At 38.9% G+C, this 144,179-nt stretch overlaps 4 protein-coding genes across 6 annotated transcripts in view; 2 read left to right on the top strand and 2 right to left on the bottom strand.

The window, feature by feature from the left end:
• Positions 1–63,705, top strand: part of dok6 (docking protein 6) — a 65,456-nt gene extending 1,751 nt beyond the window's left edge. Inside the window, exons 2-8 of the mRNA XM_084747163.1 lie at positions 32,523–32,630; positions 38,239–38,353; positions 45,010–45,129; positions 49,370–49,559; positions 49,958–50,096; positions 51,615–51,720; positions 63,179–63,705. Coding sequence (XP_084603289.1) covers positions 32,523–32,630; positions 38,239–38,353; positions 45,010–45,129; positions 49,370–49,559; positions 49,958–50,096; positions 51,615–51,720; positions 63,179–63,333 — 933 coding nt within the window. The 3' untranslated portion in view covers positions 63,334–63,705. The remainder of the gene's footprint in view (positions 1–32,522; positions 32,631–38,238; positions 38,354–45,009; positions 45,130–49,369; positions 49,560–49,957; positions 50,097–51,614; positions 51,721–63,178) is intronic.
• Positions 63,706–68,541: 4,836 nt separating this feature from the next.
• On the bottom strand, positions 68,542–74,261 carry cd226 (CD226 molecule). Of its 3 annotated transcripts, none has more exons than XM_084747196.1 (6): positions 74,127–74,261; positions 73,060–73,383; positions 72,519–72,899; positions 71,317–71,422; positions 70,295–70,349; positions 68,542–69,778 (listed from the first exon to the last, which is right to left on the bottom strand). In XM_084747196.1, exons 1-6 carry the CDS (start codon positions 74,188–74,190, stop codon positions 69,650–69,652), a joined length of 1,059 nt encoding a protein of 352 aa, XP_084603322.1. In that variant the 5' UTR covers positions 74,191–74,261; the 3' UTR covers positions 68,542–69,649. The 3 variants fall into 3 exon arrangements, with proteins under 3 accessions (XP_084603322.1, XP_084603323.1, XP_084603324.1); XM_084747197.1 differs by having other exon boundaries at positions 68,542–68,827; XM_084747198.1 differs by having other exon boundaries at positions 68,542–68,824.
• A 2,647-nt stretch (positions 74,262–76,908) lies between these two features.
• Positions 76,909–124,059, bottom strand: rttn (rotatin). Its single transcript, XM_084746905.1, has 49 exons — positions 123,907–124,059; positions 123,367–123,554; positions 121,698–121,887; positions 121,396–121,494; positions 121,215–121,305; positions 120,919–121,033; positions 117,787–117,937; positions 116,279–116,444; positions 115,435–115,625; positions 115,139–115,254; positions 114,066–114,233; positions 112,878–113,090; positions 112,552–112,664; positions 111,601–111,727; positions 111,171–111,296; positions 110,186–110,302; positions 109,486–109,625; positions 108,754–108,925; positions 108,566–108,665; positions 107,292–107,377; positions 106,557–106,674; positions 104,700–104,796; positions 104,535–104,600; positions 104,228–104,419; positions 103,003–103,245; positions 102,024–102,180; positions 100,553–100,719; positions 99,008–99,227; positions 96,588–96,716; positions 96,377–96,487; positions 95,305–95,463; positions 94,953–95,030; positions 93,065–93,263; positions 92,860–92,957; positions 92,577–92,664; positions 92,029–92,230; positions 91,322–91,412; positions 90,804–90,954; positions 89,366–89,503; positions 88,352–88,554; positions 88,095–88,200; positions 86,976–87,073; positions 86,656–86,733; positions 85,317–85,443; positions 80,540–80,733; positions 79,580–79,853; positions 77,579–77,682; positions 77,198–77,267; positions 76,909–77,073 (listed from the first exon to the last, which is right to left on the bottom strand). Exons 1-49 carry the CDS (start codon positions 123,935–123,937, stop codon positions 76,994–76,996), a joined length of 6,738 nt encoding a protein of 2,245 aa, XP_084603031.1. The 5' UTR covers positions 123,938–124,059; the 3' UTR covers positions 76,909–76,993.
• Positions 124,060–133,504: 9,445 nt separating this feature from the next.
• socs6a (suppressor of cytokine signaling 6a) lies at positions 133,505–143,011 on the top strand. The gene is made up of 3 exons (XM_084747158.1): positions 133,505–133,901; positions 134,360–134,429; positions 136,945–143,011. The coding sequence occupies exon 3, from the start codon at positions 137,071–137,073 to the stop codon at positions 138,679–138,681; it is 1,611 nt and encodes a 536-aa protein (XP_084603284.1). The 5' UTR covers positions 133,505–133,901; positions 134,360–134,429; positions 136,945–137,070; the 3' UTR covers positions 138,682–143,011.
• The last annotated feature ends 1,168 nt before the right edge of the window (positions 143,012–144,179 follow it).

Below are 144,179 nucleotides of genomic sequence, written 5' to 3'. Positions count from 1 at the left end.
TAAGCAGAATTTTACGTCTATTTTATCCTTTTTCTTAATTCAAACACAATTATATAACGTCCTATATCAAAATATCTTTTAAAAACATGCAATAGGAGAGATATAATCATCATTAATTTTAAACTGGTATAATTTTCAGCAGTTTTGAAAAGATGACAGCAAAGTCACATTTATTTATAGGCATTCATTGAAAACGTTCAAGTCTAACAAGTAATGGAGAAATAATTGTGCTGTTCATAAGTGTCTAGCAATGATGATAAATCTCATTCATGTTATTTGTTTGCTTTTTTTTCTTAATTTTCAAATGTCACACCATAGGACACATTTATTGTGCAGTCAAATGAAAATGTTCAAAAGAAACTGAAAGAATAGACAAAGTTTGTGACCCTTATATTTTCTCAAATATAAGTTTATTTTTTTTCAGAAATTTTGCTTTACAAAACCCTCCGACATTTTTTACAGCATATTTGTCAACTGCTTATATCACTTGTATATCAGCTTATATCAGCTTCGTTTAACTCCCGAATATAAGTATTAGCACCAGCACCAAAAATTCAGTATCAGTAAGTCTAATGAGGTCACTCATAATTGAGCACCACAGGCTGTAAGTGTCTTTATCACAGCATGGAGCAAATTAAAACCATGTTTTATGGATTCGAGGAACAAGAAATACAGGAACAGGAATAGGAAGACTGTGAACACCATTTTTCATTGTACAAATTGTATTCGGCCTATTAAGGCCGTAACTAAAGATTATTTTCAATGTTGATTAAGTCGATTATTTTCTAGATGAATCGACTGGTTGTTTGGTCTATAAAGGTTAGAAAATGGTGAAAAATGTTGATCACTGTTTCCCAAAGGCTAAAATTACGTCCTCAAATGTTTTGTTTTGCCCGTGACACAATGATATTCAGTTTACTGTCACAGAGGACTGAAGAAAATATTCACATTTGAAAACTGAAATAAGAGAATTTTCTCAAAAAATGACCCTTATCAATTAATCGAGTATTGATATCGTTGGTGAATATTTAATAGTTAAAAACTCGGGTCACAATTTTGTGCATTTTTTTTTTAAACGATAGTTGAAAAAGCAATCGATTAATCATAGAATCAGAATAGAGATACAAAACGCACATGTATTCCTCATTTTTATTTTTCCTTTTTTTCAAATTTCTTTTCATTTTAAGTTGAACTTTAAGTGTCCTTATTCATCAGATGGCTCAGCCAGACAAAACAACACTAAATGAGGCATAATTACTGCCTTTTCTAGACTATCAATTAATTATTGATTAATACATTTTAAACTGTCAAGTGCTTAACAGCGATTAATCAAATTGACAATGTTTATGTTTGCGATGATTATATTTTGCTGTGATTTTTACTTTTATTTATTCTTGATTTTCTCAGAAATGATCACTTTCTACAATTGGTTGGCATATGTATACGCTGAATTATTTAACATGTTAAATAAAACATATATTATTCTTTAATATGTTTAGCTTTGCATTATAATATCACTGCAAAATCAGTGCACAGTCCACATAGAAAAGGTCTGAATTTACTCCGGTTAAAAAACTCACTATATCTGCTACTATATCGGTAATCAGAGAATTTTCCCCCTCTAAAATTGGCAGCTGTATCGCTCTCAAAAATCCCATATCGGTCGGGCTCTAATATAATTCTAATCAGGTCACTCATAATTGAGCCCCACAGGCTATGGTGCAAATTAACAACATGTTTTATGGATTCTAGGATGGATAATATAATAGGAAAACCGGGAATGCCGTTTATCACTGCACAAACCGTCGTCAGCCTGTTATCATTACTGTACATGATGAATTATTCCCACTGTTGAAAAGTCTCACTGAAATCCAGCTGATTTGGTGCAATGACAGCTCTTCTATGCTTTAATAATGGATTCCCAATGCAAAAAACTGGCATGACTGCTTAAATGGAAATGAATGATATATATTCAATTATGAGCGCCTTATTGTCTGACTCATAAAGCCATCTGCTTTTGTTCATACTTCCAGCTCATTACGCTAACAGAGCGGGCACACTCCCTCTCCTCTGATGAAGTGTGATGATGGAGGCTAATGATGTCTGCCTCCCCACATCATCACCTGGCTCCATCAACACTGTTTCTGCTGTTGTTTGCTGCGATCGAGGCTATCTTTGATCACTCTTAAAGAGTAATTGTTGAGTTAGAGAAAGCTTTACTCTCCCTAAAGGGCTTGCACAACACGAGGCTGCTATAACAAATGAAAGCGCAGGACATTTATTGTTGTTAACATGCAAATAAGCTCGCTCGCGTACAGTTGGCTGAGTTTATTTACTTCTTGCATATGCTGTTAGCTAGATGCATTCAGAAAAAGATGGATCGTGCATGTTTGTGTGTGTGGGGAGAGTCCATGACTTTGCAAACCAAGTGAGGACGCATGCTGCGTTGGCTGTGCTCGAGGTATGGATGCCATATCTCTGCTAGCTCCACATCTCATCCTGCTGTTTGTGGAGAAAAAACAGTTTGTGTCCTGATCGCCCACTCCCTCAGCCCTCCACCGCTTGCTGCTGTTTCATCACAGAAAAGCCATGCTGCGATGGCCTCAGAGGACCCCGGTGTGGGTAGATAGAAAGTATTTATCCATCCACGCCGGGGTTAGTTATTCCAGGCCGATTCTCATTCTGAATCAGTTAGAGAGAAAAACAACAACAACAACAACAAAATGGAGCAGGACTAGCCTGAATCAACAGGCAGTGATACAGTAGATCTCTGTGATCTTTCGCTGTGAGGGAAAAGACCTCATCAGTGCTAAATGGTGTAATTTCAAGTGTTTTGTGTTGTGTTTTGAGAGAGATGAAAATCCAAATGTGTGGCAGATACACACAGGCGTAGGCTGACTGGAAAGATACACATCTGGGTGGAGGTGGATGATATTTAGAGTTGGCTGAAATCCAAAAAAGTGTTAGTTTGCACTTTGCAGCCTGATCTCAGACGTCATATTTTATTCCTGTCTAATTTATTACAGATATTGATGACTCAACAGAGAATCGTGAGACTTGAGGCATCATTTTGTTGAAATGCTTTACAGAGAGAAGGATACATGCAGTCAAATCTAGTGGCATGGACAGAAAGATGCACTGGCCTCTTTGTGTCTTTGGATTTCTCATCACTAAGAATGGGAACCGAGCACCAACTTGTCTGATCTATCGGAATTGTATGCCTCCAAACGTATCAATTCCTTTTGTTTGAATGTTTTTCTGACCATTGTGCGCTGCAAAAACAATGATGTCAAACTCTACACTCTTGGAAACTTGAAACATGTAAGAGTGATGGTTGAGAGTCTGTTTCATATCAATTATCATCTCAATCCCTCTATAAACATACAACATACTGTAGGCCTCCATACAACGGTCCTCGAGGTGTAGGAATCGTTTCAAACGTTTCATGACGTTTATTAAATGTACCAGAGCACCGCTTTTTTGACACTTCTTTGAGATTTATTTCTTCAAATAGTTGTTTTTTTTTCTTAGACAAAACAAACCAAATAGGGCTGCAAGTAAAGATAATTTTCATCTTTATGATTTTCAACTTTCATCTATTAATCTAGCAATTACTTTTTTAATGTCCAAGTGCAATATCCAAATCACAGAAGCTGCAATTATTTTGATAAAGTTCAAATGGATGACAGAACAGCATGTTTTAATGAGTTACTGGAACAGACAAAATGTAAAAGCATCATGATTTTATTTTTTTTTGTGAAAATGAAAATCGTGAATCACATCACAATTGCAATATCTGTCTAACTAATCACAATATGATTTTTTTTTACGTTGTGCAGCCCTACCAGACATCTTCAAATTGTTTGTTTTACCCAAAGCCCTAGAGCCAAAAATAATACAAATTACAACAAAAATATGAAACATTATACAAGGCAAATTTTCACATTTGATAAGCTTATACCAGTGCATTTTAGGAAGTGGTGCAGATGAATTTTCCATCAATCTACTCATCAACTTACTGACTAATCTGTTCATCTTTAAAACCAAAGCTCTCGAATGTTAAATGTATAAACACAAGCAGCCTAAATCAAAAAAGCTGTCTACAAGTGGCAAATTTATTTTGATTCAAATAAGAAACTTTCTCTTCAAAGGATGAGTAAACAAGATCATAAATCTGTCCAAACACTTGATGCCAGCAGAGCTGCAACTAACCATTACTCTCATTGCTGATGAATCTGCTGATTCTTTTCATGATTAATTGATTCATTGTTTGTCTTATCAAATGTCTGAAAATAGTGAGAAAATCACTGTTATTTTTACTGTCACAGTTTCTTAAAGCCCACTGCGACATCTTCAAATCACTTGTTTTGTCTATCAACACAACAAAACCCAGAGATATTCAGTTTACCTTCACAGGAGACAAAGAAAGGCACCAAGTCCCCTCAATGGAGAAGCTGCATCCAGACAGTGTTTTGCCTTAAAAACAACATGAATGATTAACTGACTATAAAAATAATCGCATATTTGTGTTAATCAACTAATTGTTTAAGCTTTAGATGCTGTATTTAATTTTTTTTTTTTATCACTTTTTGATAGGGCTGTACCGACGGTGATTTCTTTTTATAGTCAAAGGTTATATTAAGGTTTTTTGACTGAAGCTTCATCTTATTGTATAATTTCATCACCCTCATTTTTTTTAAACCTTAGGACAAAATCCTTAATTTAAATAAAGTGATTCAAAGCGTGCAGGACCTGTTTCCAAAGCAGGTTGCAGTGACGTCATGTAAACGGTGGCCAACCCGTGACAATGTTGATGAAAACTTGACATTTCCCGTTTTGCGGCTTCATTATAAAAGCATTTAAATAACAAAACAACAGGGTACTTATATTGTGTTAAAAAAGTGTTAATCTGAGCCCGTCTTGAATTAAAAGACACACCTTCAAGCGGGTGGACCTGTTGTAATGGCAATGCAAATCCTGGCTGTGATGCAAGCAAACACGAGTATGGAAAAGGGGAATCATTCTACGAGTATTATAATAATGATAATAAAGCGAAAGCCCAAGCTTTATCTGCAGCTGTGCAGAAATACCAGGTTTAAACATAATGAATAGGCATGCGCTGTATTCAAATGTTGATTTAGAATATGTCAAAGTTATGAATAAACCTTTGAAGCTTCTAATTATTCAGTACAGCCCTAGTTTTTGATATTCGCTGCAAGTGACACATTTTAAGTGGTACCAGAAAAGTACTAAAATTTTAGCCTGTCAGAGCAAAGTCTGGATGAACCTTCTCAGCTGGATTTTTAGGCCAGAAAATGTCCCGGGTGTTTTCCTCCTCATGTGATGGCTTTTTAATGTTTTTTCTTAGTGCTTTAAAGGTCTCTCAAATATCACATATCAAGACTTTGCATCACAGTTGACCTTCTAACGCTCCCACCTCGGTCTCCATTGTAATGCTGTGCCTTTTTAAAATGTATTATACATTATTTTTCATTAGAAAGTAGTACAGTCGAATGGCTCTCTTTATGCGATACATATTAAAGTGGCCACGCCAACCAACACCAGTGGCTTCGGCTGAACTCATCAGCATCCGTCAGTGTGATTGGCTCATTTCCAAACCCCATCATGTGTGAAGGTTGAGGCCATGAGGTCAGGTCTGTGTTCTGCCGAGTGATCAAAATTACCAACCGGGGCACTTTCTCTTCTGTTTTTTCTTTCTCTTTTTCCCGGGACATTTGTTTTCTTCTCCCACTGACATGAATGGCAACGATTTCCTACATTAGCCAACTTCTTTGTCTCTTTGTTTGCTGTGGAGACAACGGTGCAGTGTTCTTGAATGCACAAGTAGTCTCTCTTTCCTCTCCTTTCTCACATTCCCCTCCTCTTCCTCACCTCTCCACCCATTCTCTCACCTCACGTCCCCCCGCCTCCCCTCCTGCGTCTCACCTGTACTCCCCTCACTTCACAGTGTTTCTCTCATCTCTTCTCCCCCTATTTTATCTCTTTTCCTCCCCTTTATCTGGCTATCTCCCTCACCTCATGCCCCTTTCTCTCTCACCTTTCTCTCCTTCACTGGTTTGCAGACAGCTGAGAGACTGAGCACAAAAGCATCCTATTCATCACCCCGCACTGCACCCTCCATAACCCCAACAGGCTATTCCCCCTGACACAGTGCAAAGGCACACACACACATTCACACACAAATTCACTTGGTTCAACATTGAAGAATTGGCACACACATGCGCCCGACAAACAAGTAAACAATCTGCTGCCAGAGAACAGTGTGTGGATTCTCAATTAATTTTAATCCCGTGGCTTTGTAAGTGTCGTACAGAGAAAAACATAAAATCTTGGATAACACTTTATTTGAAGTAGTGTGCGTAAGACTGTCATTACACCTGTCATAACCACATCATGGCACTGGTCATGAACATGAAGGACTTTTTCTTAATGTTTATGACTTATGGCATTAAATGCCATTCAGTTATGACAGACACTGTTTGAGATGTCTTTGTTATGACAATGTGACAGTAATAAAGCCAATAATGTCTTTGTCACAATGACTTGACACTGACCAAGACAACATAAACTGTCAATGTCTCTGTTATGACAACTTGACATTAGTTAAGCCAGTAATGTCTTTGTTATGACAACTTGACATTAATCAAGACAGCATAATCTGTCTTTGTCTTTGTTATGCAAAACTGGCATTAACCAAGGTGACATAACCTGTCAATGTCTTTGTTATGATAACTGGACATTAACCAAGACATGATGACTCTTAAAAACATAAAGCTAAACAGTTTGATAATGTCAAGCTGTCATAACAAAGACATTTTTTGCCTCGGTTAATGTCAAGTTGTCATACCAAAGACATTTCAAACAGTGTCAACTTTACATTAAAAATGAAATAATTGACCAAATGGTACTTGATGTCAACAGTCATAAACATCCATAAATACTTCTTTGTGTTCATGACAGGTGTCATGACATGGTTATGAAGGTGTAATGAATTTTATGCACACCCCTTCAAATAGAGTGTTACCAAATCCTGCAGTGTCTAAGAAACAGCAGCACTGATAATGCCATCATCCATGTAGTTGTTTCTTTCTCCCTCTCGGTGAAAAACGGCTGATGCTATCAGTGTGGTGGACGTCTCCTCCTGACGAGCTGAATAACATGACCTTTGAGTAATTTGGTGTCAGTCTCAGTCCAGGTACATGTTTCCCAGGTTAAGGATCGCTGTGGTAAATAGAAAAGGTCAGCTGTTGAATATCCCCCCCCCCCCCCCCCCCCCCACCCACGTCTGTCCAACTTTTCTTCACTTTTCTTCAAGCCTTAACAAAAATGGTCAATTTAAGTTTGCTGAGGGTGAGTCAGGCTGCCATTCAGTCTCTCCATTCACAAACATGTTTTGACACTTCAAAGGAGCTGTAGATCGGATGTTGCCCCAGAGGTAGATATGTAATATTTTAAGAGAACGCAGAGCACTTCACACATAGACTTCACACTCAGAAAAAAAAATGTATTTCCCACCAGTTACACCAAAATGTTTTCACCGAAATAAATAGCTCCTGCAGTAAACTCAACTTTAACTTGTTTTACATGCAAACAAATATGCAGTAAGAATAGCATTAGATGGTTATGATTTTACCTCATGCCAGATATTCAAAGTGGGCATAATTAACATTGTATATTAACAATAGATCAAATGAATACCCATATGTGAAAGGGATCACACAGTTATAAACCCACAGAGAATTATTACCTGACTCTTGAAGCAGCTTTTAATTTTGACTTTTATGGCCCAACACTTCAATATTTTGGTTCTGTATTACCACTCTCATAATGTTGTTATCAGACTGTATTCAGCATAAACATCTCTAAAACCCATTGTGTGCTACCTGCTCAGCACCAAACAGCAGACAGGCAAAGTTAGAAATTAGTTGATGGTGAAAGTTGAAGATTTAGCAACTTAAGATCCAGATATTTCCCTCAAGTGTTGGAGGAGACCAAAATCAGACCTAAAAGAAGATTGAATATTGGACTTACATTCATCAAGTGGACACAAAAATCAATCCAAATGAATACTAATGTTGCTGATATGGTGAACATGTTAGCATAAACAGTTGCCTTTTTATACATCCAGCAAATACGGAGTCATATTTCTGTTCACCTAGTGCAAGTACATTATTCACTCCTCTTCCCTGTAAAATCTGTTTTGGATTTTCAATAACTTACCAGTGAAATATTTTTATGTTTTGTAGCTAAATGCTCCACTATGCTCACCAGCTAGTCCCTAACTTTGTCTGGTGCTGGGCAGTGAGCATACTTTGGTTTTATTAAGCTTATTCGCTGAAATTAGCTTCCTGCTGCAGGCAGGTTGTAGCAAAGTAAATTGTGACATGGAAATTAGCTGAAAGATGCTATTAAGTTCTTGTAGAGCTAAGGGCAACTGCAGCGTTGGTTGATTATTCTCTGAGGTTACCATGTGACCCCTTTCACACTGCATACAGTCATTTAGTTAATTGTTATTATAATGATATTACTCATAAACCCTTTAAAAATATGATGATAGCCATTTTCTATGGTTTGCCCAACTTACCTTGTACTCCTCTTGATTTTGTTTTGGTACCCAATGGTTGACCAAATCCCCAAATTTCCCTTCCGACTCACAGTTTATATTTTGATCCTTGACTGTGAGCTGTGTTGACTTTTTTAAAACATCATCAGTGAGCTGGAATACATCTTTGAGATTCAGAGGTGCTGTTAGTCATCTTAAAATCAGGTAGGGTAGGCTACTTACTTTGGCCTCTCAAGCCCACAGAAAAAAAACACACAACAAAAACAACTAACTTAGATCTTAAAAGTATACATATAATATATATAATAAAATGTTAATGTACTTCACAGTAGCAAAAATAAAATTGAGGGGGACTATGTTCCCCTACTAAGCACAGTAACTGTATGAAAGCGCCTTGGTCAAACCCGAAAATGTCAAAGCAGAAAACACATTAAAAATGCATTATGTCTGGTCCAGAATGAGGAGGAGTGAAAATACAATCAGCCGAAAGTATGGATGTAAACAAATAATCAGTAAACCAATAATCGTGGCTGCAGACTGAGAGTTTAAGTTATTCATCATCCAAACACAAGGATATCATTTGCAAAAAGATGGGTTACTCTCCTGTTTATAGATTTACAGAAGTGATTCGGGGTTTTAAAATTACTTTTTTACGAGTGAACCATTTCACTGCATACAGTTTGTTTTGGGGCAGATATCTCTCTGTAATTTAAGGACTGAAAAAACAAGTGACAAATACTGTAGCTCAGTACTTATTGGATTCTTTCCATCTTTAGTCTTGTAGGAAGGTTCGAGGGAAGTTTAATGTGGGACTGAAGGTTCAGTCTAGACTCTACAGTGATTTTGTTACAGTGGAGCGTGACACAATACAGCAGAATCTGACTATAAGGAATACTGATAATTTATTATGACTGAACACATCTAATTACTTGTTGTAATACTTCTATCAGCTACACTGGCTAGGCGCTAATTATGACTAATAATCTTGTTTATTCCCACTCCTGAGATGAATGAGAAATTCTTGTATCTTCCCATCTGTGTTCTATTTGGACGAAATCAAGTATGTAAATACTACAGATGAAGTCTATTTTAATCGATTTGTCAATTGACAGAAAATCTGCAACTACTTTGATAAATAAAGTTCCCCTCCAGATATGTTTTTAAATATTCAGTTCTGATGTATTGTTAATATTTTGTTTCACACGTTTTTTTCCATATAAAAAAATGAAAAGGGGCTGGAAGCACATCTGCTCTTTCTCCTTCATTGAGAAATTCTGGATCTGGCCTTGCACACTGCCCACCACTGCTGTTTGCACTGGTTTGACTGGTCAAAGAGCAGTGCCCATCAAAATTATAGATATATTATAAGGAACTGGATTGTGTATGCAAAGATGGCACCCGTTCAGTCCAGTGAGGGTTGCTTGTCTATTGAATGAGCCAAAAAGTTTTTTGTAGTTTCCAGGTTTACTTCCTGTGGGGAGTAGTGTTTCCCCCTTCACCCTCCAAAATAAAATAATCTGCAGATTAATAATAAATAATAATGAAAATGATAATTAGTTCCAGCCCTAATTTCATTACAGTTTTCTTTACTTTTGTTTTTTGTTTTAGATTGTTGATGTATGTGCCTCTCCACAAAATATCCATGAAACTTTTTTTAAGGCTTGGCCACTTCAAATCAGTTTCGAGCAACATTAGTAAATAACTTTCAAGACTTCAGCTTCCATTCAAAGGTAATCTACCACTGAACAAATGCCAATATTTCACAAATTCACTTTTCAGTCAAGGTGCCTCGACTCTCAAACAGTCTCCAACTGTTTAGAAACTTTTCATCTAATAAGTCTGATGCTAAGCTTGCAGTTTACAGCGGACGCCGATAAAGACATTAATGGTGCAAATAAAGCTCTTTCTAGTCATTAAATATGGACAAAATCAAGAGTTATTACTCTTAAAGTACTTTCCTGGACGCAGTGGTGCTCTCCGCCCATCTCTGTCTGCAGATAAAACAGTTATTAATTGTTTTATCCCTCTTTTGTCTCACTCAGCTGTTTTTGACCTACAAGTGGTTATTTGTGCTCAGTGACCAGTGGCCTTTACGTGGACGGCGTGTATTGTAATAGTGTGTGGGTATGTCCCCCTCCCCTTTGCTGGCGCACAGGCACCCACCAAAGCAGAGGCAAAGAAGTGGAGAACAATGTGTCTATTGTCCAAGATGGCACAGCCATTTAAGATAGGATCTTGCCACTTCCATGCACTCACTATTAACAATGACAGGCCGTCCAGAATGGTGGATGTCAGGAGATTTTTCACCCCAGGAACTGTACTTGTCAGTGGAGCGTGGAAAAGACACAGTCAGCTAGACTTGCAGCAAGTGAGACTTCCAAACAACATGGATAAGTGTGACTGGGCTTCTTGTACAAAGAAATCAGATTATATCAATTAGCAAATCATTAGATTTGTACATCCAGTAGCCACAATTAGCCGTGTTCTCCGCTCCATCTTTATGATTGCCAAATTGAAACCGTAACAGACAGAGGGATTCTAATATGCCTAGTTTTGTTTATGATCTTATTTGTGCCTTGTGGGTGCGTGTAGCCTACTTTCAGCTCTTCTTCTTGATAGATGTTTTTGGACTCGGTGCATTAATTCACAGATATGCAGGGCTATACATTGTGTGGTCATTTCCTTTGGTTTTCATCAGCTTCCTCCATCAGACAAAGACCTGAAGACAAATTACCAGCTCTTATTGGCCCTGATGAATTGCATCTCTAGCGGGATATGGAAACAACAGCCTAACAGTCGTTATTCACGGTGAAAAATGCTCCTCTATTATATAGTCGCTTTCATAAATAAATCTCTGCCTGGACCCCACTTGAACATTTGACATCATCGATTCCTGTTGTTCCTAATTATCAAAAAAGCTTTTTGTTGTGAACAGGGACAAATGTTGTTATTAGTAGTTAGTAATGTCTAAAACTCAATTGATTAAGTAATGCATGATGAAAAGACTGGTGGCTAATAATGTCCCGTTGTATCAACACTCTCTTTTCTTGCCCTCACTCAATGTCATGCTCTCAAAATACCAGACAGGAGTCTTCTTTCATTCCCAGACAGTTTCTCTCTCTTTCCCTCTCTTCTGTCTCGCTGCCTAAAATCCGTCCACAAACACATGTTACAGCAAGCTGGCACTGTCCATAACAGCTTTGTGTTCCCAATGTTTTCTGATGAGCTGCTTTGTAAAGTGCAAAGTTCTCTAATCCCATTGGGGGAGAAGTCACAGCTCAGTAGAAGAGGACTCTCTTCATGGCTATTTAATCTTTTCAATCCCCTGAAGACCCTGCACCCTGACAACAGACTAGACACTTGATTCAACACCATGAATTTAAGCAAAAAATTGTGAGAACGACCACATTATCCACATTATCCAATCCAGTTTGTTCTGTTTTTCTGTCTTCCAGTCATTGTATTTTGTATAAAGTGTAGGGAACATTGTAGAACGTATAATTTAAGCACCTATATCAGTATATTTTAGAATAATAATGAATCACATGACATTTGTACGTGAAAGTTGGCACCCATAAACACAAAGAATTAACACCTGACTGTTCCTCTCAACCTTACAGAGTTTTATAGCGACTTTCGGTTCATTGTTTTGGTCTTACAGCTCGCAACTTCACATTTTTCTTACATTGTTCTCATCAGCGAAGAAGCTAAAAAAATGGACTAAACTCCACGAGCCCAGTCGTATTCGACAGACAGAAAAAGTTGTCATATATTTCCTTCAGGTGTTGGTGGAGACCAAAAACAGAGCTAAAAGGAGAGTTAATATTTGGCGTAGGGTGGCCAGACACAGGACAGAATGTGTAAATAAGCAACTGTATGTCGGGCTGTGTATCATTAAAAAAATGTTCAATATTCAATTACAGTTCCTGAATGCTACTTTTTAATATTAATTTTATGAAATCTATTTTAACAACAGAGTAGCTTACATTATAAATCTTTAGTTTTATTTTTTAGCTCCTTGACATTTTTACAGAGTCAATCGTATGCTAACAAGTTTGCCATTTCGGATAGTGCTGCTGCCCCCAAGGGGCCCAAAACATTACAAAACGCGACAAAACCAAAGCTAATATATTAACACTAGTTATATCAAAGATTCAGCTTCCTGTTTTTTTGTTTTATAGGTTAATCTCTGTTTAATCAATCAGTTAGTTAAATGAAGTTGAAGCTGGTTCAAGATCAAACACATTTTTCTTCACAGATAAATTAATTTAAAATTAGTGCATTTTGTTTTAGTGTTACGACTTTCTTTCATGTCAGTGAGTTTTTATGTAACAAAGACTGTTTCTGTATTTCAGCACTATCTGTAATGTGATGTCACTGAGAGATTTTCCTCCACCTGCTTCCCTGACAATGAACCGAGGACAAACTGTTGACTCAGAGTATTTATTCAAGCTGTTATATATTAAATTTCAGTGATGTGACAGTCATGAACAAATTGGGTGTTCCTGTACAATCGCTCTGAGTGCTGTCACTGTTGTCACAAAGTTGGTTAGCTCAGGATATGTCCCTCAGAAGTGTTTTACAAGAAAGTCTTTGCTCCTTTTTCAAGTTCTGTGAAATCAATTATTTTGAAGTTGATTCTCTTATCTTGTGGGGAAAAACAAACTAAAATATTCTAATAATGTTCCCTTGCAGTTAAGTTCATCCCTTTAATAATGCTTGCTGTGTAATTTTGAAAGGTGAATGCATTTTGCTCCATATTCAAGTCCATCTGATCCTCATATTTCACCTCCCACGCAGAGCTCTGGGCTTTACAGTTCTCTGTGGTACTGTATTGCTACATTGTGCAGATACACTGGAGACTCACCTATAAAACACCAGGCCTAGAGGAATCTATCATAGCTCCATTAACACTTCTGCTTCATCCTCCTCTCCTCGCCTTCCTCCCCTCATTAATCAACAGACCGGCCCTCAGGGCTCTACTCTGCAGCTAAGCTCCCTCTCAATATGTGTGTGTTTGTTGACATTGGTGTTCATGTGTATGCATGGGTGTTTTCATGCATCTGTGTGCAAATATGTGAAAATGTCCAGTCGGGCTGGATACTGATTTCGGTCACCTAACTGACTGAATTACACTGGTATTACTAAGTACAGATACCTATACCTGTGCACACCTGGATGAGAGGGTAACTTAGAGTAATAGAGAGAGAAACAGTGAGAGAGAGAGCAGTGTTACCCCTGCAGCTTGTTCAGGTCACAGTGAGTAATACCAAGCTGAAAGCGGTCACAAGTGTGGTTAAACTTTTTAAAACTTAATGCAGGCAATACTAGTCCACAGAAACTGTAGCAGCAACTAACATTGGCATGCCTGGCTTAGCATTTTTACTAGCGTGAGCTAACAGTCCGACATTCCTTTACCAACACGCTATTTAGTCCACTAACAGTATGTGAGATTTATGTGTATGTCTGAGACCTTAGTATGAAAGGGTGAACGGGGAAATATTACAGTATGCAAACACTATGATAGTAATGACAACAACACAACAGGAAGGATATCACATGTGCTTCCTCCAAGACACACAACAGGGCTAAATGCCCAAAGGACAGACTGACAAGCACGATTCTGGGAAGGGAGCAGGAGGTATGGGGTGATTTTATTTTGTGGTGTTAAAGATATTCTAAATAAGTAACAATGAAATCGAGAAGTTTGGACCTATTTTGTACAACTGAATTCCAGGTACGAGTACCATATCAGCTCACATGAGATTTCTCCTTTCTTTTCTGCCATTAAATTTAGGACATGATATCTAAGGACAAAAACGAAAATCTATCAGAGAGATTCCCTCAGATGTCATTATCAGTATAGTCTTATAATAAAAGTCAGTCGTCCCTCTCAGACTGTTTCCAAATTCAATTGAGTCCTTATGTGATCATTCATATTTCAGAAGAGAACCAGATGAAGTTATTCTTAGAAAAAAAAGTCCCACCTACCTTTTATATTTGAATCACGATCTATAATGAGTTCCTCTCCTGCTGTTACCTTTCATCAGCCTGCTTGCCAAGCACATTCAGTACAGTGTGCAGCCAAAGATAGCCTCAGCTGTGTGTCTATGTGTGTTAAGGGGCTTGTCTTTGTGTCTGTGCTCCTAATTTACTCAATGTGGTGCATAGATAAACATTATTACGGTCTTGGTAAAAAAAAATAAAAATAAAATATTACACCTGATCTGCTTAGAATGCAAGCAAATAGCCTTGTTGAATAATGTAAATACGTCTAAGCTGACGGCTAAACAAGGGTGTTTAACGTGGCGCTAATTGTTTGGGCCTGTATTATTAATGTGGTGTTAAAAAAAAACCTTGACCTTGCAGTCTTGTGCAAGTAGAAAAAAAAGCAGGCAGTTCATGTCAGCCGTCTGTGTGTTTGTTTCTGTTTGTTTGGAGATGAGTTTGTACACTCCACTCTCCTTCCCTCCCTCTTTCTTTCTCCTGGGAGTTCTTTTAATAGTAAGGAGGTGACAGTTTACCTCTCGCTGAGCCACCAGGGTGACAGTTTCAGTACCTGCCCGGCTCAGCATGAGATGCCCCAGCCGACTCGCTCACATTGCATGCTAACAAAGCCGCCTGCTTTTTAAATTCACACTCTGTTCTAATGAGCTGAAATGACCTCAAGTGTAGGCCAAGGCAATCTGATCCCCTTTCTATTAAACAGCTTTTAATATTTCCCCGAGAATTATTGTTCAGGGAATGAATTTTGGATAAGGTCTGCCAAGGGAAATGGAGCACACAATAGTAGCCTTGGCAGTGGCACTTTGAGCGGATCATTTAAAGGTCATAATGGGGAAAATAATGGCCCTTAAGAGTCATAAAACAATTGAAAACATGAGGTTATTGGACACAGTGGTGGAGTGAAATTTATAATAGAAGAAAGAGCAGTTTTGACCCATCATGAATCGTAAGTATGCCAGCAGATTAGGATATAACTAATTTAACAGAGGGAAGTTTGAAGTTGAGAGCACACATTAGGGTCAACATTTGTAACTGGTGTTACGCTACTCAATCCCTCTAACGCCCCTCTTATGCAATAGTGAGCCAAAAGAGGTCACAAGTGTGATTACACTTTATTAAAAGCTGATGCAGTGAACTCTCGCTGCAGTGTTTATAATGTGAAATGCAAAGCTTGTGAGGCAACAACCACAAAATATATCTAAAAGCTGCACTGTGTTTGACAGCCTGAAAGCCACAACCCCAGCAGCAGCATCTAACATTGGCTTACCTGCAGCGAGCGCCTATGAAGTTTAACTTAACCCTCCGTGGACAACAGAACTACAAATGAGGCATCGACAACTTCATCGACATCTTCAGGCAATTAATAGGCTGGGTGGATTTGACTTGTTGGAGATATCTTGGTTGACGGTAGCTTAGCGTTAGCCAACACTGGGCCACTGGCTGCATCCAAAATTCTTTATGAACATGCTATTAAGTTTGTTAAAAATATGCAATATTTTTATGTATGTCTGAAACCTTAGTATAAAGCCATAATTCGTGAATTACATGCTATTAACAAGGAAATATTACAGTATGCAAGTACTATGATAGTAATTACAGTAACATAAGAGAAAGGATATCTGCCAAGGGAAATGGAGCGCACAGTAGTAGCCTTGGCAGTGGCACTTTGAGTGGATCATTTAAAGGTCATAATGGAGAAAACAATGGCCCTTAAAAGTCATAAAACAATTGAAAACATGAGGTTATTGGACACAGTGAAATAATAGAAGTAAATAGAAGAAAGAGACAAACTTTTGACCCATCGTGAATCGTAAGTATGCCAGCAGATCACGATTTAACTGATTTAACAAAAGGAAGTTTGAAGTTGAGAGCACACATTAGGGTCAAAATTATAACTGGTGTTGCCCCGCTCCCTCGCTCTCACTCCCCTCTTATGTTCCCAGTTATTCAGAAAAATGTCTGTTGGGCGAAGTGATAATTGCATTCCTCAATGATTTCACGCTGGGACACACAGTGACACCGAATCACAGCCCACTTATTCCAAGGGAGAGTGTTCTTTGGGGGGAAATGAGACAAAAACAATATGACCAACTCCATTGGACCTTCTTCTTTGACATAAAAGTGCACTTCCACTTTTCCTTTCCTTTGCACACACATTCACACACGCACACACACACACGTGTTTATTCCCCAGCGTCCTCTTTGATTTGCAGACCGAATGTGGCTGAGTCAAGTTAGTTCCAGCGAGCACAAATCTCTGCTTTCTGGCTGTGAGGGAATAGTTGTTGCAGACACAGAGCGCGCTGCTTTCCCAGCTAACCGTATCAGAGAAGCAGCCCGAACATCAGTGAGCGAGTACCTCTTTAGAATTAATCCTCAGGCTGTTGGGGGGGGGGGTTACTGCACCAATGCATGGGGATTACTGCTTTTAGGGCTTCTGATGAAATTCAAATAACAAACGCTCGCACAAAGTGTCCTGGAAAACACTCTGCGTTTCATAATATCCTGCTAAACATGCAAACATTTGCTGGGAACACCACACAGTGGTCTGTGCCTCATTCGATTTCACAGTCTTTATTGATATGATAATCAAGTGGTCAGCTAATGGTAATTAAGCTAGTCAATTGATGGACTTGCATCATGGTTGTGGGCCAGAGCTCCTTTCATCCTCTCTTACTTGATATTCTCTTCCCACGGAGGCTAGTCGGTCACTTCTGAGACCACTGTATTTGGTTTCCATGAACAGCCCCTCACCTGTTGGCCTAGATGCTAATTTTGCTGGAGGCCGGCGGCGGTGCGAGCACCGACATACTAAAGTGAAAAATAAGGTTTTGCCTACATTACAGCTGCACTCTTAGAAATAAGGATTCCACAAAGGCTCTTTTTAAAGGGCTGTAGTTCTACCTAGAACCATCAAGGATTCTTTGTAAGACTGTGGGCTTGATTAAGAACCCTTTTTGGATCAAAGAGTTCTTTAAGGATTGTTGAAAGCATGAGTGTTAAAAGATTTTCTCAATGTGAACAAAATGATAAATGACCACAATATACAATCTATGGAATTCATTATGATTCTTCAAAGAACCCTCTGAAGACAAAAGGTTTATACACTAAAAAAAAAAAGTTACTTAAACTGTTAGGTTTTGAAATAAATTAAACAATGTTGTGCTGACCTAGAATTTTTTTTGTTGAGATAATTGAATTTTCTTATTTAGATAAACTTGAATGTTTGAGTATTAGAAATCACAAAAAAGGGTTCACAGCCTTGGGCCCGATTTCTCATTATTTGCTTCAAATTAAATGGTTGCAGTTGAAAACTATTAATCATTATTCACTTTCACGTCAATGAGTTTACTTGACAGTTTTTGAAGTATTCATTTTTGGAGGATTTCTAAAACTCAAAGATTCAGGTTGATCTAAATAAGTAAATTGTTTTGTTTTGACAGTGTGGGTTTAAACTCTTATAAAATATACCCCAGGTGGGTTCTAGCTGAAACCACTAGGATATGATAAAGGTGCCTGGTAGAACCCCCCTGGCTGGGTTTTTGTTAGCATCCTTAGATGGTGGAAAAAATCTACATAGAACCCCCAGTAGAACATAGAACCCTCTATGTAGAACCTCTCACAGGGGGTTCTGAGTGAAACCTTTCACAGATGGTTCTAGGTATAACCCTTTATTGTGGGTTCTAAGCAGAAGCTTAGAAGGGTTCCAAGTTGAACCTTTATACCAAGAACCAAAAAGGTTTCTCCTGTGAGGACGAACTGGAGAACCCTTTATGTTTCTAGTCAGCACCTTTATTTCTAAGAGTGTAGATCTAAATTTTTTTTTTACGCTCTTGTGCATTCAGGCCATCTTCCTCTTCATTTATGGATTTAGTTCAGTTTAACATTGAGCCTAGCTAGAGGATACACAGTGTTGGACAACTCATTCCAGTCTTGTAAAGAAAATAACACAGCTCTGTATTGTTGCTGTCTGTCTATGGTGGTCTCAGTATGCTTGTCGGCGAGGGTATTCTGCCATAGTCAAATCTGTCTTTGTCTGCATGTTATTGTCTGTGAACGCTTCAGCCTTGTACATGGATTAAATGGAAATTGCTGTGTGTGTGTGTGTGTGTGTGTGTAGAGGATTGCTGACTAAAGCTGTAGTACATAAAGAGGTTTGGATGAGGGATGGTTTAAAGAGCAGGCAATTGTCATAATGATGACTTAAAGCAAAATTGCCCCATCGTAAAAATGTTTTACACATGCATGCGAGGCCACCGCTGCCTTGTGTACTGTAGCCAGCACTGCTCGCCAACCATCGTGGCACTAGAATCAATAGTGGCTGCTAAAATATACGATGGAATAACTTCACCACACTGGAGTAAGCAACATTATAAAACTGTATCAGTAGATTATGGGATTATGATTGCAGTGTAATCCTTTGCCCTCTTCTTTCTTGTAAAAACGTTTCCTCTCCTAGCCTTTGTCAGTTTGACTCTGTCCATGCCTCAAAGGTTAATACTGGTGAAGCTGACACGAGCAATATGCTGCCCTGTTTACAACATGAAAAATCCCCCCTGTGCTCCTCGTCGCTCCCTCACACCTGAGAGAGAAACTTCAATATTGACCTACATCCCCTTCACAATAATTTGGCTGCCGTGCTTTTAAAAAATTGCTTGTCTACAGTAGCCGTGATGGCTGGATCTGCACGGTGTGTTGTGACATTTTAACTAATGTTTTGCTGCTCAAGGCTGCGTTGCCCAGCATGGGTCAGAAATCTCCCTTGTCTCCACCTCAGTAATAAGAAACAACAGTAGAGACACTTTACTGGGGGTGGCACAAAAAGACTTGTAGCATTCCAAGCAGATTTGACAACTTTAGACTTGCATTGGCAAAATCAAAAAAGACTCACAACTCGACTTGGACTTTAACACCACTGACTCACGCAGACTTGAGCCTTCTGACTTGACAATACTTGGTACCATGACCCAAGCCCAAAGATTTAAAAATTGTGCCACGAATCAATTAATTTCACCTGATTTTGTGAAGCAGCTATCATTAACACTATTTATTCTCAGCAAATTGACACTAAATTCCACATATCCATGTTTGAACCAATCCACCAGCATCCAATCATAGCGCAGGAGTGAACCATGAAGACCTAACATTACATAACTGCGCTCCAGTCTGAAAAAATGATACCAAAAATATATCATATCATACTATAGTGATGAGATGAATGGTTTTTAAGTAACCCGCTATATAAACTATATAATAATATATATAATTATAATATATATAATATAATTGCTGACAAGGGTGATGGCATTCTTCCTCATCCTTCCTCAAATCGCCTACTGAGTGGTCATCAGAAAATCAATTGTAGCATGCAAAATGTGCAGGTTGTTACACAAACTCAGCAGCTTTCAACTTTAACATTTGCACAAAGAATGGTAAGTCATGTCTCTGTTGTTGAAATGGCTTGTTATGACTTGTTTAGGACTTGAAAGACTGGGATTAAGTAAGGACTTGTCCATCTAGACTTGACTCTGGACTTCACTGCAGACTTGAGACATACCTGTGATTTGCAAAACAATGACTTGGCCCTACTTCTGGCTCCAGAGTTTAAAAACAGCGGTGTGTTGTTACGCCTGAAATCTGCGGTAAAGGGACAATGTATTCTTATAAACAATACAGCAAAAAGAAGTCATCATGATCTACCCTCCTGGTCTGACCACAAGTAAAACCCAGCTCGAGCCTATTCCGAAACTCCACTTTTTCAGCAGCTGCTCTCACCACCTCCTGATCAGTTTCACTTCTCCAACCTTTCTCTGAAGCCAGCTTTCTTTCTCTTGAGCAAACGTTCTTTCTTTTGGCCTCTTATTTCATTTTTTTTCTTTCATGCTCTCTTTTATTTTTCATTCTTCCTGGCTTTCTCTCAATCTCCTGATTGCTGTCCTTTATTTCCGTTCATTCATGGTCATTTTAATACCACCTGCCCTTGCAGTCTTTGTCATATTGGGTAGACGGACCCTTTGCTTTTCGGGAATTGGCTGGAACCTGTTGTCCTTCATATTTCATGCCACATTGTGACCAGGATCCAGTTTTTGGCTATGAATACTCTGTGTGTAATGCCACCCAGTCACAGCCAAGGCCTTAACAAGTGAAAATAAGGGTTACTAATACTATGATATTACATTTCGGGACCAGTTTGGCTCATGAATGTTTGATGAGAATGTCCAATCATGCATAGACACAAGAAAGAGATGAGGAATGGGAGAGGAGAAATTTAGAAGAGAGAGGGTGACGACAGAAGGGCAGGAGGAGAGACAGAGACGAATCAGGCTCGGAGAGAAAGTGAGGAGGGGGAGTGTGTGTGTGTGTGTGTGTGTGTGTGTGTGTGTGTGTGTGTGTGTGTGTGTGTGTGTGTGTGTGTGTGTGTGTGTGTTTGGGATGAAGTGGGGGGCAGTGATTACTTGCTGCTGAGGTAGCACTGCATTACACATGAGGATTTGGAATGGCCCAGATAAAGTAATCTATGATTAACTGGGGCGCGGCTGGCTCGCCACCCTGCCAACAGCTGTAGTCAGGGGCGAATTATAAAATTATGGGATGTCCAAACATTTTAGATGCGGCGGGAAATATATTTCGAAGCGGGGAGGGGAGGGGGGAAGCTGGCTGGGATGAGAGTTATGTATCAAGTCAAAGGTGACAGCCGGCAGCCACACTCTTAGAAATAAGGGTTCCAAAAGGGTTCTTTCTGAAGGACTGAAGTTCTATCCAGAATCATTTGCTTCTGAAGAACCTTTTTTTGTGCCAAAGAGTTCTCTTTTGAAAATAGTTTTTCATCAAGGGTTCTTTGTCCCCAAATATAAATGATTTCTTGGCAGAACCTTGGTAGAACATCCAGGATGGGTTCTTGTTAGCACCCTGAGAAGCTGGAAGGATGCTGGTTAGAACCTTCAGGGAAGGGTCTGGGTAGAACCATTGGCACACCATAGAAGGGTTCTACTTTAGAACCTCTCATAGGGAGTTCTGAGTGAAAGTGATGGTTCTAGGTATAACTCTTAATGCTTAGTTCTAGGCAGAACTCTGAAAAGGTTGTAATTGGGAACCAAAAAGTGTTGTCCTATGGGGGAAAGCTACAGAGACCTTTATGGTTCTAGTTAAGGCCTTAGTTTCTAAGAGTGCAGGGAAGAAAGCTACAGAGGGAGCGATGGTGCAATTAAGACAAACTTTGTAGTCGTCATTTGGCAGAGAATAGTTGAGATGCTGGAATAGTCCTAGGAGGATTTGGGGAGGGGAGGTCGGGGTCGTGGCTGGCGGAGTGATCGCTGCAATGATTGCTGTAACAACTGTCCGACCTGATAACAAATCAAATTATAAAGATGGACACCGTGGCACGGACCCCGCCGCCGTCTGAAATTGATTGCCAGCACCAGGAGCTGATATTGCCGGGCCTGGTCTGTCATAGTCCATCAGGTGTCATTATCACCAGGGGAACACTAAACCTTATGCAGAGCTGAATGAGGAGGAAGACTTCATCCGCGCTATTGAGACGAGTTTTATAGAAAAAACAAACACAGATAGAGCTGTGCTGTATCAGATGGTTGCTTTTTTTGTTTTCTTTGTAATTACAAGGTTAAAAATTCATTTCTTTTGTTCAGAATCCTATTAAAACACAGCTCACTATTCTACATGCTAAGTACCAGCTAAATCCAGCCTGTTATCATCATGTCTGAGTGTTGCAGGGCTACCTTGATTGAAGTGCTCTCATGTCTTGTATTGCCAGTAAGTGCAGCAGTAATCATCTTTAAATCATAGTTTGTAGGACACATGAATCATCAAGAGGGTACAAACACATCCCACATTTGTCCCCTTTTTTATGAAATATCTGAGGACTAATAAATGCATTCACGTCTCTGAGGTATTACGATTGTGTTTCAATATTCACTAGTGCTCCTGAGAATTTAACAGGTAGCTATTTTTATTCTGCCATGTGATTAGTCATTTACCTGAAGCAGGCTGTCATTGGAAATCATTTTCATGTCTTTAGACGGTTCCTCGGTTCATCCAAATGACAAGTGATTTTGCCTGTGGGGGAAATAGGGCTCATATTTTATTGAGAGGCGAGACAGTTCTTTAATAATGCCAGAAGTTTGATAATGCATCGTGAAGTGAATGGACTTGTTTGAGGCCACTTACAGAAAATGACTAAGGCTTCAAAGATGGCTCATTACTGAGGTCCACAAAGTGTCTGACTTCCTAAATTCCCTACCAGACCTCTCAGTCTTTTGTCTGACAATACCATGACTAAGGCAGTGGCTCAGTCTGTAAGAACTTAGTTTGGGAACCACAGGGGGCCTGTTTCAAGTTCAGTTTGTGCCACAGAGTGTGGACTGGTAGCACACAAAGGTGCCAGTTCATTTCCTGGTGCCTTTGAGCAAGCCATCAAACCTAGAGAGGCATTAATAAAGTATGTGTTCTTCTGTTATGATAGTTTGGATTATTTTTTTTATTTTAACAGCTTTCCCAGCTACCTATAAGCCAAATATCACTTAATCTCGCTCAACCAGACTCCTTGAATCAAAATGAACCTGTCAAAACACCAAAGTCACACAATAATACAATGAACTGTGGTCAACTGATTTTGCTTATGGAGTTTGGCGGTTTGGAGAGATATATTTGGCTCATATTACAGCAGTTTTCTGTCAGAACAGGCTATCTGACAGCAAAGTAAAGCAGTGAAAATATTGTAAATGTAGTGTACTCTTAAACTGATATTGATTTTTTGGACTGGTCTTTTTTTTAAAGGAGAAATATGTAACAGCCTGGCATTCAAAATGAGTTCAGCAGTCCAAATAGCGAGTTATAGACGGTACATTAAATAGTGTAAATCCCTATTCAATATATCTATGGTTGAAGTGAGTTGTTTCCCCTGCCCCCGTCCTCCCAGACTCTAAGCTCAGGCATGTTAAATGCAGCTTGCAGGGACACAACCTACATGACTGTGTGGCATTATGACATGACATTATGACCAACGATGAGTCCTACAATGTAAGCTGATCAGCTATTTATAATGTCATTTGTCTGTCAATGTAAAGCCACACCCGTTTTCCTGAAAACAAAAGCCAACTGCTCTGAAAATAGACATCCTGCCCTACTGCCTGCCAGACTAAAGATTATTAATGATTTCTTATAACTCTTAAACAGACACTAAAACATTCTGTACAAGTTTAACTCTAATAAATGTGAAACAGGCAAACAAAAACAGAGTGAAGTCTCAGTTTCAAATGAGAACATGTTGGCTGTAGCGTTGTTGTCGCAGAAGCCACTATTTAAATTTGGGATGTTTGCTTAATCTCTGATGACATATCATGGTCATTTTATGATTAATTACAGTACATATATTACATATTTTGTGCTGTATAGCTGTAATACATTGACAGTTGATAAGTGCCTCATACCGCCCTACTCCATATAATCCAAACTACCCCTTTAAGACATTTATTGTTGCATTAAATGTCACTACACCATAAAACAAGGTTATTTTATTAGTATACAGATGTGTTGTCAGTTTCTTTTTGAGCTTTTTATAAGAACCCATCAGACAGTCTGCTTTCATCTGTCTGTCTGGGATCATACTTTGGCTCTCGTCCCTCTTCCGGTCCCCTCAAACAACAGTCTCAGTGTGGTTGTCGTAGTAGAGCTGGTGTTGATGAACTCGCTGTACCTTGCCAAGTGCCTCCTGAAGTGTTTTCCTTGCCACGGACAGACCTCCTGAAAAGTGACGGGATCGCCCTTGAAATGTTCTCTCCAGCTCGTTGCTTTCGCCACTGCCTGTTTTAAACACTGCCTGGCTATGTGTGGTGATGTACTCATTGTTTTTTTTTTTGTTTTTTTTATAGTGTTAAATAATACAGAGATGTATTTCAGAGCTGAAGAAAGAGTATCTTTTTCATATCTAGCACAATGTTTTCACAATGTATTCCACCCTGTTGACTTTCTTCAGTCTTTTTTAGTGTTGCAGGTTGAATACAAAATGGATTTCTTATATTTTCAGTAACAGTCTACTGAAAATACAACATGATGACAAAATGAAAACATGCTCTTGGAACTTTTGGTGTTTTCCTTTACAAATTTACACATTTTCTCAAGGTCAGTCAAAGTGAATGGGTAGTGCCAGTGGAAACCAATTTTAAAGCAATTCCTTTACACATATTTTCAGTGAAATTCAGATTTTTGCTTCGGCTGGGCCACTTCACAGCCATTTCAGTGTTGATTTCACTTGTTGATGGGGAGTCATCGCAATCAAACATCTTGAAGCAGGTTGTCATCAACAGTTTGCATTCGACTCCACTCATTTCCTTCCTGTATCCTTACAAAACCTCTAGTTTCCACAACTGATGCCACAACCACTGTTCTTCATGGAAGAGAGCTTACATGGATTATGAGCTTAGCTTCAGTTTTTCTAGATGCAGAGTTTTGCATGAGAACTGAAGTGCTCGGCCTTTGTTTCATCTGACCTCGGAATATTTTGCTTTTACATCTGCCTTTTTTGCAAACTCTTGGCATGTCCCGTTTTCAGAAGTGGCTTCCTTAATTCCATAATTGCCCAGCTGCTCAGTTTAGGACAGTTTGTCACACCAGGCCAAAAAGAGAGGACTCAGATGCTGGACTCAATCAAGGGGTTTTAATAAAGAAACAAGAGCAGGCAAAACAGGAACACAAAAGGCAGGAACAGGTCCAAAAGTAGGATATTCTCTAGAAAAACTGTTGAGCTAGAGCACACTATCAAACAAAGAGACAAACTGACACAGACAAAGGGTGGTGCAAGGATTAAATACACAAGGGAGGAGGGGTAATGAGGGACAGGTGAAACCAATCAGGGTGGGGCAGGCAATCACACAGGAGGGAAACACACAGGGGCAGGAAGTGAAGGGCCTGAAACGAGAGACAAGGGTTAGTACCAAAATAAAACAGGAAAAACTGACAAAAACAGAAAACAAGGAAAACATAAGGATGTGACACAGTTGTTCTAGGACAGAGCCAAAATAGCCTAATATTGCTGTTGTACATAACTTCAGCTTACACCAAACACATAAAAGAAAATGTCCAAAGGCATTTATTCTTTTTGATAACTTATGTAATAACTATTTTTTCCACATCCATTCACTGAGCCTCCTATGAAACTGTTTTGAGCCCCCCTGGGGAGGCATGCCTCCCACTGTGAAAACCTCTTTTATAGGGTGATTAATAATTTAGGGGATTTTTTTCCCCCTTTATTAGGCAAAAGGACAGAACACAAGGGCCATGGCCAAACTCACATCAGGGACATTGCGATTACATGGTCAGCATCATAAATCCCAAGGGCACCTGGAGATCATTTGTTTGAAGTTATTTAAGGTCTTGTGCACTTACTGCTGTCACAATACCAGATTTTTAAACCTTGATACGATCCTACTATTAAAAACGATTTTTTTTATTTTATTTTTATTTAATCAATTTGTTAAAACTTTCTATGAAAGTTAATAAGATGGTTCATATGTGCTAATAAACTTTGCATTGTTTTGCTGCATTACTTAAAATACAAATATACATTCGCACAAACATAGAGGCCATTTTAAACCACGAAGAAAAAGCAAAAGAGTTTTATTTGTTTTCCTCACATTCATTTCTGTTTTTGGTCTGTTTACTTATTAATGAAGAGGACAGAGACACACACGCACACACACACACACACACACACACACACCACCCACAATCATGGTTGGCAACTTGTGTTGAAAAAATAATTTTCTTTAATAAATCATTCTAAGATTGTGTTAATGAAGTGTTAAATTTTAATGACCCAATCTCGTTTGGATCCCAGTGGCCCTGTGAGCTCATCCCACCTCCCAGAATTTAAATGAGTACACAATTATATTACTTCTTTAAATCTCAGCGTAAGTTTTCTCATTTTCTTGTGATCCTTGTGACCTGCTAAATTTTGCTGTCCACTGAAAGCACCGTGGATCAAATGAATAATTTTGTTTCCAAGAGACTTACATACTGAGGCTATATTTGACCTGCCATTGTGGAGTGCTAAGATGGTGATAATTATGTGTGTGTGCATTTCTAAGTAGGTACGTGTTGAGTAAGGGGTGTGTATGTGCAGATGATACAGACTTCTCTGACTAACTTTTAATGACAAGCCTTTCACTCATTAATCACACTTTGAGACCGAGACATGCCAATCAGAGTTAGTATTTTTTTTTTTTAGAGCACCCCGGCTGAGAAGCTGCTTAACTTAGGTAGAAAAGACGCATAGTGTCTTGGATCTATTACAAGAAAAGATTTTTGTTGGTGTCGCTCAATATCTGTGGGGGGCGTATTTTAATGATCTGGCCTCTCTGGTCAAACTTTTGCTGCGAGGTCCATTTTGTTAGCCTCATTCTTGTGGTGTGCCTTAAGTCTGTGTAGAGTAGAGGTGTTGCCTCCAGATGCTGCCACCTTTATCACACAAAATGATATATATAAATACGGACAGCCTTAATAATGAGGTTCTGGTTTAAATCTGAAATATTGCCAAATAGGTGCTTTTTAGTTTCACTTTGATACCAAATCCTCTGCCATTTCCTTGTTGATCAACTTCCCCAACTCTTGTCAAGTGATAATTGAAATCTGACTCCTGTTACTCTGTGCTTTCTCACTTGTTTTGCCTGCTGAGTGGAGATGACACTTTCAGTCTCATCTGTTGTTGCCTAAATATTGATCTAACCCACTTTATATTTTACAAATTAGAGTTTTTATTTGATAACTGTTTCATATGTGAAAATGAACTAAATATATGTAATTTCTTTTCTTAAGAAAGCAAATGACTATGGGGGCAGTGGACATAATGTAACTGGTCTGTAATAAGCATGTGCACAAGTCACGCATGTAACACTGACTACTGCAGCCAGCCTAAACCCTAAAATATGTGGGTCATACCATCTTTTTCTTAGTGACGTAAAGAAAGAAATCTGTGCTTTTAGTTCTAGCAGACTGAGCTATTGTAATGCTCTCCTATCTGGTCTACCTAACAAATTAAACACAAATAAAGCTGTTAGAGTAAGTTCAAGCAGGAAGACAACTATAATTATGATTTTGTCATCACTCTGCATCTAAACCTCTCAGTTATTGTCCAGTAATTTAATTCTTAATCTTAGCTGAAGAATATTTAAACCACTGTATCTCTTCTGTTTCTCTGCCGTCATTGCAGCCTTTTGTTTTGCTGCTTTGCTGCTTCATCTTTTCACTGTCCTGTCACCACCACCGCAGTCGATGCCTGGTCTACAGTTCCTCAGGGGGTTCTGTGAATGGATACTATTTACAGAGTTCTACTTCTGAAAGTCAATGTAATTGACAGGGTCAACGCCAAAGTCACTTTACTTATCTACATGCTTGTGAGTAATTGTTGAAGTACACGTGACTTCTGAAAACAAGCAACAAACAAACAAGAAATAATATAACTTAATGGAAGGAAATCAAGGACCTAACATAAAAAAAATGCATCCAATCACATGACACTGTCAATCAGTTGCAGGGGCAATCAGAATTACAGAGGCTGTTGAAACAAGGATGGCTGGCCAGCTTCCACAAACAGCAGCAATCAAAGCCAAAGGCAGCATTGGTCCTTTTTTGGTCACAAGCCTGCCTTTTTTTTTGCCTATGTAAACAAGCCAAATTCAATTTTATTTGTAGATTGCTTTATGCATGAGACGTTTCTTTTCCAAACTGTGTGGTAAAAGCTTTTCTATGCGTACTTTGCGTGATGAACCAAAGGTATAACACAGATTTGGCAGAGAAAGAACTGCTTTCACTAAAAAGTAATCGGAGGATAAGTCACAGCAAAAATGATTTCATTTTCACCAGAATGGTCCTCTTCATCGTCACTTTGTTTTTTTCTGGAACTGGTGAGTTGGCATCCAGTGCCAAGCAGTGTATTCTGCACTGTTCTGGCATTAAATGAGTTGCACCAAACCAGCAGAGAGTCTCATTCACGTCTGTGTAATTACAATCAGTGTAAGAGTGTCTCTCTGAATAAGAACCACCAGCAGCTTGAGAATAGGACTGCCTTGACAAAGCATTGACAACTGTGGAACAGGCAAAATTAAGCCCTCTCCATTCATACCCCCTAGTTCTTATTATGCACAAGCTATCTCACTGAGCTTGCTTTTGTGCTGGTATAATTACTTAATCTGAGCACTCCTAGGGTGAATTACTTTGTGTGCGGCAAGCAGGCAGCATTGCTTTGATTCAAGCTCCCAAAGGGGAATTGAGGCTAGCTTTAATTTTACTGCTTAAAAGTCGCAAATGTGATAATGGCCATTGTCAAAAGGGATTCACATCTACGCTTGTGTTTCTGTCAAAGCTGCACTTTTGTTTTAGTTTTTTAGGCATTATTATGGAAATAAATACAGTATGTTCATTTTTGAGAAAGATTTCATCGCCCATTCGTTTCTTTACTTCTTTAAAACATTTTATGGTTGACGTGGAGAATGATCCACAGTGCATTAGAGAGTGTGTAGAGCGCTATTTTGTGTTGTTTGCGGTTTATAATGGGCCTGGGCAACACTTAACTAGAATGGAGGCCCATCAAGGCAGACCGATAAGGACCTAGGGATCCACTCTAGTCAATTACTGCAAAGTGCCAAGTTCAACTCAGTGGGCCTTTTATGAAGTACACCAGCTGAGTAAACAAATTAATCGTACATCCATGGTTCCCCAACACAACCATGCGGCCCAGGGCAATCATACATCAGGCAGAGTGATAGCGGCTGTCTCCACCAGGAAATAGAAGGGTCCCACTATTAAAGATAGGCAACCACACGGGACTCATAAGCTATTGGCCATCACACTTATTCTGCCTCTCAGCTGCACTGTTCTGTCTGTACTGGCTTTCTACAGCATGAAACTGGTTTTGTAAAGAGGAAGGTTATGATTTGAAATTCTGGCTTTTTCAAAGGCTTTTCAAGGATTGTTGTGGGGTGATGCAGTAATTGAGATAGAACAATAATAATAGCTCTTGTTCTTGATCCTTACAGACGTTTATGTCCAAGGGAAATCATGTATCCCCAAATTTGGGTGTGCAGGTGTTTGGAAGTCTTTCTTTATGGGTTAAAAATAAAATTACTGCATATTTTAAGGTAAGTAAACTGTTTAAAAACCTGTTTAGGGCTTTTTCTTTTTTTAATTCAAGTTCATTCATGTGTGAACTTAATATATCAATAATGCTTCAATAGAATTTCTTCAAACTTGGTATAAGCATCCACTTAGACTCAAAGATGAGCTCATTAAATTTTGGTGATAAAAGTCACTGTGACCATGATTGTCCCATTCTTCTGAATGGAATATCTCAAGAATGCCTCAGTGGATTTTTTTCCAATGTGGCATAAATGTCCACTTGGGCTCAAGGTTGAACTGATTAGAATGTGGAGGTCAAAGGTCAAGGAGACTGTTACCTGACAAAATATGTTTTTCCTTAACACAAGAATTCATACTCATTTCTCTCAACTATCTAATGGGATAAAATGATGAGGTGGTGACATTTTATATCCAAAATATCAAAGGCCAACTTCACTGTGATATAAGAATGTTCTGCAAAAATACTTAAAGCTTCCCATCAGTCCTCTGTAGCATGAAGCTGTGATATTTTTTGAGATGGTTATTGCGCTGTGCAACCCTGAATTAGCAAATTGCATTGTATCAAAGCAACAAAAAGAACAGTTCTTCTTGGCTTATGATTACCACATGATTTGCACAGGACTGCCATTATATATGGTGTTACAATGCCAGATACACATTTTCAAACATGTGCATCCATGTATGTTTGCAGTCTTTCTATGATACAAACTAAGAAATAACGTTATTTGTGGTTTTGTAAACTCATGTAAATGTAAGTGTGTATTTGTATGCTTCTCTTTTCATGATTTGACCTTGAAGTAGTCCGATTTGTGTTCCTCAGCTGGTGGGAGGCCTGGAATGTGGTCCAGTAATCAATACAGTGTACAGTAATCTGCTGCACCAGAGAGAAAGAGAGACAGAGTTTGTGTGTGTGTGTGTGTGTGTGTGTGTCTGTGTGTGTCGGTGTGCGTGTGTGCGAGATTACATTGTGTGGCAAGAAACAGAAATGCTTTGCAGCCTTTCATAAATGGAGGCGCATTACTCCAGGTTGAAACTAAGTTATAAAGTTGTTAAGCTACAGCAGAGTGCAGTTTGTTCAAAGCTGTTGGGAGCACAAGTTATTTGGTGAATTTGAAATGATCAATACTCAGACCTGGAACAATATTTGTTTATATGCACATATTCTCGAATGCAGTTTAATGCATGCTCTTGCAGCCCATATCTGCCATATCAGTAATAAATAAACCAGTAAATACACTGCGAAAAAATAATGAATAAATTAGGCACAGAATCAATAAAATATCTAGAATTTAGCATATTAATTATTAACAAAAAAATCTGTGAATAAATCAAATTAATTTTTTACTAACCTACATTCCTTGCTAGCAAAATATTTTAAGATATTAAATATCTATTTTCCTCATACACTTTGTATTTTTTATATTCCTTCTGCAAGGCTGTTTTGGTGGGTGTGGTTTTAAGTTTAAAGATTTTGCCACTGACAGACACTTTAAGAAAACCAAACCAAATTCTCGGCCAGTAATGACTGCATACAAGATAATTTTATCAAATAACTGGTGAGAGAATACATCTGCTTTGTTTGGACTCGGTGTGAGGCATGCTGGCTGGCTTGATGCTGCTTTACTTTGCATGTGGGACATTCATTTGTCCCTCTGTCAAACACAGCAGATTGAATCTCCCTTATAGTTCCAGTCCACGATCACTCTCAGTAATGGCACGTGGACCATTAAGGCTTATACTCAATTCTGATGTGTCCATTAATTCCTGATAATGGACACCTACGATGGAGGTCCAGTGAAAGTGTGTGTTCACCGTTCTAAATGAATGTGCAGCCCGTATCTAAAATGAGTAACCATAGCAACAGAGACGCAGCCAAACTATCCCTTACTTAATCTCTACTTTAGGCAGTGGGGAGGCAGAGATGAGAATTAAAGCTAGTCCTGTATGCATAAATCGCAGCTTAACCTGGCTTAAGTTTTGTTCCAATGCAATAATCAATCAATTGTCTTTTTTCAGAATCACAGCACCATTAATGTATTGCATTAAATGCTTGAATGTCCGAATGGCCTGTAAACGTATAATACTTGAGCATTACCAACCCCGTGCATATATTCTAGGGAAGAGTAATTGAAGTTGTCATTGACCAAAATGAAAACATTTACTGAGTCCTAAAACTCTGATAATGCACAATCAGCTGTCATAGAGAGGCAGTGTATTATCTCAATGCAATAATAGTGAGATTACAACAACTGCAAATTGTTTTTCAGAGGTGTTTGATTCATGAGGCATAACAGAAGTCTTCTGTTTGGTGCCTTTACTCTCATCTTGACATCAACTTGCTTAATCAGGGTAAGAATCAGTTTTCTGTACTTTATGTCAGTGCTTTCCAGTGGTAAATGATACAAATGAACTCTAAGGGCAATCAATACTTTGATCAATGGAAAAACATTCACAGTTTTAAAGTGTTCAGTTGCTTTGATGATCAGATTTTGTCAAGGTGGATGTTAGTGGTTAATAGTTTGCTTGAACTCTGGGGCGTTAGCTGTCATTGATTTCTCTGCTCTCTGCTTTTGGATGGCAGGAGCTGATTTTTCTGTCCTGTTAATATGATGTCAGGTTGAGTTGTCCCGGTCTATTGTTTTCTCGTTAGTGGGAATCGTTGTCTCCGGACAGTCAGTTTGTGTTTTGTTGTGGTCTATATCTCCTGTTACACCTTAATGTATTTCTTTTGCTCGGGGTGAGTTGTGTTTTGGTAACAGGGGCTGCCATCATTCTCTGTTGTCAGATCTTCCGGAGGTGTTGGCTGGTGTTCAAGAAGGCCTCCAGTAAAGGACCCCGGCGGTTAGAGAAGTACCCAGACGAGAAGGCAGCGTACTTCAGGAGCTTTCACAAGGTAAACACACACATAATTGAAACACATTATAAATTACATTCTGATCAATCAGATTTTCAGTTAATTTGTCTTAATCCATTAATTTACTTTTTTTTTTTTAACATTGTACAGCATTAGAGTCACAAGAATATTAGAACTGAAAGGATTTGTTAAATATTCAATTAAGCCACGTTTCCACCTAAGGTACCCAGAACCTTTAGTCCAAGAAACTACCTTCAGCCTGTTGTTGTCAGCATTTTCACTGCAGTCTACCAGCTCATGTAGATCAGGAAAATTAGTCCACTGATGTATGACAAAGCTGTTTTTATGCATCATTTTTGCGTGCGACTATACAACGACAATGATGCTATTTAAAGTCATTATTATTTGTGCAACACAATAAGTCCCGGTCTTTGTTGTGAGTCCATCTTCTGTAACTACTGGTGTGTGGCTGCAATTTTTTTTAAAATGGTGGCTGGAATACAATTCTGCAAGTATTGGACCAATCAGAAATGTTCAGTGGTAAGCTTTTGGAAAGCACTGTTTCAGGGCAAAATAATGTCCCTGGAACTTAGTTAAGACCATGGTTCCTCCAAAGGTTCCTAGTCCCTAGTGAAAGTCCCTGCAGTGGAAACGCAGCATTAGTTGATCAAAAGAAAATTAAATATCCATGAATATCCTGGTTATTTTTTCTATTACCTGATTTATCTCTCTTTAAAATAATAATAGAATAATTAGAATAATGAAAAATAACAAAATGACAGTTTCCCAGGGTGTAAGATAACTTAAATTAAAAGAAAAGTTTGGAGAAAATCTTACAAACAACTTTAAAATATTTTTTTGAAGAAATCTCCTGCAGCTGTTTTCTGATGTTTTGGAACAAGCATTGCTTTTTTTGGAAAAAAAGTTTTAGGAATCATTAAAGTTGTTGCCATCGTAAATAAATTATATGATGAAGCACTTTTCAAACATCAAAGTTACACAGTGCTAATAAAAGCCAACAGAAATAGAGCCAGACTGACATATCGGTTGGCTGATATTATCAGACCAATACTGTCCAAGCACAGCTAAACTGGTATTGGCGCATTTGTCGTCTGATATTCTTTTGCTGAATATAATGCAGATTGTTTTTGTTTTTTGTTTTGTTTTTTTTATGTTTTATGTATTTGATCCTTTGTCTGAATTGAAGTTGTTCTGTTTGTGTATTGTTATTCATACTGATTTATAATCTTCAAAAAATACCAGTGAAACTTAACTGTTTCATTGCACTGATGCCATTTTGGGTTTATATGAAGAATATCAGCCAATAAATTAATACTGGATTGTTTTTACTCGCTAATATTGGTATCCAAAATACCCAAAAATCCAGTATTGGTCAATCCCTAAATAAAAACACAAAGTAGGTGGAGGCTGTAGTGTGTGTAGCTTTATGCATCTTTATGCACAAACTATGTATATTAAGAAAAGTATTTAAATTAGATCATTAGGTAGATCAAGATAAAACCACATGTAGTGAGCAGATTTCCATTAAATTAGGAATCAATATTCATAATCTCTGGAGTATAATCCTAATGATCTGGTAACACCCTGACCTTTTGTCTCTTGCCACCTTCAGACAACCCTTCCCGTTTGACAAAGCTAAAGTCTGATCTCCTGTGTAGATACCCATGGTCCCCAGACGATCACGAGTGTTAAAATGTGTCTTTGTCATTTTGAATTCCAAAAGGAGATTAAACCTGGAGTGTCACTCCCTGGGGAACGGTCTCTGGCCGAGTCTAAATGCTACTGCTGCATCGGCATGCAGAGCACATTCACCAGACAACAGCCAAGGGTTTCATTTTGCAATTTGGCCAACTGGTGGAATTAATTAGCTTTAGCTGATAAAATCTGACGCCAATGATCGCCCACCAAAATGAGGAACTGGGATTGTATTTAGGCATGAGATGTATTCTCTTAAATCAACACACAGTTTTTAAAATGCACTTAAAAGATACAGTTACTCGAGGTGGGTGTTTTTACATTGTATTAATAAAAGGAAGCACATTAAACCTATGGAACAAATGCCATCATTGAGCATTAAGATGTATTACACACTCCAGGAACCTTGTTCAGTCTCCATGTAAGAAAGTTCTGTCCATCGGCCACAGATGATGGAGTTAAGGATCCATTAAGACACATTTTGCGACTTTATCTCATCCCTCGGGGCCTCTATCCTCCATTTTTAAAGTAATAATCCAAAGTATAATATCTCTCTCCCCACCTCTTAAGCCCTTTGAAATACTCCAATTATGGCTCATTATCATGGTGCGGGGAGATGATGTTAAAGGAGTAGCACCGTGAACAGTGTTTCATTGTAATGAGAGGAGATAAGAGCAGTTGATAGGGGACTTTGACACCAGATTTCCTACGTGGCTGCAGTTTGAGAGCTGATTTAGTAGTCTGTAACAGTTTGTCTGCTACCCTGTAATTACGAATTAAATTGTGGATTTCTCAAACACGGTGGAAATTTCACATCTTTGGAGTTTCATTAAAGGAGCAATCGCGACAATTGTGTGTCCAAAAATGAGCATTGCAGTCCAAATAGTGAGTTGGATCCTTAGACTGTATATTAAATACGTTCCTCCTCAGACTCGAGGAAGCTCCGGCAGGCTGCAGGAACACTGCAGGAGTGCAAGACAAGTACAACATTGTAATCTGACAATAACAAGCAACGACAGGTTCTACGCTCTAAGCTGATCAGCTGTTTAAAACAGTCTGTCGATGTAAAACTAAGCCTGTTATTCTGAAAATAAAAGTCTATTGTTATGAAAATACACACTTGAAGTTGAAGTTCAGTGACTGCCTGCCCTATTATCTGCCAGTCTCCAATAACATGTTGCTTAATTTAACTGTCACAAATCTAGTCCTTATTAAACATTATTAATGATTTCTTACAACTCCTCAATTTGAACTCTAACAGACATGAAACAGGCAACTAAAACAGTTATTTTGGCCCAGAATAGACATTTTGACGGTCGACACTACAGCTGTAGCATTGTTGACAGAGGGGTGAGTATTTTAATTTAGTTTCCTTAATCTCTGATGACATATCATGGTCATTTTATCATAAATAACAGGTAACATATGACAGATTTCTCCTTTAATTTCCCACAAAGCATGCAAACGCAAGCTAGATGGATGTTTTGATCCACTGTGTTAGCGTCCCTTGCTGCTACAGTATCAGCCATGTATTGTGAATGAAGCGTCTCCCTGCACACTGCATCATGCTGTCACACAGGGCGTCCTGTGTGGCTGTTACCCCCCCCTCCCAGAGGCATCTCATACACCCCAGCGCTGGAGTGAGCGATGAGTGCACACATGCACCAGTGCACCTGGTAATGCATCGCCACAAAGATCAAGAAAGGTCCCGTCTGAGGGCTTCATTCAACGCTGCAGTGCTTTGGGAGGAAATAGGCTGCACTGGTGGCTGATTTACAGAATCAACACAAAGGGGATTGGCTTTCTTTCCCACTTCTTTCTTTCTCTCTTTTTCTCCATATCCCCCCTACTCCCACTCTTCCTCTTTCTCTGTGCCTTTTTCTCTGTCGGAGAAGCGCTGGTCCACACAGTAGAACAATCCCTGAATATTTTTAGCAATATTTTTAGCCCTGTGAAAAGTTGTTTTTCTCTGTGCTACATTCCTCGAGCTCTCCTTAGCTCCTGACAGAGGCAGCTAAAAGAAAGATGGAGCTGTATTTAAATGCCTAAACACAATACATGTGCATATGAAAGTCGAAATAACCAGTAAAGCGTAGAGGTGTTATGATTCTTAGCCACACTTGCAATTGAATCTTAATAACTTTGGTGGTCCCCTGCAACATTTTTGACACTTAGTGATATGTCTCCAGACAGACAAGTCCAAGTCAAGTCCTAAACAAATCATATCACATTCTTCACCAAAGATACTGCCATTAATGCTAACAGGTCCGCAACATACCGTTCTTTGTGCAACTTCAATGTTGAACCACATTCGGAGTTGTTGCATCTCTGTCTTGTTTTGGGTGCTGTTGGATAGTGCAACCATCAGGTCAAAATGTCACTTTTTCTAATACTAAAATAATGACATTTCCAGCCTCAGTAATATGTGTTTCATGCTAATCAGCAAATGTTGCCGTTCCAAACCACTAAACTAAGAGAGAGAACTTGCATTATCAGCATGTCAGCATGGTCATTTTGAGCACGTTAGCAAACTGACATTAGTGTCTTACTCTTAACCACAGGCTCGCAGAGCCTCAAGCGTGGCTGTAGACTGTTAGTCTTCTTTACATGTGATTTAACTTCCACCTTTGAATAAACGAGAAGAAGGAGGAAGAGAGGGGAGATGAGGAATAGGTCTCATCACAAATGATTCACTTTGCTCGGACTCTAGCGCCTTAGGCTGGGAATGCACCCAAATCTCTCCCTTAGAAACCCGGCTTCACACACATACACGCACGAAGGGACACTAAAACATGCACAGTTACACACTAAACACAAACAGAGAAGGAGATGAGAGGCTGGTGGAATTCACGGCTCAGAAACTCCCGCTGTTGATGCTTCCTTTGTGGCAGTTATATGTATGAATAGCCCGCCCGAGGACAAATACATACTGTATCTTCACAGGGAAGAAAAAAAAAATCACCTCATCTCATATAAAATATTTAGATACTATCTTTGAGGGGGATAAGACATAACAAATGAAAAATATGTTATCTTTTAATATCCATAGCATCCTTTCTCTTTTTTAAATTTCCTTGCTTCGTTGTTGAAAGCATTTCTTTTTTAAATCTCTCTGCGAAACTTGCCGAGCACAGCACGTTTGACATTAGAAGGGGGAATTTATTATAAGTAAAGTAATCGAGCAAAGAAATCTCTAGTCCACATATGTTGTGTGTGCTATTAGGTCTGGTCTTTTAACCTTAAATAGTCAAGCTTTACTATACGGGCAGTGAGCCCAGCTAATTCATTCCCAACAGTCTGGCAGAAGGCCCACAGTTAGCACACAATGGACTACAATAATGTAATGGGCCTTATCTCCCAGGCAGAGTGAACACACAGAAGACTGTTGAACAAAATGGCCTGTAAATGCGGGTGATATTCAATTAAATGTAATCTTCTCTTTTTTTTCCGTTCGCGATCAATCTCCTGGTAAAGTGATTTAGATGCTTTTGATCGCCCTCCCCCCTATTGACTGAAAAAGCAGTTTCAAGGAGAGGCACTTGAACGGAGGATGCACAGTGTGTACAGAACGAACATCAGGTCGCATTTATTCATAAAGTGCTTTTAAAATAAATAGCAATACATCACATAATACACAGTACAATGCAGCGACTACCACAGAGAGCAGAGAGCTGACATTGTGGATGATTTCTTACTATTTGAAAAGAGCCTTTCGTAATCAGCGGGAAAACAGCTATTATTTATTTATCCCTTTAAGATCGCCCACATTTCTATTTTACTTTGCCATCCTTTAAATGCTAAGCCTCTAACTACTATTGCACTTTCAGCAAAGCAGTGCAAGACTGCAATTAAGCCTTGCTGCTGCTGCTTCTGCTGCTGGCTGTGTTCATTCAAGGTAATGTGCTGCTGCCACTCTCTCCTTCCTCTTTAGATCACTGAGCTCCATAACATCAAGAACATTACCCGGATGCCGCGGGAGACAAAAAAGCACGCTGTGGCGATCATCTTCTGCGACGACACATCCAAGACATTTTCGTGCGAATCAGGTAAGCGCTTTTTCCACCCTCATTCAAAATTCAAATTATCCCTTTTTCAGCTACAGTGGATCATGGGACAGAGAAGAGCTTTTTCTACAGGGGTGTTCTGTTTCGATGCCTGCGTGTTGGCAACAGCTGTGGCCAGATTTATTATGTTTTTGCTTTATCCGTCCGTCTATCTGTCTGTCTCATTCTTGTGAATGAATTTAAAGAACGCCTGACTTGGACTCAGGGATGAACTGATTAGATTTTGATGGTCAAAGGTCACTGTGACTTCATATCTGTCCCATTTTTGTGAACCAGATATCTCAGGAACACATCGATGGAATTTCTTCAACTTTGGTACAAATGTTTACTTGGACTTAAGGATGAAGTGATTAGATTTCAGAGGTCAAAGATCAAGGACAACATTTCAAACAACATATCTAATAGGATGAAATGATGAGATTCACATTTTATATCCAAAATGTCAAAGTTCAGCTTCAACGTGACATCACAAAAAACATTTGTAGCTGTCACCTGTGTACCAGAGCCAATAGATACACCTAACACATTTTATTAAAATACCTCAAAGTCGTCACTACCCACGTGAGTTTGACAGAGATAAATGTAAACTGCAACTTGACTGGTTGGTGGAGGCATATAAGCGCGAGGCGATAGTTCTAGTTGCATGCAAAAATGTGAATGTGTGTTGGTAGGATGTCGGATGAGAAGTCGGAGGGGTGGGTTGCGAAAAGTTTTGCAAGAAGCGGAGGAAGAATCAGAAGTGAGAGGCAGAAAAAAGAAAGAGAGAGGTGAAAGAAGCAGCGGAGGATTGGACTTGAGCCAAGTGATGCTCATTTGCCGCTATATTAAGAAGTGGGAGGTTCTGTTCCGAAATATTGATTTTCATACTGCAGGTATGAAAAACGATATTGGGCATCGTTTGCAGTGTGTTTCAACCCAATTATGGACTGTAACAATAGAGATTGCCTCTAATACGTGGACAGGAAGCCAAAGAGGCACATGATCTGCACATGGCTGGTCTGCTCTTTAGTTGCAAATAAATGGAGGTGGATGAAGAGGAAGCCAGGGGCTACAGGAGATAAGGTGAGTGCACCTTAATGTGCTACCACTAAACTGGCAGGGATGAACTCAATCTTAACTCCAGCCTTGTGGATGTGTGTGCACATGTGTGCACTGATCAAATGTCTGTCGATGAAGAGTAGCGGTAAACCTCAGGGGAAATATTATTGAACTTAGAGCAGTGAACTCTCTCTTGCCTTTTCCCATGATCACTCACTCTTTCTCCCCTCCACTCTCTTGGCTCATTTCCATGCCCAGAGCCTTCCCCCCCTCACACCACCATATGGATGTCTCTATCACCGTGTGTCCATGACCTCCCATAGTCCTTCATTTCCTGGAACCCCCTCAGATTTGCACCCCTCTCCCACATTCACATGATGACCACATGTACAGAATGAAGAAATACATGATTAAAATGATAGTTTGGATTATTTGAAGTGGGATTGTATGGGTACTTATTGATAGTCAGTGTATTACCCATGAGATAGTGGTTGGCACACCCCATTTTGGTAAAGCCGAGAGTGCGGGTGCAGGAAGCTAAACAAGAACTGCTGTGGACGGGGTCAGCAGCAAAATACAAAACAAAAAATCTCACTTAAAAAAGAATCAATATAATTTTAAGCTTTACCTTGCAGTCTGACAGCCTTTTCTGACAGGAAAACACCTTTATATAACAAAATATGTCATATTTCTCTTGCTCAACCAGACTCCATTGGTGAAATCAGTAGTTTTACCTCACTGAACAAGCGTCTCTACAGATTCCTTGATTGGTTATTTTGTAGTTGTTGTTGTGGTGTGACTTTGGTGTTTTAAAATGATCATTTAGATTCACCAAAGTCACCCAATAACATAAACAGGCATCTAATGCAGGTGATACACTGACTATGGATAAGTACCTCACATAACTCCACTTCAAATAATACAAACTATCCCTTTAATGACTTTTTGTGTGAGTTACTTAAGGGAAACTGACGGTTTTAGTTGTACAATATGTAATTTCTTTATTTTTAGGTTGTTGTATGCTAGAAAAAAAACTATTCCAGGTCCTAGCTGGGCCAGGTTACATGAGAACTTAGCTACATTGCTAATTTGGCATGCAGCCTCTCCACTACAGTGCGATGTCACTGGGAGTTTGGATCTAAAAACTGAACCTGGCAGTTCGAAAGCAAGCATCAGACTTATTTGAGGGGCTGCCATCCAAAGAAGCCAAATCATTTTGAAGAGTTGACTGAAGAGCTGACTGTTTTTTTAAAAGGACAAATAAAAACAAAGTAATTAGGCCTCATGATGATTGCCTGATATTTTATTTTTTTTTTAGAAATAACCTTGTGATGTCTCTAGCCAAGCAGTGGCGTGTTGTTTTGTGTGCTGTCAGTGAAACAAGGAGCGGAACAAAAGATGGTAACAGACCTTGCATGTTTTGACAGTTGTGTGCTTTGAGTGCATCTGTCAAAAATGCACCATAAAGAGATACAGACAGAGTGTGACCTGCAGATTGGATAATGTGTCAAATTCCTGATATTGCACGGTGGAGTCAGGTCCAAAGAAACAGTGCATAGAAAATTATCTACTGTATTCTTCTGGAAGGCTGCAAGTAAAAATTATTCTTATCGATGATTAATCTGCTGATCGTCTTTGCTATTAATCGAGTAATGCACGACATGTAAGTTCTGCTGCTAAAGGTCTCTCACATTAAAACAATAACACAAGATGTAGTTTTATGATGATGTTGTGAAATGTGTGACGTTTTGCTTAAAAAATGACTGAAATGATAATTGATTTTCAAAATAGCTGGGAATTTCAAGACTACCATTATGAATGATTTAGAAATGATTTATAATTAGGCTATTAATTAAGCTGTTGAGACTTTTAAAATATTAATAAGCTGTTAAAACACATCAAATAAGAACGGCAGCAGTGACCAGTTGCTTGCAAAATAGAGAGTCTGTATTTATCTACACTGTTAAGCTTCAGATCTCATTGCTTACTGAACTTACTTTGTCTTTTCAGACAGCAGCATTTATACCTGTCAGCTTCATCAGATATTTGTTAATAAGTTACTAACATTTAACCACTATCAGCATATCTTAATAGTCAAAGTTTCATTTGGCATTAAAATAACATATAAAAGTACCAGATTCACAGAGTAAGGCTTTGGCAGTATTGTTTACCTTGACATTCTTAGCATGCTATGAGCAGCCTTCCTCATTATTTCATTAGTGCTGATATGATATAACTCATTAATAAAATGGTGATGTATTTGCACTTTACAACAGGACTCAACTGATGCAGAGTTTTTGGGGCCGAAGCTGATACCGATATAATGGAGCAAAAAAAAAAAAATGAATGTATTGGCTGATAATCTTTATACAGAATATGATAAACAGAATATAGAATATGCATAAACACATTTTTTGCAACGATCCCTCAAAAGTGGTTAACGCTTGTGGTGACCATATGTGATGGAAACAGAATATTTTACGGCTTTAACTTTATTGTCGAAAATTATATCAGGGCACTGAAACAAGAAACTTTTACAGGTGTTTCTAAACATTATAAATGATTATAGAAAAAACACAAATGGAGCAAAATATATGTATGTATTATACCTAAATTAATAAGATGGATCAAATATACATAGAAAGATGTCTGTAAGGCTAACAAATAAAAATATCTGCATTATGTTATGTTTAAAAAAAAAGATAACCCAATAATATCAATTAACCAATGTCTTGATCGGGCTCTGTTTTACACTAAGGATCCTTTTTGCCAATTATTAATGCTAGTAACTAATTAAAAACATTAGTAAACTGATGATATAATTATGTACAACCCAATTAGTAACTTAATTATAAACCATAGTCATTTATAAGGGTAGAATACTGTAAAGTGGTACCTTATTTTCAAGCAATTGATTAATTGACTAATTGTTGCAAATCTGTTCATCTTTATGGCCACAGCACACTGCTGATATTTGGCAAGACAAAGGCTCCTGACATATTCTCTCACTCCAGCCTCATCCTGTTTTTTTTTCTTTCCCCTTCACACACTCTTTGTTAACACAAAACACTTCTCCATCCTCCTATTCCATCACACACCTACACCTCCACACACGCACAGACATCCTCCCACCATATTTCTTCATGCATGGCACATGGACTAGCGAGGCTGCCTCTGTGCTGATGAAGTGTTTGTTTAGCCGATTTTCCACTCAGTGGCCTTAAAAGTGTGGGAGTTTAGAGGCACTTAAAGGCCATAGTAACTCTGAATGAGAACAGCTGAATCTGGGGAGGCATGAGCTGAAGTGCAGAGCTGCTGCCTGTGAGTGTTTGTGTGTGTGTGTGTGTGTGTGTTTGTGTTTGTGTGTTGTGCAACAGTATCTGCCTTCTGTTGTGTGTGAATGAAGTGCTTCAGGCAGCGGCAGACCTTTCCTTCACCCTGCGAAGTTGTGTAGATGTGTGCCATTGGACACCAGGGTTGATCTGACAAACAGGCTGTCAACTGTTACACAAGCTAGTTTGAAGTGAATGAAGTGAAATCACCTCCGCACACATATTACAACGAGCATGGGTCCACTTTTGATTAACAGACACAGAAACATTGCGCTGTCCTGAACACATCACTGGTCATAGTTACATATCCCAGAATTCCACTGAGCCTGGAGTTAAGGAGCTTCAGAAAGATAACCAACTCCGGCATTTGCCTCATTTCATACTTCAGTAACTCTCACCGAAAGCTTACATAAGACAATTGGAAATCTTCAGCATTGTAAACACTATTTTTTCTCTGACTTAACAGGAAGGAAAATTGGTATTCACAAACAACAGACCGCCACGCAGACTTCCAGATTTGATTCGTGAAATCATTTGTCTCCACTTAACCTCCAATTAAAGAAAATCAGTCTTACAATGAATGCCCTCCCCCCTTTAAGTGCCAGCTGTCACATGTTGTAGATACAACTCCCCATTCAGAGCTCAGCTCCTAAAACCAAAGTCTGAACTGACTGAACCAAAATCAGAAATGAGATCTGAATCCAGAGGATATTATATGATGTGCATACTTGTCACAATGTGTATTGTGCATTTGTGAAATGAGTTATATGTGAACTGCATGTGTATTTTGTGTGTAAAATATAGAGCAACCCAAGGATACAAAATGGTTGTATCGTACCATATCGTATTGTGTCATGTATCATATTATCTTAATGTAGACTTTTTAATTGACACCATTCTCATGTCTGCATACTAAATATGTAACAAACATAAACAGCCTGTTAGCTTAGCTAAAACAAACATGATAGACACAATATAACATGTTCAATAGTGAGCAGGTGGCTGGTGGTGCTAGCTCCATATTTAATGTGCACAGTGTTGCTGAATTGGTTTGATGTTTTCCAGCCCAATAACTGCTCAAAATCTGCCCAAAACTGATAAAAAAAAATACCCTGTATTGTCTATAATAAACCATACAATTCATAAACAACTGCAACAGTGTGGTGGTTTATCACAATTTTTCAAAATGACATAATAATAAAACAACAATTCAAGAACTGATAAGTCGACTAGAATGCAGATAGGAGGCTACAATGTACAATACAACGATAAAACCATTTTTCATTTCTGTCCTCAGCCTTAAAAATAAAGAAAAAATAAAGGGACAGCTCAAACAACAAAAAAATAATAGGTTTTTATCTAACTTGGTAAACTGCAACAAGCCATGACAGCAGCCCACACACACAGGGATGAAGAGGGAGAGAGAGAAGCACATGCAATCCAATGCTATCAAAAAAAAACAAACAAATGATGTTGCAGTGTTGCAAGCACAAAGGTTTCTGTTACAATGAAAATACAGATTTATAAAAAAAAACTACAGTTTGTGTTTGTTTCCAGAGTAAGCTGCGAGTAGGTGGGATGATAACTAAGGATTATCATTTATGAATAGATTTTTAAATACTGTCATTTTTAATATATTTAAAACCAGTCCAACTCATGATGAAGTAGCCCAAACCCTGAACCCAAAACACTGAACGCACAGACATGAGAGCTGCATCATTTTTCTCATCTAACTTTTTAAAATAAATGTACTCATGTTGAAATGTTGAAATATTCTTTGTATTGTTTTATGCATACATTTCCTTTCCAATTAACAAGCTCGAGCTCAAAGCCCCCCTTCAATTTGGAAAATAGCTTATTGATTGCCTGAATAGAAAGCTAATCACCAGTTTCAGTTGTGGCCATATTGTTCTAGCAGAGCTACTTATGTTGTACAGACTTGGAACTGAGTATTGGCAAAGGAGGGAGGAGAAACCTAGCATTCATCTGTCATTGGCCTCCTCTTTTAATCTCCCCCGAATCGATCACATGGATTTTTCTCCCCCTGCTTTCTGTTAGCTGTACTCGTGTCCTCTACATGCAGCATTTTATTCTGAAATTCCTCTCTTGATTTATGTGTATGTGCATGTGTAAACACGCTACAGGCAGTGGTAGAATTACGTGGACAGTATGTTTTATTATGTCTGCAGTGTTGGATTTGGAGGTGTGTGTGTGTATGTGTGTGTTTGATGGTGCCTTAACGCTGTGCTGCTGTGTGGCTGTGTGCAGAGCTGGACGCAGAGGAATGGTGTAAGCTGCTGTGCGTAGAGTGCCTGGGCAGCCGTCTCAACGACATCAGCCTGGGAGAGCCAGACCTGTTAGCAGCGGGGGTGCAGCGGGAGCAGAACGGTGAGTGCCCAATTAGTCCCTGCTAACACAGACAGCCATTCAGGGTCAATCTCTCTCAGCTCGCCCGCCACCAAGCAGTTACCGGATGCAGTCTGGGCCCTTATGTGTTAATGCAACCGAGCCCTCGGAGGGTTAGGGGAGCTGAACAGCAACTGTCCAATTAGGCCTGGCTAATAAGGGACAATTTTTGTCAATACAATTCAAAGTCTCCTGTAACAGTCTTTAGTTACAAATCCCAATTCCAAAAAATTGGGACACTGTATAAAATGTCAATGAAATCAGAATGCAGTGATTTGCAAATTCTTTTTTTCCAATTGAATACAGCACAAAGACAAGATATTTAATGTTCAAACTGATTGTTTTTTGTAAATATGCGCTCATTCTGTATTTGATGTTTACACCACAATTCAGAAAAGTTTTGAATTGTGGTGTGGGCAACAAAAGACCCTGAAAGATAAGAAACTTTCCACAAGTAAACGTGAGTGTGTCGTGATTGGGTAAGAAAGGGGTATCCTCGAAAGGCTCAGTTGTTCTCAGGCATAGATGGGATGAGGTTTACTACTTTGTGAAAACCTGCATGTTCAAATAGCCCAACAGTTTAAGCACAATGTTTCTCAACACACACACACAAAATTCACCATCTACAATCCATAACATCATTAAAAGATTCTGAGAATCCAGAGAAATCTCTGCATGCAGGAGGCGAGGCTGAAAACCAGCATTGAATGCCTGTGACCTTTGACCCTTGCATTAAAAATGGATATGATCATATAAAGGATAGTATATGGGCTCAGAAACACTTCTGAAACAGTTACCATAAACACAGTTTGTTGCTGCATCCACAAATGCAAGTTAAGACTTTAGCATGCAAAGTGAAAGTCATACATCAACACCATCCTGGAATGCTGATGACTTTTCTGGACTAAGGTCATCTGAGATGGACCGACTCAAAGCGTTAAAGTGTGCTGTGGTCATTTAAATTTTTTTTGCGGTGGAATCATGGATGTTGTGTCCTCTGGACTAAAGAGGAAAAATACCATCCAGATTCTTTTCAGTGCAAATTTGAAGGGCAGCATCTGTGATGGTATCAGTGCCCATGGCATCATGGCTAACTGTCACATCTGTGAAGGCTCCATTAATTCTGAAAAGTACATATAGTAGGTTTTGGAGCAGCATATGCTGCCATCTAGACGACATCTTTGCTGATTTCAGCGAGACGATGCCAAAACACATTCTGCATGTGTTACAACAGTGTGTCTACATGGCAAAACAGTTCAGGTTCTAGCTGGCCTGCCTGCAGTCCAGATCTGTCTCCTACTGAAAACATGTGGTGCATTATGAAGCAAAAAATACCACCACAGAGCCCCCAGACTGTTGCACAAGTATATCAAGCAAGAATGGGAAAGAATTTCGCTTTCAAAACTTCAACAATTAGTGTCCTCAGTTCCCACATGCTCACTGAGTGTTGTAAGCAGAAAAGTTGATGTAACATGGTGATAAACATGCCCCTGACTTTTCTGGAACATGCTGCAGGCATCAACTTCAGGATGGGTGTAAATTTCAAAAAAAACAATAAAGTTAATCAGTTTGAACATTAAATACCTTGTGTTTGCGCTGTATTCAATTAAATATAGGTTTAAAATTATTTGCAAATCATTGCGTTATGTTTAAATTTGCGTTTTAAACAACAACACAACTATTTTGGAATTGGGCTTGTAGATTAACACATGTTGGTTCAACTTCAGAAGTACGTTGTGGTTGTGTGTGGGTTGAAGTAAACCTGTGTGTGTGTGTGTGTGTGTGTGTGTGTGTGTGTGTGTGTGTGTGTGGGTGTGTGTGTGTGTGTGTTAGCGCACAGGTCACAGGCTGTGGTCGGGGCTCTGTTCCAGGCCTAATGAGAAGTGCTGTGCATCACTGGCTTCCCTCATAATGAAGCTTGTCACAGAGATGGATGAGATTATGGCTCCTAAAGCCATGTGAAATAAATGTGCTTCCCCACATATTCCACTCACAGGAAATGGAAATGGAAAAGAGAGGAGACAACAGGGCGCTGCTATCACAGTGGAGCTCATTCTCTGTGTAATTTGTAAACTCGCGGAGGAAATTGAAAAGGCAACAGGCAAAGAAGAGCAGTTTAAAGTTGTAAAAGGGCGAGTAATTGAAAAGAATCTGCCGTCATTTCAGCCCATTTCATTTCTCTGCAGCCGTAAAGAAAAATTGTATTCTCCAACGTAACTTGGCCCGATTTATTTAAGATATCAATACACAAGTTTTTGACCGTGCTGCGATGAACCAGCTCAAGTGTAACAACACAATTCCTCTCCCTTCTCTTGTGGCTGAAGTCCTGCTGTTTGGTTTTCATATAAAACTTTGCAGCAGTGTGTTATAGAGACAAGCTGAGCCAGCGTCTCCCCGCTGCCTGTACGAGTGAACGAAACAAGAGGCCTGGGCCTGCAACCATGTTTCAATTAGTAGCCCTCCCCAAACAGCAGGGACTGATAATTAGATCAGAGTTCATTTTCACTGTCCCTAAAAATATGCCGCACGATGACATTGCCATTTTCTATCCACTGAAGACACATGGCTTATTTTGAATCATTAAGCGTAATTAGTGAGAACTAATTTAGATTATGGAGAACTCTCTCCTTCTCTGTCCCCCGTCCTCCCTCTGTCTGCCTCAGAGACTTAGTGTAATGTGATAGGGCAGATTTGGCTGCTTGATCTCAGTCCAGCTCACTGGATGGCAGGTGAAGTCAGGTAAAGAACTATTTAAAATACCATTTTATTTTGTTGTACACGTTGGAGAAAAAACACAAATTAAAAGTGATTACAGTAGATAAAAGTTAATATAGTGTATTGCTACTATGCCATACTGACCAGATACTTGCAAAGAAAATAGCCAATTCCATCCAAAATTGTGAGGCAGACAACATTTGTTTGTCTCTGCATGCACAATGTTTTAGCAGCCATGTTTCATGCTCCCATCAGGCTCAGAATCTAATGATAAACTAACCATCCCATCCCTCTAATACTCCATATCTTAGATTGACACAGCAGAGAGTGAAGAATAATCCATCACTTGATAAGAACTGATCCTTTATCTTAATCGGGCTCTTCTTCAACCCCTTTTTAAGATTTGAACAAAGCTACATCCCAAACTATTCAATTAAGATTAACTTTAATCCATTTTTATCTGCTTTCACAAATATGACTGAACCTGTGAAAATCTTTGCTTCTGCAAGCTGTCATGAATACTTTATTATTTGATTTGATTTGATTACTGTTTCAGTAGATAATTTTGGATGAATTACATAGTCACTAAAATAAGAAATCGTTAAGGAAGAATAATCTCAAACCTGTGTTTCATCTAGAGAGCAGTAGATTTTCACACATATTCTTACAAATATGGATATTTCGTGGCCTTCAAAACTGTAATTCTGTGTATTTAAGATAAAAAAAAATAGCTTGACATTTTGAGGAATGCACTTGTTTGCTTTCTTGCTGAGAGTTAGATGAGAAGATTGATGCCACTTTCATGTTTGTACAATAAATATGAGGCTTCTGCCAGGAGGTAAACAGGCGTAAACAGCAAGCATGGCTTTGTCAAAAGGTAAAAAAAAAATCTTCCTACCAGCACTTCTAAAACTCAATTTAAACAAATGAGATAAGTTAATTTAAGTTCTCCCCCTGCGTCACCATTCCTCTGCGTCCAGCTCTGCACACAGCCACACAGCAGCACAGCGTTAAGGCACCATGGAAAGATAAGTTAATGAGTTAATTTGTGAGCTTTAAAGGTGCAGGTTACCTTCTGACAGAGCCACACTAGCCAGATGTTTCCAGCATCAGTGCAAAGCTAAGCTAACTGGCTGTTGGCTGTAGCTGCATATTTAGCATGCAGATATAAACATGCACATAGCTTTAGATTTTCTTTATACATGGCTCTCCCATAGCGGAAATGCAGAGCACAAATTAATTCATTAATTATTTATTTAATCATAAAATGTCCATTAATTCTTATATTTTTTGTCTCCCAGAATTCTTTGAGTTAGACATACAGGTGGAGTTTGCACTGGACCATAAACCCACCCACTGTAACATAACATGAGACAGTTTACCATCGAATATCAGTTTGTTAACTCAAAAAGGCTTTAGTTTGGAGATATTATAGTCTGGAAACTGCAACTGAAAAAAGTGGATCATGCATCAATAATTTTAAATAAGTTTTTGTTAATCTTTCCAGAACGTTTCAACGTGTACCTGATGCCCACCCCTAACCTGGACATCTACGGGGAGTGCACCATGCAGATCACCCATGAAAACATCTACCTGTGGGATATTCACAACGCTCGCCTCAAACTCGTCATGTGGCCTCTCAGCTCCCTGCGCAGATACGGACGAGACTCCACCTGGTTCACTTTTGAGTCGGGAAGGTGTGTGTGTGTGCATGAAAATAAGTGCTTGTGTTGCCTTGTGCGTACGTGTTTGATTGAAATGTTGGCAGTGAGGAAGGGGAAAAACAACTTTTGGAAGTGTCATAAAAACTTCAACAAAGCAAGTTCGGATATCCAAAACATCCCAGGATATCAACATTTGCTGCAGAGCCCTTCAGGCATTGATGTGACAGGTGCCTCTGTGAATGTGTGTCTTTGTTTGTGTACTGTATCGACTCACATGTAGAGTGTGTTTGACTTCAGTGGGTTGTTATATCAATGCGCCACTCTGTAAGTGCACATTCAACCATGCATATTTGTAAATCAGCAACCCAAGAGTGAGCACGATCAAAGTGTGTGCACTTCTCTCTGTCTCTGTGTGTGTGTTCCTGGCGCAGGATGTGTGACACAGGAGAGGGTTTGTTCACGTTCCAGACGCGGGAGGGGGAGATGATCTACCAGCGGGTCCACTCGGCCACGCTGGCCATTGCCCAGCAGCATGAGAGGATGATGGAGGAGATGGAGAAGAGCTCCCAGGTACGTTTTTTTACATTTATCTGATAACCCACAGCAGCTCAACACAAGGCCAACAGTTTTATTCTAGTACTGCCAACATTACAAACAGCTAATAATGAGAGCAAGTGTCAGGAATACTTATTAAATGTATGCATAGTGGGTGTCGCTTTCATACAGTTGCTAATATATCCGGTAGCACATACTGCGAAATGAAAACACTGAACAAGAATCATTTATATTATTATTAATACACATGCACATCAACACATTTATTTAAATATGTATTTTAAAGGGCAACTTTGGTATTTTTCAACCCAGAACCCATTTTACCATGTTTTTGTCAACAACTGTGTCTGGTTAAACAAAACATGTATTACACTGTAATAAAAAAGGTCTATGTTTGTAGGGATCCTTTCCATAATGTTTTCAGACACCTAGAATAATAATCTGAGTTTGTCAGTCGCAAAAACAAGCACTTTTAGAGGACGTAGGATTTACGTTAGTTTAGCCTCTGCTGGCTGCAGCGCTCTCCCTCAACACTGGACCAATTTCAGAAAGTGTTGTCCTCATTAGTCACTTAGACACAATAACATGGGAAAATGGAGTCCAGGTAGAAAAATACCAAAGTTACCCTTTAAGTTTAAAAAGTGCCCTGTTTCTCTATTGTTTCAGTGTTTTCTTCGCTGTCTCCTTGATTTAGGCTGATCAATTGAGGCTGTTCAAAGACTTATTTTTAGAAACCAGTGAACACAAAAGCAATAAATCAAGATTTTCACACAAGATGCTTACACACACACACACACACACACACACACACACACACACACACACACACACACACACACACACACAAGAGTACACATGCCTCTTGAGGTATTGCTGCCTGGTCACTCCCCAAAGTGCAGCCTTGCTTGGACCAGGAGCCCTCTGACACCCCACGGTCTTGGCCTCCACTCCCTCCTTCCATCACAACACCCGTCCATCCCTTCCTTCCTTCCTCCCTCCATCCTTCCTCCCCTCCTCCCCGCTATCATCTGTATTCTTTATTTATGTAGGCCTGCCTAGTGTTTGATGAGCCTTGACCATATGGCCATGCTCTTGGACCCCACTATTTGGGAACATTTCCAAATGCGGCGTTTACCCTCAGCTCTATAAATCACACAAATTGCTACACAAAACTGACCACTTGCAAATGCACAATGGGTGAAAATGCATGTTTTCCACCATATTAATGCTAAATATTTCATATATTTCAAGCCATAGTCTGGATCCAAGATGAGGCCTTTAGTTTCATGCTGCAAATAAAATCTAAAACACATCATCTAGTTGCACAACAACACCATAATCCCAAATAAATCCTCATCCTGCTCGCCAAACAGCCATTCAGAGTGGGAACATGCCATTCCAACAGCAATATAGCGTACTACTATGCACGCTTTTTGTTTACTGACATGCTCAGAGCAATTTCCCCCGCTGTGAGTGAGTGACTGCGAGTGACAGGAAGTGAGAGACACTGTAAGCTTTCTCTGTCTGTTTCAGATCCACTCCAGAGAGACGCTAACCAAGTCCATCTCCCTGCCACGCAGCGCCTACTGGCAGCACATCACGCGTCAGAACAGCGTGGGAGATCTCTACAGTTACCAAGGTACAGGCATGAAGATACTAATTATCATATGCGCACGGTGTTGCTATTTCTTTACCTGCTCGTGTCAGTGGTAACGTGGAGAGCACTCGAGATGAGGTGATGGAAAGACAGGTGGAGAAACGGGAAGATTGTGAAAGACTGAATATTGTATCCAGCAATGCAAGAATTGTCACTTTACGTACCTGCAAATATCACTACATTTATTATATCATCTAATAAAATCTAGCTCTAGTTCTCTATTTGTGAATAAATGCACAAGCAGGATGAAAAAACCTGGGCTTGTAAAAGAAACCCACCTAACATTCAAATTAAAGACAGCTACACATTAAGAAACAAGTATTAAAAAAGAATTCAAAGAGAGGAGAGAATAAAATCTTCACAAAAAATACTGGCAATAAAAAGAACCAAGGAAGAAAAAGATAAATTAAAACAAGGATTACAGTATTTTATATTAACAATATCTTTGGACTGTATTCCTGAATGAATGAGGAGTGACTGTGAAGTGCAGCAGAAATACTGTTTTATATAACTGGACCTCAGTACCTGATTGAAAACTGCTTATATAAAATATCAACAAATCTGGCATGATAACGGTGCATCTGACACCTTGTTACAAAGAAAATTTAAAAGGAAGTGGGAAGTGAATTATTAAGGAACTGAAACATAAAAATGCCTGTCTGAAGTTTATTAATGTTGAATTTGTCTGACCACTGTAATGTTTAAAATAATGGTTCAGTATTAACATTCCTGCTACTGTAGAGTTAGTGACGGTTCCAGCAAATGTGTTCTGTAATAATAAGATGGAACAGGGACGGCGTTTATATGTGCTTGACCATATTACATCCCCATAAGACCAGTAAATTTTTTTGTAACTTTGTTGGACTCATAGAAGATGTATTTTTTTCTGACTAAAATGAATGATTGCACTTTATAACTTAGAACAGGAAACATTCAAGCTTGCTTGCTATGAGATTGAAGTGAAAATGATCTGATAGGCAAACTATATACAATATTAAACTGAACATAAAACATACTTTTACTATAATCAGTAAAAGTCAGGGCTATTTGTATTAATAGTTACAAATAATTCTTATTGTATTAATAGATATATTGCTAGATGGAATAAACATGTCACACATATGTTATTACAGAGCTGTGGACAATTTAACACCAAAAATTATTTCAATGTCAAGGACTTATTGCCCATTAATAATTACTCAAATAACAAATATTTGCTTATACATTCAAATAATTTAATTAATTAATAATTTGTAATATTTTATATTGGAATTATTTACGTATTCTTAAAATTGGACTTTATACTAATCCTTATTTTTCACTCTATACTTAGGAATAATTCCACATATTACTTGTGTATATAACAAATATACCTTATAAAGCTTTGAACCATTGACCTTCATCAAGCATCTGATTCACAATTTGAAACATCTTAATACTAGAGCTCCAGGCTGCAACAACCAATCAAGAAGGTGGAAAAATCTTGGTAATTGATACGAGACTGTTTTTCCAGCCTCCACTTATACCTAATTACAACTATTTTTTGATAAGAATCACTTATTTTGCATAAGCTATTTAACCTTTTTAACTTTTTTATATTTATATTATTATTCATTATTCATTTTCGACAGCCTGTGGCTCTAGAATAAAGATGTTTTATTCTGTGAGTTTGGTGCCTGACAGATCCATGATGGAAACATTGAAGTGATAATAAATTGAGTAAACTACAGTGTGCAGAAATTCAACTCTTTATTTTTATGTGTGGCCTGCAAAAGGCTCAAACTTATAGTTCCATTATGATAAAGCATGTTCTTAAATAACCAATTAAAAGGCAGTTGAACTTACTGTCATGTATGTCATGTTATTCATACACATAATATGATAACATCTGAATTCCAACTTAAAGGATCAATATGTAACAATTGTGAGTTAAAAAATAAGTACACCAGTCCAAATAGTGAGTTTGAGCCACAGACGGTGTATTAAATATGTTGAAATCCTTTTTAATATACAATCAAGGGTTGAAGCGAGTTGTTTCCCCCCGCCCCCTCTTTACTAAACTTGAGGAAGCTCAGGCAGGCTGCAGGAAGGCTGCAGAATTGCAAGACGAGTGCAATGTTATAATTTAACAATAACAAGTGACAAGGAGTTCTACAGTGTAATTTCAGCCTGTTATCCTGAAAACAAAAGTCCACTGATCCAAAAATACACACTCCGGGGTTGGAGTTCAGTCTCACTGCCTGCTAGACTCCATTGACATATTGCTCAGCGTAGCCATTATACGCATCTACTCCTTCTAAAAGATAATTAATGATTTGTTACGACTCATAAACAGACGCTAACTCGTTCAGTGAACATTCAGAATTAATTTGAACTCTAATTAACATGAAACAAGCAAACAAAAACACTAGTTGTGGTGTTTTGAGAGTAGCAAGTATTTCATCTTAGGACGTTTCCTTAAATTCTGATGGTATAGCATGGTCATTTTCTAATTTATTACACTAAATATATTACAGATTTCTCCTTTAACTGTGTTCTGAAGTCTAGACTCAGCCCATTAAAGAGCAGTACAGATTCTTAGTTTCAGTCTTAATTTCAATCATAAAATAAGTTGCTGTAAAATTGTTCAGAACTGAGTCAGAGTTTGTTTTTTCTGTCTTTAACCTTTTTTTTCTATGATGAAACAAATAGACGCTGACAGACAAACCCATAATCTAAATTAGATTATGAGAGACAAAAAGCATTTGTGTGCGTTCTTCAAATTGAGTTCCTGTCCATATGTGTGTGTGTGTGTGTGTGTGTGTGTGTCTGTGTGTGTGAGGCAGAGAGAGATAAATGTCACCCAAAATACACTCATACTGCAGCAGGTGCAGGTGATGTTCCCACTTAATGTACACATAGAGAGGATGTGTGTGTCTGTGTCTGTGTGTGTGTGTGTGTGTGTGTGTGTGTGTGTGTTTGTGTTAATGTCCTGATGTAGACCAGAGGCAGAAAGGTGATTAGTGAGCTGATGAGATTACGTTCTGTCTATGGTATTAGTTGATTAGTAGACTTATCGGAGGATTATGGGCCTTTTGGCTTTCACTGATAGAGCGAAACAGAAAGCCAGGCGAAGATGAAAGTCGCTCTGACGTCATCACTTTCTTTTGAAAAGCTGAGGCTGGATTTTGTTGTGTTTTTTTTTTTTCATTATCATTTAATTGTGGCCTGATAAGCTTAAAAGCAAAATATGAGTCTTCAGTTCCAAACACCAGCACATACAGTAAACAGAGAAGCCTCCAGCTCGGGGTCATTATTTATAGGCCCAGTCTCTGTAAACTCTCCTTCTTAAACTCTTCCTCTCCAAACTCTGGTGAGCAAAGGAGCTCCTCTCTCATCCATCACCCTGGCATCTCCACTGGTCCTCCCACACTTTCGTCCGTGTGTCTGTCCGACCCAGAACGAGCCTCCACCTTCTCCCGCTCATACACATTCAGCATTATCTCCCCTCCTTTCCCCCATGAATAAATTGAATGCATCAGTGTGTTTGAGGACGCGGCGAAAAAAGGTCTCGTCAGACAAGGAGGACGGCAAGGTGATTCTGGGGAGTGACAGGAGTTTAACTCCCGTTGTGACACGGGATGTTTGGACTGTGGGAGGCGTGTCAGGAGAACCTCACACGCGTCAGGCGCTGGTGCTGTTTTTAACATGGCTGCGAGCTGTCTTAGATGAGGAGAGCCACATACAGTAATTGCATTGATTCCTCATTGGCAGAAGGTCTCCACCTCCCTGGAGCTCTTTTACATCATCTGCTCTCTGTGCTGCAACAGAGAGCTATTTGAATAACCTTGTATTAATCCATAGTTTAGTTATTTGTATGTGTCCCATGTATGTGTGTAGCATGAAGGGACATGTGTTGTACAATGATAATAAATCACCTTGATACTTGATATATATTGCAAAAAAGATGTCAATGATTTTTCAGTATTTTTCAGTATTTGTCACCAGTCCACCCCTCACTGACCTCTGACAAAAACGTCATTATTTTCTCAAAAGTCTCATAAAATAAAACATTTTATTACGATTGTTTCACAGCGGTTACACTCTAAAGCCCAGATTTTTTGTGAACGCGCCCTCAGTTATCCTTCGTCTTGTCACTGTGTCCTCAGGACGCTCTCCTTGTGTATCCATATCTCTTTTTGCAGCTCTCACAGACAGAGAGCAGAGCAGAGGGACAGAGACAGCGATGTTACGTTTGGTCACTACCTTTTTACAGAGTCCTGACCTCACATCCTGGGCGCTGTTATCAGCTTGGGGCGCCATAGTGTTATGCATAGGACAAATGCATGGGACACCACTGTCCAAAGGCTTAAGTCAGAAGCATCTGGAACACAGCAAAATATTAGAAAATATGAAAACACAGGCAGAGCGCAGGCTGTCTGCAGATACAGACACCACTACACACTTCTAGTGGGCCATAAGTGATGATTGAGAGGGATTTTAATCAGAAAATCCTGCATAGTATACCTTTGACTCTTTACAGTGATGTCATGATCTCTAGTGTCTGCAATAGATAAATATCCATAAATCTATTTCAAAATGATATAACTTCAGATCTTTGCTCATACTTACCAGATTCAGATGTTTTCTTCGATATCAATAACAAAGGTGATTGTTATCTGTCCAGTCTGAACAGGGAGTAGACAAACCTGCATGACTTTGATGAAGCACATATACCAAATTGAAAAATTAAGAGGCTGTAGGCTAAAAATATTAAGGTCTTGATGCTTTCAATTAAACGGTTTTTCTCTACTTTTCACCGTGTGTGTTGCACAGTGCAGGATGGAACTGACTGATGTTGCACAGATGTCATTTTTACCTCCAGTATTGAAGCCGAAGCCTAAGGACGTTTTTCCTTGCCGTTGTTGTCTAGTGCTTGCTCATGGTCAGGACTTTTGGGTCTCTGTAAATTGAATGAATAGTACAGTCTAGACCTACTCTGTATGAAAACTGCCCTGAGATGAATTCTGTTATGATTTAATGCTACATTAATGAAACCGACTTGATTCGACTTGACTAAATGTATCTCGACAGGTGGACAAAAACTGAGAAGTGGAAGTTGGCGATGCAAAATGGCAAGGGAGCTTTTCAGATTGTCAGTTTTCCTCATTGTTTTCATAGGCACCAAATTTACATTCATCTGCGCTTCCTCCTGTTAAAAACATTTTTTTCAAGGAAATCATGCAATATGGCCCAATGTAATTCTGACTAATTATAATGTCCTACTGTTAAAACCATCTGTTGTGTTTCTACTATTCATTAACAGCTTTTATTTAGACTCAGTTGTTTTTTTGTGTGTCTTTGGAGTTGAGGTTAAAATACAAATCATGCTTTGATTAATTTAGATGCTTGATTAATATATTATGTCATAAATGTAGTTTTGCATATTTCAGGGACACTTAAACTTATCTAACACAGTAAAATGAAGCAGTCTAAACTTCTGGCAGCAATCCATAATAAACACATAAAACAGATATTTTTGTGAAATAAATAGATACAGATAGCAGTTTAGTCTTTAAATACATTCATACATATTTAGTACAGTGGTCAGAGCTGCAGGGTGACGGTTTAAAATAGCCAAAGCCACAGACAGTTCTAGCAAATCCGTTCAAGGAAAGACAGCTCAAATAAAAGCCTAATGTGAAAATATAATGTTTCCAGTTTATAGATATATCAGTTTATTTCCCTGTAATAGGGACAATATTACAGTAGCAAAGATGATTTGGGTGCAGATAGAGGTAAGAAATCAGAAATTTGGACCATGATGCCTGGCTGCATTTGCTCCTTGGCTGTATCACTGTGTGCATGATGAATACCCAATCAGCACAGTCAATTTGCTGAGTCATGCTCGGGTTGCTTTCAAATACCCTGCGGGTCCGGGGGAATAATTAAGGAACACAGTTTCCTGTCCCGTTGAGGTTTATTCACCTATTTGTTTATTTCTTCGCCTCAGTTAACGGGGGACCTGGCAGTGAAGTACAGTAACTGTATTATTTTAATAGATTTCACATCTGCTTTTCATTTAGCTGGAAATGTCTCAGAAAATACATCCCAAAAGCCTCGTTTGCCATAATTGAAAGTAATAATTGTCAAATGTGTTTTGTTTAAAAGAAACTGGGGGATGTGGTGGAGAAAAAAAAAAAGAATAACACTCAGTCCTGATTGTCTTGTAGTACAGTATGAAACAAAATTCAGCCTCTGAAGTCTTCACCTTTTTAAGAAAAACCTAAGATAGATGTTTTAATCTCCAGGAACTATACGCTAAGACAATGTATCTACTTTCTACTGCGTCCCACCTCTCCTCTCCTAATGTTATTCGCTCTTTTGCATTTCACTGAAACTGCTGTGTTCTCCGAGTTTGCTGATGCATACAAATAAGTGCACTTTAAAGTTTTTCGAGTTGAAAAAGCAAGGCGCCATGCCTGTCGGAAATGGTTCAATTACCAACTCTAATAGTGGAATGGAAAAGGGACAAGAATGCTTGTATTTTTTCTTGGACCCATTTTTATGTGATTTTTTGTTGCCATTTCTCTCTCTCTCTCTCTCTCTCTCACACACACACACACACTCTCTCTTTCTCTCTGCATTTCATTGTGCTCCACAGTTTAGTGCCGTAGCATTAGCAATTCTAATGGGATGGAGCGCTGTTCTTAGTTTGATCGGCTGGGAGTGATACGAGGGGATTTTACAGAGAGGGAGCAAGTATCAAAGGCAAGGGGACAAGATGATAGGAGAACAGGATGATAACGCTATCTTATCTGCAACAGGCGACAAGGAATATAGTAGATGTAGATGCAAAACTGAATCCCATGAAAAATTCATTACAACCAGGTAAAACTGAGTTCAACTGGTTTGGTCTCCTCCTGGTAGATGCCTGGAAAGTTTTTAATCTCACATCATCAGCGTGCGTTATCTGAATCCAAACTTAAATTAACTGACCCGATCTTTAGGCTGCGTTGCTTTGATCTTTTATTCGCTCCACTGTGTTGTTGCTCCTGGCTGGTTTACTACACTCTCAGAAATAAGTGTCCCAAAAGAGTTCCTTCTGTAAGGCTGAGGTTCTAACCGGAACCATTTCTTTCTGAGGAACCCCTTTTTGAAGTTCATCAAGAGTTCTTTATAAAATTATGGGTTGCAGTAAGAATCCTTTTCATCCAAAGAACATCTTTTTGAAGAAAGAGTCTCTCAAAGTTTGTTGACAAAGATGTTTTCTCAGTTTAAACAACAGTAACTGTCAGATGTTTAAAATGATGGATGACCACAATATACAATCTATGGGATTCAATTTTCTTTTTCCTCATCTGTAGAACAAAATATGATCCGTCATAGAGCCTTAGAACATAAGGGGTTATAGGTGAAACCATTCTAAAATATACTGGATGAGTTCCAAAGGAACCCCCTTTAAGTATAAAAGGGTTATCTGTAGAATCCCTGTGTGTTCTAGAAGAAACCCTTTGAATATAAAAGGGTTGGGTGGAACCTCCCAGGTTCCAGGTCCCCCAAGAAAGTTCTAAATAGAACCTCTATAAAAGGTTAAGCCAGGAACCAAAAATGGTTCTATGGAGACAAGGGAAAGAACCCTTTATTGTTCTAGTTAGCACTTCTCTTTCGAAGAGTGATTGATTGATTGATTGATTTTATTTATTTAAGTGTCTTGGTGCTCAGCCCATATGAGCGTACAAGACACTAAACAGAACAACAGCCTGGATGCACACATGACAAATCAATAACAACAAGTCCACAAATAAAAAAATAAATAAATCAGGACAGCCAGATTACATAACAGAAACATCTTATGTTTGATACAACGTTCTCTGTCTTAAGTGCCAAGCATTTTCTATAAATCCTGCCAAGGCAAAGGTCTCCTCATTAAGCGCATCTTCTCACCTTCAGACAACCAAAATAGATCAGGATTTTTTTTCCGCTGAATTTTTTTTGAAACATGGTTCCTTAAATCACAGTATACAGGACAATGAAACAGAAAATGATATTCATCTTCAACAACATCAAGATCACAAAGTGCAGATACATTACTCCTCCTTTATACCTTTATATCTGCCTACTTCAACAGTGAGAACCCTGTATCTGCCAAATTCAAACTTAAAATGATAAAGGGTTTATTTCTAAGAGCGATAGTAAAAACCTTGTATTTGCCAAATCAACTTTAAATGACAAAGAATTCTTGTTAGACAACCCCTTGGGTGGGTTCAATATGAAACCTTCGGAATATAAATGGGTTCTGGGAGAACCCCTTGGGATATTTCTAGTTAGCACCCTTAGACGGTGAAAAGAATCTGGATAGAACCCATAGAAAGGTTTCCAGGTGGAACCATTGCACCACAGTTGGGTTTTCTGTAGAACCACTGTGGGTGGAACCTTTCACAGGTGGATTTTAGGGATAACCCTCGATGTTGGGTTCAATGCGGACAAGCTGAAGAATGCTATACGGTTCTAGTTAACAGTTTTATTTCTCAGAGTGTGCACAAAACACACAAAGCTGGATGTCAGCGGCCTCACATAATCCAGAGTTTGTGCTCCACGCAGCCTTTTCTTTCTCTGGTTACACCTGTTACTAGTGTGCCATCTAGGTGATCGCACTCTGAGGGAGGAAGGTGCAGACAGGTGTGTGTGTGTATATGCATGCATGAATAGCTGCTTGTGTGTCTGGGTCCGCCATTGTATCTGTCATTGCGTGTGTGTGTGTGTGCCCTCCCTGCCTGTCCTGTCTGCTCCGGCCCAGCAGCTGCCACCCCAGGCCAGATAGGATGACATGACCTTCCCTGGTAATGAAAAGGCACTGACAAATCACTGTCTGCTTCTCATAGGGACTGGAGAGGAGGAGGGATGCTGACACCATCTTCTCTGTGTTCCTATCGCTATTTATTTATTTTATTTTTTTTTATTTTGTGCAGGCGAGTGTGTCTACATTCGTGTCTCCTGTCCAAAAAGCGCGTCTCTCGTCAGGGGTCTGGCATCACACGACAAACACTGCTGTTTATGACTGAGGAGATGATGAGATCTGCTTCGCCCTCTCTGTCTGCACTGGGCTCCCTGCCTCTTTTTTTTTTCTCAGCCCAAATTGGCCTTGGTTGAGGGGAGGGATTGTCTTGGCAAAGATGTGAAAAGGATATGCCTGGTTGCGCACCACTCGTTTCAGCAATCTATTAAGTACAACGGGGAGGGGAGAGAAAGTGTCCCTCTTTTTTTTAACCTGCAGTTTTATTTTCTTCTAGAACATGGACTGAGCTGCATTTAAAACCTTAAGCTGGAGCCTTATCTCATTCTTCTTTATTTCAGGGAGTGGTGGAAGGGAAAGACTAGTGGACAGAGGTGTGTGTGTGTCTGTGTGTGTGTGTGTATGACTCACCTGTTATGGCTGGTACTGTTTTGGTCTCATCCTCACACCCACACCAGCCCCTCTGCGCTTCCTCCTGCAAGCTGTTCCCTCAACTCACACAGGAAAGTGCTTTTTCTTGTGTTTTTTCCTTCTCATTGTCCTTTACTTGTGCATCATTTCTCTTCACACACATTTCTGTTTTTACGAGACTCGTTCATCTCTGTCTCTCTGTGGCTGTGACACTCACTCAGCCACTTGACATTGATTGCCAGGCTGACTGGGTCATGTTTTATGTTGCACGTCGTGGTGAGTTAGCAGCACGTCTGAGCTTGATTTCCTTTGGTGGCAGCGTGACTTTTGCTGGTGGCTACACAGCAAAAATAAACTATTTGTTTTAATTAAAAAAAAAAGTTAGTGTCCAGGCTGCCTTTCAATTTTAAGTTGACTGAATTTGAAAAGACAAGTTGATAGAATTTGTAATGATTCAAAACAAATAAACTTTTCTCATCAAAAAACCCTTGATATTAATTCAGTACTTGAGAAAACATGTTCAAGAATCTTATAAATGTCACGCTGACAAATATTACGAATTTCATTTCCCTGTACACTTAATGCATGCTGGGAAATTCAATTATGTGCTAATCATGTTTCTCGAGGAACTTAATTTAATGAGGTGCCTGAACTCTTTATTCATTTAACTCATCATTTCAAAAGACTTCAAGTTAGAAGAAAGATATAAGTTCTAAAGGGTTCTGAAAATAAGTACTAGAAATTTTAAGTTTAATGAACTTGAATAAATAAAACTTAGAATAAATAAACAAACAAATAAGCTGAAAATATTTATGTGAAGTTAAAGGAAAAAAAAAGATTAGTTAATTCCACCAAAATTACTGTAGGATCTTGTTTTCCTACATGTGTAAAAATGCATTGATTAATTGTTTAGTTGCCAACTATTAAATTAATCACCAACTATTTCAATAACTGATTAATGTTTTAAGTCATTTTTTAAGACAAAAAAAATCAAAATTCTGAAGAAGACGATGGCAAAATACAAGTAAAAATTCCATGCTTAATTAAGAAATGTCATATCAGTCATATCACAATTGTAATTAACTGCAGTCAGGATATATATATTTTTAATAATTCAGCCATAGTTATTTACAGCCCTCTGTATGTGTGTGTAGGTGTGTGTGTGTGTGTGTTTGTTTTGAATGATTTGCACAACTAATGAGAACTTCAGCACGACCAGCAGAAGAGAAAATTATCTCTTTGTCGATTTTGTCAATGTGACCGTGGAAGCTTATAGAAAACAAATTCAGATTTAATTTTTTTTTAATCACATTTCAATTAACCTCTGCAGCTAAATTGATTTGAAATGTATGAAATGTATTGACATGCAACTACTTCCTCTTGTCTGTATTAACAGGCACCATACATGCTATAGGTTAGAGCTGATTACAGTGTTGCAGTATTCATCAGTGGCCACTTCCTCCTTGTTCAGTGCATGATCAGCATGATGCCAGCCACTTTATCCTCAACCTACCTCGCCGTGCACATCTCCAAAACAGCCCTCTAATATATTATTAATGGTCTCGCAGTTGCACAGAACAGCCCTCCACCCACAAGTATCCATTACTCCCTCTCGGTGCAGTTAACCAATATGAACTGCAGAACAAATTGGCCCAATTAATTTAAATTAAGGTGGAGAGGGAGCGAGAGGAGACAGCAGACAGCCCCAAAAAAGATGAGACGGAGTCGATCAATCTGAAATGAAGTTGCTTATTTGAGGTGAAAGGTCGATTTTCTGTCACATCTTGTTGGGTTTATATTTTTGTATCATGTGAGAACCACCTACACCAGAGGGCTTTAATGCCAGGTTTATTCCTGTAGTCTTCATTTGTATATAAAGATATCAGTAGCTAAGCAACAGTTGTGCCATGAATATACTGTCTAAGAACACAGGACATCTTGTCTTTGATGTAAAGTCCAGTTAAATGAAACAGATAAGTGTATTTAATTCAGCTACAAAGAAGCTCAGTAGATTCTGTCTTTTTTTTTCCACAGGAAGCGGCCTGACAATGACTTTCATCCCTCGAGCACAGACGTTCCCCAGCTTTCTGTCTGATGAGCCAGAGCGGGAGGAGAGCCAGCGCCAGGAAGAGGCACCATCGCCCTCTAGTGGCTGTGAATCCAGTTGCAGCCTGAGACCCCTTCAATGACAGAGAATTGTTCCACCAAAACTGGACACTTTACCCACCACTGTAGAAAGGCTGTAGAAATATGTATAGTGACATGTGTAATATATCATTTCCTGGTGAACAATAGTGTCAACTGTAGAGCGAGTGGTCCATGAAAAGGAGGATTTTTGTTTGTATGTTGTGTGACAGCAGCAGTAGCTTCAAATATTGCACCAAAAATCCTGTAAGTGTAATTTTAGAGTGATTTATGTTGTCATTAAGGCTGCAACTAATGATTCTTTTCATTATCGATTAATCGTTCAGTCTATAAAATGTCCAGAACTTGTAAAAATTGCTCAGCAAAATTTCCCAGAGCCTCAAGTGACGTCTTCAGATTGCGTCTTTTGTCAAACCAACTGTCCAAAACCCAAAGACTCTTCATTAATGTCACATAAATAAAATAAAAACAGCAGATCTTTACTTTTTAAGAAGCGAGAACCAGCTAATGTTGGCAATTAATTGTCTTTCATTCGACTAACCGATTAATCGACTAATCATTGCAGCTCTAGTTGTCATTATGCTGTTAAATCGAGCAGGAACCCCCTTTTTTATTTTAAATCACTGCACTACACCTTACAAGAAGTATAAGGTATTTAAACCCCAAGTTCCACTGTAAAACAACGAAAAAAAAAGGCTTTTGTTCTGAAATTGATGAAATCACACCAGCTCATTCCGACAATGTGCCGCCTCAGCAACCATTTCCAGGGAAACTCCACCATTTCTGACACATAATCCTCCCATTCTTACTGTACTTCGCTCCTTCTGAAGAACGTGAAATTGATCAATGCCTTACACAAAAACCGCTTGACTTTGATGGCAGTGATGAATCAGCTAAAGCCCTTAATCGGTTACAACCGGAAAAAGGGAAAAAGTCATTCGGAAATGTGCTTCAAGGATATAGGAGTGGACCGTCGTGTCAGAAATGATAGAATGCAACCTTCTCACAGCTTCTGCTTTAAAACTGCCAACCCTACATTACACTAGCAGAGCAATTTGGTTTTAATAGCTTCCTCGCTCTTCTCCTGCCCCATATACGCCGTATGATGACTGGTTCATTAGCTAAAGGAGAGAAGCGACATGTTGGTGACCTGATGGGGCGAGTCGTGTAAGGCAGATCTAACGTAAGTAAAGTGTTATGTTCATAGGATATTAAAATTGAGGAAAAAAAATATTAGCTTCAGTGTATTTCACTGAGAAAATCTGTAAAAGCAGGCAAAAGTGATTGAAGGAATAGTTCAACATTTTGGGAAGTACACTTACTTCCTTGATGATTGATACCGTGGATATTGAAAGGTAGATGCCTCATTTGTTCCTGCTGTAAGTCTGTGATGTGTCTGTGCAGTCGCCATATTGGGGAGCTCAAGGTCTTTTTGCAAACAATACAGCTCACATTGAGAGACGCAGATATCACTACAAAATCTGCTGTAACTCACCTAATTCTGACCTGATTTTCATAAACTTTATTTGTTATAAACATGAGAAATTGAACATGATAATGGTTTCTTGTTTGGATGAAATGCAGTTACTGGTGGTAAATTAATAAGTTCGATAATAATGATATTTTTAATACTAAAACTCACAAAAGCTGAAAATCTGAATAATTAACAGCTGATGTTTGGCTGGTCACACCTGTATGTCCCAGTGGAAATGGTGTCTGTTCAGAAGGTTAATGTTTTGCTGATCAGATCACCTCCAGTCACTGAATTCAATTCCAACAACCTCAGTTCAAAAGTTCAATTTCTCACATTTATTACAAACTAAATTTATGAAAATTGGTTCAGAATTAATTGAATTACAGTCAATTCTGTAGTGAAATCTCACTATGCACATTGTAATGAGGCTACTAGTGATATGATGTCCCCAAAATAGCGGACGTGTAGACACATGTAAAATTGTGAACACAGTATCTACGTTTCTGTGTCTATGATCGATACCACTTGATAAATACAGTCACCCTTTAGCTTAGCTTGACACAAACCATGGAAAGAGCTAGTTTGGTTCTGTCCAAAGCTAACAAAATCTTCCTACCTGCACCTGTAAAACCACAAGTTGTTTTTTAACCCTTTGGGTTTTGTAGGGAATAAACAAATTAGATATATTATGTTAATTAGTGAGCTTTAGAGCTGCTGGTAGGCAGATGTTGTTGCTATAGCAGGGATAGACATCTCCTTCTTTTCAAGTCTTTGTCTTAAACTAATTAAGCCAAATAACTGTTGGTGTTAACTTCATATTTAGCATACAGGCATGGGAGAAAAAAAATATATTTTCACAAATATCAAACTCTTCCTTCATAAACTAAAGAAACTGCTTATCATAAGAATACACAATTTCTGACCCAATAGCCCGACTACTATCTTATTTTTAGTGTCTGATCCCTTAGACAGTTTTATTTTCTATCCATTAGCAACATTATGACCTAGAAAGACAAAATATTAATTGTCATTTTCACTAGAATAGCCACAATTAGAAGGAAACTTTAAGTATGTCAGTAAATTCTTTCTGCAGTATGTGAGTATTGAAATTTGTCCCTGAGTACATGACTGCTGTCTTTGCGTTGTCCTCCTCGAGTAAGAAGTGCCTTCCGACACAGACCGCAGAGTGTGAGACCTAACCAAAGCATCATCTTTGGGCTTTGAGTTTACTATTGTGGATTGAATTTAGCTCTGTACCTTCAAAACATTCAGAAAGGTCTTAAGTTTCTCTTATATACAGCAGACCCAGCTGTGAAACGCCATGTCACACCTGAACCAGTGCTCCTTTAGAAAGCTGAGAACAACACCTGTTACCTGTTGGTGGCTGTCAGCAGACACATATTCATGTTTCAATATCCGCGGAAAATCAAAGCGGTCGTATTTTTGTTACATGTTAAGAAAAGACACGACTCTCTCGAATCCAGAAATTCCAGCAACAACTTTGACGTCAAAATCGGGCAATCCAACGACAATCAGTTTGAGGCGGCAAAGCAGTTTTTATGTCAAACTTGATCACTTATTTTGTCTAGATATCCTGTAGAAGCGAAGATGCAAGAACAAGCACTTATTTTGTGTTGAATTTTGCTGTCTGACACCTTATTTTGTATTTACAAGAGCTCAATCTTTATATTAATTCAAGCCTCAAACAAAGTGCCCATTACAGATGTGTCTGCATCACAGAGCCGATTGTAACGGTGTGTAGAAAGACAGTTGTTGACATATCTGGCCACATTTCTGCCCTAGATGTCTTGAGTCTTCGCTCAAGTGTGGTTAATAAATGTATGTATAATAGCTCCACTACATCTGGACCATTCGAGCTGTACTAACTGAGAAGACTGGAGAAAGTTCTAGTTGATTGTGTTTATCATTTACAGTTTTTGTTGTTTTTCGTAGCCATTCACCTGTTTGTAGGTATGACCTCTGTGTCGTCATGATTTCCGTTATTGTTACTATATGATTGTGTTTGTGTCCGCCATGTTTTGTGTTCTGTTTACTGTCAGATTATACGTTAATAGCACTTTGAACACATTGAGTGTAGGACTACAGTTTTCACTAAATGTACATATGTAATGTTTTTGATGATAAAAAGATAATAAATTGAATGTTCTATCATGCACCAGGATATTTTTGTATGCCAACAGGAACGCTGCATGTAAGGTGAGTAACACTCAGGTAAAGTAGCATCACAGCAAACATTTTGACACGAAATAACAGGCTGAACACAGGTGTTAACAATGATACTAATCAAGGTTCTGTTGCATTGGTCAAACAGTCATGTTGGCTCACTGGAGAGGCTCCACCTCACTAAAGTGGACCTTAATTAGTGTCATTTGTTACACCTGTTTTCTTTTTGTTTGTTTTTTGTCAATATAAAACGGTGCAATGAAGAAGCTCCATTGTTAAACATTTTGTGAAACAGCTTATTCATGTTCATGCAAAGAGTTACCTAAGAAGATTGATACCACTCTCATGAAGCTAGAGCTAGCAGTGGTAGTTATAGAGGACGGATTATTTCTTTGGCTGGTTGCACTAACTTCACAGTGATGACAAAATTCCAGGTACTTACTGCTTTCAGCCAAAACAGTCCTGGCACAAACTCCTCCATAACACCAAAAAGTTGATTTTTGTACAGATTAAACAAATAAGATATAACGTTTATTAGTGAGCTTTATTGGTTTACAATTGGACAGAGGCAGGCAAGCTGTTTTCTGACTGTGGTCACAATCCTAAATCAAGTCCCAAGTCCTAAATGTCCAACGTAAATAGCTTATAATGTGCTCTTCAATGAATATAATGCTATTTAAACAACAGAGCCCCAACTCTCTGTTTTTTGTGCAGCTTCGAATGTTGAAGGAAACTAATTTGTGTAATTTTCAATCCACATGTGCTTGTTGTTGACCACTGTATAGTTTTTGTAGACAAATGTAATCATCTTTCGTATCATCTGGAGCTCATTTACATAATATCATGGATCTCTCCTGCAACTCGACTGGATGCTGTTGCATTGGTTAACACAGTGTTTCCCAACCCTGGTCCTCAAGGCACACTGTCCTGCATGTTTTAGACGTTTCCCTGCTCCAACACACCTGATTCAAATGATCAGGTTGTTATCAGGCTTCTGCAGAGGCTTGATGATGAGCTGATCATGTGAATCAGGTGTGTTGGAGCAGAGAAACATCTAGAACATGCAGGACAGTGGGCCCTGAGGACCAGGATTGGGAAACACTGGGTTAACACAAATTAGATCAAGGAAATTAAGCATTTACATTAGTTGGTACAGGAAATGAATTGATCCATGGCACATGTTGTAAATAACATAGCCCACTTTTTAATCTTTGGGCTTAGGGGAGGGTATCTAGTATTTTATAGTGAAATGGTTTAAGTCCAAGTGAAGTCACAAGTCGTTGGTGTTAAAAGTTAAAAGTTCAAGTCGTATCCTTTATTTTATCAGGTCTAACGTCATCAAATTTCTGACTCGATTTCCCTCTGGCTAGCAGCAGCATCGTATTTGTCACACAGACACAAAAGCGGTATCAATCTTTACATCTACCTCTTGGACAGACAGCAAGTATGCAAATTGCTTATAGGATTTAAAGTACAAACTCAGGAGCTTCAATTTCACAGGAAATTATGTAGTTTCCTAGAAAAGTTTGAGTCAGTAATTCTCTGTTCTTTTCCTCTGATGACACACCCACATCACAGGAAATCAGTGAGGTAGTGGTTATGACACTTGTTTTATTTATACCACACAGAGTGATTTGCAATCACACGCACATCAGTTTCAGTATTGCTGGTCACCCACACAGTATCACAGTCAAATGTACAGTTGCAGCTTCTACTGTTTTGCTGGGAAACAGCAAGATGGGAGAGTGAAGGCAGAAACTCGTGATTCCAAACTATATATTGTCCCTTCATGTTCCACATTTCTAGCTTGTCCACATTTGTCTTGTTTCCTAGCAGGATAGCCTGCAAATCCATTACTGCCTCTGCCACTGCCTCCACTTCTATGGAGATAAATGAATCAGATTACACATAAAAAACACACATCTTCACATAAAGCTGAAATACTGATCTACAAAGGCTAAAAAGTGAATCAATACAACTTGGAAAACTTGTGAAAAAATAAACAAAACATTCATCAATGAACAGTAGACAGACAAAGTATGAGCAGCTGAAAAGTAAAGCACAGGATTAGCTAATTAGAGTTTAGCTTTCATAATAAGAGCGTGCTATAACTAGAATGCAGCCAGCCTAGACGGAGAGCCCTTTGGGGGGAGAGCAACAGTCTCAAGTGATGGTACAGTGCTGAGTGACTGCTTTTCTTTTCCGTTAGATGATTAGACAGCATTGTCAAGCTCTGAATGGAAACCAGGAGGGATGAAAGTAAAAGGAGAGCAATTACACAGGCTTTTGTCAATCGTTTTACTTGGGGGTTAGGGAAGTGAAAAGAATGATTATACAGGCTTTTGTCTGCTCTTTGTGCATGACGGTTACTGTCAAATATCGTTTTGCCGCAAAACAAATATTTCCTCAACAGTAATTATGAAGTACATACTACATTTAATTAGCGGGAGCAGGGTTGTCTCAAACAACTTCTCGAGACGTACACGAGCACCAGCTTGTCAAGTCATGTCAAACCACAGTATGAATTTTAATCAGCATCAGTGTGATCCCTGCATCCTATTAAAAAAAACTCAAATAAATAATCATGATCTGTGCTCGTCGATATATTTTTGCTCATATTTGAGAGAAGCTGAGGACGCTCTGACAGCTGTGACAGATAGAAAATACGGGTTCGCAATGCAGTACATCATATTCACATCTGCTCATTTACGGTGAAGCTGACGTTTGGTTTTGTGCGATCGGACAGTCTGTAGGTTGGCATAGACCGGGCAGTTTCTTATCTGCCTGGACTTCTTCCTGGGACACATGGAGATGTTCTCATAGAAGTTTGGCTGTGAATATGTGGTAGATTTTATTAGTATATGAGGTATTAGAAAACGACATGTGACAGATGATGACTGATAACAGCTTGGCAAAAAGTGATAAAACGTCCTGCTGAATGGACTCAATATGAAATATGCTTTTTATAATGATATAAATTTCATTAAGTACCTCATAGAATCCCACTTACAAAATCTGAACTATCCCTTTAAAATAGTTTTCATTTAATTCTCATTTAATAACAAAGTGGCCTATAAAGAAATGAGAATGCAAGTAAATGTCACTTACTCTAGAAAGTATCCCAAAGCCATAACTCTATCATTTACTGTAAGTAAAATTAGTTAAGTTAGTAATTAGTTAAAATGTATCAGGGTGCATGATGAAAGGATGTGCTCAGTCAAACAGGATTAATAGTAAAGTGGGACAGTTTTATAATGAAGTGCGTGTCTGATGAGAAGGTAAGGGAGCGCTGTAAAAGTGTCCAGTGTGAAGACAAAAGTAGATATGATGAATAGAGGGAGGCTCACCTGTCTCTGAGATGGGTGCAGTTTGACTCTGTACTCCTCTCTCTTGCTCTTCTTCCTGTGGCGATTGTTGGACAGAAATAAACAAAACAACAAAAGAAATTCAGTTTTTCATCAGCGGGCAATTTCAGATGCATCCGAGCACTATTGTGATGTTTTATCTCTGAAAGCAGCAATATTTATAGAGTCCCATTTTTAGCCATGCTAGCGGTAGCTGCTCTCAGATAGATATACTTGCTTTTAACTAGATGTTTGCATATGCATCCACATGCACCATGGCTGCCTCGTGTATCCTACATCCATTTAGCATGATGGTTAAGAAATAAATGCTACATATGGTTGCAAAATAAAGGAAGATAGAAAAAAAGACATTTCTGCTGGGCAATGCTTTGTTTTAAGGGGTAACAATCTATCCTCCAGCACCAAGTCAAAGTTTTGACTTATCCACTGAAATGTCTCAACATCTACTTGATAGAATGGGACAAAATTTGGTGCAGACATTTATGGGTCCCAGATATTACACTGCTTTCCCTCCTCCCTCTTTAATGAAATGTCTTGACAAGTATTGGATGGATGGATGGCCGTCAAAGCCTGTTTGAAATATTCCCTTTAGGATGAAATGTAAAGACTTTGGTAGTATTTGCAAAGATAATGACATTCATATCAGCCTCATTGTACTTTGTGTTTGGTGCTAAGTAGCAAATATTAACATGCAAAATTAAGATGGTGAACATAGTAAAAATTTACTGCTAAACATCAGCCTGTAAGTACTGTCGCAGCGAGCATGTTAGCATGCTGATGTTACCATTTAGTTTAAAGCAGAGTAGCTAAAGTGGCTGTAGATTCTTGTTGATATTTAGTTACTCACTCAATTATATTTGATAATGTCGCTTAGCCCTTTGTTTTAAACTGCAATGATACCAGCACTTTATGTCAATGAACAGACAGACCCATATTTCACAATCAAGATTAGCTTTATAATTTTGTTTACTAAACATATATGAAAACACACGGTGTGGTCTTACCTGTGCCTCACTGCTAGTATGACAATGATGACAGTAAGTAGAATAAAGCCAGCAGTTCCAGCCCCGATGTAAATATACATCATGTACGTTGATAGGCTGAATCCACCTGGATATAAAATAAGAGACAATAATGAAAGGTTTTCACTTCAGCGGAACACTGCGGTTTTACTTGTTTGTGGTTACTGACGTGTTACAGACTCATTGTGTTCTCATGACTCACAGGTACAACATCATGTTAAAGCAAATGTGCATCTTTAAACACAGTATTCTGAGACAGGATGCTGTGGTTTCAGCAGAAGTGAGTCAGTCTGCTGGACTGTTTGAGATAATCAGCACAGGTACCGTTTTATTGTATTCATTACGTCTCATCAAGCACTGAGACATATTTGCATTCATAAATTATTTTAAGATTGAGAAACAATTTATCATCCAGTCATAAGACCATCTATACGGTATGACTAGGTTGCACCAACAAGACGAATTTAACCTAAGATTTGTTGTGATCAGAGTTTAGCAAAAACTAGGTTTAAAATAATAATAATAATAATATAAATCCAGATTCAAAATTAAGCAGACCTCTGTTGCACCTTTAAAAACTAAGCTCAGTTTAGTAAAAAATGTTGTTTGCTAGCTATTTAAAAATTAAAGTTGTATTGTTTGCTTAAAAAAAAAAACTAAAAAAACAACGAAAACAAAAACATATATATATTGTTTTCTAGCTCACTGAAAGGTTAACAAAATATGACATTGTTGTTGCCAGCTAGCTGAGAAGTAAAACAAAACATTATACTGTTTGTTTTTTAACCAAGTTAACATTGTTTACTGGACATTTGAAATGTAAAAACAGAAAAAACCCATAACGTTTGCTAGTTAGTAAAAAAGTAAAATAAAAACAATGTTCTATTGTTTGCTAGCCAACAGAATTAAATTTAATTTAGGTTTCTAGTAAAAAACTTTAAATTAAATCTTTGTTCCTGTCCTGGAGCTATAGATGGAAATGAGCCTTTTTGGTTAACCATTTAAAATTTGCGCTCTCTCTCTCAAATAAAGTAATAAACTAAAACGAAACTTTATTTTGAGCTAGTTTAAAAGTTTGGTGAAACATAAAGTTAAACCATGTTGTAGCAGGGTTTAAAAATGAATCATTGTTGGTGCTTCCCAGTCTCTATATGTGTGTGACTGTATGATGTCCGTCTTTGTACCTGGAGGCGGCACAGTGAGCAGCACTGTGGTGGTCTGCACGCCTGCATCTGTGCTGAAAGTACAGCGGTAGAAACCACCATCTTCCGGCACTACACCTGTCAGGCGCAGGCTGATATCCAGGCTGTCTGTACAGCTGACAGCCCCCCTGTCACTGTAGTCTTCGCTCACCAGGTTCCCTTCCACCTTCTTACACACTCCAATAATGCGCCAGGGGTGGTCATGGGGCATCTTCTCCAGAATGACCTGGTAAACGGTGCCGTTGTGCTCATGGTTACAGCTGATGTTCAGGTTGTTGTTCTCCTCTGCTACCAGCTCTGCGTCTGTCTCGATCGCCTCTGGGGTGGGGGGCTCTGCGCTGTCGTCTTCTTCTGGGGGCTCATCTGTGGAGGACACACAGGAAATAACTCATCAAAGAAAGAAAGAAATTGAAATGTATGATGGAAATGAAAGTAGTCTATCAAGTTTCATTTCCAACAAATCAAATCATTTTTAGTCAGTCTGCGGGGGCACGGAGATGAAAATTTCCACCATATCTTTTACCTAAATCTTCCACCCTGACGTTCCTCGTCCAGGGGCCTTGAGGGAAGGTCTGAACAGAGCAGTGGTAAAGCCCAATATCCTGGTGGGTGACGTTCCACATGGAAATACTTCCATCCATATGCGTGGTCCTCAGGAACTCTATCCTTTTCCTGTACTGGTGAGAAAAGGCCACTCCAAACTCTGGATGGAAAACGGCTACTGGATCCTTGTCTGGTATTTTGGTCCAGGACACCATGCTGAGATTGCCGTTCCAGGGGCACAAACATTCGAGAATCATCCCTTCTTCAAGACGAACTGTGACAGCTTCTTTCTGCTGGACAGCAACTGGATAGAGGACATTTTTCTGTTTAATCAACTCACCTTGAAAGTTGACAAAATACAGAAATCATAACTTCTTTAACAGGTGTGAATTAATATGTCGCAAATCTATATTGTATACAAGAATAACCACTTGTTTGTAGGATTATAACTGATTATATTTTAATATTTTACATGTATCATTTCAGAATCATAAACTTCCAGGCTGTTTACACCTATGCGACATAGCAAAAAAAAAAAAAAAGACCCATGTTTTCCTCCCCTAAATCTCCTCCACTTGAAAATTACCACAGCTATTCACAGCTTTGAGGCCATCCCTAGGGTAATGGTAATTAGGCTAATTTGAGCCAGTACACATATACACCACTGACAATAGTTGGTGATCAAGCTTCCAAGTTTTCAAAGCCTTTTATCCGAGCTGAATGACAACTGATTTCAAGTCCAGTGATGCCCTTGGGAGAGCTCTGGCAGGTTTAGAATAATAATGTCTCGCAAAAACTAACAATAACAAGCTTTCCTACCATTTTCCCAGCCAATTTGACAAAAAATATGGAATAAAGCTATGTTTAGTTTTAATTACTGAATTCAAGATTATAAACAGATGAAACTACATCAAAAAAGGTAAATCAGACTCAAACAATGAATACCACTTTTAACACTGTCAAGAAAAATGTTGTCAATTGACACATTGTCAGTCATGACAAATAAAACTCCTCTAAAAGCTTTAAAAATAAATATAAACACCATACCTTTAAGAAAAGGAAGAAAGATGAGTACCACGAAGTACCAGTGGTCCTTTTGTACAGCTTCCATCTTGCCCCACCGAGGGAGAATGAAAGCTGCATTGATGAGACGAGTGGAGAGGCACCCGAGCTGCACTTCCTGCTAGCTCTCTGGCTACACAGACACACTTGAACTACTGGGGCACACTTCATGGTAGCCCACTGTTAGTTCAGTCCACATAGAGGGGCAATTAGTACTAATGCTGCCATCATCTACCTGGAATTCTACAAGGTAAAAATGATCTTTAAGGACTTAAGAAGTTTGAGGATTTATTTTGCCATTTCAAAACATCAATATATGATTACAAGATGCAAATCCTGAATTTAAATAAAATTTGGTTCAAGAGAAGTCATTGGTCCACCACTTTTAGTCCAGATAGCTCTTAACTCTGGAGGGATTTTCATGAAATTCAGTACAGATATTCATGGTGCCCAGAGGATGGATCCTACTGACTTCAGTGATCGCCTGACTTTTCCTCTGGCACCACCATGAGGTTGACTTTTGCAGATTAGAAGGAAATATCTTGAGAGCACTTGGATTATAGAAATTGGCTATGATATTTAAGGTCCCCTGAAGACAAATAGAAATGAACTTATGACTCTTCTGATGTGCCTCATGGGACCTAACTTCTGGAAAATGATGAATGGTAGCCTGCGATGAGAGACTTATATTTGTTTTCTTTTAAATCTCAGTGAACTACATGTATCGTGTTGCACAAAAACAGGATCAATAAATTATTTTTCTCTCTCCACTGATTATGGTTCTACCAAAGGTGGAGGGACTTCACCCTCTATTCTTAAGAATCTGGAGATCCCCTGACTTTTCCATTAGTGCCATCATGAGGGCGACATAGGTGTGTTTTATTTATATATATCAAATAGATTGACATGAAATATGGTACATACTTGACTAACTCAGTTTCAGACTAACTAACCGTTTGGATTTGCAGTAGTGTTATCAACACACACAGACCAAAATGCCTCTGGAGGCAGCTGCTTAGACCAACAACCAATCAGATCAGAGCAACGAAATGTGTCGATCCATTTCAGGACACCCGATGGTGGCCCTCTGTTTGTGGTCTTTCTTGCATTACAGCTAAATGGAACACTAAAATATGTCCCTAAAACATTTTAGATGAGAAATAGGTCATGTAGTAACCAAATCTCGATTCAAAACCACCTAGTTTCAGTTTGAGTTTTGTGAGTCTGTGGTGTTGCACTGGACAGACCTGCTGAATATACGCAACTGGATAAACCAACAACCAATCACAACAGTGAGACACACGACGCTCCTGTCAATTGGCCCGACCGGATCCAAGGCTGGTTGAATTCTGTCTAAATGGAAGCGGGGCCAGACGTATCTGCCGGAGCAAATGTAAACATGAGCTTGGCAGATTTGTCTGGTTTTCAGGTTATCTAGCACCATCACTGGGTCAAAATTTCTGTTCATCTATCATGACCTGAAAAACTAATGATATCCCTACAAACTGCAGAAGACAAGCGAGTTTAGTGCAAATTAGTTAAGTGTTAGCAACAAAAATGACTGAATTAAGATGAACATGGTTAATATTTTACCTGCTACACAACTTGCATTTTTATTGAGCATGAGCATGAGCATGCTAATATTAGTGATTAGTTTAAAGTACTGCTGTGCTTAAAGCCATACTATGCTGGATTTGTAGGTAGCTCAACAAACAATTGAAAGAGAAAGCAGTGATAGTCAAGCAAGTTAGAGAATAAATGAAAAGAGGGAAAAGGGTTAGCAAGAACAAAGCAGTGAATCAGAAATAAAACATTTACTGATTGTTTGGTAGCGGTTAGCATGCATGTAACTCAGCCCTGCCCTCAGACACGCTGACTTTCAGCTCAGGAGGAAGAACAGGTCGTCCACTAATCAGAGGATTGGTGTCTGGATCTCCAGCTCCTCCAGTATGTCAAAGTGTCTATAGCAGTGGTGCACAACCCTGGTCCTCAAGGACCACTGTCCTGCATGTTTTACATGTTTCTCTGCTCCAACACACCTGATTCAAATGATCAGCTCATCATCAAGCCTCTGCAGAAGCCTGACAACAACCTGATCATTTGAATCAGGTGTGTTGGAGCAGGGAAACGTCTAAAACATGCAGGACAGAGGATCCTGAGGACCAGGGTTGGGCACCACTGGTCTATAGGCAAGATAGTGAACCCCAAACTGTCACTGATGGCTGTTCCATTGGTTTGGCTGCTATGTTTTTACACAGTCCCGACCTCACACACCACTTCAAAAAAGCTAAAACCCACAAAAAATCACACGCACAGTAAAATACTAAGGGGAAAAAAAGAAAATACAGGCAGAAGGCAGGGTCTCTGCAGATAGAGACACCACCAGACACTTCTTGTGAGTCATAAGTTATGTTGAGAAGGATTATTTTTGTAGGAGTCTACATATTGTATTTTAGGAAAATCCTGCATGTTATACCTTTAAGTACAGCCTGACAGCTGCTGGCATGACCGGAAACCCTCGGGTTTCAGTGTCTGAGAAAAGTTTCTGCTGGTTATCATCAACTAACCAAAGGTAGCATCTTGTGGGGAACAGCAGCCTCACACCACCACAACCACATGAGCGATGTTTAAAGCCACAACTGGGTCACATCCACAGAAATTACATTTAAAAAACAAAACAAAACAAACAAACAAACAAAAAAAACACCACAAAGTATGATTATAGTTGGTACAATTTGTTTGAATAAAATCAAACCACACAAGACAGTTTAATCACCCAGTACTTTATTATCAAAATTAATTCATATTTGATAGGTCTAAAACATGATACAAAACAGACAATATAAATATAATCAGTTATTTAGCAGCTGGGAAAGGTTTTCAAGGCACTTCAACAGGTAGGTACTCAGAGGCTCCTGCTTGTTCTCTGCATCTGTGGTTCACAGGGAAAAAGACACAATTGTAAACAATGGGACATGTAAAAACCTAATGTTCAGATGTTGGATGCAATGACAGGTGCTGATACGTAATCGTCATCAAAGCGAATAAATGCATACCCTTCTTAGAGACGGTATGTGCCTCCTCAATTCTTAATCGAACAGATGGACACTTCAAAGTAGTCTTGGCCTTTGAGGAGAAATCAGACCGACAGATTAGGAAGAGTTGTTTTTGATGAGCTGGAAACCAGAAGAGTTCTTTTATTTTTTTCAATTTATATTCAGGAGATAAAAAGGTTGATCATCTCTTCTGTATGTGAGAGGACAATGAAGCTTTCAGGCACATTCATACCAGACAGAGAGAAGACTCTCCAGGATTTTATGTGACATATACCACCAGTAAACTCTCAACACGAGCCAGTGAATGCACTGTCACTAAAATAAAGTTTTAACGCTTGGGTGCATGTGTTTATGTTTGCGTGTGAGTGTGTGTGTGTGTACCCTCTGGTTGTTATGGAGCAAAGCCCAAAGCGCAGAAGCTCCCATACAGCGGGTTTCCATGTCTTTACTGTCCAGACAGCACAGCAATACCTTCATGGCTTTGTCTGGAAGAAAGATACACAGATAATCAGAGGCGTCCCTCAACTGTATGAATTTGCTAAAGAAAAAAAAAAAAACTAATATATTCTTTTAATTCAAAATGACAAGAACAGTGCCATTTATTCTAACACAGATAATATATGAAAATTTTGACCTGGATTACACAACAGTGATATTTTTAGGTGCAAATTACTGATGAACTAAACGGAGAAAAACAAGTTTGACAGCTTCACTCAACTGTCATTATCTGGGTCATTTCCTCATAACATCATTCATTTTGCACTTTTACCTATTCTTGCAGACATTATAATGTAGAGGTGTGGTCCTATCACTCATCAACACTGATTGAAGCCATATTGTACGTACAACACACACAGGAAATGTGATCTTTCCACAGGAAACAAAAATACAGACGTGACAGTTTGCACCCACCTGGTCCTACAACTCCCACCTACAGCCTGCAGTGCATGAGGGGTGTGTGTGTGTGTGTGTGTGTGTGTGTGTGTGTGTGTGTGTGTGTGTGTGTGTGTGTATGTGTGCAACTTCCTCTCCCTTTCTCACCTTTGTACCTTAGAATCATTGATCTTCATAAACCTGCTACAGTCTTCCTACTTTCCAAAATCTAAATGTAACAGTAGATACGAAACTTGAACTGTCCTCAGAATTTCTATTATTAATATTTTAAAATTGCGTTAGCAAACACTGGCACATGGTAATGAATTTAAGTCCAGGATTCACTCGCTATTTGGCTCTAGTTCAGTGCTCCTAATAAAATCATATCTTTTAGCTGCTAGATGTTTGACTTTCTTCACCAGCCACTTGTTTACTTTACTTTTACGGAGTAGTAAAGTACTGGCAGTGGGGATGCCAGTACTGAGTATCGGTCTGACACTGTGTTCATTTCCTGGTACTTGCACTCATAAAACTACTCTAATATCACCTCACGCGATACCACTGTACAAAAACTAGCTCCTTCAACACAAGCTATTTGATTAAACATCTAAAGAACCAACACGATGCAGAGTTCAAGGAGTTCGCTGATACTAGCGGTGGGAAATGGCAACAACAATTTGTTCCATTTAGAAAGTAAAAATAAAACATGTTTTTAAAGTCTTTACAGGAATTGTAATGGCATGTACTCATACTGGTATTCGGTATTGCAATAACCTAAATGTTAGTACTTCTACATGGTCTGAAAAAAGTGGTATTGGCATATCCCTAATTGGAAAGAAACCAATAATCTACTTCTGAGACCAAAATGAATCAGTAATGGAAAGCAGCAGATTTAGCTCTTCATTTTCTGTGGTTCTAGCAGTACTGTGAACCCTTTATGTTTAAGGAACACTCTTTTGTGCTTGCTTATCGAGATTAAAACAAGGACATACTACTTTCATGTCAGTGTGTTAGTAATAGAATAAGTAGGATTTGTTAGTTGCTGTTTGTAAATGCACCCCAAAAAACAGTTGATTGTAAAATCTCATTTTCAGGATGTCAAATACGGACATTTCAGGCTGGTAAAGTGTCCTGAGCAGAGCAAAATAATGAGAAATGTGCAGGTAGAGGGCGGGGTCACACACTTCTGGTGGGTCATGGATGATTGACAGGGATTCTTTTTTAGGATGAGTCTATGCATTGTTTTTTTTGGGAAGATCCTGCATAGTTGCTCCAGCTCCATATTAAAGCACAGACATGAGAGCAATATCGATCATCTTATCTAACTCACAGCAAGACACCAAAAACATTTCCCAAAATGTCAAACTATTTGTTTAATATCAAATGCTATTATTTTCTTGTTCTGTCTCTAATGTGAGTGATCACAGAGCAGATGCATCATGCTGCTGATATACTTTTATACTGTGCTGTGTGAGATCAAGACATTTAACCCTCGTTTCCCCTCCATACCATTGGCAATGACGTGTGGCTTGTTGGCCGGGCAGAAGCAGAGGTTGTGAAGGGTGAGCAGTGCGTGGCGCCGGTGCTGTGCCAGGTCTGCCAGCAGTTCCAGGGCTCCGGTCACCCTAAGGATACTCTGCTGGCCGTCCTCTGCGAACGAGAGATTGACCAGCAGTTTCAGCCACAGGCCCAGAAGGCTCCCGCCGCCACAACCTGCAGATGTTGCCTTCGCACCACCTGCTTTGGGCATTGGCACTGACAGGAAAGCCTGCAGGAAATTGTTCTGAGAATGACAGCAAAACGAAGCAGAAGAGAGACATTTCATACAAGAGTTTTAGAGTCATGTGAGTCAGATAATTAATAGCTGCTCGCCAGTTTAGAAAACATTTCCCCAGGCAGCATGGTGTAAGTGTAAAGGAGAGACTTTAAACATTGCATATCACACTTAGGTTAAATATATTTAATTTGTAAATTGTTTTACACAGCCACTTCACAGGAACTAAAGAAAACCGTTGATATGGCTCATCTAAACTGGTTTATTCTAAAACATTTCCATTTAGGAAAAAAAAATCAAATAATCTCTAAGTCATGTATTAATGTACTTTATGTAGACTATATTTTGTCCACAATGTTGTACACTGTGTACCAGGTAGGGCTGCAACTGATGATCATCTTATTGATGAATCCGTTTTCGGCCATTATTTGGTCCATAAAAAGTCAGAAAATGGTGAAAAATGTTTATCACTGTCCAAAAGCCCAAGGTAACATCCTCAGATGTCTTGTTTTGTTCACAACCAGACGATATTCAGTTTAGTGACATACAGGACTAAAGAAACAGAAAATGTTCATATTTGAGAAGCTTAAATCAGAGAATTTGGAAATTCTTTCCTAAAAAAACACAAAACGACTAATAAATTGAAAATAGCTGTAGTAATAGTAATCTTTGCAGCTGTAGTACCAGACTTGTACCTTTTGCAGGAGGCCTCGGCAGTCGCGTGACATGGCAAGGTTAGCCAGGAGAGACAAAGCGAGCCTCTGGATGGGGCTGTTATCCGGGGCGACCCCTGAGGCCAGCTTCATGACAGAGTGCATCAGAGAGTTGCTGAGAGTGCCTTTAGATCCTGCCGCAACACCAGGGCCACTGCCGCAAAGAGAACTGCATGCTGAAAGGAAAAAAAAACACAATAACCACTAAAGAAAAAAGTCTTAAGGAATCATATGAGGGGACAGTTTTGAAAATCAATTAAATATGATCCTACCAAAAATGTGAGAGAAAAAAGGGGTGACCCTCTAACAGATCAGAACAGAAGATTTGACAAATATATATTACTCAATTAAGTTTCCTCTATAACATCTAAAAAGCTCTAACCTGTTGATTCCACTCAGCATGGCATGTCTGTGCCATGATTTTGATCCATCCTGCACACAGCTGCATGCCCCCACCAGCAGTGTTTCAAAAGTGTTTCAGCCGCAGACCATTTTAACCAGTTTTTAAAATCACTTCACTGGCTCCCACTCAATCTCAGAATTTTTTTAAAAAATGTTAATGATCACTATTAAGGCTCATGGAGGGTTAGGTCCAGAATTTATAGCTGACCTCTTGACCCCCTATGAGCCGAAGTGCAACCTGAGATCCTCTGGTCGGTCATCCCTGGAAATTCCTCAGGCAAACCTTAAAACTAAAGGTGACCGCGCCCTTGCTGTTCTGGCTCAACAGTTGTGGAAAGACATGCCGGAGACGATTTGTTTACAGATGTATTTCAGCATTTTGCCCATCTGATTATGTTTACTTGCTCATATTTTGTTGATTTGGTCCTTTTTCCTTGCTTTTTGGATACGTAGGTCACGTAGTAGCACAAGGTCTTTTATTTTGAAAACTGACCAGATTCTCTATGTCTTTTTTTTTTTTGTGAAAATAGACTTGCACATATTGGAATAGAGCAGAGCTTCTGGGAAACACCAAGTTGCAGCTGGTGGGATCACAAGCATTGTGTCGAATGGCTGCGATCAGCTCTGACTACCGAGGCGCATTCATAACCTAATGCAGCCACAACTGACGACTGAAGAGATCCAAGTGAAGGTTAAAAGCGCACCCTGGTACTCATACCCTGGTACATTTTTTTTGCTTCCTAAAATAATGTTTTAAACCAACATCACAATATTAGCATAGCTTGGATTTCTAAAGACTTTTGACATGTTAGAAATCACATATTTATGAGACTGGAACAGTTAACAGAGCTTCTGTTAACTGTCATCATGTCATGTTGCACTGTGGAATGTGTGTAGGCAGAAGCACATTATGCACAGTAATTACAAAGCACAACAGACCAGGCTGGAGGTCTATTTTAAAGGAAAATTATTTTCCAACCTCAACCCCAGTGTCTTTAATGGTGGGAGCAATAATCGATGCATGATGCAGAGTCCACAAGCTCAGGGACAAGGCCCTGCGGCAGCCAGTCAAGAGTAACACTGGCTGACATGGTTGTAATGACACCAAAACAACTACTCCATTCTCTTCCACAAAGGATCATGGTCATACTCAGAGCAGTGGACTGTGGGAGCAGCTGATATGAATCTCAACCTAATAATATGACATTCTAGCATTTGCATTGGGCAAATATTTCCTCCTGAACAAAAACAATATTACAGGTGGAATATCCAACAACCAAACAGTGGGTTCAATCTATTTAGTTAGAAAGAAAGCATTTAGTTAGAAAGACCGAACATCACTTGCTCCTGCAGAAACCACAGCATTACTTTTGATAACTACTTCAGTTTCGACCAGCATATCAATTCTGTTGTTCAATCATACTTTTTCCAGCTCAGAAAAATCTCAAAAATCTGGTAATTTTTGTCTACTAAGTACTTAAAAACAGATTACTGCAATACACTCTTCTCTTGCCTCACATAACAAAGCATCAACAAACTTCAGGTTAGGTTCAGGATAGGTTTTAAAATTTTAACAATCACTTTTATGGCTCGTAGAGGATTAGCTCCAGAATATATAGTTTGACCTGAATGGAGGGGAACCTTAATTTGTATTATTGCTAACACCTGTGTTTACGCGACTGTTTCATGTCAAAATGGCTGCTGTGAAAAAGGTATATTGGACTGCAATTTTGTTTACCATTAGCACCTGTGGTAGCCACTTTTATCACCAAGAAAAGTCCAATACAAATACAGTATAACACTCAGCAAAATGCTCTCTTTTTCTTCTTGTTGGACTGGTTGCTTCTTTCTGTTTATCTTAAAGCTAGCTAGCTGTAAGGGCCAGAGGCACCAGAAGCCGCAAAAATAAAGACTGACCCGCCGAGCTGCACGGCTGTCTGCCCACTATACCAAAACATCTCCGTACGACTGCATGCACAGCTTGTTTTGCTGTAAAAGCTGTCTAGCCAAAAGTCAGGAATGATAAAGAAGAGTGGACCACTTGTGCAAAGACAGAATAAACTTCATCTTAGTGAGGATGATAAAGACATAGCTGCTGTTCACAATGAATGCAGAGTTTTGAAGCAGTGTGGGCTCATGTAGAATCAGAAAACATCACTGCAAGTTTTTTTTTACTCTTTTAACTGGCTTTTAATCTTCATTCTCCATGAATGCACTCTGACTTACGATGAAAAGCACCATCTTCTGACTCTGAGAGGGAGGGAAATTATTAAGCCTTAGGCTATGACTACAATCTTTTCTACTACAAGGCTATTCAGAAACATAAACAGAAATAGATAACATACAAACAAGTGATGCAAATTAAAACTTCTCTCTTCTAGTGCCACATTCACATCAGTATAACTGACATGACTAATTGCTGCGGCTGAAGATTACATACAAAATACAGAATTTAACAAGCTAAAGACAGAGAGCATTGATGAGACGTAGTCTGACACTGATTGATGTTGCTTATTGGAGAACATGACAGCTTGTTGGTTATACTAATCCTGGAATGGTAACATACAGCAACGGGCGTATGCTGATGTTAGCCTGAGGTTATCTCAATACCTGTCAAGAAAGCTGCTCTATCACAGAATTGACAAGGGAACTCTGCTTTATAATGGATCTACTTCACTGATGATATGAGTCAAAGGCATTCCCACTGCTGCTACAAATCTCATTAATTTTTTGCAACCATATAGGACTGATCACTCCATAGAAGTGCAGAAAAATGTTTTTTAACTTTCTGTTTATCTGTCTGTGGGAGCAAGTTTTAGGGCTGCTACAAAAATATCTGTGGAAATATGTGTGGCACAGATGAAAACAACAATCTGACTTGAACTAGCAGTGCAAACAAAGCCTTGGATGAAGGAGGAAGACTGGAGATGAAACATTCAGTAGAAATGTAGCAGTCTCAGGAGACAAAATGGTAGCCCGAGGCTGGATGGTGTAATACTAAGCCTGGCTGCATGCAGCCTGAACACAACCTGCTGTTCGGTTAACCTTTAGGGAAATACTGTGCCCGACTTCACTGATTTCTGCTGCTTCACAGCTCGAGCATATGAGGGGTCTAAAGCGAGTGAGTTTAGATCAGAGCAGACGCACCCACTGAGGAGCAGGTGCCAATCAAACAGAAAGACACACACACACACAGAAACGTTCATAAGTGTTGCACATGAAACTTCCTTTCCTTAACTGATGAAACTGATTTCCACTGCACAGCTACACACACGTGCATGCACACAACACAAACACATCAAAGGGACCACGAGCCGTTTATCAAAGTTAAATTTCCCTGCTGTTTCCTCGCTGTGAATCTTGCCTTTTTTCTACTCAAAAGCTTTTGCTCTTCTTATTTCCACAGACACAATTCTTACATTTGCATGATGGAATACCAATAACTCAGGCATCACAGGGTAGAGACGTACCGATCCACTTTTTTTTTCAGTTCTGATTCAGATATCTGAATTTGGGTATCTGTGGATACTGAAACTATAATGATACCAGCACTATTTTTTCTTTATATTTATCATTATAATTATTATTATTTTTATTGTAATTATTATTATTAGTAGTAGTAGTGGTACAAGTAGCAGCAGCAGCAGCAGCAGCAGTAGTAGTAGTAGTATTATTACATGAGGCTGAAACTGAATTTTAGTCTGGAAAGCTTGTGTAGTTTGCGCAATGTAGCTTGTGTAATGACATCCTTCAACGACTGTGGCACTGCAGGTGGATTCATCAGACTGTAGCACACTTTTCCACACTGATATATGGCTTTCTCTTTGCATGATAGTCTTAACTTGCATTTGTTGATGCAGCGACAAACTGTGTTTACTGACAATGGTTCCCCAAGTATTCCCGAGCCCATGTTGTATCTTTTATACGATTTTGTGGGTTTTTAATGCAGTGCTGTGTGAGGGGTCAAGGGTTGATGAATGCCTTATGTCAATTTCAGGCTCCAATACTAATATCGAATCTGATCAGTCCCATCTCTAACACAGAGATGCTCTGTGCTTCCCCACATCATCTCCTACTGGTCTGAAACCCGTTGCCATGCATACAGTTCGACAGCCATGCAGCCCGATCCCTGTATGCTGACACTGTGCCCATTGTGGCTGCCAGGCGAGCAGGCGCTAGTCTTATACAGTGAGACACAATGTTGTTCAGTGGTCACTGGAGAGGACAATGGGCCCCTCAGTGTGAACTGTGTGTGACTCAGTCAGATTGCTAACCGCAGACAGAGGCGATGGGCAGGCACGGGCCAGGCACAGTGCCTGCACAAACACATATGACACACAGACAGACGCACACGGACCTGTAGTGCAGTTGGCCGTATAGACACAAAGAAGCTCCAGCACTGCCTCCATGGTGGGGTCATCCAATAGGAGCCAAGGCCAAAGAGCATAGAGTGCCAGTGTTAGGCGAGCATCTGTGGCCACCACCTACACACACAAATACAAAAGGATTACACACACACACTTACATAGGAGAAGACCCACATACAGGCATGTTCAGTACTTATACACAGGGCTCCTACACATTTTCAGTCAAATTCAAGCACTTTTTAAGCATTTTCCAGATACACTTTTAAGCTTTTCCAGCACTGTACAGCTGTGGTAAATTACATTTTTATATGCTCAAATTGAATATTTAATTTCTTCATCACATTAAAGGAAAAATGTATAATATATTTACTGTAATAAATCATAAAATGACCATGACATGTCATCAGAAATTGAGGAAACATGCTAAGTTGAAAAATCCTTAGCAGCAGGTATGGCCATGCAGCCATGGTGTCGTCCTTTGAAATTTCTTTTGTGGGATGGAACAACTGTTTTTGTTTGACTGTTTCATGTTAAATAGAGTTAAAATTGTATTGTGTTAAAATCTAAACATTTGCTGAATGAATAAGTGTGTGTTCATGAGTCATACAAAATTATTGTGAATCTTTTAGAAGGAGTAGATGTTTCTAACTATTACACTGCACAATATGTTAATGAAGTCTCAATTGTTTGGTCCATGAAATGTCAGAAAATGGTGAAAAATGGCAAGCAGTGTTTCCCAACACCCAAGGCGGCCTCCTCAAATGTCTTCTGTGAAAATGACTAAAGAATAGAGAAAATATTTACATTTGAGAAGCTGAAATCATAGACATATTTCTAAAGAAATGACTAAAAACTTACTTACTTATTAAAATAGTTGCAAATTAATTGATTAAATTGTTGCAGCTCTAAACACGACATTGAAATTCAAGTGTTTTCAAGGATTTCCAGCACCCGTATGAGCCCTGTGTACAACAGCACAAACACAGATGGCACTAATCAACATAAGATGCTTCAGTATTTCCCTAAGTGTGCAGGAGAAACACAGAGGGAGCGGAATAATGGAAGAGTAAACAGTGCAGTCGAGCCTCCCTGGCTATTTAGTCCAAGGTAACCACCAGTGACAGAAAGGCCACTTAGAAAATGAAAACCAGCTAATATGCTCCATAAGTAATGCCATTACAGGGTTTAAGAAGCTAAACTTGCTGAGATGTTATAGCAGGACCATGCACATTTAGGTGAATCTCATTTACAGGCACAGCATTGGTACTCTGAGGTTCCATTAAAAACCAATTAGCAGTGGGGAATTAAAAGGCAGACACACAGGCTCACTTTGCATTCATCGTTGCGGTAAAGAGCACTCCGTAGGATCTCCACAGTCAGCTTGACTTCCTTTAAATAGCCCTCTTCCTGATAAAAAAACAAAACAAAACAAAGACCAATATGTTTACATGTTCGAGCTGAAAAAACACTGCATCCTTATTGCTCCATAACAGCAAAGAGCACCAACTGCTGAGAACAAGAACAGATATTCATAATATTTATCCAAAAACTCCTTCATGTTGGACTCGGATTGTTATTATATCCAATGAAAAACACAGAGGCAGCACAGAAACTTGGAGACTGGAAATTTCCAGCCAGCCTCTGCTCACCTTTTTGCGGTAAGAAGCCTTGCCGGGTCGGACCGACTCCAGGTGGAGCTGGGAGTGAGTTTGCTTCATTTGCTCCACACAACTGTCAATCAGACCAGCTGGAAAAAAACAGAGTTCAGAATGGAAATGAACAGTTATAGTAAGATATCCACTGTAACTGACATGAAATAACTCCCAATGAAGTTATAAATTGAGCACGAACTTATTTGACTTTTCCAGTCAAAGAAGAAGCTCAAAATTTTAAGTTAATGTAAAGAAACCCTTACACATCCCTTATGGCGGACGAACATACAGCAACCTAGTGACCCATGTTAAAGGTTCAATGAGTATGCAACAGGCAGGACCTGGGAGATTTCAATTATTTCAACATAATTGATTACGAATAGACAATCATTTGCATAACGTGCATCAGCATGTTGCAGTTGCTGTTCCCTGTAAAGGCATGGATTTCCCCAAAGAGCAAAAGGCAGCTTAATTTCAAGTGTAGGAGTATTTTACACAGAGACTGAACTTTGTGATGCTCTGTAAGCTCTGTAAAGTGGACATGACATTACTTCAGCAGTAGGCTAAAGCTTCTATGCATGAAAAATTGGAATGAAAGCACTAGAGCGTTTTTGTCAGCACCCAAGCATGATATGCTTGGGTGCTATTTCTTTATTGCCTCCATGTTAAAAGTAATATCTTCACTGCTACTCTGATGTAATGTTGTTCGCTTGTTTTACATTTTCTATTGACTTTAATGGCCACATTAGTGAGAAAATGGCTTAAATTAATAATAATCCTTTCAAATTTCAGGTCCATTATTTTACTGATCAGGCATCTGATAAATAGGGTCTATTAAATAGGATGAAAATTAGACTCATTTTAAAAAGTGTTTTAGGCATATCTTTTTCAGAATGATGATTGAGTAAAATGTTGAAATATTATTTTTGATTTTGTTGTGGATAAATTATTTGTTATATTAATTGGGTAACAAAAAAGTAATCTTTAGAATAATCAATAAACTAGTCATCAAATTAATTGATTAAAAATAATCATTGGATTAATCTATTTAAACATAAAAAGTAAGCGACCCTTATAACAGGTGACTGTAACTCCAGCCTGAGGTTTGGGAATTACCTTTAGCTGCATGGTTTTGAGCTGTGGGACTGCAGGCCAGCAGTGTCATCAGAGTTCTGGCTGTCAGCTTCTTTAAAGGATCCTGGACGGTCCTCTTCTCAAAACTCTGACATCAACAGTCAAAGAAGAACACATAATATGCCGCTCTTGGTAGAAAGTGAAAGAGAAGTTTCTCGAAACTTTACCATGAGCTTTTAAACTGTGGTTGTCTGTCTAGACCCTGGTTAAAAACATGCTCCCCCACCACCTCCACATACCTGCAGCAACAGTTCACACAGCTGGTTGGCTGACGGACCATTCACAACGTCAGACAAAGCAGTAGCGTGTTTAGAGTCTAAGGCTGTGACCTCTACATCCAGACTCTTTGTCTCTTCTGAGAAAACTGTACAGAGAAACTGCAGAGCCGCTGTGTGAAGAAGAGCGTCCGCATGCTTCTCGTTCACGCACACTGATAATGTTCCTGCAGACACACGGGGAAAATAAAAAGAGTTGATAGGAGAATAGCTTTCTTTTAACAAATGACGCAGCGATACACACTGAATCATGGCGAAACAAAAAGCCAAATCCATTGTTCAAATCCTGTGACAGCAAAATATTTGTCCATGACTGAGGCAATATGCACCGGAGGAGGACACACTAATCATTTGAATGTGTATGCAGACACCTAGATACCATAAACATATACACACAGACATAAATACACACACAAAGGCTCAGCATTCATCTTTTACTGGACTCATCAGATTTCCCTGCTGTGCCATTAATCACAGAGGAAGATGAGTAGGAGGAGTAGAGGTAGTATGAGGACAGGATGTAATTATCCTATCCTAGCATCTGTTCAGGAAAGTTTATACACACAGTAATGATGCAATGAATGGTTAATATGATAAAATTTCCTTTACTGAACCAGAATTAAAGCTGCACAATTACACCTAAAATGCTAATCCTGATTATTTAGTGAGTTACTGCAATCAGAATAATTACCCTAATCATGATTATCAGTTTTTATGATTTTGAATATAATGATTTTACAGCCTGTCATCATGTATGAAGTGGCTGACTCTTAAACCACAGAGGGTACTTCAATTAAATGAAACAAATGTTTCCAAAAAAGACAATAATCTAATATAAATTGTGAGAAATGATCCATAATAGATGATTATAGAGCTAATTCTGCAGCCTAAACCAGAATAATTAATTTTGTCACTTTTACCCACTTTAACACATGCACACACACGCACACACACAAACACAGCAGAGTATCTGTGTACCTGCAAATGTCCGCCAGCGTCTCCCCAGCGCAGCAGAGACAGATGGGTACGCTGCTGAGCTGTCCCTCCTCACCAGAGTAGCCAGGAGCATAAACACGTCTGCCCAGCACACACAAACCGCATCCCGGGTACCTGCATCTGAAGAGGGAAAGAGTGAGTCACAAATTTTATGACACGAGACAGCCACAAAGTCACACACACACATCACACTGTAGAACATACAACAGGGAGAACTGGGTAAATGTACGAACACGATATGGTAATATAGAGTATATAGTATATATGGAATATGGGAAAACATTTTGAAAAGTTTTTCAGACTATCATTACCAACTTTATTTGCTAAAAATGATCATTTCAATTTGCATTTAAAGGTAAAGTTTGGATTATTTGAAGTGGTGTGGTTATTTGAATGTTGTATGAGGTACTAATTGACAGTCAGTGTATTGAGTGGGGCTGCACAATTAATCAAAATATGATCAAAATCACAAAATGCCCCACACAATATATAAACCACAATGTGAGTGAAACATGTGACAAAACAGCATTACAGTGAAGTACTGCAGTGCTGCAAACGCCCTGGACTACAAATCTTGTTCACCAGATGTAGGAAAACATGTTTGTTTGGTACAAACTCAAATAAATGTCACGTCATCATGGATGATTTTTTTTTTTGTGAAAATTTAAATTGTGACACAAAAATGATTACAAATTCCAAATTATACCACAATCAAAATATCTGTCAAAAACTTTTGCATCAACACACCCCCAGAGGAGAAGCAGAGAGGAGCAGCAGCACAGCTGTACACTAATCAATGTACTGCTGTGGACATGGTCAGCAGAAAAACGTATTTCAGTCACTGACAGGTCAACAGCAAAGTTATTGAGGAAAATAAAGACTTACTTGCAGTCAAACTTCCTCTTCCGATGTGAAATATCGCTCAACACTCCAAGCCACCAGTCTCCACTGGCAAAAACAGGAATTTACACAGGAGTTACTCGTCTACCGTTGCCACTATCTGTTGGTTTATGTTATTGTGTGATTTCTGTGTTTTAAATTGTTAGTTTGAATTAATTAAAGTCACACAATAACACAAACAGACTAACTAGTCGAGGCAGCACTAGATCAGCAACTCTCGTGTCCTGAGAGATAAAATTACTGTTTTTACCAATGCAGTTGGCATGGAGAGTGTGATATTTGGCTTATATAACAGCTGCTTCCTGCCAGAAAAGGCTGTCTGACAGCAAGGTCGAAAATATTCTTAATACAGCTTCCACAACAGACAATTGCTTAGCTTCTGTCCTGGTACTCCTCTCTGCCTCACCAAACTAGGGGCCTACCAACCTCCATCTACTATACTTCAGACACTGACTAATAGGTAAGTACCTCACACAACCTCACTCCAAATCCAATCTCTTTAACATAAAGTTCTTCTGACCTAATCCTTTAGTGTCCAGTGTGACTGCTGCCACCAGAGTAGGCAACAGCTGTTTCAAGAAGTCCATCTGGCCAATCAGCTCCTGGCTCACCGTGACACATGACTGTAGCAGTTTGGAGAAGCTGGACAGGAACTCAAGCAGGGTGACACACTAGGAATATGCACAGATATTCACACCAGAAAACAGATTAACCACACATACATGCAAACACATCGCACAAAGGTACTGATCAGCTAAGGCTGGAGAAAAGATGTAAATGGATGTATAATAAGAAAAAGTTATTCTTTTTAAAAGCTAATTTTCCAAGCTGCAAAACAATGGTGTGCTTTGACTTATAGCTTGTTGAGTATTCCACCCACACTAAAAATCTGGAGGTGCCCTCAGACAACCTAATGCTGCACTGAAGCTTGCGGTGTACTGTGCCAACCCACAGTTTTTTGTGGTAAGTCATAATAACAAAAAAAAAAAAGAAAAAGTTGAAAAACTCTTCAGAACTGTCGATCACAGTGTTCCTCACCTGGCCCTTGATGTCTTCTCTCTCTCCTGGTAGAACGTTGGGTGTCTTCAGCTCAGTCAGACATTTCTCAATGGGCCCAATATTCACCAGACTGAGGAGGAAAAGAAAGATGATGGGGAATGTGTGTTTTCTTTCTTTTACTAGAAACTAGCTAGAGGGGATTAGGGCTACAATTAACATTAATTCTCTGCTGAGTAAAATACATACATATTTATTTAGATCATTGTTAATCATGATTTTTCCATCAATTGACTATTTGCATAATTAAATACTAAACATTTCAATACCAAATCCAAATCAGGAATTTTTAGTGTTAAAGGGATAGTTCAGATAACTTAAAGTGGGGTTGTATGATGTACGTATCAATAGTCAGTTTAGAGAAGGACACCAGTACCAGCATGGGAGCTAAGCAATGAAGTGCTGTGAACAGGGTCAGCAACAAAATGCATTTAAGTCGCCTAAAAAGGACCATCTAAAAAAAAAAATCAATATCCGTTTAAGTGAGCACTATATTTAAAATATTTAATCTCTTTAACTTTAAGGGGCTTCTTGACCAGCATTCACTATACAAATAATCCGAACTATCCCTTTACATTGTTACACTGTATGCACATTTTAATATTTTCAAAAGGAATATTAGAATAAACTTAATTCATGATTAACACATTAGAGGGGAAGGTGTGCTAATGCACCATGTGACCTCTTACCCGGCCAGTGCTTGGAGGAGCTGGTTGTGTCGGATGGCAGTGAGGGTGAAATCTGGCAGGATGGCCAGCAGGTTAGTCAGCAGGCCACAGTGGGCCGTCATGAGGTCGGGAGTTACCATGACAACGGGTTCCACTGCTGAGGGCTCGCCCTGTCGGGAGTCTTGGGAGGTAACTGAGTCGCTGGTGTCTGTGTCACTCTGGCCTGCGAGACACATCAATACACAGCTAATAGACACACCTCCCCAACGGTTCACACACTGTGTGAAACACCGTTGTCTGGGACTAGAGATGCTGTGAGCACATCATCAAAAACATCAAACCAGAGAACAATGTTCTACTTCTTAAACTGTATATGTTAGATAGAAACATAAATACACAAATGTGGGGAATGGTTTTAGTTTATAATTATCGCCAACCACAATGAGGTTCTACAGGAAAATACTGTGAAGGTTTATACAGTATGAAGAACTAAACCATGATGCGTTACTATTACCGTGAATGCACGTGTGAACACATGGACACACACTTTCTATTTCTCTGTGCAGTACCTTGAGCCATCAGTCTACTAGCAGGGGTATCTTCTGTGATGTTCAATGGAGACGGACCCTTAGGAGTGTGTAACCCTGAACCTCTGATCTGTAATGTATGACATAAAGATGTGAGGATAAAGGTTAGCATGGTTAACTAAAACTAAATTACAGATTGTGAGTCACGTTGTCCTCACAAAAAAAATAAAAACAAAACAAAACAAAACTATAATAATTCTGGAGAAGATCCACTTGACTTAATGCAGATTTTTATCGGTGTGCATATTTCAAGAGCATTACTGACCACAGTGCTGGACGTGGAGAGGGAGCTGGAGGGTCTACTAGAATTGGTAGTGGGTGCCGGTGGGTCGCTTCTCCAAAACCACAAAGAATGCTCAGAATCTAGACAAACATTTACACATGATGAAACACAAAATTACACTGGAGTAATCGTGCTAAAATACAACCGCTCAGATCCACATGATTGTCGACGCAAAAATAAAACTTACCCAGTGAATTGCTCTCCTGAAGACTTGGCCTGCTGGTGGCGTCAGTACAAGGTTGCAGGTGGAACGTGTACCTGCCTTGGTAACAATTAGAGGCAGAGAGAGCCACATGTTGGAAGTACTGACAGTGGTAAAGCAGAGCCTGCAGCGCTGGAAGACCCACCAAAGACACACCAGACACCTCATCATGGACACACGGGTGCTGAAAGAGGAGACAGTTCAAGATCTTGTAAAGCAACAATAAATATGTTCTGAGTTTGTCACACCACAGAAACATGTGTTATTAACCACCCACCCAGAAACATGGACACTTGGTCTAGCAGCTTAACATATCCAGACATGTTTGCCCAGTTTCTCCAGTGCCAGAAGATGGTGACAGGATGCTTTTTGTTCTTTTCTCAGTTGGGTTGTTGGAACTGAAGTGAGCTGAAGTGAACTGCAGGGCTGATTTGAACTGAGAGACTTGCTTAAGGTACGTTTGCAACTGACTGTTAGGATAACTTTCACTGAAAGGAACAGAGGTAAGAAATTTACTTAATACAGGTGTGTTTGAAAGCAAAATCCATCCAGATCCTAAAGATTCTCAATGGTACGAGTACCACTAGTGGTACTTGCGCTCCCTCTAGTGGTACACTGAGGAATCTCCTAAAATTTAAAAACTGAAACAAAATATTACAAGATTTCAAAACTTATTTAAAATATATTTTGTATATTTCTGTAATATTCTTGTTTCAATATGACCCTGCTATTTAGTCACTTTGATGTTTTCATGCTAAACGGTGATGACAGCAAGCCACTGCCTTACTGTGAGGGCAGTGTCGCTGACAAAAGTCAACAATAAATATCTTCTGATTAGGAATAAATCTTCCTCCTGTGTGACCTGTCCATAGCTGAATTCAGAAAGCCCTACTGTGTTTTAACGTTGGTCATAATAGTGGTATTTGGAGAGTAGGGCTGCATGATATGGTAAAAAAGTCATATTGCAATCATTAGACTGAAATCGTGATTGCGATATGCCACATAATTAGAATGATCATTTTAGCATGACTTGACATGATTTTCATTTTTACTTAAAAAATGTTTAAATCATGATGATGTGACATTTGTTGGGGTCTGTACCAAACAAACATGTTTTCTTTCAACTAAGGGACCGAGATTTGCAGGCCAGGGCATCTCTGCAGCACAGTACTTCATTATAATACTGCTTTGTCACACATTTTCCTTTTTCAAAAAAACTGCGATTTGGAGCTGATTATGTATTTCGGATTTTGCACTTGGTCATATTGTAATTTCAATTTGACTGCAATTAATAGTGCAGCCCTGTTGAGGAGCCTGCAGTAATATTTTTTGAAGTGGTATTTGGGGAAAAAAGTTTGAATAACAGATTTAAGACACATCTATAGGGTGACACATCTTGAAAGCTTTTTTGCCACAACATTTTTCTTCCAAAAGCCTCAGATTTCAATTTTTGTTCTCTGCATGTCTTTCTTGTTAAACTGTTTTCTGGCAATTACAACTAGATCAGATTTTGTAAACAAGCTTTGCTTTAAATAGATAAAATAAATAATATTTATCTTTTCCACTTCTGACATGCAGCTCCCTTCGTGAGTCATGACATCCCAAATTAAGATGCTTTTGGTGTTCAGACAGAGATTTAAACCTAATTATTTTGGATGTGAATGCTGGAGGCCTGCGCCCCAGCAGAGCTTGAATTCTAGCAACACCCCTGGTCTGAACCCTGCAGGGCTCAACAAGAGAGGAGAGGAGCAAATTTGGGATGGGAGGGAGGAACAGGGAGGGGGACAGAAACAAAGAAAGACTGAAAGAGAGGGAGAGAGAAAACAGTTCTTGGTCTATAAAAGCATTTTAACTGGCTGGCAAAGCTGCTGACCTGCCAGTGGGAGTCCTTGGCCTCTTCTGCGTTGGCAGGCATGGGCATCACCAGCAAGTTCTGCAGGATAAATGCAGCCTGGACACACAAACCAAAGAAAAAGACGTGCACACACTGGGTCAAGCTAAAATGCATCAGCAACAGTGCCATCTGCCTGTGTTTGGCTGGTAATACATGAAAATCCAGCCACCTTTTCTGACCATAGATGAAATAAAAGTGAAATTTGCCTCAGTTTTACTAGTTTTGATATATGTGGCAGTTTTTTCAGTCAGTTATTTCAATAATGTTGACCTAGGACTCAATTTATTTACATTCATGTCAGCAGAGCAGAGTAGCAGTTCAATTGTCATACCTCTCTGCGGACCATGCTGCTCTCTTGCTGATCTAGGAGGATGTTGAGCAATGTGCCCCACAGACCTCCGCTGATATTCTGACAGCTGGTACACAGAGCGTGGCATCCGCTGGGCACTGAGGACAGAGCGGCGCCTAAACCCAAACTGGCAAACCTCACCTGACATGAAAGGGGAGACATGGATTTAGGCAGATGTTTGAGGAAAGAAAGAGAAATAGGAGAAGAATGATGGTGTAGCTGTATAAACATCCACAGCCTATAAGTGGGAAATCTCCAAAAACTTGGTGGTGGTAATGTTAAAGGGATAGTTTGGATTATTAGAAGTGGAGTAGCATGAGGTACTTATTGACAGTCAGTGAAAGAGGCAGTAAAACAGCAATTCCTGTCTGTGAGGTAAAATCTTTCCTTAAGGAGTCTGGTTGCCTTGGATAGGGTAATATTTGGCTGACATAACAGCGATTTCCAGGCAGAAAATGCTATCTGACAGCAAATTAAGTGTTGAAAATATTTAAAAATAGCATATAATACATTTTGGAGTTGAACATGTCCACAGCAATTCATTGCTTAGTTTCTGTGCTGGTTCTGCTGGTGTCCCATCTCCGCCAATTGTAGCTGATACACTATCGATTAGTACCTCATATGAACTCACTTCAAATAATACAGCCTCTACCTTTAAGTATAGTCATATTAAATGTGAATAATGCTACTGCTGACTAGCATTTAAATTGATGATGACAAAGACAGAGTCTATCTTGTCGAGGGAGCCTCTTAGACTGACTTGTGTGAGAATTTATTTTTGGAGACAGACAGAGAATTTGGTGCGACGAGCTGTCATGTGCTTCTTTTTGTCTGTGAGTTCTTGTGCAACTCTTATGGGTTCATTTTGTCCCCAAAGTCAAGTATCTAGAAACTTCATTTTATGACAGAAAGAGTTGAAAGTGTGAGCTGAAGAATGAATAGTGAACAGCTCAATATCGAAGACTGGTGTATCATATACTGTCTGTTGTTTATATTGGAATGTCTTTGAATTATCAGGAATTTAAGAAAATGTGAAACTTCAGACTGTCCATACCTCCTGATCTCTGTCGACCCAGAGAGGGATGAGCCAAGCCAAACCAAGCTGTGAGGCACTGGCCTCCTCAGCAACCGTCTCGTTCCCCAAAGACCACTGTGATATGAAGTCCTGATGCGAACAAAATAGAAATGAAAACATGTTTTTGGTTGCATTCCTAAATGTTTTAAGATGGCACCCTCACAGCAGTAGAAAAACTGCTGACACCTGCCTTGTCTTTGTTCTCTTCCATCATCTCATGGGACAGGTGAAGCAAAGAGATGATGGCATTCTTGGTCACACCTTTCCCCATGAAAGACAGGGAGTTGCCTCCCCATTCCACATAAAAAGAGGAGATCACCTGTAAAGAGAACACAGATTACATTGGGAATTAAATAATTGAATTAAAAATTGTGTTTCTGAAGGTTTTAACAAGTTAAATTGTTGTAATTGTGCTTTATGTGGAGCAGATGTGTGCTGGTGTTATTGTATGTCTTATTTTGTCAACTTGTGTTATGTTGTCAAGATTGTGGGTCCTTGTTTTATCAATGTGGAAACTGTTCATCATATATAACGAGAAATCTAAATAAAATCTTAAAAAGTAAACACCAAAATTCCCCAAAACACAAGTAAAAAAGAGACTGAAATCAATAAAACTTTATAAGAGTAATATAAACCTCATAAAACAATCAACTTTCAATACCTATCAAAGTCATATTTAAGACATTTTAAGCCCTAAAATTCAGATTATTGGATTTTAGAATTTAAAAAACCATTTATGGACCCACAGAAACCCTGTTAAGAGCACTGTGGTTCAATCTTGTGTTTTATTGTTTCCCATCCAGAATTTCTCACCCTGCAAAGACACAGCCGATAGAACTGCAGGTTATTAAATAGCTGATATTATCACATATTGCTGTCGATTTCTGTTCGTTTAACATTTTAACACCAAAAGCAAAGAATCCTGAGGAAACATTACTTGTTTCTGCGTTGGTGATGACTATATGCTCATCATGCAACTCACTGTGTCCTAAGCTAAAAACAGCTGAGACTAATTATTTTGCTTTGATGTGCCATCAGGATGTGGGACTGCACTGAAGAGCAGACAAAGAGAGCGGAGCCCGAAGCCTGCTGAGCTTTAGGGCCCTACAGTGCCGGGAGCATCAGGTGAGAGGTGGGTCAGACGGGTTGAGGAGACGGAGGTGAAAGAGTTCAGTATCTGACTGGTACCAGTGAGAAAGAAGTAGCCACCAGAGATCTTGACTGAAAAAGGAAATTAACCTTCAGTCTTCATCTAATCTTAATTCATGTCCATGAAAGCTGCGTATTAAAACAAACCAAATGAACAAAGATAGGTATTATGTAAACAGGATGGTGAATTCCACAGGGGTCTTCCCTCGCAAATCAAAAATAAAAGTTTGGACACCTCTGTGCTGAGGACTGCTGCGCAAGCTGGTCCACACTGTGTTACACTATTGTTTTTATGGACTGTTGAACAGCTGAACAGATGGAATAGGCAAGGTTGATTAATCTCATCAGCATCTTCACAGTGTGGCATATCTAATCAATGAGATTTTTACCTATTGCAATTCATGTCCCGTAACCATATTCTGCTTAATTTTAATTAATTCCTCAGAAAGTACGGTGCTTTTCTTTTCCTTTATTAATTTCTGTAGGCAGTCTGAGCTCTGATGAGATATGCTCATACACTACAAGAACACATGCACACATGTAAGCCAGAGGTGAGAAGTAACTAAGTACAAATACTTTTTACTGTACTTAAGTAGAGTTTTCAGGTATCCGTACTTTACTTGAGTATTTATTTTGTCTGATGTTTTATTTTACTTTTCCCCCTGCATTTGAACACAAATCTGTACATTCTACTCCTTACACTTTCAAAACAGGCTTGTTGCTTTAGGTATAATGCAATAGGGGGCAATTACTGATTCCCTTGCCTTCCCAACATCAAGACTGATTTCAACCTAAATGGATGGAACAATAACACATGGAAAAGACAATTCCTCGGTGTATCCATCAGTGCATATCACACACAACAGACGAAAAATGATGAAAACAATGTAAAAGATGTAACAAGAAAATGAAATATATGATGTAACAAGACAAAAAGTGACCTAGCAAGACAAAAACACTGTGAAAGACAAAACTACATAAAAGATGCAACAAGATGAAAAGATTGTACGCCATTACAAGACAAAAATGACTAAGACACAGCGGTGCAACAAGACAAAGTGACCTTACAGGACAAAAACAATGTAGCAAGATGTAATAAGGCAAAAAGCACATAAAGGACGTAAGAAGATTAAACAGATGTTAAAAGACAAAATGGCGTCACGAGACAAAGAAGAAAGAAGACAAAAGAAACAGAGAGGGAACCTAACTGAGAGGTTCAGTTAGCTTTGGACAGAAATCAACAGTCGAAAAGCCTCTCAGAGGTTAATTTTTTACTTTTATACTTCGAGTACATTTCAGTAGTTTTTCACTTTTACTTGAGGAATGAGGTTCACCTTTTTCATTTTTTTTTTCCTGACAAATATCTGTATTGTAACTGAGCAATGAATGTGCGTACTTTTGCCACCTCTGATGCAGGCACAGAACGACACACACATGCCACACACACACAAATGCTCCCACCTCTAACAGCCCACTGAGATACTTGGAGCAGAGGGTGATGGGCTCCAGGTCAGGGCAGTGGGAGCTCCAGCCAGGCTGAGCAGTCAGGCTGACCATGCCCTGTAGTGTCCTCTCCAGGCTGGGAAGGCCATAGAAACGCGGGGCGTCAGACACCCGCAGGCTCTGAAGCAAACGGACTGCCAGCTGGCTCTTGAAGGGGCCTGCTAATGCCAGACATAGCCTAGACAGACAGGAAAGGACAGAGTGAGGAAGAGCAAGAAACAAGCAAACCAGACAGACAGGAGAGGATAGACAAGAGGCAGAAACAAAGAAAAGATGATGTTGACAATTAGCATACCAATTCTTTATCATAAGCCTGTGGCTTTTCATGTGTTTGGCATTCATTTTCAGGTTCTAAATGACTGAGCTAGCAGGATTTCCATCACAAATTAACTGAAATAAACACCTCCCCTACAGTCGAAGAACACTTCAGTATCTTATTTTTCTCCTGAAGGTATTATTCAATTTTCTAACCCCACAGGAAGGCTGAATAACATTACTCACCTTTCCTATACACTAACAGTAATAATTAAGTTCTTTCATTTATTTTTCAACTGTGCCTTTGTGGCCCTGAGCTATACCCACAGTTAATGCAGAATTGAGTTCTCTACTGTATGTTTGATAACCAAATTGCCATCTACTGTAGTTTCATAATATATTAAATTTAATTATTTTTCATTATTATAAAAATGCAAGACTTTTGGAGAGGGATAAATGACACCTCACATGATATTTTCAGATGTCACGTACCCATCGAGAGTAAGACCATATTTTTTGAATTTCATTAAATATTTTGCTGTAAGCTACTGAAAAGGCCCTTATGAGGAAATGTTTATCACGTTAAATTTTAACACATGGATGGACATGGTGAAAAAATGTTGATCGCCCAATGTGGCAACATCAAGTATCTTGTTTAGTAAAGAAAATTGAAAATATTCACATTCAGGAAACTCAAATCAGAGAATTTTTACTTTTTTTCTTAAACTTACTCCAACTGATTAATCAATTATCAAACGAGTTGACCATTAATTTAATAACTGATTAACACTGGATTAATCTTTGCAGTTCTAACATTAACTATAAATTCTAATTATTTATTTCACACCTGGAAACTGGGTTAACTATGTAACGCCCCATAGGACAGACTTATTTTTATAAATCTATGATTTTACTGTATGGAAAGGAAAAGATCACTTGCTCACTATGCAGACTCTGTCACTGTTTTTGTTTGTTATTTTCCCTTGTTACTGTTGAAATCTCAAAAAAGGGCATTTCAGACAAACATAAATGGATGATGTACAGAATATGTGAAACACTTAATGGAAATTTGTTCAATGAATGTCTCTAAAAAATATTTAAATACAGCAACAAATCAAAATAATAAACAACTTATGATAAAACCATTTGATTGAAAACTTTAACACTAACATTTTAACTGTAATAAAAGACATGGAGACTTGAAAATGAAGGGCTGGTTTATATTGCTTGTCTTGTGAAATCACCTACCTGTCAGTGGTGTGTGTCAGTCGTTGGAGTAAAAGGTTAAAGAAGCTGGTGAGCTCTCTCTGCAGTCTCTGGCTGACATGGTTCTTCAGCTCCTCCGGCTCCCCTGGGCTCTGAGTCGAGGTCTGGGTCTCGACACCGAGCAGCAAATTAAGAAGGGACTCAGTCTGCTGGATAATTGACGGATGAATGGACACCAGCATTTTTTTATTTGTTTGTGTTTTGATTTTATGAAAATATATTTATACCCTCTTAATGTTATAATGAACCTTAACTCATCTCTTTTTATTTAATTTAGTTTTGTTTAAATTTTTTGACAGCTTTTGAATGTCTTCATCAGTTTTTGTTCTTTTTATGCCTCCTTGTACATCCGCTTGTTAGGAGAAATTCTGAACTTGGATGGTGGATTATGTAGAATTAACAGAAAAACAAGACTTATCTGCCAACCTTTCTAAATTCAAACAAACTGACCCATGTAGGGATGATGTAGAATAGGTTGAGAGGTGCACCTCCTTCTAAACACCTCCCATCTTTCCCTGCAAAACTCAGATCTCAAATTGCAAAACATGCTGACTTTCTTATTGAGCAGTGCACTCAGAGAAGATAGTTAATGCAAGTGTGGAAAACGCCAGATGTTCCTGAAACAGCTCAGTAATTACAGAAAAGTCGGAGCAGAGCAGAGCTGCTCACCCCTACCAGGCATTCAATCTGAGTCTGCTTTAGCTGCCAGGGGAGGGCTTATTGTTTACACACACATTAATGAGAAAGCCAAGGTGAGACTGATTAAATCCTAAAAGTAGCTCTCCCTGCTAAAACAGTGTGGTTATTCTTCTCCTCGGGCAAAAATATGACTCCAACTTTGTGTTAAGAGCTCAGGAAATAATCTGTGCCAGAGGTCTGAGGTGGTGCGCTGTGATACTATTTTTCTGTCGTTATGAGCGAGTAATATGCTTGGCTTGTCCGACAGCATGAGATTTATTCAAGTTTTGATTACAGGTATATAACCCTCTGTGTTGGAGAGGAGAGCTTAACCAGATTACTAGCTAACAGAGATGCACACACACAAACACACACACACAAACGAAAGGCAAGCGGTATAGTACAACGCAGTGGTCCAAGTACCTATATTACAACCATACTGTAACATCAAGGACCAGTTTCTAGGATTCAGCAGCATCTAGTGGTGAGCTTGTCGTGGTTTAGTGGAACACCTTGCCTCACTGCCTCACCCTCCCCTTCCAAGTGTGTAGGACCCACGGTGGAGTTGGAATTTTAAGGTGACAAAACACAACAGTTCTTATTTGCAGGTTATTTCTGTCATATTTTGCAAATAAATCCCTGTAAATCCTCACTCTGCTTTTAAATCTATTTGTGTTGAAAAATTTCCAACTATCCCTTCAAGCTGAAACCTTACAGCACCATCGTCATGAGGTTTTACTTCGCTGCTTGTCCAGAAAGTGTAAATTATTTGTACCTGGTTGAGCAGCAGCTCCAGTATCCAGCGCAGGTCCTTGTCCTCTGGGTCGAACACAGAGTCAGTGTGTGACTGTTTGAAGTAGGCATTCAAAAATGCAACAATGCCCACTAGCAACCTCTCATCCTCCACACAGGCTGGACACACCTGGAGAAACCTGCAGGGAGGAAGAGACAGAGGCAAGAGCAAGAGAATGTGGTTGAAAGAAAAATACTCAGCGATAACCTAATACTTGTTATTTGACATTATTTACAGTGGAAATATTAATTGCACAAACCAATGGCAGGTATTATACATACAGTAGATGGGAAACACTTTGATTTTGGCAGAGGCACTGGCAAAGCGATGGAATTGAACTGAAATAACTGAGTGTACTTTGCTTAAGTCTTGCTCTTTCACTCTTTGGTATTACTGAAGCATCAGATTTGAATCATTTTAATGTTTTAAATTTAGCTTTAGGATTAGAATAATTAGAGGAAGCAAAGAGAATTTTAAAAATAATAATCTGAAGTAAGATATTTGTCTTCCAGTGATGGGGTGGAGGTGTTTTAAAAGAAATCACCTTTCAGCAAATAAAAAACTTAAATAAAGATGATTGATGTCAAACAGAAAAACAAAACAAGCTCCCTTAAACTCTTTGTCAATAAGTGTCAAGTTTGTCATACTACATAAGGGAAGCTTAATACGACAGAGAAAAAGCTCTGTCATACGACAGAGAAAAAGCATTCACCATTATTAATTTGTGTCGATTCTTCAAAATAAGACAAAAGATGAAGCCATACTATCCTCACACAGTCACAGGAAAACATTTGGTGCAGAGAAAGTTCTGTTTTGTTCAACAGCAACAGTAATACTTATGGCATATTGTATGAAAATCTCATAAAACCCTTTAATAATTTGCTTAATTCGTGACAAGACATATTTCCTTGGTTATTAGCATGTGTACATGACTCTTTAATTGAATTTGTATGCAGTGTACCTGGTCACTGCTGTCTGCCAACTGAGGGAGTGAAAGGTGTCTCTGCAGCTGTGGGTAGGGAAGTGAGGGAGGGCCAGTCTGTCTATCAGTAAATAGAGACTGAGTCTGGAGAGGGCAGAGGTCACCGAACTGTGTCCTGCTGCCGTGACGATGGCCTGGATGCAGTCCTGCAGTGCGGTGGGAAGGTGCACTGCCCGCAGTGACAGAACCTGCGCTTCTGACAGCTTTAAGTCTGGATGAAATCTGCGGGGAGGAAAATGCAAAGATGGTTCAAAAAAATACATTTGAAATCAGATTACATGACTATTGATGTGCTGACAAGTGTGTTGCATAAGTGGCATCCTCAGAAGCATACTAATGACTGCATTAACAAACATATTTGATCACCAATCTGGAGGGATGAGACATTTATGAGTCATCCAAAGAGAGATGCTTTTTGGAGATTTACTTCCAAATGAATCAAGCAGAAGCAGAGGCAGGCATTAAACCAGCAATACTCTAGAAAACTGACAAAATTCCCTTAAAACACTATGGAACCTTGTCATAAGACATCAGGGGTCCATCTTAAACACGTACTCTTCTCACAATCACAACACTGTATGGAATTTAGTCCATGGTGTGCTTTAAATGTCTTTGCTGTAATCAAGCTGGTTAAAACTTTGTGAGAGACATTCTCATCTGTTTAAATTAGGTCACATTAGAAGGAAATGAAGACAGATGAAACACAAGATGCCAAGCCTCTGAATCTAATTCTTTACTGCAATTCTCCACTAGAGAGAACATTGCATAAAAGTGATATGGAGCAGGACTTTTCTTGATTAAAATATCCTGTCATGGAATTACTGTTCTGGTCAGTTTCTCTAACACCCAACATTTCACTCCTCAAATCAAAGCACAATATCAAACAAATATCGAAAAACAATGTAAGTTCTTGCAAAAACCTGAAAATTTAATAGATAAATATGTATATAAAAAAATAATTACAAACAGTTACCCTATCTTCTTCATCTGTGAAGGACTGCTTACATTCTCTTGATCCAAAAACGTTTGTCCCAAATCTTTTTTCCATCATATTTAATTATATAATTTTATGCCATAGGTCTCTGTTCCAGGCAAAGTAAGAGGACCCCCAAAGAAAATATTGCTTAAGGTCCCCTGTTGTCTTGGGCTGGGCCTGCTAACACCCCACTGCATGCATAAAAGTTAGAAACATAAAGGTTCTTACTCTGTAACATCACTAGAGTTTCCATTCAGCTTTTCAAGGAGGTTGTCTATCCCAGAATGCCACGCAGTGTTCCAGGCCACCTGTATGGCTTGCCGGGCCGGTGCCAGGGTCAGGAGGTCAGCAGACGGTGGCAGGACACAGCAGTATGGGCTGACAGCATGATGGGTAGCTGCCTTGAATGGGATGTTGTACCTGGGAGACAATTTGGGAAATATTGCTCTCTGAAGTGCTGCTGGTGAGAAAAAGGGATCTTTAAAACAATACCATGACACAAGTGAGAAGGTTTAGCGTTCACACATCAGTTTACCTGCGTATTACTGTCAGCGGTAGAGAGAATGGTGCGAGAGTCATATCTGTGTTGGATTTGTCCGACCTGATATGACCCAAAAACAGATAGCAAAACAAAGCACTGAATGTATGCACATTTACTCTAGAGGAATGGAAAACTAAAAGACAGAAAAAATAAACTCACCATATTTCAATGCTGGCAATCTCATCAAACAGCAGTAAGCTCATCAGGACAGCAATCTCACTTCCATTGCCTTTGTTCTCCTTCAATATCAAGGATGCTATAATGAAGACACAACATGCACAATTAACATAAGAACCGCACCCTTAACTGTATCCCCTGACCTCATGAATAAATTTATAAGAAGTTAGAATTTTAAATTTCAGTAGAGCAACAAAAGCTTAATGACTCATTTCAAAGTTGAAGTTTTGAAACCCCTAATGAAATTGCCACCCCACATCAGGCTTTACTTACATTATGATATTTGGTGTACGAGGTACTTTAAACTGAGTTGTGCAAACATTACATTTGTATTGTATGAAAACCTGGCACATATGTTGTACACCTCCCAATAACTATTATTTAAGTATATTTCTGTCTAAATCAGACAAGTGCAATACCAATCTACAAAAATACAGATAGTCACAATCAAGATGTTATCAGTTACATTTTTTCAGGGTGTCAACACGTACCAGCAAGTAAAATGAAAGGCTTTTTAATGCCACTGTTTAATTAAATTTAGGGCCAATTTTAGAAATCAAAGATCAAACTGAAAAAAATAACCACATTCTTCTGAGTAAATACATATATTGTCAGTTCAAAATTATGAGTAAGACAAAATACAGATAACTTTGAGTTAAAACATTTGTCAAAATACATTTATTAGTGTTTTTCCTTAATGGTATCAAACACAAAAATTGTGTTACAGCCTAATTCTGAAATGAGGCTATATCAGGAGTTCCCACACACATTATTTAGCCAATATTGTTCCTCATGTTCCACAAGAGGGAATGTACAAGGCACTGCACAATGCAAAACACTACTTCAAATTGACGGGTGCAATGACATGAATGAAAACTGTTTTGAAATACTGGACATTAAAGTCTAAATGGAAATACTACAGAAAGGGTTAATATACGATAGAAAGTAACACTGGAGTGTTTGCAGGTTAGCTAACTAGCTAGCCCCATACAATCCATACGGTGGTCACCAGAGGACAAAGCTTGCGAACACCAATAGCACAAATCTAAAAGACTGTAACATGACAACAGAAGCATTTGTGTCTGTGTCCGTTTATGAGTTGTAAGAAACCATTCATAATCTTTTGAAGGCAGGTAGTCGCTGAACTCAATCTCCAGACTTGTTTTCAGGACAACAGGCTTAGTTATACCTCAGACAATTGACAGTTATAAACAACTGATCATCTTACAGTGGAAGACTTGATGTCAAGAAGGGGGTGGGGGGAAACAACTGGCTTCAACCATAGATTGTACACTGAATAGAATTCCAGCCTATTTAATAAACCGTCTACAGCTCCAACACAGTATCTGGACTTCTCATTCCTGGATGCACAATTTTACGAATCACTAATTTAAATGGAGTGAATTATAGACCATGTTAAGAGCAGTCAATACATAAAGACATTCCCATATAAAATTTAAGACTATTTAATACTTTTAAGGCACTTAATAGTAGATGTGAATTTAAGACATCTTAAAACTTTAAGGATCACAGCCACCCTATAATTGTCTCCCAATTTAAAATGAATGACTGACAATTTAGCTACACATTATGCAACAAAAACACAAAAGCACTGCAGATAAAACTCTGAACAATATACTGGTGTTGATGTGAGCTCCACAGCAACAAGTTGCAACATACTAATATGCCACTGACTGCAGTGTGACATCATTGTTAAAAGCTATGCATCAACAGATGACTTGTCATCTTTTTTTTTCTTCTTTTTTTGGAGAAAATGCCCCCGGGTTACAAAACACAACACGTAGAGCTGTTACTTAATGAGTTGTCTTGTGAACGTACCCCTGAGCAGTGTGAGGAGCAGGAGGTTGCGCTGTGCCAGGCTGTGCCTCAGAGATGGATCTGCATACACCAGCTTCCTCAGGATACACACACACGGCTCCAGCAGGCAATCTAAGCTCTGGGGAGAACGACAACACACGCACTCAGTGTTTAATTGCAGGCAAAACACAAACGCACATATTCTCTTTCTGTCGCCTCTCTGCCTCTGTGTCTCTCACATGCAAATGCAAAGGGTCTCTTCACCGTTACTTCACATAAGCTGAACACAAATGCTGTGATTGCACAGGTTGCAGTCAATGCAGAGTTGGGACAAATACAACCTGTAGGTTCCCCTCTTAGACACACTTGTTAACGCAGACAAGTTATTCTCTGTGGTCGTGTTCCTCCACCTCTGTGTAGCCAGACATGCTGGACGATTACCCCTGTTAGCAGCTTCTGATTCAAGGCCTGGGAATGATCAGCAGACTGCAGTAACCAGAGGGCGAAAATCACTGCTGACCAGGGCCTGTCTGACACTATTAACACAGGCCATTTCATCCTTCTATCATGCACGCCTCAGTGGGTTCCCTCCACATCCGCTGGCAGAACATGTACTCATATGAGCACATATAAACAAGGACATGCAGACAAACACGAGCACATGGAGCTGCATTTATGAGACACAGAGCTTGTTTTATTTGGCTTTTGTTGAGTACACATCTATTTATCACTGTGCCAAAGCAGGTTTGTTTTTACCTTGCTGCCGTTTACACTTTCCGTAATGAAAGAAATGACTTTGTCTGTTATTCCGAGATTCTTCAGCACCGGGTGCATTGTTGTGTCTGCAGGGAAGTAAGAGAACAATTCAATATACTGACAATAAACATTTGCATAATCTTCAACTATTTGCTTTTCGTGCTTGTCTAAAACATATGGTGGTGGGAAGGCACCGTCTCTGCTGCTGTGTTCATTTTAAATTTGTAGTTCTCACAAGGGGAGAGCTCTCACTTATCACATAAAGTTTTGTGTTTTTTAATTTTTATCAAGTGCAGAAAATTTTATCTCAAACTCTGCTAAGGCCTTTCAAGGCTGTTTTTATGGGAATGATAATTCAGACACTTTGCACCATTATGGAATATTAAACTCAGTATTATTCTCAAATCAGCTATAAGAGGGATGTGAACTGTTTGCAACTCCATTCTGTTTTACACTTTGCATTAATGCTATTCCCTTTACAGATGTGCAATGAAAAATAGAGAGAATGTTTTGTTGGGACAATTTAAAGGGATAGTTCAGATTATTTGGTATGAGGTTGTATGAAGTACTGTACGTATTGATAATCAGTGCACTGCTGCCACTTAGGAGAAGCAGAGGGCAGCTCCACTGCAGAAGCTAAGCAATGTACTGATGTGGACAGCCTCATCAACAAAAGGTATTTTGGACACTAAAAAAAGGTCTGACTAAAACAAAACAAACAGCAACAAGAAAAAAAATCAATATCACTTAAAGTGTACACTGTATTGAGACTATTCTCACTGCTTTACCTTGCCATCAGACACCATTATCTTGCAGAACATCAGAGTTCCTGCTTTGATCTGTTAGTTTATTGTGCGATTTTGGTGAAATGGAACTATCCCTTCAAAGTCACACAATAACACCAAAAATTAACAGATAAAGGCAGAGATACACCAACAGCTCCTGTGTTCTATGAGGTAAAATGACTAATTTTGCTAATGTTGTTTGGTTGATTTTGAGAGAGCAATATTTGATTTATATAACAGTGGTGTCCTATTAGAAAAGGCTTCTGGTTGCAAAATAAAGCAGTGGCTACCTAACCTTCGGTTGCTGACCACATCCACAGCAATTCACTGCTTAGCTTTTATGCTGGTGCTCTTCTCTGCTTCTCCAAAATGGGGGCGTGCTGAGTGCCCTCTACAATAACTAATACACTGACAACCGATAAGTACCTCAATCCCCATTAAGCAATACAATATATTACCATTTGCAATCTTTTACAGGCATCAACTCACCTTGTAGCACTACAGACAGTTGCTCTGCTGCCGATCTTCTTAAGGAGATGTCGACACTGTCTGAGGACAGGATACAAAACAACTTCTCCACCGACTCCACCTAGTCAGCATTAAACATATCAAGTAAGCACTAATATCTCATAAGTCTGCCTAAGTGAGTTGTTCTCTCTGTGTTTGTGGATTTATACCTTAAGGACAGACTTGTTGCTGGTGTCCAGTGTGATGTCTAAAAGGTTTCTGAGGCAGTAGAGGTTGGGGAGTGAAGATATCACTTGTTGATCCAGGTCTGGTCTGGCTGTGTTGGCATCACCATCGCTGGTTAGGTGGGGCAGGATTTGCTGCACTGCTGCTATTCTCACTCTGTTAATTCATAATGAATAGAATTTATGCAAAACTTGGATTTAAATATTTCTATTCGGGTGATAAAGCAAGCCCTGTCAGTATGAGTAATAACACAGGGCTGAACATTTGAACAGGACATTCAAATAGTGATTGGTTGTCAAAAAGTGGCAGACAAATCTATTAGCTGTTGCCAAATTTTACCAGGGCTTGTCTCCTGGCCAGTGTCTGGTGTTAATTTCCATCTCCATCAATATTCATAGACTGGGACTAGATAGCTGTTTTACACAGGCCTCACAGAGCATTTAGATGACTTGATGAGCACATCAGCTGACTGAAACAGACAGTGGTAATATGTCCATCATGCCACGTGTCTTAGAGCAGAATATTTTAGACTCCCAGGAGTTTGTCTGGTTCATAGGAAAAAAAACCCCAGACATCACATAACTTCACACGAGCAGAGACACAGAACAAATGTACCAGCACACACATACATGAACACACACACACACACATCTGGGCAGGCACACGAGACACAAATACAAACACAGACAAAAGAAAGACCCAGAGCTGAGACTCACGTGGGCTGTTTGGTGAAAAGGAGTCTGAGCGCTCCTTTTAGCTTGGCTGTGCTTACAAACACGATGTCTCTCGCCACATCCGACATGTCACTTATCAGCAGGACACAGTTTCCCAGTGACTCTTCAGTGCTGGTGTAACCCTGCCACACACACAAAGAAACACACACGCGCACACACAATTCTCAGACTGCCTTAGCAGACAATGGAGGAAACAATGGGGAATTCCAGCTAAGCAACAACAACAGTAAATAAAATATGCATCGCTTTGATTACGGGTGGTTTCATTTCATCTCTTGTTGACATGGCGGGCCCATCTCTGAATGGCCTCCTTGAATTAAATCACACTTGACAGCCTAGTCAAAATCTCATGTATATTCATGAAGAATTTCCAGGCTTTCTGTTGCCTGAAACTGAACAATTAATAAAAGCTTGTTTTTTCCATCCAAAAAGGAAACAATATAGCACAGAATATGTAAATGAGAGAATAACTAAATTTTTCTCACTGGCAGCTCAATATGCAGTCTTTTGTGGTCCAAGAGCGCTAAAATTGAACTTTTGATCATAGTTGTTTTGACTGTGGCAAGAACATAGACCACTTCCCCACTGCTCCATAAATATAATGTAATAAGTTCCACACATGATGCCACTTTATGAGCTCTGTAGTACAAATACAACACAGCCTCTACAGAGAGTACACCACCTGTAATATGGGCATGACCGGGTAAAGTGCCTCATTGAATTTGTCCCAGGTTGATGCTGTCATCATCAATCGTCCTTTGAGCAGGAATAGCAGAATATCCTTGGCAGCAGTGTTCACCTATAGATCACAGGTAAACTGCTGAGTTCACAAAGGCACCGCTGATAAAACATTTACAAGCAGGTACTGTAAGTGACAGACTTTAAAAGTATAAATTTAATGACAGCGGCAAAGCCTGACAACTTAGCATGAGCTTAAAAGGATAGTCTGGATTATTTTAAGTGAGGTTGTATGAGGTACTTCTCAATAGTCAGTGTATCTACTACAGCAGAGGCCGGTCGGCGTGCCCCCGTTTGGAGAAGCAGAGAGGAGTAACAGCATGGAAGCTAAGCAAGGAACTGATGTGGAAAGGTTGAGCAATAAAGGGTATATTTGCCACTAAAATAAGGTCCACCTAAGAAAAAGAAAATAGTTTGGTTGGTTTGGAAAGAGCAATATTTGACTTATATAACAGCAGTTTCCCATTGAAAAAGGCTGTCTGATGGCAAAGATGAAAATATTATGATATAGTGTATATACTTCAAGTGAAATTTTTTTCAGGTGGATCTTTTTTAAATGGCTAGATTACATTTTGTTGCCCCCCCCGTCTATAGCAGTTCATTGCATAGCTTTGTGCTGGTATTCTCCATACTGGGGGCATGCCGACTGCCATCTACTGTAGTTAATACACTGTTTATATACATACATGTAGTTATAAATCTTAACATCAAATGAACCAAATTATCCATTTAAAGCAATGTGCAATAACTTTAAAAACATCACAAATCCCTGTGCTTGTGCTCTCATGAGCACCAGTGTTGATTACACTTATTCCTCTCATCCCTGACCTACTGTGTAATTAAAAAAAAAGTGTCCAGAACGACCTTGCTCTAAAGGTCCAAATTAGTTCTACTATAAATATAGAAGGCACACACATGTGTTTGCCTACCTTCTCTGCAGAATCCTGGAGTCCAAAAGCGCTTATTTCATAGAGCACCCTGTGGTGAAGAAGGAAGTTGACTCCACCACAGGCTCCTGGTTCCTGTCGTGACACATTCTGGATGCCAAGGCAGTCCTAGGGGTGCATGTAATCACACCGAAGCACATCATAAATTATCGCCCTCCTCTCACAAGAGTTCCAATTCACTTTAAATGTAGCCATGCACTCTAGACGGTGGTTAGTAAAAATGAAAAGGAAGACTGATTCCAAATGTCAAGTGGGCTTTTAATAGCACACTGTCAAAGATGTGTGATTCATCCGTCTTCATCCCACTTATTTACATACGGGTGCCCCACCAAACAGACCCACGTTATGGCTTTAGTAGCCATAATTTTAGCCATGAACCTGCACACTCTCTGTATAAGATGGCTTGTCTGACCTTGACCAGGTTCAAAGAACATTCGTATGTTTCCATCTTGACAGGTAGTACGGGATGAGACAGCAGCTTGAGGAGGAGTTTCTGGCTCTCTGTTTGAAGGAAGGGACTGGGCTGTTCAAACTTCCACCTGGTGATGGACAATCAAACGGAATTTAAACTAGCATAAAAATACTTAAGGGGATAGTCCGGATTGTTTGATGTGGGGTTGTATGACAGACTTATTGATAAATGATTGATACTTATTGATAGTAAGGTCAGAACGCTCCCAGTTTGGAGAAGCAGAAAGGGGCACCAGCACTGAAGCTGAGCAATAAACTGCTTAAAAAAAACAAGAAACAATATCAGTTTAAGAGTACACCATATTTAGAATATTTTCACCATTTCACTTTGCCACCATACACTTTTCTGACAAGAAAACAATGTCATATAAGCCAAATATTGATCTCTCCAAACCAACCAAACTCCATAGGCCAAACCAGTAACTTCACCTCACACAACATGGGTGTTGCTGCTGTACCACCACCTCGATCTGTTTGTTTGTTTGTGTTGTTGTGTGACTTTGGTGAACTGCTTTGACTGCTTTTGATTTTGCCCATGGATTTTGTTTGGTATGGAGAGAACCATATTTGGCTTCTATAACAGTGGTTATACAAAAGCTGTGTAATGGCAAAGTAATGAAAATATTCTAGATATAGTGTACACTTAAACCAATTTTTAATTTTTTTAAGGAGCTAAAATACCTTTTGTTGCTGACCCTGTCTGTTGTTTAGCCTCCGTGCTGGTGCCCCTCTCTGCTTCACCAGACTGGGGATGTGCTGATTGACATCTGTAACTAAAAATGATGACTATTCATAAGAACCTCATCCAACCCTACATCAAATAATCTCAACTATCCTTTTGATATATAGTGACTTGACTTCAAATTGCAATAAACTATGATTTTTAACATACAGGTAGGAGCAAATGTGGACGCATTCCTTGACGACAGGTAAGTGTTGGTGGAACGGGAGGCCGTCTATGGCTTGGTCTGCCAGCTCCAGCAACTCCAACCAATTTTTTTCTCCCTTGATGAAGAAATAAATCAATGAATGAATACATGCTGATATGAGTGACAGGTTAAATAGGTTTTCCTATAGCCTGAGGGCCACAGCTAGTGACAGTGACATGGTTGTTAATTTAAGAAATGTAGGCTGCATATCTGTAAAAAATGACTCCTCTCTCTGCAGACTGCAGAGCTACTGTTGGCTTACTGTAATTATGTGACATGCAGCTCATACCTCAGCGTGTGCTTCCTTGAGGAAGTTGCAAGTGGATTCCATCCAGAGGGCAGCGCGGGTCACCCTCCTGTAGATATCGTGGCTGTCTGAGTTTACCTGCTCCAAGTAGGCCACTGCTGTCTCTTGCATGCTGGGTAATAAACCTCCCAATGACGTGTCCAAGCACAGGTGGAAAAGAGCTGTTGCTGTATTTTCTGGGAGACTGTCGCTAGCCTGTGTGAGATTAACAAGTCTTAACTTCCTATTTTCAGAGTTAAAGGGATAGTTGGGATAATTTAAAGTGAGTCATTGTATGAGGTACTCAAACTGAAGAACTACAGAGAATGCACACACAAAAATGGGGGACGGTGAAAAAATGCAACAAAAATTAAAATTCTGGAGTGAATGGAACCACGAGATTAGAGTGCAATGTACTGTAGTGTGTGCCACCAGTTTTGTCAACTAGCTGAGAAGTCACGTTCATTTTACATAGAAAACAGTACCTTCTGAAAACACCACATCATAATTAATGCGAAACAAAGAAGTGTCACTGTTAAAGAATGCTGTGTTGTGTTAAACTGCCTTTCATGTTTCATGCCAACTTCATATTGGAGTCAACAAAAATGATTTGGTCTCCAAATTTAGGGGTTTGGTGGTCCGTGGTACCACTGATTAAAAATATTAGCTTCTATGCCTGACGTGTACAACATTAATATTTTCACCCCTTCATCTTGCCAATAGCAGTAACTGCCTTTTCCAAAGGAAAACCGCTATTACATAAGCAATATATTGATTTGTCCAAACCAACCAAACTCAGAAATCAGGTGAAATCAGTAATTTTAATTTTATTTTTGCAGAACATAAGAGGTGCTAGTGTACCACTGCCTCAATCCATTAATTTGTTTAATAACACAAACAATTTAATAAATCGAGGCAACGGTAGACCAAAAATATTCTAAATATAGCGTACACTTAAACTGATTATTTTAAGTGGGTCATTTTTTAAGTGTTTACCCAGTCCACAGCAGTACATTGTTTAGATTCCGGCAATCCCGCCACTTCTCAAAACTGGGGCCACCATCCACTGTAGGTAATAAACTGACTATCAATAATTACCTCCAACAACACAACTTCAAATAATCTGAACTATCCCTTTAAAGTACACTATTAAGAAAGCATCATAATTGTGTCACACAAGCACACACAAACCTTCTCAGGAGGGAGGATGGTCTGTAGGAGTTTAACGGTGAATATAGCGGTGCCTGTGTACGCCATTCTGTGATGAACTTGAGAGCTGTGGGGAACATCTGCTGAACAGCTCTCATGGTAGCTCAGGATATCCCCCAGTAGTTCGAAGCAAGCTTGCAGCTTCTCCGTCTAAAAACATACACAGACAGAAATGTAGACAGGAGCACACATGCCACACAAACACAGCAACACACGTGCATGTTCACAGACACACACACACACCAACAGTGCACAGCAACTGGCTGGGAGCCAAGAGAAAAATTGTTCGTTCCAGGGGTTAGGAATTGAATGTAATCAGATTTCAGGGTTATTTTGGGACGAGATACAGATCCACCCTATCTCAGTATGAATAAATTGGAACAATCTATTCTCAGCCACTTTGTTCTAGGAGTAGAAATTGAACAATAGAAGGTATGCGCCAGCAGGGGGCAGTAGATGCCCTGTGCATTGCCGTGGCTGGCATGAACACTTCGGCCATTCCCATAAGAAAAACCTAGAGGTCTGGCACACGAAAGCTGCTCTCCACATAAAGATGACAAAACAGTTCTCAGACTGCAAGGCTCTGGGCATGTATTAAACAGCAGAGGGCCAGAGGGGCCTGGGCTTGACAAGTGTATAAGTCCCCCCTGCATAGAAGCATTCCCTTTAAACAGTCAGGAGGACAATAAATGATTCTGTATGGTAAAAAATAAAGCGCACAGGTTTAACTCAGTCCATTTCATGAACTTAATACACATAATAAATGAAGACTAACCCAACAATTCTTTGCTTGGGTTAACCCAAGGGTACAGACAAGAGGCGTGCATGTAATGTATGTGTGAGGAGCTCTTTGTAAGCAGCAGAAAGCCTTTGTAACCTTATATAATTCATTCCGCTCAATCACATGCCTACAGTTCTCCTTGACAGTTGAGTACCGTATGCCTGCGTGTCTGTGGCAAATTGTCAGGTGGCCAACCCAGTTTCCCCCCCGTTTTTCAGTGAAGTGTATCCATTCATCTACATAAGAGGCTGTCATGAGTTGTGTTCTGACTTGCCAGCTCCATCCCCACCAGGCTGCGATCGTCCCAGACCAGCTCGCAAACGCTGTCCCCGAGCAGGAGGACGGCGTCGCATAGCAGCTCCAGAACACGGTGGAACACGTGTGAACCCTCTGAGAAAGAGGAAAGGAAGACAATGATGATGGAATACAGCCAAACTAGTGAAACAGGTGAAGGATATGTGCAATATCTGAAGCAAAAAAAAAAACAGACTGTGATACTTGATGAATATAATCTAACATATATTTTCTTCCATTCCACTTTACTTAAAAAAAGACTACAATAATTCCTACCTGTCTTAAGCAGTGGTATGGAATTTTCCAGGGTAGCAACAGTGAACTGAGCCAAAGTGAGCTGCTGTAACTGCAGCTCCAGGACATCTTCTACACCCATGTCAGGAAGAGCCAAGTGGGTCACGTCTGCGGGCGACTGGGGCGTCTGCCTGGGGGCCTGGACTGCTGCTCCACCTCTGTGCGAGCTGCCACTGCATGAATCACAGACAAAGAAGGAGAGAGGAATGCTGTAACTGTAAATTCATGATCTCTACATGGACCGCTTGAATACAAGGAGTGACGTATGAGCTGTATAGGGATGGATCACAAAAAAACTGAATATGCCATCACGGGAATCAGAAAGTGATTTTTTTTAAACACTGTAGACCGCCCGCTAGAGGGCTCCTGGTGATATTCATATTTAAGAAGATGAAAATCCTCCACAGTCTTTCTTACATCGTTTTATCTTCATGTGCGGGCTGCTGGTGTCACTGGCAATTTTGTTGTTATCAAAGCCACAAAAAAATCCTACTGTGCACAAGTTTCTGAAAAGTATAAGACTCTCCTATTATGTGCAAGGTCTGATGAGCAGAATTGACAGCAATGCTGAATCATATCAAAAAGTTATCACTACAAGCAACATAGACAGAATAACATAACACCTATGCCTCAGAAGTGTGACAGAAGCCAAACTGAGTGAATCTCTGCTCTCACTGCCAACATGATTGCTAAAAACATGCAAAATAGCAAGAGCTCCGTGATATCTGATTTACTGAAAGTGATGCTGTAGTTTTGTATCTATACTCTCCTTTGTCTTTTGTTCAAAAAGCGGAGTTACACATGAATGTAGGGTATGTGCACACACCTGTTGGAAGCTGCATCTCCGTCTTGACCGTCTCCCCTGGCTCTCTGGCCTGTGCGTCCCACCACGGAGGGCCGAGGAGAGCACTCTGCCGCTGGGGATGAGGCCTGGGAACGCTGGTTCCGCACCTCTTGGGAGTGGGAAAAGGACGAGTTTTGGGACACTGGATCTGCACAACCACAAAAAAGGACATACTTGCTCATTAGCTGCACACATACATTCCCTGTATGATAAAGCAAAGAGAAGATTAAGGTAGTGGTAACAAATTAATTGGTAGGATTAGAATTGGAAGAAAAGAAAAGAAATGTTTTACTTTAAAACTACACATAAAGGCATGCTATGCAACAATTTCCTAAAAAAAAATGTATGAACTCACATAAGCATAATCCCTCTGAATCATCACTCAACTAAAAACTGTGAGGTGATGTCCCTATGTGCAGTGACCCTGCAGTCCTCTGCCTGTATTTTCTTATTTTCTCATGTTATGTTTTGCTTGGGACATTTCTGGGCTTCAGCCTTTTTGGCAGTGTGTAGCCCCCCAACCAATACAGCGAGCAGGTTATGAGGTCGAGGTCTAAAAGGTGGAGACCAATGGTTAAAGCGTATTCTCTCTCTTTCCTCCACTCTGTGAGAGCAGCAGAAAGAGATATATACACATACATGCACCCGGGCAGAGGATTGCTTGGGCTGTAATCTCACAAAAGCCGACGTTGTGCAGAGGTGTGGGCGTGTTTATTTGAGCTTTAGAATGCACCCTATATGAAATAATCAGAAACTAACATTTTAATTCTCTGAAGGCAACCGCTGATTGGTTGACAAGTCAGGAACACAGACTCTAATTGGGTGAAAGACTCAACCCAAGGCGTCATTGGATTGCCAGTGGATGGCTAACTACAACAAGTGTTTTCAGCACAAAAAATGGATAAATAGTCACAGAAGGCATTCTGTGTTGGATTTATCATTACAAATTTATTTTACGAAGTCTTCAAAAAGACAATGCAGGTAAAGGCTGGATTATAATACTTCTGAAAAGCAAGAATATGTTGCTTTTTCACAGCAGCAAGAAAAAAAATCTATACCATCATAGCCCTAATATAGTGTCTGTAGAGGCGTGGGCCTGTTAATTTGTGCTGTCAAACTATCAGAAAATAACATTTTATTTCTTTGACTTGCTGCTTTGTTCTTGCCACCAGTGCTCCCTCTCTTAAATCACTTTTTATATCTCTCATGTTGATTTACAACAACAAAGGTGCATATTCTACATTTAAATATATCAGAATGTTTCAGGTCCCTGCCTGAAAATGTTAAAAAGCGTGGCATGCTGTAGGAATTTGGTTACGTGAAGTATGTGACTCATAGTAAATACATTTGTTTAAAAATGTACTTTATAATGAAGGAACAGAATTGCTGCATGCAGAAACTATTAATCACCAGCTGAAACCTCTTCTCTCAGCATTTAAAAACACCTGTAATAAGATCTGTACATCAGACTAAATCATAAGGACTGCTACCTTGCTTTGTAGAGTGGAAGCTTGGATCTCGATGAAAGCGTAGTCGTCTCCTCAGCCCCACACAAAGCTGCCGCAGGCAGGAAAGAGCCTGCAAGTGGAGGTAGCTGGCTTCACCTTTACCCGAACCCAGCGTCAACAGGGACAGGAGGTTCTGAAAACAGGAGGGGATATCAGAGTCATGTTGCTGTTGTGAAACTGAGTTATGGAGAGATTTTCTAAAGACATAATTAGCAACCTTACAGTAACAGCCAGTTAGTATATTATTGAATTTGGACAAATATATTGTATTTATGGCTCTTTTTATGAACAAAACAGAGCCGATGTGGAAACAAACAATGCACATAAGGCTGCTGAAAAACAGGACCTTAAGTCAGACAGTGACAGAAAAGTTGTAATAAAGTTTGCTATATAAAAAGGGCAAGTGGAATTGAATTATTGAAGCAGCAATTTGTTCTAAGTTCAGATTCCCTGCCCTCCGTAGCTAATGATGTCATGTCTCCAAATCCGAGTCTTTTAATTTGGCTTAATAGCTCTAGTAACTCAAAGGAGGGCCAAGTAAAGCCACAAGAAGACACGTACTTTGCCATAATGATTTCTTTTTGATGATGAGACTGCTGGGTGACAGTATGCTAATACTGCCTTGAGATCGATTTAATGTAATGCACCACTTTATTAACAAAATAGTAATGTTCACTCACAGCGGCTCATCAGGGCAAAATGATGTCTCCTCCAACACTCTGTCTATGCCAATGAAATGAAGAGCTCCGATAACAGATGCACTTTGTTGCACACATGACACTGGTCATCAAGTGCAGTCCACTTTTTTGTTGTTTTACAGAGATAGGAGGGAGCATGTCTTTTAAATTAAAAAAGATGGCGTAAGCCGTATATTTCAGGCTCACGACTAATCTTGTGTGTCAGCCAGCCCCCACATGAAATCAGTTACAGACCACACTATCTTGACACAAGCACATTCCTATTTGCAACGTAGAACAGCAGAGACTACTGCACAACTACAGACTGAGCCAGTTTATTGTTTGCTGGCTGGCTCATAAGTTAACAAAACATTGCATTTTTTGCTGGCTAGCTAATTTCTCCTCCTTTGAGAAAAACTTGTTGGTTAAATTAACAGAGAAATATGGATAAAAAAATACCATTTTAAAAATTAAACTCCCTCAAGTCTAAAATTTAAGTTAATACTGAATCAGGTTTTTAATTGGAATTTAAGGTTATATTAAGTTTAAACTCAGTTTAAAGCAACAGAACGAAATTTATATTTCATTTTACATCTGGATTTAATCATTTTAAACGTAGTTTTGCTAAACTCTGATTAGAATGTATCTTAGATGGAATTAATATTTGTTGGTACAACCCAGTCTTTTGCAGAATCTCCAATATTAAAAGAGGCTTTAAGAAGAAAGAGGCAAAATATTCCACTGAGGACTTTCGACCCCTACAAGAGGTACATCATACCCAAAACTACATCCTCAAAGCAATCTAGTGCCTGCTCAAGCAAAGTAAGGCCTCCAGAGGCCTCGACAACCTCCTACAAGATCAGGGACACTGAATTATAAATTGCTGTTTGGTTCAAGGACACAATTTGACAGGTTATTATTTTGACAGTAGCTTGAGTGACCATCCCATAAATTCCATTATGAGTTGGTCACACTAACCACTCAAAACAATTCACATCATTTAACTGAATATTAACCAAATAATATAAACAATAATTGGAGGACCAGCAGAAAATAAACAAGCCCTAAAATTCTTCAATTATATCTTTTATTTAGTCTCTCTGGACACCCATATTGAATAAAGTGTGGAGAGATTTTGGGGGTGGCAATAAGCCACCATTTTTGAGGCTGTGGAAATTTGGCTTTAAATAGTAAAAATGCAAACATGATATCAAAGTTGAGTGTCTCATGAGGTATCCACAAAATCTGAATGAAAATATATCTTCACAACTATTAGACAACCAAGTTAAAACAAATCTATTTTTTTCTGTTTAGACAAATTCCCAATATTGTGTAGGTGTGGCAGATCATATTTTGATTCACCTCCCTCAGGAGTACCGGCATGGAAGCTAAGCTGTGGGCTGAGTCAATAGCAAAATGTAATTTAGCCACCTAGAAAGGAGTACCAAAAACAAATCAATTATTTTATTATTTGATGGGGAACTGAGGCCAACAGACTTCTTTGAAAAAAAATAAAAATAAATGATAATAATAATAATAATTTTTACCTCACAGAACATGGGAGTTACTAGATTAACACTGCCACTATCAGTTAGTTTGTTTGAGTTATTCTGTGTTTTTCTGCAAGGTATAATATTTTTGTCAAAGGTGACCAGCTTCCCATTGACTGTTGGCACAGGCTCAAAGAGGCAGATTCAGCAGGAGCAGGGATGTTTTGTTGCACTCACTTGAGTGAGACTACTGCTGTAGATATTTGATGACTGGTTCATGGTATTACATGCCATACAAATTTTCATAATGAATGTCATAAGAAAAGTTTGCCCAATTCAACCCCAGTATCAGAAAAATGTAAAAAAAAAAAAAACTTCATGACAATATTTTGAATTTGGACTGAAATTAATTTTAAATACTTTTCAGATGCTTACTACTATGTACATAAGAACCTAAATTACATAGTTAAAAGGCTATTGTGAATTGACAAACATCATACTTCCTTTAAAGTAAAAATAATGGCACTGACAGCCATTCTAATGGCCTGCGTCCCCGTGGAAAGTAATTTTTACATTAATTATTAAGTAACTCTGAACTCACGTTTTTAATGATGTATGTTTTGAGATGAGTTTACTCTTACTGAAACATTCAGAAGACACCCAACAAATGGCAGTCATTTTGAAATGATCTGTTGTAGCATGGGAACATGGTTATGTAATGCAGTGTGCACCAACCCTGGTCCTCAAGGCACACTGTCCAGCATGTTTTAGATATTTCCCTGCATCAACACACCTGATTCAAATGATCGGCTCATCATCAAGCCTCTGCAGAAGCCTGACAACAACCTGATCATTTGAATCAGGTGTGTTGGAGCAGGGAAATATCTAAAACATGCAGGGCAGTGTGCCTTGAGGACCAGGGTTGGGAAACACTGATATGATTATACCTTTACAATATTAGGCCTTTGCAGGAAGATCTCAGCAGGAAAGTCTTGCATGATGACATCACACAGAAGTTCACATGTGGTTCGCACCAAGTTGGGGTTGCTGCTCCTCAGGGAACTGGTTAAAATTAAAGCAGATATATTTAATACCCAGTAATCACTGTTTTGCCAGATTCTTAGTCTTGCTATCTTGTTTTTTTCATAAACTGGTTCCTTCAATTAAATCATAATTCTGTTCATTTTACACTGCATTTTAATAAGGCTTATATTACTTGTTACATGAATGTGTTGTCTCTCACCTCTCATTGGATGAAAGTATGTGTCTGTCTGTGTTTGTCAAAGTCAGCCATGGAAACACAGAAAACTTGAGACATCTCACAGATTCATGCACTGTCCAACACAGAGGGATAAAATATGTAAAACAAGTGATTTGAAGAAAAAAATCTGGTACATCAAGTATTCAGAGTACTGGTACAGTACCTGCTATCTTCTGAGGTGGTACTTCTGTATGTTTTGGCTTGCTCTTGTGGAAATAGCCCATTTGAGGAAAATGCTCTTCAGGCAGAACAACTGTAGATTCTACAGCAAAGACATCAGGCTTGTTAAAATTTCTTAAAATATCATTATACACACTGCATGCATTTGATCAAACTATTAAAAGATCTGTGTAAGGCACAGGGACCATTCTCTCCCACCTCTATCCTACATAGAATTATAAACATTTAGCAGTTCGTAAGAGACAGAATCAAAACAAACAATTATTTGGCTTTAACTTGCAACACCTGTTGGAGTTGTAGTATGCTGTCCATGTGAGTAGACCATTGCATGACTAGGGAGTAGCTCAGGTAGCTGGAACAGCTGGTCCAGGGTTCCATCGATGACAGCTCGCAGTCTGGGTTCCACATTAGGAGACAGTTGGGTGAGGAAGTCCACCGCCCCAACGTCTCTTAGCATCTGGGCTGCACTAGGATGCTTGGAAGACAAAATGACAAAATAAATAGTCATGGAATGAAAAATGTTCATGTTCAGTGTAATGTTATATATAGTACTGTAAATGCACTTTCATATGAGGATCATTGTACATGTGAGGTAGAGGAAACACTATCCAAAGCAAATATTGATCCTACTATGACAATTCACCTGAAGATGAAAACACTTATTTTTCCTCCTACCATTTAGACACTTTTAGCAAGTTTTGGAGATATTGAAAATAGAGATGTCTGCCTTCTATTGAGTATAATACAATCAATATAATATTGTGGAGCTCAAAGCAACAAAAAAAGTAAATTAAAGAACTCAGCAACAATGTATTTTTACAGAAATCATGATCTGGTTACTCAAGATAATCCACAGACCTTGTTGTGAGTAGTTTCACGTAGGAGCTATTGAGTCGATGCAGTTCCTTGTGTGTGGTGATATGGGTTGGGGGGGTGTAGTTTGGTAAGAAGAAAGTAGTTTCTACATGAAATTGCTTCCAACAAGGTCTGTGGATTATCTTGAACAACCAGGTCATGATTTCTGGAAATCATCTGATTCAGAGATTTTCAAAGTCAGAGACGGGACTCCCCAGGGGGCCTCCAAACACTTCCAGGGGAGGCTCAGTGAGTGGAAGTTAAAAATGTTACATTAGTTATCAAAGGGAGATCACACAAAATATCCTAAATGTGTCTGAAGGCAGACATCTCTACCACCCATATCTCTAACACATGGTAACTCACACCAAAATCATCTAGATGGATAAATAACACTACAGGTGAAAAGAAAAAACATGCATTCATGATTTTGGGGTGAAATGTCCCTTAGAAGTTTGGTTAAACTTAAAAATAAATGACCAAAATTATATCTAAAGTTTATCAGTATATTTTGACAGTTGGTAGACAGCACATCATTAGCCAATGTCCTGTAGGGCAGTGTTTCCCAAACTTTACTTTCCTGAGATCCCACTTTTTAAAAAAGACCATCACTTTCATAATAAGCCTTATCAATAAATCTTGGGAAGAGTTCAACTGTGCAAGAATTAATGTTCCTGACCATTTTTACTGCCATTTCTACATCACCTTATATCATGTTATTTAAAACAAATACACGTTAAATACTTATTAAATGGATAGTAACTGCATTTAGACTGAGTGTAAAGGTCGTCTCATTGTTTTTATTTAATCTCATCAGGAAACCAATATTGGATATTTCAGAAATGAGACAAAATACTGCATTTAGGCTAAATTAACAGGCTCCCTTTTGTCCTCTCATCAGCAAAACAATATACACATTTTAAACGTTTTATAAAAACTGCAGATAGAAATCTTCAATTTGCAGAATTTCATAGTCTTTTATTTATTTGGCGACCCAAATAAACTCTCCTGAGACCCTGTGGGCCACGACCCAGTCTTTGGGAAAGACTGCTAGAGGACTCAGCTAATGCATCTGTCATCAAGATATGTATACATATACCTTTGATAAAGTTGCGAGCAACTCCAGGACCTCCTCCTGCATTGGCACCTCGGGGAAATTGAACCATTCAAGCAGATACACAAACAGCATCTTTTCTTGAACAATGTCAGAGACGGAGATCAGGGAGTGGTCCAGTTTGCATATGATGCTCTTCAAAGCTCGAACTCGTATCTCCACCAAAGAATGGCCTGAGGTTTGCAGAAAAACAAAGTGTTAGCATTAACGTAAGAAAAGACGTTATAGCAGAGTTAGCGACGTTTTTACTTTTAGCTAATCGGCAGCTAGCTAGCGTTAGCTAACGCTGGGTTAAAGTTCATAAAAGTTTTACCCACTTAGCTAACGTTAGCGTGCAACTCTGCATACTAACTAGCTAAAGTAAGAGAACCGTTATACCCACAGACATAAACTAAAGAGGGCTTCTATTGTTAGCTAACGTTAGCATGTAAGCGGCTAATTTTAGGTAAACTGCAGTTTCTTAACATCATTTCAGGTAAAGTCAGCCTCCTAGGCTACACTTGCTTAGCGACTAACTTAGCCTACCTATTTTCTTTATAAGTGCAGATAACTCCATGTTACGTCTCTCTGCTTCAACCCCGATAAAAAAGCTTCATCAACGGTCGAGGCTTGTCAGTTTACAGTGTTTGGGTCTGTCAGTGTCATGTCAACAGACTGCCCCGGGTCTGTTTTCAACACACCCGCCACAGTGTCACTACACTTCCTGTGGAGGACCAGGGTGCGTTCAAGGCACACAACTGTGTAGGATAACCTGATTGGACACAACTCATTTACATAGTGTGGATACAATAAGGTACGCATCTACAGGAAAATTATTCCTGTGTAACTTAATAATATGTATGGACAGTGCAGCATTTTCACAGGAATCTGCTAATCAGCACTTTGAAAACTGATAATCTATATTAACATATAATTTGATTTATATAGACCTTTTTAGCAGCAGCAGCCATTTTTGACATGAAACATTAGGGTCAACACAGGTGTTACCAATGATATTAATTAAGGTTCCATCCAGGTCAAAGAGAGTCAGGGTGCTGCTGTTGTGCATGTTGGCTCACTGCAAAGACTGCTGTATTAATGAAACAGGACTTCAGACAATATCATTGGAAACACCCGCTACCCTGCTATTTCATATCAATGTCTGCCCTGATAAAGGTTTTCGAATGTGTTCCAATGATATAACATTCCAAAAATTTTGTGCAATAATTAAACTGAGCAAAACTTTCATACATTTCTCAAATTAATTATTATTATTTTTTTTTTCTGTCCTCTTATACTTGTATTTTTCTATATATATTTATATATTGTAGAATAAGGCACATATTTTCGTGCATCTCTTATTTATTATATATTTTTGTTATAGATTTTTTGTTTACATTGTAGTATAACGCACATATTTTTTACTTATGTCTTATTTTCTGTTTTCCTAAAATTTCTCTATGTATACAAAACCATAACGGACAACCTGATGCTGGTACATTGGTCCACCTTTATAGTAGTGCAAAATGTAAAACCTGAAGTGTTATGTTGTATTAGTTCCACCTTTACCCCACCAACAATGAGTCCTCAAGCCTTTTTGGTGCAAGGACAACTGATCAGATTATATCCTAAGAATGTGACACGACTCAGTTCCAATTTGTGGCGTGTCTCTCTCGTCTGATCTTTTTAAATGTTATGTAAACACGCTGAATCAATTTTTCTTGCCAGGATCATCAAGGCATGTTTCAAAACCATCGAAGGCTTTTGCACCGCTTAAATATTGAGTGAAGTTTTGACAGCAGCCACATTTATCCTTTCATTAAATTAATCTCCTCAAACACTAACGTTCTGAAAAATCAAAGTTGATGTGCATCGCCTCTTAACACGAGTGCAGGCATAAATTCTTTTCTGTGTGTGAGTTAATCCAATTGCACGAGATCTCACACATGAGATGTGATGTGGAGATGATCAGCAGACAGGGTGATAATTAACAAACTTAGCAAATGATAATTTGATATGATAATAATATAATCACACAGCTTTTGAGAATTCAGGAGGGATTTAGGCCCATAATTAATTTGGTTCCATACTGTATATTCTACTGTCACCTTTGAGGAGTTTGAGGGGGTAGATGGAAAATGATCATTTGCGCTTTCTTGATCCATTACTATATAGATCAGTGCATGCAGGTACACTGTAAAACATTACACAGGAATTTAGTGGAATCAGCTCATCTATTCTCGTTAATTTAATGTAAATATATTCGTTTGAATACTCTCAAGTTAAATCGATTTAAAATTTCAAGTTTTTCATTTCAGACCACTTTAGAACTTTAGAAACATGAGGTGTTCTGACTTGAATTCTTTAAAGTCAAATTATGTTACTGCGATGAGTTCACTCAGCTCATTAAATTAGGTTTTGGAAGAAACCTGTTTGGTATTTTAGTAGATTTCCCAGCATGCAATTGTTTGAGAGTTAAAAATTCCAATGCCTCTGCTTTGTAGTTCAAAGAAAACTGTGTCTTTAACATATGTTAATATTTTTTTTTCATAATAATGACATCCATGATTTAGATCAACATGATTTAGTTGATTCAGTTTAATATTATGATCTTATTGAACTTCTTCATTCAACTGCTTTTACTCTTTCAAAACTCATAAGACAACTTTGAAACAATTATTCAACTCCAACTCATTCAACCTAATCCATAACTCATTATTTTAAGTCAGCTAGGGAACTTACATTATTAAGCTGAGCCAGCTTCAAATGATTTGCATTTTTTTTGGCAAAGATCACTCATATCTATGTATGTTCTAGAGCGTTATATATCATATTTACTGCACGCTGAGCCAAATGTTTAAATCCAAGATGAAACTTTTAAAAATTGCTTCAATTGGTGACACACAAACAAATAAAGTTTTATTCAGAACCAGTTAGCAAGTTATATGAACACAATTACTTTAAACAGATGTACTTAAATTGCTTTTAAATCAACAGTTTGCAACAATGCAACCTAATGTCAAGGCAGGTCAAGTTTCCAATTTTCCAACTCAATTATTAAATGTTTTCAGAGAAAACTTTGTGTGTTATTTCAGTTTCTTAAATATAATGAATGAAATTGCTAATGTTAGCATGACTTAATGTTAGCATGATAGTTGTTTTCATTCAGTACGTTTACAAAAACTTTAACAACACAGTGCAATGCAGTTTAATGCAGGCAGACAATTTTATATCTAACATAGTACATTATTTAATGACAAAACATAATTTTGCCTGGCATCGGAATGGCGGCTCTACTGCAGGGGAAAAATCTGGAAAAGATGTGGATGTCATGATGTCAGATATGCAATACTACAAGAAACACAACTGATGCACTTTTACTGAAAGAAGAATAGCAGGTTAAGGGAACAGGATGTAATTTCAAGATGTTATAATCCACAAAAATAGATTGGCATCACTAAAGCTGAACGGGACTCATTCAAAGCATCATTTTACTTCAGCTACTACTGAAATACATTTTTACAGTGTACAGACATCTGTTTTTATATGACTGTACTAAATGTAAAGTGATTCTATTCAAACGTCCTTGTAATTTTGAGTTATATATTTGTTAGGTTTGGAAATCTTCTTGACCAGAATTGAAAATCATGTTTTGTGGGTTGGAACAGAGCTTGCTGCACAACATGAGTCATATTGATGGACCTGCCAAAGGGTCCATTGACCTGAGCAGGATAAAAAATGTATTCCAGTTCCCCCAGCCTCTGATACAATATATAGTACTGAGTTAGACATTCTGCAGATATACAATGGGAATACAAAGTGAGACACATCCAAACAGCTGAGGAAGTCTCCTTTACCTGGTGGAAAAATACATTGCCCGAGGTCAGACTAGGAGCTCTCAATAGCTGTTGAGTCTGCCCCAAACAGTACATCACATCATCTCTGTTTGACAACCACTCATGGATCATTTGTTAGTACAAGCTGCAGAAAACTTCACGTTAAATAAATGAAAGCACCTGGTAAGATGCACATCACTCAGCTCTGTATTTTTGACCATCAGACATAAGGTAGGCTTATTTCCCAGATGTTCTTTCCAGGTGTTTTTGTCAATTTTCCCTCAATGCCCCAAACACTGCACTTACTGCTTCCCATATATATTCCTTGTTAACTTTTTTGTGACTCTAAGTACATATTTTAATTTGAAAATATATTTGTGTTTTGTACTTTCAGCCTTTAATTGCCTGTGTTTTCAAATGCATTTATTTTACATCAGGCTAAATTACTCATATGCCAGAAACCACCTCAGGCTGTTAATGAATGTAAGCTTGATCTCTAAGTGGAAATCATGCCAATTCAAATACTTTGAAGCCAGATTTGCTCTCAAAGCCTCTCAGTCTCTGGACGCTCACCATGGTTAAAGCTGATCATGAGTCATCATGCCACTGACCATATTGGCCAGTGTGGACACAAGTCATGGAGCACCACACAGCAAATGTACATTTCATTTTGGAGATAACTGCTAAAGACTACTGTATAAAACTAGAAAATAAGTGTAAATATACAGTATTTTAATTTTTTATTTCACACGTGTGTGTATATATACATATATATATATATACACACACACACACACACATAGGGGACTTCAATCTTATATTTCACTCTTTGAAAAACCAAGACCCTTTGCAGCATTATTAATATTTTATTTCAAACCTTTCCCTAAAAGTAGAGTCAGTAGGATTTGTACGAGGTATATGTAGACGCATCAGGATGTCAAATACCAACATTTTAGGTTGGTGAAACAGTTCAGGCACAGTGAAACAATGAGAAAAAAATGCATATTATACATTTAACAATATATCAATATATTGCCAAGGAAATGCCAATAGAAGGTATAGCAATTAGTTGTTTTACTATTAAAACTAGGCTAATTATAAAGAATTTGAGAGTGTACTGTAATTTAAATCTTAATATATTCAGAGGATAATCACTTTAACTAATAATAATTTTACTTTTGTATATTCCAGAAATAAGACATACTTGATGAAAGCATAACTTGAATTAAAATATTACAATATTGGACAAATTTAGAATACATATAACTTTCTGTTATGATGCAGACTAATGCGAAGGAACAAACATCCGATGGAGGGATAACATTTAATCACTTATATCCATAAAAATAGTGCATGCAGTCTGTGTTTCTCATAACTGACATATTTGCCCTATTAGACTGTTGTCTGTTTCGGGAAAAAATAAGTACACAAGTGCTCAAGAGTTTTTGTCTTCTCACAAGCGTGGGCTGAAATATAAATTTGATGTGTGTAAAAATGAAAAGACTGTTCTGTGCCCTCCAAAAAAAGTGAAACTACCCTCAAAACAAAAAGGGAAAACTTATGAGCCCCACATCTTTTTTAATCTCCCCCCATAATAATTTTCATACACTCCCTTTGAGCACACACCAAGACTTTAAAAGTGACTATAAATAGAAATGTGAGGAAGCTGCAGTAAACTAAGCTGTATACAGTAACTCTATCATCAAATATTTCAGAAGGTCTGCTGAGTAAAAGGATCAGTTGTTGCCCTCATAACATTTCATGCACAAAACAAGGTCAAAGAATGAGCTAATTAATCATATCATTATTGTAATTGTCCAAAATTCAGCACCCCATATGGCAACAAAATACATGGAGTTACCTCAAGAATTAATAATGTGAAATCAAGGGTGACACTGTTATAGAGCCAAAGAACATATTGAGCAAGCACAGACAGTTAATTCATTGTTTTAAGCAGGCAGCCATTTGGACTGAGCTCAAGTCTGTATAGCTGAGTCATTACATTGTATGTGGATGCAGCTGGTGTAACAGTAATTAATGTACTATCCTTAAAGACCTCTTACATAAGGAGGGAAAAGAGAATATATGGGCAAATTTTTTCTCTCTTTGATTTTTGGGTATTACAAAAAAGAAGAGAAAAAGGGAAAATGAACGCTGAAATTGCATTGAGACATAAAAACATTGAGGCGGAGGTGTGGATATCATCCGCATCATAAATACTCAGACTGTATTTTAAGGCTGTGTTATTCCTGAAACAAAACCCAAGTGGTCCCACTGGCCCCGTCACTGTTTGACATGCCTGCTGTACCCGTCTTCTGCTCCGCTGCAAGTGTTGAGGACATGCGGGTGGGCACAGAGGGGCCCAGCGACAATCCCCCATCGGCAAAGGAGTCAAGTTTAAAGGACTGAGTCAAACTGAAGCAAGCGTGAGACATATTGTGCAAATAATTTATGGCTGATACAGGGTTCATTTGAAATTAAGATGAGACATGAGGAGCTTCCCCACACGTAGAGACATCTCATTAAACAGTTCGGCCTACTCCATGTGTACAATGTCCATCCTGATTTGAGCTTCAGTGTTTTCAGTTGTACTTATACACTGTAAAAATAGACTATTTGTTTTATCTTAAAATTACTGTCCAGACAGCTTAAAATGTTTAAGATCGCTGAATTTGCAAAGACAAGTTGGGATAATTTTGTAACGTTTCAAAACAAAGAAACTTTTCTAATCAAAAAATCTTGATATTAATTGACCCTTCACTGTGCCCCAGCGACAGTTCAGCAAGCTTGGTACCACAGTCAGTTTTATCCTTTTCCTGTAAAAGCAACATATATGGTCACATCTCCAGGTAGATAATCTTAGCAAAAACACAAGCTAACTAATAACTTCTCCAAAATTTGTCGGTTTGTTGTTGGTGGTTTTTGTCAACTTGGACAAGCCAAGTACATAGCACATCTAAGTAGAGGAAACAGGAAAGGAGAAAGTGGATCAAGGTTCCAGGCTTGCTCTACTGTCAGTGGATGACAAAGTGAAAAAGGGTGGGACTTAGGTAGGATCAATCGTAAATAAAAAAACAAGTTCAATAAACTTAAAATATTAAGTTGAACCAACAACCCTCACAACATTTAGAATATTTAATATTTATTAGAATTTATTAATTGTAAGTTCAAGGGAGAAGGAATTCAATATTAAGCTTCATTTTGGTTTGCAGTCTTTTCGTAATTTGGAAAACAAACAGCCATGACCTAGCTTTAAGACATACTGTTTTCTTCAAACTGTAAAAGAAGTTCTAACTCTCAGACAGTGCATGCTGGGAAGTCTGCTAATATGCTGATCATGTTTCTTTAGAAACTTAATTCAGTGACTTCACTGAATTCTGTACAGTATTTCTAAGTGTTTTGTTGCCTCTGCCTCTGATTCCACTGAATTCCTGTATGATTATTTTGCAGTGAATAAATTCAAATTCTTTTGGAAATATTGATCTAGTAAGACTCTCTTCAGAAGTGTTCTCGTGCTCTGTGGTGTTTGGCAACATCATGCAGATGCTTCGTTCCTGTCACACCATTAGAGTAAGATTTGATTTATGTAAAATCTAAACAGCCTGCTATTAGTAACTATTTGATCTGTTTATCCTGTCACAACAAAACAGACTGGGTTATGCCCACAGCTGAATATTTACTTGTTTTTGCTGTCTGGCAACAAATATCAACCCAACTAAAGTTTGTTTGTCAGGTCTAATTTAGCTCGTAGAAACACTGCATCCTTGCTTCCCAGTGTCCTTGGTGCTATATCTAAGAGCTGCCACCCTCCTTCCTCCCCCTCCACCGGCCCTCCCCTCCTGTGCCAACACATCAAGTGAAGGCAGCCTGATCAACCCTAATAGGGCCTGGTAATTAGACTCTTTGCATAGAGCCTGTCTGCACACAGCTGCCCTAAGCAGGTTGGCGAAGGACTGCCATACACTTGACAGTGTGGAAAAAACAATGTAATGTTCAGTATATGGACCAAATTAGCTTGGCAGTGGTAAACACAATCTACTTTAAAACAATACTGACACTAATTAGGCAACCAATGTATCATTTCAGAGTTCAAGTTTTAGTTGCTCTATCAAGTACATGAAAACACTTGGAGAGCCAACTTGATGTTTCTAGAATACAAATTAGAAAGACCTTCCTGTATAAAGGCTAAGCACAGACAGAAAAAAAGTGAAGTGGTGGATATTTCTACATTTATCTGATTTCTGTGGTGGGAAATGCAATCCTGATTATTGCACCAGGGGAAAGTTCTACTGTATCTAAACTGCATGGTGTGAGTCGCAAACAAACAAGCAGAAAACAATGGGGAAAAAAATGAATGTTTAGCTATTACCTTAAGTTACATGTAAAAAGTTTTCATTTTTGAGTATCTTCTTAAGCAGCAGCTGTATTCTATCAAAGACTACTATACACAACTCGGTTGAACAAAACAAAAAGAATATTAGAATACATCTTTGATTTCAGTGTCACATTTCTCTACAAAAAACACTGAAAACATGAAAACAGGACTACAGAGTGTTAGGACAATTAAAAAACACTCGTCATTAGGCATGTATCAAGTTCATTTACTGTCATTACACAACACAGGGTTGCACAATGAAATGAGAAATGTAATTCCTTCATGATACACACAGATACTATATATATATATATATACAAATAGTAATTAAATTCACAATAAAATAGGATTAAATATAAACAAACCTGTAAAATAAAATAACTAAAAATATGCATTAAATATTCCCTTGCTGCAGCCTTCTTACGAAAAGTCCAAATAATGTAGATCATTTTAAAAGCACTCTCTTGGGGAGTTTAGCAGCATCCTAACAAAAATAATCTATAGTCATTTGTGCAAATGCAAAATTATTTCAGGGACTGCATATTTAATAATTTCATGTGACACAGGGGAGAGATTGATGTCTCTGTTATAGAGAACGGAAAAGGCAACTTTCTGCAACAACTCCTCCCTGTTGCAAGTTTTGCTGTTTTTCTTGTTCAATCATCTGATGGAACACGTTTCTATTTTGAATTTCCTTTGGTGTATGTTTTTTTTTCACATTCTGACATTTAAGACAATTGTTTACATCCATGTCAGCCATGATTTAGACCAAATATCACATGTAAAACTATTTAAAATTCAAAACTTTTTCAGCTGATGTTCACAGACCATGGATGGGTTTTGCAACACCTTGCTCCATACATGGGCGCAGCTCAGCCACATCCTTCTACTTTTGGTTACTGAGCAGCCCCATAAGAGCAGTTATAGTCACATGCTTTGCTCAGAAGCATTTAATGGTGGGTTATTTAGGGAGGGGCACTTATAAGTTATTCATTATCATCATTATTTATTTATTTAAATCCTCTGAAATACATTTAAGGAGAACCCTCATTTACATTGGTGCTCAGGCACAGACAAATACAAAACAATAAAAAAAAAAGACACAACTAAAATCATCAAGAAAGCTGGAAGTAGCATTAAAGAACGAAGACAAAACAAGGTCAAATTAACAGTGTTAATAGATAAAGGTGCATGAATTGGCAACAAGATAAATAAATAAGTAAATAAGGGGAGCAAAACAAATAAATAAAAACAATAGCAATTACATCCATTAATTAAAACCTCGAAATGTCTCAGTGAATTTAAGTTTTCGGAGCAAATTCCAGGATGGCTGTGGGGTACAGTAACAGGAAGCAGATTTTCCTACATTTTTTGCATCTGAGTGCGAGTCACTTCATTGCACCCAAATGTTGTGCTTTAGGTGATCAGATGATCCAATTCTATTTTCCAACCGTTTATTAAGTAGAAAATATATTTTCAACATGTCTTCAAATGACATTAAATGTTAAAATTGTGTGCTTTGGGCAATCAGATGATTTTTGAACTACAGATTCATAAATACAAAACACACGTCTAACACACGTCTGGAAATTGTCAAATTCAATGTAAAAAAAAAAAACGTGACAGATTAAGTATGTTTTAGTATATTTCTGCCTCTGGGATGTAAATACTTTCTAAACATATCCCAGATGTTGTGCTTTAGGTGATCTGATGATCAAACACTTTTCTAACCTCAATTTATTAAACATAAAACAATTTTCTGACCACATATGTCTGGCAAATTATAGCATTCATGTAATGTTTTTCAGTTTTTTTAAAAATGGAAACATGAATATTATTTCTGAGTGTTTGGGTTGTCTCTGCCTGTAGGATAGGGAAACTTGCTGTATCTGCTGCTGCTGCTGCTGCTGCTGTGTCTGCTGGTCTGATTCGCTGCATCTGAATCTGCTCCCACAATTCAACAGGCAACAAAGGAAGAAAGGAAGAGGCCGTGAGCTACAAAGTGTTAGCCAACCTAGGCAGAGAGATGTCACCTTATTGTGTCATTCTAGTCGGCTATGTAAACCCGCACATTTAGAGAAGGACCAAATCCGGCCATATAAACGCTTTACACGCTCGTTTGGGCGCAGAGGCTGACTTAAGGGAAGCTAACGGTAATGTTTTCGACAGCAAACGTTAACAAAGCTAGCTAGCTGATTGGCTTAGGTGGGAAGCTAACACATTAGCCTAGCTAACATTAGCCAACAATCGTTAGAGGAGCGAGTGGTGTACGAGACAAATGCAAACACCTCCGGGTTATTTCGCCTAGTTAGACAAGCAGAAGAGACCGGGTAAGAGAATATATCATGTCCATATTTTTAAAAAATGTGTGATTATTATAGATTCTCTTTGAAAGTGATAAATATGCTAACAAACTAAGTGGTTGCTGGCTATTTGATGTTAGCATACAAGGAAACCAGCATCTTTAAAATTGGGAATGTATGTTGAATAACCTTAGTATGTTTTTCATGGTCCTGTGATTTTGTACCAGTTGAATTTTAAATGGAGAATGCAGTTTCGTAATATTAAAGTCACAAACCAACAAGCGTAGCTAAGCTAAAGGCATGCTGTTGTGTCCGCAGGCCCTGCCAGGTCAGGACAAACCATGCTAACGATGGCTTTATTAACACATACAGTTTGTTTTATGTATTCAGTTATATAGATAGGTGTGGTCTGGCCTTGCCGTATTAAATAATTTGTAAATGAGACGTGTGGGACTTTTAATATGAGCTGGTTTTGTTTTTCATAGCATCAAATGAAAGGTGGTGGAAGTGGAACTTGACCTATCCAACTGAGTCACCATTTTCCTGTACATAATGGTGAGTAATCAGATTGCAGCTGTCTTGATTATCAAGCAGCTTTATTTAGGTGCTTTAAGTAAGTGGCACATGTCTTCAGATATTCTTTGATTATTGGTTTGCCAAAGGTGCATGTCACTGATTTTTTTTTTCTTTTTCTAGGTAGATGGAAAGGCAGAGATTGTTGTTCATTCAATATGATCATGACTTTAACACTGTGCAGTCAGTGAATATTTATACAGTGACCAATTTTCTGTTGTTTGGCACTACAGCCTAGCACTTTGCATTAAAAACGAAATAATGACTGTGAGATGTAAACACTGCAAGACTGGGTTAAGGTGTTAACATCAGGGCTGCACTTTTAATTTCTGTCTTACTAAAACTGCAATATGACCAGGTGTAATATCCAAATTGCAGAAGCTGTAACTTTTGATAAAGGAAGGATATGTGTTAAAACAGCATTATAATGAACTACTGTAGTGCTGCAGAGATGTCCTGGCCTTCAGATCTTGTTCTCCATATGTAAGAAAGTTATTTATTTGGCCCAGACCCCAACAAATGTCACATCTTGATGTTTTTTAATATTTTCTTTCAATGAAAGTGTAAACTGTGGTGCAAAAATGATCATTCCCCCTAAGTCTAAATCATGTCTTAATTGCAACATCTATCAAAATAAGTGCAACATAATTGTTTTTTTGCAGCCTTAGTTTTACATCTGTGTTAAGGGAGCAGTGTAAGAACTGTAGCTAGTTTCATACAGGGTTTATAGTAAACAATGTAGCAGGGAAGTGATCCTTAACCCACAGCCAAAACAATCGAGGAGTTAAAAGGGAAAAACAGTGACAGCACAGACTTAGCAGAGCATGACCAGGAAAAATACCAAGCATCTGTTAATGTCTGTGGATGTCATGGACCTCAAACAGCAGCAGTTAATGAAAGAAAGGATTTGCAATCAGATATTAAATATAATGATTTTGTTTACATTTATCTTCTTTTGTCTGATTAAAAATGCTTCCCTTAAAATTGGTCTGGAGCATGAGGTGTTTATTCATCAGCCTATTTTATGATTTACCAGCAAATAGTTATTGTATCTTGTACTCTGATGTAACTTGGACAGCAGATTTCAACATTGATGTTAGAGAGAGTGACTGTAAATGTGAAAACATTGCAGGGGTATCCTATGCAGAGACATCAAAATTAGACTAATCCGATTTAAGATTCTTAATCGCTTTTATTGGATCCCCTCCAGACTGTTTGGGCTTAATCTTAGAGACAGTGCGGTCTGTTGGAGGTGCTGCACCTCTGAAGGGACTCTTCTTCATTTACTCTGGGAATGTCCCATGATTCAGAACTGGTTTAAAGTTCATTAAAGTATTAAAAACATAACCCTGACAGACTTTGAGCTCTGCCTGAGGGTGGTTGTGGCAAAGCAAAGTATAATGTGAAACTGGAGGAACCCAGGGAGCCCTCTTTTCAGAAGTTGGTAAAAGTGGCAGCAGATGAACAAATTTCTCACAGCTCTAAGACCAAGATTGAGAAATATGTGGTGAAATGGGGAAACTACATGGAATACATTGTTGACATTGACAGATCTTGAAATGAAGAACACACAATGTGTCTCATACATACACAGCACACATATAAGGCTTGACATTATCAAGTAGCAAAAGTGTTCTACTTGTCTGACAGATGAACAAACTCATCTGAAATTAAAATGTAGGCCTATTAAAAAATAAGCAACTGCAAGAGATAGTGTTGAGCCCTGACAAACATTGTTTGTGTATCTGAGAATTAATCTGTTGCATGTAAATTATATTGGATTATGGTACATATTTATGTAGGAGCATGTATTTATTTGTTTGTTTATTTAATTTTTATTAATTTAACTCTCCATTCGTTTGTTTTTTTTGTTTTTTAAATAGAAATCATTTGATTTGTTGACCAGTGTTGACAATATTTAAATAAAAATTAAATAATTTCTTAATTACAAAAACTGTTTCTAGAAGGACCACAATATTTGCAAAGCATGGATGTAAAAACCCATTGCATTAAACCTGAAAAGCAGCACTTTGATTTAATTGTCAGTGTTTATTTCAAATCCATTGTGTTGGGAGTACAGAGCTTAGAGCTGAAACTATCACTTTGTTAGAAAAATAATCTGTTTTAGTAATTGATATATTTCTTCAATTTTAAAGCCAAAATGCGAAGCTTTTTCAGGTTCGATCTTTTCAGCTAGTGTCTTTGTCTTATGTGATTCATTTTGACTGTTGGTCAGAGAAAACAAGAGTTTTGATGACATTACATTGGGCTTTAGAAAATTAGAATTGGCCTTAAACTATAATTTCTGATGTTTATAGATCAAATAATTGAGAATGTATTTTTGTTTTTCATTCATTACCAAAGTAATAGTTAGCTGGAGCCCTAATGGAGTTAATGAACAAAAAATACTCTGTGCTGATATATGTGTGTTACTTTCTGTTGTACTGGAGGACTAAACCCAGAATATGTATAATCTTGTGTGTTTTTCTGTCTTCAGGGTTTGATGGCTCCACTGTATGCATGACTTGTTTCGTGTGGCCTGATGGGAGGACACTGTGGATAGTACTTTCATCAGGATACAAGGAGAGCCATCCCATGCCCCCACTTTGGAGGGCCTGTCAGAATGAAGAAGATAAGCCTTAAGACCATCCGCAAGTCCCTCAGCATTAAGGGCAAAGAGGAGGGTGACTTTGTCATGCTCCAGCAGCCCTCAGTGACGACAGAGTTTTCGAAGGAAGAGTCACTTTTTGGGGGCTGCTACACCAAAGAGCTTTCTGGCTGTGACCTTGGTGGCGAAGAGGACAAAGGCGGCCAGAACAAGGGCCGCTCAAAGAGTGAGGGCCTGATGGGATCACTAAAGAGGAGGCTGTCTGCCAAGCAGAAGGCAAAAGTGAAAGGCAGCTCCTCTGCCATTGGCTCAGTGGATGATGATGACACCTTCTCGTCCTCGTCTGTGCCCATCAGCTTCAACGAGGTGAAAGCCCAGAGACCCCTTAGATCTGCTTCCCTACGGAGTCACCATTACAGCCCCTCCCCGTGGCCTCTGCGGTCAGTCAACTCTGATGAGGCATGCATCAAAATGGAGGTAAAAGTTAAAGCCATGGTTCACTCTCCCAGCCCAAGTCCCAACTTAAATGGTGTCCGGAAAGAATTTCACGATTTCCAGATGGAAGGGCTCTTTCAGGACCAAGCGGAATCCTTAAAGAATCTCCAGCAGCCTCAGAATGGTGAGCTGCATCTAAATATTGATGAAAATGACGTGCCTGTGGTGCTGGGGTTGACTCCCCAGGACTACATCCAGTACACAATGCCTTTAGAAGAGGGAATGTACCCGGAAGGGTCCCACTCTTTCTGCCTGGACGGCTCCTCTCCTATGGAGGTGGTGACTGAAGCGGACAACGGGTCCCTCCACACAGACCAGGGACAGGAGGAACATGAACTAGTGAGTGGGATGCCTCCGGATCTCTTCATGGAAACCTCAGTGAATAGTCTTCTCATCGGTTCTGCTGGTGTGATGCTCCAAAGCTCTCGAGTAGAGGTCCCGCCTCCCCTCTCTCCTCTCCTGCCGCCCATCACTAGTAATGGACATATTCCCAGGACTTTTTCAGGGTTCAGCTCTTCAGATAGCCAGGTAGCTGAGAGGGTAAGACACCATCTCAACTTCGACCCAAACTCAGCTCCTGGAGTAAGTCGGGTGTATGACTCGGTCCAGAGCAGTGGACCCATGGTGGTCACCAGTCTGACAGAGGAGCTGAAGAAGCTGGCGAGGCAGGGTTGGTACTGGGGCCCCATCACACGCTGGGAGGCGGAGGAAAAGCTGGTCAACTTGGCTGACGGCTCGTTCCTGGTCAGAGACAGCTCGGACGACAGGTACTTGCTCAGCCTGAGTTTCAGGTCACAGGGCAAAACTCTCCACACTCGCATCGAGCACTCCAACGGACGCTTCAGCTTCTACGAGCAGCCTGACGTGGAGGGACACACATCCATCGTTGACTTAATTGAACACTCTATCAAAGACTCGGAGAACGGAGCTTTTTGCTATTCCAGGTCTCGCTTACCAGGGTCTGCAACCTACCCCGTCAGACTAACCAACCCAGTGTCTCGGTTTATGCAAGTGCGCTCCCTGCAGTACCTTTGTCGCTTCGTCATCAGACAATACACAAGGATAGACCTAATCCAGAAACTGCCCTTACCTAACAAGATGAAAGATTATCTGCAGGAGAAGCACTACTGAGGACACAGTGATAGGACAGTGGTAGCAATTTGCACTTTTGTGTTCAGTTAAGAGATTTAAACAAGGTTTACAGACAACGACAGTTTTGAGACAATTGGTTTTGGTGGCTCTTGATTTGTGTCCAGGTGACTCTGTCACTGTTAAGTCCTCCATTCCACTGTTCTGGGTTTGTTTTTCTTCGCTGGTCGTAGGAGGCTCCACTTCCAGAAACACAGGCCAGCACATATTCTACTGCAAAAATATGTCAGAGGTATACAGCCAAGTTATCTTAGTTGCATACATTAACGTGCAGACAATAGATATGCATTGTGATGTATGGTTAAGTGTAACATCCAGCTGTGCAAGTAGAGCAGATTTCCATAAATTTGCCATCTGCGTATAAGAAAAATAAAACTCCGCTCTGAATTGAGAAGTCATTTACTTTTTATCCATTAAATTGTACATTTAAAAGATGGAAAAGTATTGCTACAAACTCAAATTGTAAGCTTTCTGCAGACTGACCAATTTTGAGCATCTTTTGCATTTTATTACTTCTCAAATTGTACAATGTTCATGATCAGACTACAAAAATGAGAACATTCTGCATTTAAACTATGCAATTAGTCAAAAAGCATGGCTTCATCATATAAAAATTGATGATGGCCAACCTGTGCTTTTCATGTTCAATCAGATTGTTGATCATTTACAAACTTCACTACTTATCCAGTGTAAGCTATTTTCTTCCTCTAGTATTGTTTTATTCTGCCATGGCATGGTACCAGCTGACACACTACAAATACATAATGTGCTTCAGTATGCTTAAAGTTTTGAGTTTGTTTTGTTACCTTTAGACACTGACTGATGCTGGATTATTGGGGCTGATATTGATTGTAGGAATAAAAAAACAAAACAAAAAAAACCCATCAATATCAGTATATCAATCAGGCGTGTAAATAACAAGTTTCATCACAATACAATATTCTATTAATTCTGTGGAGACAACAGTTTTTCTTTATGTCAGATCAAGTCAGGGGCATGTTAACAATATCGGATGATATCTGTCCATTAAACACGCTCCGGTACACTTGTCAGCTCTCAAAAAGCAACTTAATTATGACTCGACAACTTTATGACTGAACTCCTCCAGACATTTGTGACACAGACATGCCTTAGGACTTTTAGAATAAAGGCACATCTAACAGATGATGATGTAGATTGACATTTTCACTTTGCGCCGATTACAGACTGTTAAAAATGTAATCAATATATCAAATCAGATTGATGTCTCAGTCCGCTCCTACTATCGGTTGAAATTCTTTGTGTATACAAATTGATATCAGGGCACTGAAATGGTAAACTTCCAGTGTTTTGTGACAGCTGAAGACATAACAGTAAAGAGGGCAGAGAGAGAGGGGGGATGACAGGCCGCAAATGGGCCACAGGTGGGACTTGAACTGGTGGACACTGGAGGACCAACAGCCCTTGCACATGGGGTGCGCACTCTACTAACTGAGCTACAGGGGCGTCCCTTTCAATGATATTTTTAATAATTATAAATAAGAAAAAAGGATCAAATATACTTAAAATGTTGCCTATAAAACAAAACAAAATGCATTTACACCAATACTGTAACAGACCAATATAGCTGTGCTTGGCCAGTATCGAGCTGATAATATCAGTTGGCTGATATAGCTCATATTTCAAGACAGAATCACAATGCTTCTAAGAATAAATTATTTCCCCTACCCCTATATCTGTCTGGCTATAGTTACTTTAAATTTTACTGATGCACAAACATGAAAATTCCTTTCAGAGTCACAAGGGTCTACCTGGTCCACAGCATTGACATTTTATTGCAAAAGATGGACAAAATTAGCCAGTCTGTGAGAGGGTTTGAACGGTTTGGTCGTAGAAGTAGCCTTAAATTGTATGGCTGCATGTAGCCAGTATATAATGTGCAAGCCTAAAGGTACTGAAGATGCTGGACTTTAATGTGCTGTTTGTAGAAACGGCATCAAGTTGATGTATAAACCTTTTAGAAATATGTTAACATTAAAAGTGAAATCTTTCTGCATTAGGAATGTTACAAAAACTGCACCGCAGCTCAGGCCTAACAACTTTGTCACTATCTGTAATGCTTGTATCTGCATGTAGTTAAAGGCTTTAAGACTGTCAATTAATGGCACTGTAGAGTTACTCTAAATGAGAGAAGATGTCACGGTGAAAGGGTTGGCTGTGTTGTTTAAGCTGAGTAAAAGGCTGTTTAATGCACAATTGCATTTACCTTAGGCAGTTTATAAGTAAAAGAAAATTACCCTCAATTAACCCACAACTGAAAAACAGAGCTGTAGTCGATTGACCTGAATCTGTATGTGGTGATGGCTGTTTCTTAGTCTTTTTAACGCCAGCCATGAGCTGGACCCAGATCAAAGGAAACCCAAAAATGGTGTAAGCTTAGGTGAAAGGACTTGGGAAAGCCAGGGTTAAGTCCTGCTTGTGATCTTGGCGAGACGCCAGGGTTTCAGCCTATGACAAAAGTTCCATCACAGCTGCATGGTTGCATCATTAATGTCATATGGGTTTGAAGGACATTAAAGAAACAGTTTTTGCCATTGCTTATTCACATTGTCCCCACAGAGCTGCACTACCCCACAGATTGTCTCTACTTGAGTAAAGGGAAGAGCACACAGTATGCTACGCAAGTGCTTTATATGGATACTATGACAGGGAATTGTGTTTTCACATTATGAATGAGCATCTTTTTCGACATCAGTGTCCTTAAAAGTATTTGGAAAATGGTCACTCGGACAACTTTGGTTAGGCCGTTTGATAGGCGCATAGTTCTAGTTTTAGTTAGCTGGAAATGTTGGTGTCTGAGGAAGTTACCGTTGAGTCTAGCACAGCAGAAATTAGATAGGAACTTTGGATGGTGTTGCATGTTTTAAAAAGACTTAGCATTTTAAAGCTTTGAGTTGTATAGGAATGAAGGATCTAGGTTGTGTGTTTGGCTGTGTAGAGGGATGTTTTTTTCTGTCACAAACATTGGCTGGACATTCTGTGTACAAGAGATGTATTTTTTCTTTTGTAGAATCCTTTATGTGAGTTTTTTTTGTGACATTTGCCATCTGGGGGATGGAGCTGTACAAAAAGGAATGTACGCTTGTTTGAGGTATCCATTTTATCTGCCTGCAGACCCGTTTCAGAAAGCATGAGAATCATAAAAAAAAACTACATTGACACATTTTTTTTTTTGCACTTGAATATTCTCCATTGACATGCTTGGATCCTCTCCTGTCTAGCCTTCAGATGGTGGTTTATAAAAAAAAAAGAAATATCGTCACACATTTTTGTCCTGTGTTCATATAACTGTTTAGATTAAATGGAGATTGTTTTGTTCATGTCATAACTGTGGGATATAAAGGGTAAGGCACCAGCATCATATCAAAGCCTCTGCTAATGCTCGCAGGCTGTCAAGGAATGGGATCATGGCGAGAATGTGGATGTAAATTAGATTTTACTTTTGGGTGTGTGTGCGTGAATCAGTTGAAATGTGAAAGTAAAAATGTTAGTCTTTTTTTAATACAACTTTCTTGTATTTCCATTTTAATTTGTCATCAAACTTTGACGAGCAGGAACCAGTTTCATATGGTGTTGCTGCTGTGAGTTTTCTAAATACTTTTAATTTAGTTTATTATTAAACATTATTGCCTTCAATGTTTGATTCCAGAGGTTGATGCTTGTTCATGTTCAGACTGCTGAAGCATTAATTAATAACAGCTGTTTAGCACTTAACAAGCTCCAACGTTTTTATTTTGTGCATCTCGGTGAGTGAAGGTGATTGTTTACAGCATTAAGTTTGGAAATGTACCCCCCTTCCCTTTTTTGTTTGTTTACCCTCTCTCACATGAACATCTTGGTACAATATGAAAACTCTGTTTTATTTCATTTTAATGTGTTATACACATTTGTGCTGCTTATGGATATGATTGCCTTTCTTGTATTTAACAAATGGGGAAACAGAATGTCACCAATGTAGATGTATGTACACATAATGACTTTGGTTATCATCTTGGGAGAGCAAAGCAGATTTTGCAATTTGTTAACATAACTGTGTAGTCAGTTAAAAGAGCATTAGTAGCGATTAGTAAAACCCTCTGTAGAATTACCAGTTCACTCCAGTTTACATTGGTTGTCAACTGTCAACTTTCCAAAGTAGATGGTCTATTTGTATTTTTCTTTTGGAAAAAAAATCAACAGTGATTTTATTGCACACTTTGGATACAGTTCAAGAGTTTTTTGTATCTGCCAATTATAAATTATAAATAAAAAAACTATATTCTAAAAAAAAAAAGTCATTTTTCTATGTTTTCATGTGAAAAGATACTGATATCATCACTCACATTAGACTCATGGGCATAGGTATTTAAACCACTTTAAAAGGCCCACCTAAAAAAAAAATAAAATAAGTTTAAGTCCAAGCTAACCAAACTCTATAGGTGAAATCAGTCATTTAATCCCACAGAACATGGGGGTTGCTGATGTACTGCTGCCTCAGTCTGTTAGTTTGTGTCATTGTGTGACCTTCAGTGTTTTAACAGGATAGTTTGCATTCACCAAAGTCACACAACAACACAAACAGACTAACAGATCATGGCAGAGATAGACCAACAAACTCCTTTCTTCTGCGAGTTAAAACGGCTGAATTCGCCTATGGAATTTGGTTGGTTTGATGAGCGTGCTATTTGGCTTACAATGACAGTGGTTTCCCATCAGAGAAGGCTGTCTGACAGCAAGGTAGAGTGACAAAAATATTCCAAATATAGCATACACATGAAATTATGTATTTTTTTTTTAGGTGGATATGCTTTTCAAGGGGCTAAAATACCTTTTGTTGCTGACACTGCTCATAGGAGTTAATTTTATAGTGTGTGTTCTGATGCCCCTCTCTGCTCCTGCAAACTGGGGCGTGCTGACCACCATCAACTGTAGGTAACACCAAGTTCCTCATGCAACTTTATATCATGTAATCTGAACTACTCCTAGCATCTTGCATGCAGACTTTTTATCATACCATCGCCTGGAACCAGTGATGCAGTCGGCAAGCGCCTGATTGTGCTTGAAGTTGTGTTAATAGATAAAATCACGGAGGTCTCAGAGTTTCTTTCCACAGTGGGAACAAATTGGCAGCTAATCCCACAGCTCTGGTTGCCTAATTTACAAAGACAATCCAGGCGGTCTTTAAATACAACTGAGCTGAAGCAGAGACTCCTGGGAAAGATTAGCAGCATTGCTACAGTATCATCCTCGCTTTAACTTCACTTTAAGTCGACTCTGGAGAAACACTGAGCGTTGTAGAGGGAGGTGGGAGAGGATGGGGGGTGGGGTAATGGTGTCAGGTTTGGACTTGGATGTGCTGAAACACGGCCCGCATGATGATGAGGAGGTAGGCTTTGTTAACTGCTGTGTCTGACAGGCCTCTCCAGGCATCTGAGGTGAAGATACACAACTGTTTACTCTCT

The sequence above is a fragment of the Lutjanus erythropterus genome, chromosome 21 (assembly GCF_056507025.1).
Source record: "Lutjanus erythropterus isolate fLutEry1 chromosome 21, fLutEry1.hap2, whole genome shotgun sequence".
Lineage (NCBI taxonomy): Eukaryota > Metazoa > Chordata > Actinopteri > Lutjaniformes > Lutjanidae > Lutjanus > Lutjanus erythropterus.
The sequence above is the reverse complement of the archived record's forward strand: the minus strand, read 5'-3'. Positions and strand labels throughout refer to the sequence as shown.

What these genes read in the sequence shown, in the direction of transcription:
- cd226 (XM_084747196.1), bottom strand. Translation starts at nt 74,190, where the DNA reads ATGGAAGCTGTACAAAAGGACCACTGGTACTTCGTGGTACTCATCTTT. An exon ending in CGTCAGGGTGGAAGATTTAG is followed by an intron (nt 72,900 to 73,059) that starts GTAAAAGATATG and finishes TGTCCTCCACAG; the next exon opens with ATGAGCCCCCAGAAGAAGAC. An exon ending in GCTCACTGTGCCGCCTCCAG is followed by an intron (nt 71,423 to 72,518) that starts GTACAAAGACGG and finishes TTTTATATCCAG; the next exon opens with GTGGATTCAGCCTATCAACG.
- socs6a (XM_084747158.1), top strand. Translation starts at nt 137,071, where the DNA reads ATGAAGAAGATAAGCCTTAAGACCATCCGCAAGTCCCTCAGCATTAAG.
- rttn (XM_084746905.1), bottom strand. Translation starts at nt 123,937, where the DNA reads ATGGAGTTATCTGCACTTATAAAGAAAATAG. An exon ending in AGGCTTCTTACCGCAAAAAG is followed by an intron (nt 86,734 to 86,975) that starts GTGAGCAGAGGC and finishes TTTTTTTATCAG; the next exon opens with GAAGAGGGCTATTTAAAGGA. An exon ending in TACGGCCAACTGCACTACAG is followed by an intron (nt 80,734 to 85,316) that starts GTCCGTGTGCGT and finishes TTTTCCTTTCAG; the next exon opens with CATGCAGTTCTCTTTGCGGC.